This window comes from Cupressus sempervirens, chromosome 2 (genome assembly GCF_028749045.1).
Source record: "Cupressus sempervirens isolate cs-2001-9-10 chromosome 2, ASM2874904v1, whole genome shotgun sequence".
Lineage (NCBI taxonomy): Eukaryota > Viridiplantae > Streptophyta > Pinopsida > Cupressales > Cupressaceae > Cupressus > Cupressus sempervirens.
Window position 1 is genome coordinate 446,749,003 of NC_143119.1, and position 144,179 is coordinate 446,893,181.

Below are 144,179 nucleotides of genomic sequence, written 5' to 3' on the forward strand. Positions count from 1 at the left end.
CTATACACATTTCATGCAACCGTGTTGAGCATCAGCAGACCAAGCACATTGAGCTTCACATGCACTTCATCAGGCATCTCATTCAGGATGGTGCTTTGAGCTTGGAGTACATTCCTACTGCTGAGCAGGTTGCAGACATCTTCACTAAACCTTTTGCATCCCCGCAGTATCTTCAGCTGCGTTCTATGCTTGGGGTGAAGGAAGTTGTCCTTGGGGGGTCTCAGTGATGAGTCCTTCCTTCCTTCTTTTTATTGCTATCTCTTTTTGGAGTAGAGTTTTTCCCACTGGGTTTTCTCTATTTCTCTGTTTCACAGAGATTTAGTTGTTATTGGGTACCTCATCAGGCCTTGTTGCCGGGACCCAAGTTTGCTTTAAGCTTTGCATTGTAGTTTCCTTGCTCTTTTTGCATTGTTTGTAGCTGCATTGTTGCTCATCTTAAGGGGGCTGTTAGAGTAAAGCGTTGATTTAATTTCATTTATTAAATTCACTTTACTCACTTCTTAAGATTTTACTTTATGCACCTTTTTGCATCTCTATTTAATAATTAATTAGTAATTATTAAATAGCTTTTTCTTTTTAGGTTACCCTTTTTAGGGTTTTGATCTCCTTTTATAAGGATTGATCTCCTTTGTATTTGGTTATCTTTTCTATTTCTAAAAATACATTAGCATATTTTTCAGAGCAAAACCCTTTGCCTCCTCTTGTCTTTTTCTTCTGTGACAGGTTTTTGCATGTAGGTATTCGAAGGCTTTGTGGATTTGTATTGATCAAATTCTTCACTATCTTGATAAGTTGTGTTAGATGACATAATGAATATTTTTTACATTAGCAAATATAAATTAAGTTTTATTGTGAAGACGTTAAGTTAAACTTACAGCATCATGTAAAATAAAATAAAATAATGGTGTATTTACAAATCATAGATTTTTAATCCATTTAGATTATATGTTAGGTGTGTTATCAAAAACTTTGAAATTTCTATTCTTTAAACTTTTTAAATTTCTATTCTTTAAACTTTTTAACTTCATCACCGTTATTGAGGAAGAGGTTATGTATAGATTATGTTAAAGTGACACATTACATTAGTAAAAATGTGTAAAAACATAAATAATAATGATATTTCTCACTATTTTTTAATATATGAAATTTTTATTTACAACTTTCAATTTGTATTGAACCCTTAAATATTATTTAATTTACTTTTATTTTAATATTTAAATAGTGATATTGATGGCACTTTTATAAAACTTCATGCAAGTGGGTAGTGAGGCTATACTAACAATTAGGTAGTTTCAACTAAAATGAAATAAATTTATGTATTACTAAATAAATATACTATCAACATTTTAAAAATATTAACAAATTGTATGTTGTATGAATAATTTATATATAATTTTAATACTTCATCCAATTTTTACTTAGCTTTATAGGGATAGGTTTCTAGATTGTTTAAGAAAATGAATAAAGGCAATTAAAAATAAATTTTAACACATTACAATAAATATTCAAATTATGATATAAATATACACATGTTTTCAAAATGTTTTGAAAAGTGATAATAAGTATTTAAGTTTGAAAAATCATTAGATATCTATTATTATTTCATTTTCTTATCATCTAGGTAGTGCTTCTTTGAAATTTGCTCCTATAAGGCTCAAATTATATGAATCAATCAAGTGAAAGAAAATTAATTTTAACAATTTTAGAAATTAAAATTCTCACATATAAACATTACAAATTTTAGAACTTTAAATATAAAATAAAAATACTTTTATCTAGTTGATAGAAATTGAAAAGATTAATCACTAGTTAAACTTGAGTGATTACAATAGTATTTTAGCCTGCATCAAATACAATAATAAATTTATCATAGTATATAAAATATTTTAATCAACACAAATCTTATATACTTAAATTCTATTCATATATATCACATATACTATTATAAATGAATTATAATATGAAAATAAAAATATTTTAATAATAATATAATAGTGTTTCTTAAAATATTATATAATATAAATATAGATAATATTTTTAAAAATATTTTAGTTGAATAAAAAAAATCAATTCTTAAAAATAGAATATTGAAAGTATAAACATCTAAACTAACTTACTCACAAATAAAAATATTTAACTTCAATCATGTGCATATAAGACTCAAAATGATTCACCCAATCAAATCATCAAAAAATATTTAATAGAAATTATGTAGTTAAAAAACTTGCATCTAACTATGCATTTATAATTAAATTTGAAAATGATAAATTTAAACTCTTAAAAACAATTAGTTTTAATCATGAGTTAGGCATGAAATGCAATGCACAATAAAATGCATATATGGCTGCTCAATAAAATGCATATATGGCAGAAGTTTAATGAAAATAATGCAACCACTAAGGCCAAATTAAATGCCGTTTCTTTATTTAAGCCACTTTCCTTTCACATAGCAATAACAGAATTTCAATGAATTTTAAAAAATGTTTAAACCATTGGCAAAAATAGTAATAACTAATTAAAAAAATAGCATTTAAGTGTGAAAAATATATATTTTAATAATAATATTAACAAACATTTAACATTTGATAATGTTTTCAAATTTTTGAAAGAAATAGTAATAGTATAAACAAGGAAAAAACTATAATCTTATGCCTATAAGGTAGGGACTAATAATAATAATATTATGAGGTTCTCATAATCCATCCAGAAATAGAATGTGTAATTTTTTTTTTAAAATCACACTTCTAGATTTATCATAAAATAAATAGGCTGTGTTTTCAAATTATACTCTATACAATTTATAGAGAAAGATCTATTATCAGAATAATAGAAAAATCTCAAAATATATAATATTGAATTTACATAGCAAATTAAATAGTTTTGCTGAAAAAACCAAAATATGCATTCTTTGACAAATCTATACCATAGTGGCACTGACTAAGGTGCAACTTATTTGCATTGTGGATAGCCAATCTAATTACTACTTTGCCCTGCTTTATACTGCCTGACAAAAATGGACAACTACATTTTCGTACGCTTGACAAAAAGTTGTTTTTTCTAGACAACTACATGGTAAATTTTATTTTCCTACATAGCTTTCAATTTTAAATTTTACGGAAGCCCTATAATATATAATTAAAAAATATAAATATTTGTTTTAATGAAATTGATATTTTTAAAATAAATTAATATTCAAATTTTTGTACTCAATTGATAAAGTTAAAAAATATATATATATATATATTTAAAAATAAATAAAAAAATATTTTTATTTGAATTGTTTTCATTATAGAATATAAAATATTAAAAGTTATTTTTAGTGTATAAATCCAATCTAATTTAATAATCACAATTCATTTTAATTAGTAAAAGAATAACTATTGTTTTAATTTTATTGAATAATAAAATAATACATAAATACATAAATAAATAAATAAATATTAAAAATGACTATATTTGTATTTCTTATTCAATTTGAAAGTAAAAATATTTTAAATAAATTTTAAATTTTAAAAAGATAAAAAAATATATTTAAAAAAGAAAAATAATTAATAATAAATATGAATTATTTTTAATACTTTTATTGTAATTTTTTTTTTAGAATTTTTTTAATAAAGAATAACATAAAAACCTTCAATTTTTTAAAAAGTATTTATTAACAAAACATTATTTTTTGTCTTTATGATCAAATAGATGCAACTAAAGGGCACCAGCTATGGTGCAACTTAATTGCACCGCCGAAAGTCGTGCCAAGCCCTGCCCTGTCCTTTGCCTTGCATTATCTTTTTTGGATAGTTACATAGTAAGTTTCTTTTTTCGTACTTAACTAAATAATTTTTTATTTTTTATTAAAATATAAAAATACGTCATATCATCGAGCGTACCTTACAACTTGAACTTCAATTCGCGCAGATCTTTAGTTGAGTTATGTCTGTGTGGAAGTCGAATGATGTCACCAAAGGAAAGCTTCTGAGACATTATTTTTGACAAACAAACACATATGTGCGATGACAATAATTAGTAGCAAGTCTGTCATCGGCTTTTTGACAAACAGAGAGATGTACAATGACGGTGATCGTGCACGCCGTACAACAAATTGATCTTATCTTTGTAAGAGCAAAAAGAGTATGGCTATCCAGGCCAACCTCATCCTCATGCCAACCTCTATCAACATGGATGGCAACCTATGTCAGTCCTGCTGGGTCGTACTATGACGGATCCAGATCTGATCCCAAGGAGATATTGACATCCTAACCTCCAATTGACTTGTCAGAATATATCTTTTGTGCAAATTTATCAATCTGCCATTTACTTGCATTAACTCATGAAAAAACTCCCATAGATACTGCTGGAAACACATAAGTCAATGAAATACACTGCTGGGAACACATAGATACATAACTTCCCATTGTGAGTGGAGTTTTTAATTAAATGGAAGAGGATTGCAACGTGTATCACCTTAAATCTTTTTGTTTCCTTTTTAACTTTGACTTTTTACTTGCTCATATTTTCATTTGACCTCTAATTAGTTATATTACTGAATGATAATAATCTGCCCAATTTCCGTGTAGTGTTAAAATTGTCCATAAGGAGTAGAAAAGTAGGAAATTCCATAATATCTTAAATTATAATTATATATATATATTGATTTTTTAAAATTAAATTTTAATTGTTTTGTGGCACTCCATTTCTGAACCACGACGGGCTAATCATTATACATTGAAATTCCATCAATTTTTTCACTATACAAAGATGGGAGGGAGAAAAGTGGCAGCCAAAGCAAACAACGGAGGCCTTTGTTTTGTCGTTGGTTTCTCATAGCCATATCAATCACCTTTTTGCCACCGACTTTCCCCAAGTTTGATATGAAATAAATGTATCTATATCCTATTCAGTAGTTCTTATTTTTCTTAATATTTATTTTTAAAAAATTAATAAATCCCCACAAAAAACTATTTCAGCTAATCAGAAATTCAAATTTGACATTAGATAATTATATATTTTTAATCTAACTTTAGAAACTTTATAATATGATGCTGGTTTAACATGAAAAATAAATAGGAAGGGGGGCAAAAGAAAACATTAGGCAGCGACTAACAAGAGTCAATAAGTTTGACTAGAGAAACTAAACAATTGTGATAACAATATAAAAAATTAAATACTGTAATATTACTTATAAATAAAAAAAAAATGAAAATAGTATCAAAACAAACAAAAATTAAGCATGTTAATGTTTAAATTAATATTTTTATGCAACGAAAAACATGGAGGAAAACAGCAGGGAAAAGGGGAAACGGTGAAAACCTTTATTTAATGAACGGGATTGCCTGTATCAGCTTCCACGCTTCTCACATTCTTATTGCAAATTTCACCATTTGATCATGTTGATATTAATCGTTTGATTTCCTTTATTTCTTTACCCGACAACAATGGGGAAGATTGAAGAGTAGCTGTGGTGGCATGCAACCGGGCGCGTGACAAGGAGGAAGTGAAATAGAAAATGGCGAAGGGACTAGTATGGGCGACTGCAGAGGATTTAGTGCGCAATAAGCCCGCCGTTCTGTCGCTTTATCGTAACATTCTGAGGACATTGAACTCTGGAGATTTGCCTTTATCATTGTCTGCCAGGCACCTGAAGAAGGCAGAAGCTCGAGCCATCTTCGAGCTCGGTTCAGAACAAGATTCTCTGCATAATATTGCTGATCTCATGGACGCTGGCTACTATACACTTTCTCTCCTTCGCAAGGGCCAACTTCCTCCCCATAGAATTATCTAGTGAGAACAACCTTGCTTTACTTATTCTTTACTTTCTCTGTCATGCTTGTCACCGCCATCAATGTTTTTCCAATTCTTTATCGAATTCCACAATAATTGGTTATTTATCAAATTGCCCTCTGTAACTTCAAATCCACTAAATCTTAGTGTTTATATTGCATGGCGTATTTGAATTCCACTGCAATAGCGAAAACAACTGGTACAAGCATGGATGATGCCGCTAAATACAATATTAATATTTTACGATTATCAGAAGTAAATTTACCTGCATGTTAATTAAGAATAAGTTTATTTTAACAAGCAGAGAATGCTTCAAACTTCAAAACAAGAGGAACTGCATATTACTGACACACCTGAGAAATTCATAGTATAAAATAGAGAGAAGTCGGAAAACCTACATGTCAACAGGTACTGAAATTTGTGTGGATATCCAGATACACGGGATAGGACATTCCAGAAGTAACTGCTTTGGATTTCGACGGAATAAGATAACATCAGCTACGATGTTTTTCATTACTTTGGGTGCTATTTCCTCGCGTATATGCATTTTTAGCATTTATTTCTCTCCAATCCCTCCACTACTCTCTTTTCATCTTTAGTAAGTTTCAGTCATTACTCCTGCGCTGGACAGACAAAATCTCAACTTTTAATCATCTTCCAGGAAAGGAGTCCCATAGAAATTTTTCTTGCTTTTATGTTCTGGTAACCCTAGATCCTGCACTTACTCTGCTTCTTATCATTATCAATTGGATTGTAAATTGAGTTACAATACTCAGATATATAAATGCACAGGTAAGTCCATGGCTATATTGTAATTAATGTTCCTTTTAAGCTAACGATCGTTTTATAAAATTTTCTGCAGTTGTAGCTGGTTTTGTGAAATATGATTTAATAACTAATAATGATATCAAAGTTAAAATGTAAAAATAAAAAAAATAAAAATTAGTATATAATATAAAACAAATTATTTAGGTTTAATGAAAGGTCAAGTGCCATGCTGTTACAGCAACTTTCATTATAACAGGAAATTTAATGAATTTCGAGCAACTTACATAAGAGAGAAACTATCTGAAAATTGCACAAACAATTTTTTTTGCACATATACTTTATCTTTTCAAGATCTGACAAGTAAGCATATGAAAAGGAGCAAGGTCAGAGACAGTCAATATTCACATGAAAAGATAAGAGGACAAAATTTCTATGTAGAGGTCAGTATTGGTTATGATTGGGTCAACGTTTTAATTAATGGTGGAAAGGAAACCTCAGAGAGTTCATGGATTGGGTCTAATGATTGGCACCGGCAACATAACACTACTAGCAATAGCAACAGAAGCAGTATTAGCAGTGCTACTAGCCATAGTGAGAGTGATATGGAGCCAGGGATTGTCTTAGGATAGCTTGAAGCTGATGTTGATGATCTTGCATCTAAACAGTCTCATTTGACTACAGCTCTTTAAATGAATATAGATAACTCATTTTTTTACATGGTGTAAAAGGTCTCTTTTAAGGTCTCAATCTGGCTGTACAGTATCTTTGGCTAGTGATGCAGATTGTTCCACTAAGCATCCATTCACATTCAGTGATCCTTATATGGTTGATGCCTTGTTGCTGGGTTGGTTCACTGAAGGGGTTTGAAGATAGTACGAGGAATGGTAAGGTTGGGCAAGACTTGATGTCCAAGATCAGGAGATCATCCAGCACACAAAGTTTGCAAGATTCTTGAAAGATATCTCCATCAAGTTCAAGCACTAGGTGGATACACGGGTGACAGTCAGGGTCTATTGACATCTTTTGTGGCCAAACCACTCCGTGAAGCTATACTGAGACTATCAAATGGGAGGTGGAACAAAGCAAGTTTGGATTAATGTAATTTTATTTTTATAGGACCTGCTTGCTAAAGCAGTGGATGAGGTTGATCCAATATATTGAACATTGATGATGTCCAGAGATCTTTCTGTAGTACTCTTGAGTCCTTTGCAAGGGATAGCAGCAGGTAAAAAGGGGCAGCAATGCTCAAGAGACTGCAAGAAAGAAGATAACAGTGAGCACTTAGTCTAGATGCTAATGTATGACAGTCAAAGGTCCGTATGATAGGACACATGCTTATATCTAGAAGGGAGATTTGGAGCTTCAAAATTATCTGACGAGAGTCATACACATTCTAGTGCATAATAGTCACCAGATAAAGAATGCAGGTGGAAATGTATGTATGTTATGCATAAGGCAGTTTGAAGCAAAAGACATTGGAATGATAGTAAGGGTCAATGATGGTTTATTTCTGAAGTGCACAGCGTTTTAGTGGGTAATGAATGAAGTAATTTGCAAAAAGATCTTAAGTGACGGTGGTCAAATATTTGCCCACAAAGATCTTCTACGCACCTCTAAGGAGTCCTAAATTGTATTGAGAACTTGGGACATGTGCTATTATCAAGTTGCAGTGGATAAGGAGATTGATTGGTAGCTGCAGAAAATATAGTGAGTAGTGTGAAATATTTATGACAACAGTTCCAAATTTTGAGGAAAGTTAGAAGCAAATTCTGTAGAATATCCCAGACAATTGAGAGGGTGGGGGCGAGGGGGAGGAGGAAATCAGTTGTCAATAAATTTATATCAATTTTCACAGATCTGGAATCAGCTGATTAATACTTTTTACACTTAACCAAACCAGATGTAAACATGAAATAGCACACACAATAATCATACACCATGAACACCAGATTTTTATGTGGAAAATCCAAGTTAGGGAAAACCACAGAGAAGCTAATTCTCATGAATGAAAACACCAGTTAATGTAATTTTTACAATGGGTGGCTCATTGCAGAATGCTCACTGGGGGTGGGCTCACTGCCCTAAGAGAGAAGAGGGAAAAAGGAAATCTGCCAGTATAGTACAACTGCCAGAAGAAACCCTTGGCTCATTGCCTCCGGTGTCTAACAAAAGCTACACACCCTCTGCTTGCCAACCACCTTCATACTTCCACAAGATCTTCACACAATATCTGACAGATTTGAATTTTCTTCTCAGTCAACCTCCTTACTGGTCCATCACAAACAATCTCTTACTTATACTAAATTGAAATTACCAAGTTGGCTAACATAATTTTAAAATATGTTGAACCTAAACTTTACTGCGGTGGGGAGGAATGAAAAGTGGACTACACCTCACACATTGCCTTGACCAAATAACACCTTACCCAAATTCCATAATAACCGGAGCCCAATAAGAAATCAGAGGTTAGCAATTATGTTCTGGACCACATCAACACTACCCAAAACAGAAAAACAACGAAACCATACTGCCACAAACCATATCCGAAACAATAGAGAATTCCAGACCACTGACAAACACAAACATCACAGAATATACCACCACCATCCTTCTGAAGCACTAGCCTCTAGACCAACATAACCTCAAAACCACATCAACATAACAGGAATACTGAGCACAATACTGACCACCAAAGCAGTATTCTGCCATCAATAACAACCATACTAACACATGGATAACTCTGCAACATTGTCAGCAACTTCAACAATTTGCCATCAAAGACAACCACACAAAATACTACAACAACAATAACAACATTATCAACTCTGCAACATTGACATTGCAACATCAGCAACAAACTTTGCAAAACAACAACAGCATCATCAACTCTGCAACATGAGTAATGCAACATCAACAGAAAACTCTGCCCACCAACAATCTCCCCCTTGTCATTGATGCAACATTTGTCAACGACAAACATAATTGCACAACCGGACACAATCTCATCACATAGCACTTTTAGCACTTTTATTCTCTCTCCCCCTTTGACATCAAGGACAAAGGTGGGCAACACACACTGCCTCCCCTGAGGTGAAGCCCCATATATTAGTCTAGACCAAGAATGTGTAGTAAGCTCCCTGTATTAATGCAGTGCCAATGATACTTAGTCTGAACTAGAAAGGGATAATATCCCCAACCTCTCCTGAAGATACTCAAAAAGTATCTTTGCACAAAGCTTTTGTAAAGATATATGCAATATGTGTTGTCATGGGTGCATACACAAGTTCTACTTATAGTACAACTCCTTTTCTTTCAAAAAGAGATGCTGGATCAGAACATCTCAATTTTCAGCGTTGCATTGGGTTTATTATGCAGGTAGTATCACAAATGCTTGAGAGTGGTTTCTCAAACACTACACCAATATCCTTTAATATCTGTTTCATCCGAAGTACCATTGTGCAATGTGATGCGACAACAATATATTTGGATTCTACATAGGAAATAGATACAAAATCCTGCTTCTTACTGAACCAAGCAACCAACGAGGAGCCAAGAAAAAATAATTGACCACAAATACTCTTCCCATTGTCAAAACTACAGACACAATCTGCATTAGTGTAGAATTTTGGAGTAAAGCCTGATCCTCGGGATACCACAACCCCAATTACCCTGTTTCTTTTAAATATCTAAATATCCTTTTTGCTGCAATAACATGTGATACTCTTGGATTGTTCTGGAATCTAGCTATCAGACAAACAACATACATGATATCCTGTCTGGTAGCAGTCACATTTAGCAATTCTCTGATTGTCGCTCTATACTCTCTGACATTTCCTTTGGAGGATTTGCCTCCTTTGGTTAGCCTACATCTAGTAGTCATAGGAGTACACACTGATTTGTAATTTTCAAATCCAAACTTCTTCAACAGATTTTTGATAGACTTTGACTGATAGATCAAAACAACTTAACTATTTTGTTTCACTTGCAATCCAAGATGTCACCAATTATGGACATCTCAAATTCATCGTGCATTTGATTAGCAATTTCCTTGCGCGTACCATCATTTCCTCCAAATATTTAATCATCCACAAAACCCATAAATACTAAGTTTTTCTAAATTAAATTTGAAACAAATTTTGTTGTCAATAAATCCTTCTTGTCTATTATACAAATCTTGAATTTAATGTCTGACATAATTTGTGTTCGTTTGTTTCAACCTATTCAAATCTGGATGTGTACTTACTACTTGCATATTTAGTCCCTGCATTCTATTGAGCAATGCAAATTGTCAAGTTGTGGAGATTTCCTTTAGTCAAAAAATGGCCATTGGCAGTAAGTTGCCGATAACGATATTTTAACAGTTTAACCTATGGTCTTGGGTGATGTTAGCATTTTGATTGCACCTTTCAATGCAACATAAAACAAAACATGTGAACAATAGATCTACTCTTCAAATTTAATGAAGAAGCTCCTTGTAAAATGAAAACTAACCTACAATGAACAATATCTACTTGCAACATACAATGTTTTATGGGTGATTTAGGTGTTTGTGGAGATTTAGTGCTAATATCTTGAGTCGCCTTGTTTTATAGATAAAGAAAACTAAAATATAGGTTTTATTTATTTAGTTTGTATGATTTAGTGCTAATATGTTGAGTCGCCTTGTTTTATAGATAAAGAAAACTAAAATATAGGTTTTATTTAGTTAGTTTGTATTGCCAACACCTAAATCACCCATAAAACATTGTAAATATTGTAAGTTGCAAGTAGATATTGCTCATAGTACTTTAGTTTGATTTTACAAGGAGCTTCTTCATTAAGTTTGAGGAGTAGTTCTATTGCACACATGTTTTGTTTTATGTTGCATTGAAGGTGCAATCAAAATGCTAACATCACCCAAGACCATAGGTTAAAATATCATTATCGGCAACTTACTGCCAAGGGCCAAACAAAATTGGCAAAAAGTCAGAGATTAATTAACAACTTAACCGTGAAAAAACCCTACAACTTAAAAAATTGCTTAGATTTAATTTGAAATGCATTTATTTGCAAAATTCAATGAGAAGATGCATCTAATGAGTCACTAAATGAGTAAACAAAATAAACATGCCGAGTCTAGATATATTTGAATGCAAATAGGGTACAAAATGACATCCTCATGTGGAATGCTGATGGCTGGTAGCCATAGCCTAATAGCATGAAGTTTGACAAACTAAAAATAGTGAATTCTCTTTGTAAAACTATAACTAAATACAAGTACAATTTCAAAATAGTCTGCATCTTCCCCCTCTCAACAGCTCTAGTAAGAACTACTGGAGTGGTAGGGTGTCTAGTCATTGAAGTCCATTGTGGTTGTGCCTCCTCCCACCGCCTTAATGATTGCCTGGACAATGAATTATCTAAGAGTAGCAATCCAACCACTTTAGTATTTTTATTATCAGATTTCAGCTCTGTATGTTTAATGACAAGCAAGAATGAAAATGAGGAAAGTATTTGGTCTGTGTGTTTTGTCTTCAAAATGAGGAAAATGTATTTGTTTGTTGTAAATTGTTTTGAGGGTAAATGTTATGTTTAGGGTTGGATTTTCTTATGTTGATATGTTGATTTGGGAGGTTAGAAAGGAAAAATAGAAGAAAAGTAAACAAAATTGATTTGGTCCACGTTTTTGCCTGGGAATGCTCTGCAAACTTGGCTGTGCTTGGGAAAGGCCTGTTGTAACCTACAGACAGCTAGTACCAGGATCTAGATTGGTACAACAAGGACCCGACCCTGTGCATGAATCTAAGTGAATTTATAGCATGGTAGAAAACTAATTATCCATGTGAAGTCCAAAATTCAATAAGTTGCATTATCTATTTAGGGAATATCACCAACATTTAGTTTCACATCTTTTTTACTGTAAAGGCATTTAACTTGTTTAAATTTAATAGCAGTAAAACTCATTTCACATGTTAAATCTAATGATTTCACCTTTCAATTAAACTTGTAAATCTTATAGTACTAGTGAGTCATTATATATAGTCTCCATAGACATCAATGTACATTAGAAAATCATAACAAGGTGATTTATTCAGAAGCTTCCATTTCTTGGTCATTTGGTTCTGGTGCAGTTGTAAGTTGAAGTTCTCTCCTCATGCCAATCCAGCTTGCATATCATGTGTGGATGTTACATGTGATTAAGCACAAGTGTAAGAGCAATATATAACAGATAATTAAGTACCCTTTCTAGGATATTATAAAAATGGATTTCCCAACCCAAAAAAAAAATACTGGCCTGCTATTTCATATTTATAAATGTTGAAGTATAGCATCAGTCGAAGTGATATACTCATTACATTGAGTATTTGTATTCATGATTTATATGAATATCGTTTTATGTTTCATATTCTAATATATATATATATGAGTGTATGTATATCTATGACTTACATGAGCTATAGGACATGACTTTGTTGTAGCCTCTGTTGGATTGATTTTATTAAAGCTACCTCATTGATGATAAATTGTCCTTAAGCTGGGTATCTTATATATATAATATATATTATATATTATGCATTATATATTATATATATATAATATATATATGATTTATGTAATATAATATGTATTATATATATTATGCATTATATATTATTATATAATAATATAATAATATAATATTATATTACATATATATTTAATATATTAATATTATATATATGTTAAAGATGAGCTATGCATATAGTTATAAACTGAATAGTGATTAATTATATAGACATCTCTCTTCATGTCTCTTGAAGAGATATGTCTCCTCCTGTCATATTATACATATATGAGATCCAAATCCAAATTTGGAAATAGTCAATTACAATGGCAATGAAAATACATTTGCAGAAACAATCTTAGTTACCTTAACATGGTATCAAAGCTAGACTGCAAATAAAATCAGAGAAAATCAATAATATGGAGTCAATAAACTTGTTTGGTGGAATTGAAGAGGGCTGCACGATAATGAACTTGAGTTGGTATGTTGCAGAGAAACACAATGACCAATATGCAGGTTCACGTCCACCACGAGAAGATTGATGCTCAAAATGTTCAGTTATTTCTGTAGAATTGAGTTGGAACGATTGATTTTTTGAAGTCAGATCCTCATTCCTAAATAGGTATCAAGTCAATTGCATATAGTGACCAAACTCCACGAATGTATGGAAGTTTATACAGAGCAGTGACTAGTAATAATATGATCAAATACTTTACAACAGTGATGACTTCCAATAATTCAGAAGGATATGAACGCATAAAATGATATTTAATAAACAAACAAATACAAATGAGAAACACTCATTCAAGCAAGCACTCAAAAAGAAAAGAAAAAAAGAAATGAAGATTCATGAGGGTGATACGACATGCAATACATATGTGTATTATAGGAGTCGACACACAACTTGAAAATCATAAATAGTAAGGAGTTTGAAAAGAAAAATTGTAGAACAAACACTGATAGAGAAATACAACATCTTGGTCACACACATCACATACGATACCAATTACGTAACAGTATCAGAGGTATGATGGAGTAGGCTCGGGACAAGGTGCTGATAAAGATAAACATTAAATATTAAGCGAGTTTGTTGTGAACATAAAGTTTTGGTATGGAGACTCCAACAGCGTATAAATCTCATATGATGTTCTGGCCCGATAAAGATTACTAAAGACAAAAGTTAATTTGTCTTATCCAAATGCTAACTAGAAATAAGCATCAGCGAAGACATTGTATATCATGTTTGCCAAGTCAAACAAAATTTATACAAAGTGTCCGATGGCGATAGAAGTCTGCAAGAATAAATGGACGTCAGATGTTGTAAATGACTAAATACAGAGATATTACAGAGGCAACGATAAATATTCAAAGACAAGTCTCCAATGTGGATGAACACATTAGTAGCCTTTAAAGGATTAGTTTATTCAACAGTGAAATGACAAGGGAATTTCCCAACAGTGATAATTGAATCAACGATGAAAGAAGGAAGAAGTAACCAATACAAAGTTAGCAAAGATAATGAAAAGGTGCGATTAATAAAGAGGCATGATTTAGTTGAAAAGATGTGTCTATTTCAAAAGAAATCTTGTGTATATATATTTGAAGTGATATAGTGATAATGAAAAGAAAAATAGAGGATATAGATCCGATTGGTAGAGCAGAGAAGACTATCTAATGGTGTGAGAAAGAAAAAAGGGAAAAGATATTGATTAAGTAGAAGAGTATTAAGAGGTAAGTACTTTATGAAATTACTTTATTTATTTCTTAGAAAATAGAGTATTATGTTATTTTTATAAAATGAAGATTTGTAATATTATATATTTAATTATATAAATGCAAGCATATAAAAGATTGTGAAATCAATAATATATTAATGTTGTTATAGTTATTAAAATATTTGATATTTTATAAGGATTATTATAATTTCTTATAATGGAAAGATTGATCCAAGTATAACTTGGTGCCATCTTGAATACAACCGAGATAAGTTACATATGTCTAGAATAGTATTAGGCAAATTTTTTTTTCCTCCTGACTTGTCACATATGAAGGCATTTTATTATTTATTTGATGCATATGAGGTAAGTAGTTATTATTATTGAGTATTGCATTTGTCTATTCATTATTTGTATATATATACATAAGAGCTATTTTACCTTGATTTTTCCTTCGAGAATGTTCTTGCAGGAAAAGGAGGATTAATATTAGATTCGGAGAGAGTCTAAACACTTTGTTAAAGGGAAGCTTATTTTTGAAGCTTAGAAGATTTATATTCAGAGGGATTTTGACACATCCGTCAGAGGAAGCAGATAAAAGATATGGTTTCATCAATCGTCAGTGACATCGATCATATTGATTCAGAGGGAGTAAAACAATGTTGTAATGGAATCTTCAGTGATCGATAAATTGTAATAAGAGGACTGTAATTCATTAAACTATGTGAATGGGCCTACACCTTGTGTACATCATAAGAAAGTTGTGACTTTAATTAAACTATCTACGAGACTCTCTTTGATAAATGAAACTTGATGTATGAGTTGTAGAGTCATTCAAGTGGTATAATCATACTCAATCAAGATATTGGCGTATTGTGGACAGGTTTGTGTTTGTTTCTACTACCAAGCTTAATGAATGTTTGGAGCTTTAATGGATGAAAAGAGCAAGCTGGAACTTAGAAATAAGCTGTCATATTTGATACAAAATTGTTCAACAATATAAAAATGAGAATTTTTTACATTGTGGGGGAATAATATAGTCAATGTTTCATTTCCACTTGAACCTTATTTAGAGAAGAGATGTTCCATTCTCAAATAATCTAAAAAGACAATTTCTGAATCTTCATGTGCAGATAAGTAGTATTCTTAACTTTTACATTTAACTACTCTTTGTATTCTCTCTTATTTGTAATTCTATACATACTATAAGAGTTATTTGCCTTGATATTTTCCTTTATGTTTGAGGATGTTCTTACAGGAAAAGAAAGGTGGTACTTTACACATGCTACTAGATATTGGGCAGACTCAAACCTAATGATCAAGATGGATAAAATAAGGCTCTCATCCTTGATGATTGAGATTATGAAATTCTTCTACATCAAGAGGGAGTATGATGATTGAGATTATGAGATTCTTCTACATTAAGAGGGAGTATGACACTTCTTCATAGGCAATGTTGGAGCTTAAAAGATTTATATTTAGAGAAGTCCAGAAATACATGTGGGTGACTACATGATGTTGATGGGCTTGCTCCTACGTATGTCATTAGGGAGTGATCAGTTCGACAGACATCCTTGGGTAAAGAGAGTTTTTGAGGAAGTAACAAAGAGGACCTGACTTCCCAAGATCAATGTTCAAAGGGAGAATTTTTTTGAGATGCAATCCTTTGTGGATGATATCTTCTCTATAAGGAGAAGTTCTAAGGGAAATCCTTTATAATACACTCTCCTCTATGAGAGAAGTATGAGGTGAAAACCCCTTTGTACCACCCTCTGATTTGGTTCATGGTGGTTACTATTTCACATATGATATGTAATGAAAGGTGACAATCTTTCATTGACATATATAAACAGAAGGTAACCATTATAAGATGACGATCTTGTAAATGGTAGACCTGTTATCATGGTTCTTTGGGCCGGATTTTGCCGAACACCATGATAACAAACAAACATAAGGTAATTGTTTGTAAGGTGATGATCTTGCAAATGGTAGGCCTGTTATCATGGACATCTCTAGACATTGCTTCGGGCAATTAGAGATCATGAGTAACAAATTTTCATGTTATTGTTATGGACATCTCTAGACAGTGTTTCGAGCAATTAGAGATCATAGATAACATTTTCATTATTTCTCTAGATATTGTTTCAGACAATTAGAGATCATAATATATGTTATACTAGTGTTCATAACATTGTGATTGTAGTTATTTGACAAGTCACTATTTTAGAGTGTTAAAATCAGATAATATGTTGTGTATAGATATCCTTGATTCCGATGTCTCATAAAATGTTTTTTGTTACTTCTCCCTTGCTAAGAGGGAGTGTTGAAGTATAGCATCAGTCGAAGTGATATACTCATTACATTGAGTATTTTGTAATGACCCCTACCAATAGGCCACTAAAAAACCTCTAATGCTGAACTAAGAAATTTTGTCAAACACTTGGCATGCAACTGAAGACTACTGCTGAAAGTAAATGCTGAACATAGGAAATTGCTCAAAACCATATGCCATTCATATATCAACAATTTGCAACAATGTCATACATATTTCAGCCAATAATATGATCATCAAACCCTAGGTTGGCAATATAGATAATCTAAAAATTACAATATTCTTTCACTTGCAAAATCCTAGCCTTCCTTTGTTTCCAATAATGCCAAATGGAAAACAAAGACAAGTACAATGTAAAATAGTAAAGTGCTGAAGCTATATTTTGAACTCAGTTGAAAACATCCATTTCTCAGAAAATATGCCAAATGCCAAATGAGAAGTGAAGAACCTGATTGTAGATGGTTGTAATAATTTTTACCAATGCTGAAGATGCCAACACCCAAGCCAAAGTCACCTCAAATCTGAAAATGTACTTCCTTGCAAATTTTCAAAAATGTCTAGGAGTTTTGAAAAATTCCTTAAAAATAAATCATGGCATCACCTATCTTTATCTCCTTGACGATAGAAATCCGATGCAAAAATACCCAGAATGATATGCTGAGTAATGAGGAAAATATGAACAAAAATGTAGTTCCAAAGCCCTATCTTGAAATTCTGAAAATTGGATCAGACTTGTAGCAAAAACGAACCAGCAGCTATAAATCTTTCCTCCACTACAATTAAGCCTTCTAAAGATGTCCTGCAATCAATCCATGATAGAAAATGAATAGTCCTTAGAAAATGCCCTCCTTCTATAATTTCGGGTTTGTTGAAAGAAGCCTCCTAAAATTTCGGATCTGCTAAAAATGGCTTCCTATAATTTTAGACCTGCTAAAAACGACCTCCTATAATTTCGGCTTTGCTAAAAATGCCTCCTGAAATGCTGAAAATGGCCTGCCAATGATGCCCTAGCTGAAGTGACTATAGTATCACTTCCAAATGTGCAACCCTTTAAAGGATATTTCACCTCCTTAGTTATGCAAAATCCTTAGGAGACTCCGTTCCTAAAGAAGAAATGATAATTTGCAAACCAAGATGGCGCCACAAATGCTTAAAGAGAAAGGTAGTGTAAACTCAAGTTATGGGATGTCCAAATGAGAGGCCAAGTACTCTATTTATTCACTTCTCTAAGAAGCCACTAGAACCTCTACAAGTATCCATGAAATATTCTTATGAAATCCCTTTATAATGCACTTTTATATAAAAAGTAACTTTATAAAATAAAAAGTGCAACTCAACTCAAAATTATAACATTTGGCCCCGCATAACACATAATAATAAAAATATAATAAATACCATCTCTCCAAGAGCAAATAAGACCATTTAATCCCCAAATAATCATTAGAATGACTCTCTCACCAAAACCATCTGCCTACGAGAGTCCATGATAGGCAAATCCACTTAAAAATGACATGTCACTAAAGAGGGGACATGACAGTCCGCCCCTCCTGAAATTGCTTGCCCTCAAGCAATCTCAAAGCTGGGTGCTGCAAAATATCTTCTCCCTCCCATGTGGCATCCTCCTTGGGCAAATCTCTCCACTTCACCAAGTACTCTCTAATAGTTCTCCTATGGAGCTGCCTCTCTCTGTTGTTAATGATGCATTCAAGAACAAGAACCAATTTCCCTTCATCATCCAATGGAGGAAGAACTGCTGAAGGCACAACATGCTGACCCAACGCTTTCTTGAGGCGTGACACATGGAAAACATTGTGTACCCTGTTGTCTGCTGGAAGCTCAAACTCATATGCCATCTCTCCAATATGTCTGATAACCTTGAAAGGACCATAGTACCTAGGCTTAAGTTTCTTCAATCCACTCTTCCTAAGAGTAGACTGTTTATAGGGCTGCAACATGAGATAAACCATATCACCAACCTTAGAACTCCTCTCTGTCTGCTTCTGATCTGCATACTGCTTATGCTGATTTTGCGCCTTGGCAATATTATCTCTGAGAGCATCAACAATGTCCTCGCTCTCCTGGAGCAAATCTCCAGCACGTGGAACTCTAACATCACTCATAAGCAAATCAACGAAGCTCGGTGCATCATAGCCATATAGTGCTCTGAAAGGAGTCATCTGAATAGACATGTGGTATGTGGTATTATAGCAGTACTCACATAAATAAATCCATCTAACCCATGCCTTCTACTGACTAGCCACGTAGTTCCTCAAATATCCTTCCACCCACTTATTCACTATCTCAGTCTGCCCATCAGTCTACGGGTGGTAACTAGTGCTAGGTGTTGAGCTCAGTGCCACATAAACGGAACACCTCCTGCCAAAAATGGCTCAAGAACCTGTTGTCATTGTCACTCACTATACTCCGTGGTATCCCATGCAATTTGAAAATCTCTTTGAAGAAGACCTCAGCCACCTGCACTGTTGTGTAAGTAGCTGTGATGGGAAAGAAATGTGCATACTTCGTCAACCTGTCCACCACCACATAGTTGCAATCTCGCCCTTGGGCCTTAGGCAAACCCGTAATGAAATCCATGGATATACACTCCCACTTTTTGTCAGGAATGGGAAGTGGCTGTAGGAGCCCTGCTGAAAAGGTGTGCTCTTGTTTGTTTTGCTGACAAACAGGGCACTCTCTAACATACTGCAACACATCTGCCTTGAGCCCCTTCCATGTGAACCACTCCCGTACTTGCCTGTACGTTTTGAAGTATCCAGGATGTCCAGCTATAGGTGAATCATGAAGAGTTTTCATAACAACACGCTTCATCTTCGATCCTGGGACTAAGAATATCCTATTCTTGTAGATAATCAAATCATCCACAAGTGCGTATCTGGTATCAACAACTGTCCCATCAACAATCCCGGATGCCCATGAATCTCTAGCATACTCTGCAATGATCAGATGCCTCCAATCCTCAGATATCTCAACCATAGCACTGAGATGTGGTCTGCGTGACAAAGCATCTGCTACCACATTTTGAGTCCCTCTCACACAGGAGATGTCAAAATCATAAGCCTGCAGCTTACTAACCCACTTCTGCTGTCTGTCATTGAGATCTCTCTGTCCAAGGAAATGTCTCAAACTATTGTGGTCAGTTTTAATGCAAAACTTACCACCCACCAGATATTGCTTGAATTTAGCCAGTGCATGCATAATGGCTAACATCTCCTTGTCATATATGCTAAATGATCTCTCTGGCCCACGAAGCTTCCTGCTCTTAAATGTAATGGGGTTCTTGTCCTGCATCAGAACATCACCAATCCCCTCTCCAGATGCATCACACTGAAGCTCAAATGGCTTTGAGAAGTCGAGCAATGCTAACACAGGGCATGTAGTCATGATCTTAAATCTCTCAAAGCAAGCATGTGCCTCTTGTGTCCAAGCAAAGGCTCCCTTCTTCAACAAATCTATCATAGGAGCTGCATGTCGTGAATACCCCCTAACAAATTTGCGGTAAAAACCACACAACCCAAGGAACCCTCTCAACTGTGTCAGGTTCTCTGGAGTAGGCCAATTCACAATGGCACGGATCTTATCAGGATCCATCCGTACTCCCTCTGCAATAATGATGTGACCCAAATACAATAACTCTGTCATGCCCAAATCACATTTGGACTCCTTAGCGTACAAGGACTCTGACTGCAAGATCCCCAAAATTGACTCTAAATGCTCCATGTGTTCCTGCCAAGTCCGATTGTATATCAGTATATCATCGAAGAAGACTAACACATACTTCCTCAACTGATGATGGAAGACCTTGTTCATGGTGGATTGAAAGGTAGCTGGCGCATTGGTCAACCCAAAAGGCATGACCACAAACTCAAAATGCCCACGATGACATCTGAAAGTTGTCTTCTCAATATCCTGCTTTCTGACTCTAATATGATGATAGCCGGATCTCAAATCAATCTTCGTGAAATAACATGCACCACGTAGCTCATCAATTAGCTTAGCAATCCATGGAATGGGGTACGTGTTCTTGATTGTCCTTTTGTTCAACACCCTGAAATTAATGCACATCCTCAATGTACCATCCTTCTTCTTCACCAACACAACCGAAGAAGCAAAAGGAGACTTGCTAGGCCTGATGTGTCCCATTGCAAGAAGTTCCTTGATGGTCTTCTCTATCTCATCCTTGAGTCTCTTAGGATGCCTGTATGGTGTAATCATCATGGGTTTAGCACCCTCCTCTAACTCAGTGATGTGCTCAATACCTCTGTCTTGTGGCCTGCTAGGTGAGATGTCACTAAAGACTGTCATACTTCACTCTCAACCTTTGTATGTCTGGATGATACTCTATCTTATGCTGTTCCTCCTGTGTAGGCATGAGAGTACATACTGCTGCCCACTCAATGTCATCATGTCTGGCTAACCTCTCCATCCATCTGAAGGAAATAGTCCTGATGTCACCATTCTTGATGGCTCTCAAAATGCCCTGTTTCCCATCCACCTCAAATTTGATCTCCATTTCCTTCAACCTGAAGGTGACCTCTCCGAATGAGTGGAACCACTTCATCCCAAGCACAATATCCAGATCACCCATGATGATAACATGGTAGTCCGCCTTGAACTCATACTTGTTTAGGCATAAGGGAAAATCTCTAACCATCCTGTTACACTTAAGAGTGTAACCATCAGCAACCTGTACTCGTAGTCCCTCAAACTCCTCAATCATAATACCATAGCGTTCAACAAAACGTGCATCAATAAAATTGTGTGTAGCACCTGTATCAACCAATGTAATAACTCTCTGCCCTGCTAGAACACCATGTAGTCTAAAAGATCCCTCCTGCTGAATGCTAGACAAGTGTGCCTTCTGTTAGAGCAACCCGGGCTCCTCCTTAGGCTCTGAAGCCTCTGCCTCTGCCTCGAGCTCTGCATCACTATGATCATCCTCATGTCCAGAACTGTCAAAATTTGAACCCTCATAGTAAGCCCACATAACCCTGTTGGCCTTCCCCTTTGGCCTCATAGGACAATCATGATCTTTATCATAAGGACCTTTGCAGAAAAAGCATAGTTTCTTCCTGCGCAAGTCATTTAGGGTCTCCGTATCCAAAGGTGCAGTAGACTTACCCCGGGAATCATCTTTCTTGCCCTTGTTCTTGTCAAATTTCTTGTTGTCCCTGAAAGAGGAAGTACTCCTGGAGGTGAATCTACTGGATGGTGCTGTAAACTCCATACTCTGTGCCTTCCTCGTAGCCTCCTGTAGTGTCGGAGGATCAAATGCCTTGATCCAACCCCTTAGAGGTTCTGACAACCCCTCTGTGAATAATATAACCAATCTCCTCTCAGAAACATCCTGCACCATCACTGATAATCTTTGAAACTCATTGATGTAGACCTCCAAACTGCCTGTCTGTCTCAGCTGTGCAAGATCATAGAAGAAGACCTCTGGGTCTTTCTTATCAAAGTGCTCTACTAGTCTATCCACAAAATCTTGATAGGATGTCACCTGATTATGCTACAATGTAACCATACCATGTGACCACCAATCATGTGCTGCGCCCTCCAAATGCAAGGTGGCATACTTGATGGCATCAATCTTCGACATAGGCCTCAATGCAAGGAATGTGTCTAACTTATGGATCCAAGCCTGTGTTGTCATCTGCCTGCTGCCATCAAAGGATGGTAATGTGAGCTTGCTAGCAGCTCGCTGCAACTCATTGTCCTGGCCTCCTCTAGGTCTGCTATTCTGCCGGCTATTCCTCATGTGCTCTCTCCTCTGACTCAGGTAACGATCAAAATTCAGCAATTCACGGACATGTGGAGGCAATGCCTGCCATTCTGCATCTGCAGCTCTAAGGTCATCCTGAAAATCCTCCGACATATCATCTCCCACGGCCTCCTGGGCCTCCTCTCTAAGGAAAGTAGGACGTGTAGGCCTATCTGCAGTTCATGATCTGTGTCTAGGTGTACCTCGTGAACCTGCCACACTCATGTTATCTTTCTCTGGTGTTCCCCTATCCAGTTCCTGATTACATTTGTCCTGTGGGTTCATGCCCTCAACCATGGTGGTGAGTGCCTGCAAAGCCTGAGCCATCCACTCTTAAGCTGTAACTATTGGTTTGAAAAATTCCCTTGTTTCCTGATCCTCACTCCTATTGTCTCTGGGTGGGCTACGCTCTTGTCTTTCACCCATGGTGTTTGGCTACCTATCAAAATCTTGTTCCCTGTCAAACAAAGTTTGCCTGTAAGTGTAAAATCTGTGAGAGCCAACCCCAGGTGGCTGCATGTGATTGCTAAACCCCCTCAGGATGGTAGGATTTAGCTTTGATCCCACTGTAATGACCTCTACCAATAGGCCACTAAAAAACCTCTAATGCTGAATTGAGAAATTTTGTCAAACACTTGGCATGCAACTGAAGACTACTACTGAAAGTAAATGCTGAACATAGAAAATTGCTCAAAACCATATGCCATTCATATATCAACAACTTGCAATAATGCTATACATATTTCAGCCAATAATATGATCATCAAACCCTAGGTGGGCAATATAGATAATCTAAAAATTACAATACTCTTTCACTAGCAAAATCCTAGCCTTCCTTTGATTCCAATAATGCCAAATGGCAAATAAGGACAAGTACAATGTAAAATAGTAAAGTGCTGAAGCTATACTTTGAACTCAGCTAAAAACATACATTTCTCAGAAAATATGCCAAATGCCAAATGAGAAGTGAAGAACCTGATTGTAGATGGCTGTAATAAATTTTACCAATGCTAAAGATGCCAACACCCAAGCCAAAGTCACCCCAAATCTGAAAAAGTACCTCTTTGCAAATTTTCGAAAATGTCTAGGAGTCTTGAAAAATTCCTTAAAAATAAATCATGGCATCACCTATCTTTATCTCCTCGGCGATAGAAATCCGATGCAAAAATACCCAGAATGATATGCTGAGTAATGAGGAAAATATGAACAAAAATGTGGTTCCAAAGCCCTATCCTGAAATTCTGAAAATTGGATCAGACTTGTAGCAAAAACGAACCAACAACTATAAATCTTTCCTCCACCACAATTAAGCCTTCTAAAGATGTCTTGCAATCAATCCATGACTGAAAATGAATAGTCCTCATAAAATGCCCTCCTATAATTTTGGGTTTGTTGAAAGAAGCCTCCTAAAATTTCAGATCTACTAAAAATGGCTTCTTATACTTTCGGACCTGCTAAAAACGGCCTCCTATAATTTCGGCCCTGCTAAAAATGCCTCCTGAAATGCTGAAAATGGCCTTAAGCCCAATGATGCCCTCGCTGAAGTGACTGTTGTATCACCTCCAAATGTGCAACCCTTCAAAGGATATTTCACCTCCTCAGTTATGCAAAATCCTTAGGAGACTCCGTTCCTAAAGAAGAAATGATAATTTGCAGACCAAGATGGCGCCACAAATGCTCAAAGAGAAAGGTAGTGTAAACTCAAGTTATGGGATGCTGTGTCACAGGGTTCACCGGATTTCAACCATTAAGTTCGAAATTCAACGAACTTCAAAACTTTGCTAAAAAATCGCAAAAATTCGTTGCTAAATTCGACAAGGTACTGATTATTTAAATAAAATATATTAAAAAATCATTTTCGTAGGGCCCTTTCATGTCAAGCAGCGATAAGTGCCCTTTCATGTCAAGCAGCGATAAGTGTAAATGATAACCTGCGTAGAAGCTCAAACTCCATCCACGGAAATATTTCTGAAGTTTATAATCTTGCTCGATAGATCAAATGATTGTCGGCTTCCTTTTTGACTCTAAATATCTAAATTAAATTCAAAGTTTAAACATTTAGATTTAATTTAAATATTCAGTTTTAATTTTTAAGTTTTCTTTTCTTTTAAATTTGTTTTAAAATAAAAATTTAGCATCTTCCTATTAAATCTTCTAATTTGTTTTGTAATATATTTTAGAATTTAATATATGACCTAAATTATAATATTTCGTATTTAAATATAAATTTATCTACCTTAATTATGTTTTAAATTATTAAAAAAAAAATTGATTTGTATTTTATTAAATATATTAAAGTTTGATATTTTAAATATTTAGATTATAATATATTTTATGTTAGTATAAAAAGTTCTAATATAACTCTTACAATATATTAGTAATATTTAAATTAAGTTTTTTAAATCTATATAATATGGTTACGTTTTAAGATAACTCTTATCATATATTAGTAATATTTAAATTAAGTTTTTAAAATCTAATAATAGGAATATGTTTTAAAATGTATTCATATTATATAGAAATTTAACATAATATTATTTATTTTTTAGATTTAATATTTATGTTTTAAAAAAAAGAAATTTATATAAGGCGAATTTTTTTCGAATTTTTTTGGCCTCACCGAACTTCTCTCGAATTTTATCGTTGTCGAACTCGAATTCGAATTCGAACCTTGTGACATAGATGGGATGTCCAAATGAGAGGCCAAGTACTCTATTTATTCACTTCTCTAAGAAGCCACTAGAACCTCTAGAAATATCCATAAAATATTCTTATGAAATCCTTTTATAATGCACTTTTATATAAAAAGTAACTTTATAAAATAAAAAGTGCAACTCAACTCAAAATTATAACATTTGGCCCTGCATAACACATAATAATAAAAATATAATAAATACCATCTCTCCAAGAGCAAATAAGACCATCCAATCCTCAAATAATCATTAGAATGACTCTCTCACCAAAACCATCTGCCTACGAGAGTTCATGATAGGCAAATCCACTGAAAAATGACATGTCACTAAAGAGGGAACATGACATATTTGTATTCATGATTTATATGAATATTGTTTTATGTTTCACATTATATATGTATATATATATATATATATATATATATATGTATATATATATATATATATATATATGTATATATATATATATATATATATATATATATGTGAGTGTATGTATATCTATGACTTACATAAGTTACGGGACATGACTTTGTTGTAGCCTCTGTTGGATTGATTTTATTAAAGCTACCTCATTGATGATAAATTGTCCTTAAGCTGGGTATCCTATATATATAATATATATTATATATTATGCATTATATATTTTATATATATAATATATATATGATATATGCAATATAATATGTATTATAGGTATTATGCATTATATATTATTATATAATAATATAATAATATAATATTATATTACATATATAGTTAATATATTAATATTATATATATGTTAAAGATGAGCTATGCATATAGTTATTTATAAACTAAATAGTGATTAACTATAGAGACATGTCTCTTCATGTCTCTTGAAGAGACATGTCTCCTCTTGTCATATTATACATATGAGATCCAAATCTGCATTTGGAAATCATCAATTACAATGGCAATGAACATACATTTGCAGAAACGGTCTTAGTTACTTTAACAATAAATAATATTACGGTAGTTTCTTTAGGTTGGAAAGCAAATGTTTCTTGCTATCAGAATCACCAATACCTACATTAGCTTTTGATGTTTTACAAATTACACTCTGGTTAATTTTCATTTCAATGGACCTGTATAAGGTGCAACATGAAATAATCTCATCTTTGTTCAATCAGTCATAATGAGTGCTACTGAATGAATAATTACTGATTTTTGATTGTTGATAATTTTTAAATTTTCATTTTCTTACAGAGTGTTCCCATGTAATAATCTTAGGTTTCTGATCATTACATTGGTATGGGAAAAGCTTGTAATAACTTAATCTATATTCACAGAGAAAATAACCCAGAAATACTACAGCATTAAATATTACTGTATTTTTTATATATTTTCAAAAACATTCATATAATTTGAAATCTACCCATCAATACAACTACTAAAGTGGCACAGTAGTCTGATACATATGCCTGAATCTTATTCTACTCCTTGAGTGTTTCCATCTCCATGATGGTCTGAGACTTGCATCTTGAGAATCTTGACAAAGTTCTGCACTCTGTGATGAATAAACATCTTATCGCTGTTTTATCAGCGATAAGTTGTGAACTTATCAGTGATAAAAATCTGTGCTAGAATGTGGTAAGTTATTGCTGGTCAGATTTTATTGCGATAAGTGCATCTATGCCCGAGACCATTGTCTTGAGATCAAACCTATAGAGGAGAATTCTTTAGTGATTGTGAAGGAGTGTATGAGTTGGCTGTGTATGTTGTGACAATAGACTCAAGAAGGCAGTTTAGAAGTATTTGATCTTCCTTGTGACAATATTTGTGATACTATTTTTTGATTTTAATGATCAGTTTGACTATGAAATGTTCTTACTCTAGATGATATGGATATACTTATATAATGAAGATAATACCTTTTGAATTATAAGTCTGATTGCAGACCCCACTAGTTATCAATTTAACATGTCTGACTTCCAACTACGTTGACTGTTATATATATATATATATTCTGACTGTTGTATATTTAAAGAATATTATATGCTGGCATCTACAGACGACAAAACACGGAGGACTGCTTCTTTGTTATGTGTTTACTGAAGTATTCACTGCAGAAGTGTTGCTCATACCCTTATTGCAGATATAAGTTCGCCTTTATATTTTTTTCTTCAATGTTTTGTTTGCAGACCATTGACTACCATAATATATGTTGTTTTGATAAGGTGAGGAGACCTGTCCACAAATGGACAGGTCTCCTACATGGGAGGTCCGTCCATTCGTGGTCGGGTCTCCTGGTTGAAGAAGCAATTATTTAGTCACTGTTTAAACACAACAAAACAAGTTCCTTGAACACGATTGTGGTTTGCCACCCGCCACTAAGTCGGTCAAGTCTAATTTAAACAATATTGAAATCAGTCGATGGTATTATAATTGACATTTAATAAGATACATAGAAAATGATATATATATATATATATATATATATATATATGTATGTATATATATATATATATATATATATATATATATATGTATGTATATATGTATGTATGTATGTATGTATATGTATCATTCATGTAATTTCATCCACAACAAGCTCATTTTAATGTTTATCCAACTAAATTATAACATTAACACTCTCTCTGAGAAGGATAAACAGAAAATAGGTATTACTCCAGCGGTAATATTAGAAATGGCAATTCTAAGAGTATCTTTGATTAGAAGATATTCACCATATTGATATCAATTTTGATAGCATGAGTATTGGCCTCCTGAATCTCAAACACATGATATTCACCAATTACTCTAGAGTAATGGCCTCCTGAATATCCCATCACATGATATTCACCAAGTACCTTTGATATATCTACACAAACAACTCGTAGACCATCAATTTAATGAGATCTAACACTTAGCTATTGATTTACAAGAAATATTCTATACAAACAACTCATAGACCGTCAATTGAATGACATCTAACACAGTTGTTGATTGACAAGATATAATCTATCATGATCTTTATTAACATTATATAAAAATGTATATCATGATAAGAAAGATGTAAGTAATATGTAATGTCCCCATTGGTTGCTAGCATCAGAATTTCAGGGATTAGCCTAATATTGGATCCTCCTAGGCTAATGAGGATGGTTAGAGGGTAATTTGAGGATTGATTCATCTCCAACATTCAGCGATCTATGGATTTGACCTTCGTTCGATGTCATTTGGACTCCATTTACCATACTTACTATGTATAGTAAGTCAGGGGTAATAGAGATGGACCCTTTCTATTTTTAGAAAGTGTATTTGGTCACACGGGGAATTATGAGGAGAGATTCCTATTTTAGACAACATGGCAATCAGACAAGTATTTCAAGAAATATTAAAGTTCAAGTGACTTAAGTGATTTATTTAAATATTTTAATGTTATAAAGTTATAAAGTTACGTAAGTGACTAAAAGACGAAAGAGTCATTTATCCCACATTACTAAGTTGTTCAAGCCTCTCCTCATTTCGAAGTTATAAAGAAAAGCATTTGCATTGGAATTATTACAATGAATATATGATATTTTAACAAATCCGAAAGGTTGCTTAAATGTGACTGGAGAATTCGTAAGGACAAAACTTCTTAAGGAAAATAGTGAGGTTGGATGCAAACCTAGTGCTCACATTGTACTGTAGAACTGGGGTTGAATAGATCCATTACTTTACAGGAAGTGAAGCTTCCATGGTAGAAGGAAGAACAAGAGATTAAAGTTAGTAGGTGATACAGGTATGTGAAGACTCCATTGTTACATTGATGGACGATAATTGTGCAACTAATCTTTCAACAGTTGCGTAAGTTGTAATCTGTATACAGTAGTAGTCTAGTAGTGTCTATACGTTACTGGTAGTAGCCTGCGAACTGTGGTGTGGAGAGTAGTGTTAGAGGATAGTGGGATACCTATCTACAGTAACATCAGTCGCAGCTCATCACTTGACAACCTACAGTAAGTGCGTTAGAGTTGGAGGTAACAGAGGTATACGGGTGGCCATAGAGTTAACGTGAGTGAAGGTTATCACAAAAAATAGAGGGAGCAGCCCGAGCACATGGCCAAAAGACAATCATAGTAGCATTGCGAGTGTTTCCTTAGCATCGTATCCACAACAACAGAGCACGGGTAGATGGGAGTAGCTAGTTGATGAGTCAAATTAATTCTACAGTGAACATGTATATGAATATTTTTACTCCAGTAGTAGCGAACAAAAAAATGATAAGCAGGAAGAGCCTGCGGAAATAGGAAGTGATTGCAAAGACAACCCAACATCCTAACAATGGCTCAGGGACAGTCACAAGGTCTCCACCTTCAAATCAGCAACAAACTAGATTCTGGAAAACCGGGTTTGTATTTTCTTTGCCAATTACTGTACTTTGTGATCTTTTCATGAATGTCGAAATTCTGTATTTATTCATTGCATAACCTACCTAGTTTTATTGTTGTGGGCTTAAATGAATACTATCAATTAATGTTCGTACACCACTATCTATGTATTTGCTAAAGTTTAGTTCGATATGACTATTTCATGGCATTTATTATGATATTTAACATGTGGTGTTTAAGAGGTACCTTTACTTAAGGTTTATGGTTGCATAACAACTGTTTGGAGAAAAGTCAGTAGTTCAGATTTGAGTTTTATTTATCAAACAAAGCAGAGATTATTACAGTGGTATTAGAGCTGTGCATCTAGCCAGCTTGTGAAACATATTTTTAGGGAAATCTAATGAGAGCGCCAAACCTCCCACCCTGTTGGGTTTGTTTTGCATTTGTGAACAAATAAAAAATTGTATAGTTTCCAAGAGTATATATTGTTGTTATTGCAAAGGTGTTTTGGCAAAGTTGTGGACGACATTCAAATGAGTCAATTATAATAGCTAGTGAGTTTTGTGGTTATTGGTGGTAGCATAGACACTCGTTTGGATTTAGTTGGCGGCCAATCTATTATAAATCAGAGCAGTGTATTCTGCCAACCTGTGTGGTTATCTGAAATTGTTTATCATAAATTCTAATAAGAGATTTCATCAGAAACATTTTACAAAAGGTTTAATCTGAATGGTTTAAATTTTCTGATAAATGTTTTGAAAATTGTATTCTATTGGAGGTTTGGAAGAGTACTTCTATGTGAGAAATAAAGTGATGCTATTGCCAGAGCTATAAGTCCTACTATCCTGTGGAGCAGGAAAGTTATTTTATGTTCAGATTTGCCATTGAGTTTGGAGTGACCAGCACTCTAGCCTTCTTTTCCTATGGACAGACATAGGAGGATTGGTAGTTCTAGAAGCCGGTGGAGTAATGCGGAATTTAGCATGAAAATGAATGCTTTGCCGGAGAGTATGGAAAGAGTGAAGCTTCATCAACAGAGGTTGGTAGAGAGTTTGTCGGATCTAGAGGTAGTTGAGAGGACAACGAAGTATATAGTTTCTGCCTTTAGAAAGCCGACTTCCAGGTTGCAGGGAGGGAAGCTTCAGTTTTCCCCAATAGGTGTCCATGATGCAGATGTACCTGTATTTAGTTTGAGACTTGCTAGTCCTATTTGCAGTGTTGATAGTGGACCCATTTTACAAAAATTAGTAGATGTGTCAGTACCCTTGGTGGATAGCGGCACTAAGCTTCAACATGTTGAGGCCCCTAGAGTTGTTGCACTAGGACAATTGATGTAGTTATTACTACTAATACTTCAGGCTCTCTTGAGGAGGGAATTATTATTGAAGATTTGTATGGGAGTTGTCATAGTGTTGCTCCAGTGCCGAAGGCAGTGGCTTCCTCAGGTGGGACCGATGCATGTATGGAGTCACCCAATTGTGATGCCGGTGATTTGGGTGTTATAGCGAAGTCAATAGATGTGAGTTCATGCTCTAGCGTTATTGATTCACAGCCTGGAATAGAGTCGTGTGTAGAGTCAGGTGACGACAGTTGAGACTCTATTAGGTGATGGGGATGTAGACAGTGTGGACACCTCTGGTGATTTGTTGGATGATGCTATGATTTGCACTGGGTATGATACCCCTTGTTAGATATCGGGTGATGACTCTTATGAGATTTTGGATGAGTCCTAGGATCAATGTTTACAGGATCTTACTATTGAGGTGGAAGCTGAGACATGTGGGGAGATTGAGATTGTGTGGGCTTCTATTTCTTCGGAGGAGTTGTTTGAGATATATAGTAGTTGTATCTCGGATGCAGAGTTGTGCAAGGACGATAACACATGTATAAGTGATCTTGTGGTGGACAGTTCTGATTCAGTTTCCTATCACGGTGCAGTTAGTGAGACATGGAGCTTGCATAGGAGTTAGGGGTTACAAAGGCATCATGTGACTTATTAGCTGAAGGTGAGTGATAGTGACATTTATTCATCTCTTGATCATTATGATGCTATTCGGCATATGCTAGCTACATCTGGTTGGGGTGCCCCAGTATCAGATGAGTACGGTGATAGTAGTCTTTCCCTAGCAGAGGTTCATGTGCTTTGAGAGGCTGTTAAGATCTTGAAGCATAGTTAGTTGATGACAGAAATTACCTTCTAGAGTGAGGTAGCACTTGCTATGAGGCATTGTTAGGGAAGGAGGAGGTGGTTGAGCTCACCCGGGAGCTTGAGGTGACGGTGGACTCTCTTTAGTATACTCAGTTGGCTCTTCAGGAGTCACAGTCACAGTTGGGTGAGGTTACCGTGGAGTTAGAACGAGTACAATCAACACTAGCCCTAGACCTTGTTTAGTTACATATTGTGGTTGGTGGTGAGATTGCTACTACGGTTGAGGATGAGGGATGTGATGATGTGGCAAACACATTTGTCCAAGATATGAGTGTAGTATGTACAGAGGAGGTGAGAGCATCAGTGGAGATAGGCTCTCATGGTGTTTTGCTTCCTTCTTCTAGAAGTGAATCTATTTCTTCTTTTCATAAAACTGGTAGCATTGGATAGTTGGCATTGTCACATTTTCAGAGAGATCAGCTGTGGATTGCGGGGGAGCAGATCGATGCTTCCACATATAATTTCTACTGTACTGAGTCATTCATGGAGTATTTGCTTGATAGTTTGGATTTGTGGGAGGTTTCATACAATATATCTGAGGGTGTTCTCATTCGGGGCTCTCATGCTATTCGACGATTGGTGAGGAAGATTGTAGAGACCTTGGCTACAATACCTCCCAATAGGGATTTTGTGGTTGGGCTTGCTGAGATGTTTGCCCAGGATACTACTCGACCAATAGTTCAGAGTTAAAGATTGGAGCCATCTTCTGATCTCTAGTTTGATGACGATGAGCCCTTGACAAAGATTGGGAGTTTTTATCAGCATTACACTGTGAGGAGTGCTTATCACTTTTCTTTTGACCCACAGGTGGAGGACTTGGTTTTTAGTATTATGGAGGGTGACAGAAGGTTTGGTATTCATTACACCCGCAGAGGGTGTACTTCTCCACTAATGGAGGGAGATTTTGAGATACAGGGTATTGTGAAACAGTTGGATGTGCTAGTGAATGAGATGAATCAAAATCACAAACGAATGACCCAATTGATTTCAAAGCCAAGATTTGAGCAGAGAATGATATCACTTTTTCTAAGAGTGGAAGATGATGATACAGTTACAGCTTCAGATTTGCAGGGCATTTCTGATGAGACACTGCATGAGTTGGGCACAATTGAGGTGGAATGTGATGAGGATTTATGTTAGGTTAAGTCAGATGATGCAATTGTTGGCATGAGTTCCCTGGATTAGGTATTTGATGGTGATGTAGCGATGGTGGGACTAGGAGCATGCGAGGATACTATCATATCAGCAGCCACTTTTGTGTCAGTTGAGCCATCTAATGAGGAGTTTAGTAGTATGCAAGCGGTGGTATACGTGTGCTTTGATTGTAGTACACTTGTTATCGTTAATGAGGTGAGCAATGTAGTGATAGAGTCATGTTATACTATCGATCAACAAAGCATTGATGTTCACTTCATGAATAGTCCTATGTTTGACATGGATGCAACATTGCCTTATGACAATCTGTTGTTTGAGGTTGATGTTGATCACTCACTTGAGTGGAGTTGGGTTCAATTTTCACCATTTGTAAAGATTTAGTTTTGTGTTGCGGCAGTTAGTAATGTTCTCGTGCCCACAGATTTTGACGTGGCAACACCTTTGGTTGATACAGTTGGCAAGAGTGCATATGGTTCTCCTGTAGCTACGTCTCTTCAAGGGATTGTTGATCTGAATTCTAGTCCATTTTATATTATATGGGTGAGAACTAGGAGGAGGATATTTCTTGTGGGGGATTCTTCTGGTGATATTCTAACTCTTACATCATTAGCACAAGTTTTGAGTGCTATATTGCAATTTATGTTGGTTTTGATGATGTTAGTGGTATGCAGTTGGTTCAATGTTAACAAGGGTGTCATGTACTACTTCATTTGGGATCAAGGGGGAGGTTGGAGTTCACTGTTATTGCTGGATTGCTTGAGGGCAAGCAATCTCGGGAAGGGAGGATTGTAATGTCTCCATTGGTTGTTAGCATCGGAATTTCAGGGATTAGCCTAATATTGGATCCTCGTAGGCTAATGAGGATGGTTAGAGGGTAATCTGAGGATTGATTCATCTCCAACATTCAGCGATTTATGGATTTGACCTTCGTTCGGTGTCATACATTGTATTGCAGAACTGAGGTTGAATAGATCCATTACTTTATAGGAAGTGAAGCTTCCATGGTAGAAGGAAGAATATGAGATTAAAATTAGTAGGTGATACAGGTATGCGAAGACTCCATTGTTACATTGATGAATGATAATTGTGCAACTAATTTTTCAGCAGTTGCATAAGTTGTAATCTGTATATAGTAGTAGTGTAGTAGTGTCTATACGTTACTAGGAGTAGTGTTAGAGGACAATGGGATACCTATCTACAGTAACATCAATCGCAGCTCATCACTTGACAACCTACAGTAAGTGCGTTAGGGTTGGAGGTAACAGAGGTATCCGAGTGGCCATAGAGTTAACGTGAGTGAAGGGTATCACAAAAAATAGAGGGAGTAGCCCGAGAACATGGCCGAAAGATAATCACAGTAGCATTGCCAGTGTTTCCTTATCGTCAAATCCACAGCAATAGAGCATGGGTAGATGGGAGTAGCTAGTTGATGGGTCAGATTAATTCCACAGTGAACACGTATATGAATATTTTCACTCCAGTAGTAGCGAATGAAAAATGATAAGCAGGAACAACCCGCGGAAATAGGAAGTGATTGCAAAGACAACCCAGCATCCTAACGGCGGCTTAGGGACAGTCACAAGGTCTCCACCTTCAAATCAGTAGCAAACTAGATTTTGGAAAATTGGGTCTGTATTGTCTTTTCCAGTTACTGTACGTTGTGATCTTTTCATGAATGTGGAAACTCTGTATTTATTCATTGCATAACAGAACTGGTTTTATTGTTGTGGGCTTAAATGAATACTATCAATTAATGTTCGTACCACAATCTATGTATTTTCTAAAGTCCTATTCAATATAACTATTTCATGGCATTTATTATGATATTTAACACATGTTGTTTTAGAGGTACCTTTGCTTAAGGTTTATGGATGCATAACAACTATTTGGAGAAAAGTCCGTAGTTCAGATTTGAGTTTTATTTATCAAACAAAGCAGAGATTATTACATTATTGTAAGATCATCACCTTTCAATAACTTCTGCAAATACAAGTGGTAATCATTTGAAAGTTGTCACTTTCTCATGATGTACACAGGAAACATATAACTATTAAATATAGATTTATAAAAATCTAGTAAAATAATCTAATATTCTGAGACTCTATCTCAGAAATTACAACTATGCCAAGTTCACTTTGAAAGTGTTCCACTTTAATTTTGCAATAGGTTTGGTGACAATGATAAAGAATAGAGAACTCCCTCTTAATCCAATATTTCACATGTTTTATCGATATTTTGAAGTTCTTTAGAATGCAAATTTCTCTGAATCCAAGTCTGGATTACCGACTTCAGCAAAAGAAGCTTGAAGTTTAAGTCTGTCAGGACATTTTGTTGCACTGTGCCTATAGTTAAAGCATCTATAACATTGTACTTAAGAGTAGTTGATATGTTTTCCTTTTCCTATGAATTTTGGTTTCTACTTTCTTTTATCAACTTAAGTTGTGAGAATCTGAATATCATCTTTAGTAGAAGTATCACCAATTCGTCGAGATATTAACATGCACTCTTCTTGTATGCAATCAGCTTTCAATCGATCAAATTTAGGAAGCTTGGATTGAGAACATACTCCTTGTTTAAAAGTTTCCCTTGATGTTGGAAGTTCTTTTAGAGTTATCATGGTTAATTCTTTGCCATCATAGATGTGACCAATTGTTGAGTGTTGGTTTCTAACTTCTGTTATTCTCATTAAATATGAGGAGGTGGACTCTCCTTTATACATCTTTATGTTGGAGAGTTGGTCTTTTAGACTGACAATCCTACTGCTGTTATTTATCTCAAACATCTCTTAAAGTGCTTGGAACATGTCATAAGCTGAGTCTAGTTTTGTAATAATAGGTAGTAGGTGATCCTTAACTTCGTCCACTAGTAACTTCATGGCTTAGTGTTATTTATATTTCCTTCACTCAGATCATCATTCTCCTTTGGTTGAGAAGATGTTTCAATAAATTGTTTTAGATTGTGCTACTTTAGGATTAACATTATTTGCAATATCCATGCTGCAAAATTTGAGTCACCTTTAAGTCTGTCCTCGAGTCTCATTCCATTCATCATTTTGGTAAATATAGGATCTACGAAGATTTGGGTGTATTGATTTGATAAATATGATCTGGGTCGTCTCTGAAACCTGCTCCAATACCATGTTGATTTTAATGATCAGATTGAATATGAAATTTTCTTACTCTAGATGATATCAATATACTTATATAATGAAGATAATGCCTTTTGAATTATAAGCCTGATTGCAGACCCCACTAATTATCAATTTAACAAGTCTGACTTCCAACTACATTGACTGTTATATATATATTCTGACTGTCATCTATTTAAAGAATATTATATGCTGGCATCTGCAGATGACAAAACACGGAGAACTGTTTCTTTCTTATGTGTTAAGTATTCACTGCAGAAGTGTCGCTCATACACTTGTTGCAGATATAAGCTTGCCTATATATTTCTGTCTTCGATGTTTTGTTTAAAGACCATTGACTAGCATAACATATATTGTTCTGATAAGATGAGGAGACCTGTCCATGAATGGACGTGTCTCCTACATGGGAGGCACGTCCTTTTGTGGATGGGTCTCCCGGTTAATAGAAGTGATCATTTAGTTGCTGTTTAAACAGAACAAAACAAGTTCCCTGAACACGACTTCAGTTTGCCACCTGCCGCTAAGTCGGTCAAGTCTAAGTTGAATGATTTGGAAATCAGTCGATGGTATTATAATTGACATTTAATAAGATACGTAGAAAATACTATATATATATATATATATCTACAAATGTCAATTCATGTAATTTCATACACATAACAAATTGATTTTAATGTTTATGCGATTAAACTATAACATTAACTTCTGACTTTTAACCTTTTTCTTGTAGTATTTTGGAAGTAGATAAGAACATCGTGTAGGTATCATCAGCCATGCACACTAACAAAATGTTACATAATCTTATAGTTATCAATGAGATAGGGCTTCCTATGGTGAAGCCATACATTAGAGACAAAGAAACACCTAGACAATGGAAGGCTTTTGTGATGGTTTGGAGGGTGAAGGACATGATAGTAGTGTCTAAAAGATTCAACTCCTTGTAATGGGAGAGCACAGTATTGGTACTTGTGCCTTGACAAAGATGGCATGAAAGTAGGCTTGGGTAATGTCAAGATGAGTATCTTGGCAAAGTTTGATTGTCCAAACTTTTCTCATAGAAACATAGATACATTGAAAAATATCATGTAGCTTATAGAGGAGACCATGTGCAAGCAGCATTTTAAAGAGTTGTGCTCAAAGCATCCCAAAGTACTCATTGATGCTGTCAAAAAAAAATGATTTATTGAAGGCTTGATTGTGCACATTTAAAGAGAATTAGTTTGACACTCATTTGATGTAACATGCTAAAGATCTGAAGTCTAATTAACCGATTAAAACATCAATCTTAACCAAATGACAAGAGATACAGTTAAATTAGTTATTCTACTCTTTCACATGAAGGGAAAATACGAGATAACTATTATTTACATTTCCAAATAAGAAACTAATAACCATTCAACCACTAGATTCACATGTTTTTTAGTTAATAACTACCATATCACTTGCATTCCCTAAACTAATTTCTTGACTTTAGGAAATATTCAAAATACATGATAGCAACATATTCATCAAATGAAATGCAAAAAACATGAAAAGGTTACCATAGAATAAGCGAATGATGACCTTGTGTTGTGCAAGCCTTGACATTTGGAAGAGAGGAGAAACATTGCCATGGGCTTAACCTCCCAACCGCAAACCTTTAGTATCCCCACACAATCTCCATTGAGAAAGGCCTTCCCTACCCTGGGAGTTCGCTTGGGACACCCTTATCCAGCCACTGAGCATCTTGTGTTAGAGTGTCGATTAGTCAGCTGATGAGCCTGTGGACACTTTCCAATCAGCCTATCTCACAACTGCTAGCACTTTGACCTCTGGGGATCACGGTGGCAATCATGCCATTAACTACCTTGGCAAAGGATTTCTGATGGGCAACTTAAATGCTCAATCACCCATCGTTCGACTTTACAACAAGAATTTATACAAAGGATTCCATGAGCTTAGTTACTGTTTGAATGTTATTACTGATTTTATATTTTCTTTTCATTGCATGATTATTCGCACTCTCTTTCCCTTCATCTTGACCACACTGGACCTCTTGGATGCTTGCTTGGGAGGTTTATTATATGATATTTGGTTCAAGAGTACTTATATATTTGCCATCTTTCATGCCAATTCTTGCCTATGAGATCATAAGTGAATTAAGCCTTCAATCTGATTATTACTTTATCATATAGAGCAGCATCACATTTCAGAGATATATTAACCATATCTTTGTATGGGTCAGCACTCATGACAAAAACATATGTGCTATCAAATTCAAATACTACCACAGGTAGAGCCTTTCACCAATCAGATAATCCCCTCTAGTAAAAAGCCTCTAGTAAAAAGTTAATAGTATAAAAAGAATAACAAATAGAGGCCGATTCTAAGAAGTAACGACAAGTTCAAATTTGCATGACTTGAGCATGATAAACTGTATGTAAATGTAAAACATGACCTGATTCAATTGGCACAGTTTCTGCAGTATGAAAGGAGCACCCACTTATGCTTCCAACATTTCAATTGTGTCCAGAAAAGAATATTGAATTAGTTCACAAGCTTGACCTAATCTGGAAAAATCGCCGATTATATTCACCACCCCATACTTGAGATCAGTAGAGAAAAAATTATAGTATGAACAATAAGAAATTCTTGTGGTAGCAAATGTATGAAAAAAGAGCTTCCTGAGAGGTGATAGTTATGTGCATATAATGCATCCATGGAGAGCAGGCAAGGTAAGCAATGGCCACTCGCGTGTGTTCTCAGTTACACAAAAGATTAAGGTGGCAAAGAAAACATTCGCACAACCTTCCAACATTGTAATTTTAATAAAGGGAAAGACTATAGCTCGATGTCATAAAGGCGACATGGAAATAAAAGGGTGGCCGCTCAAGGCAATTAAATAAAAAAGAAAAATCATAGCCAAGGTTCAAAATAAAAGAACAAGAGTGACAATAACATTATCGTTCATGCCTTAGTATACTAATGTTGCCCTTTTATATTCATGCTTGTTTGAGTAGCCTTATTATAGATATCTATATCTATATCTATATACAGATGTATGTATGTATGCGCCAAATATTGAGATTTGCACACACACACACACATACGTGTGTGTGTGTGTATACGTACGTACACATTTTATACCCACACAAATATGAGTATATACATGATATTATTATACTAAGACATGATATCAAAACAAAATACACTAAGATTCATCCATATAATGAAGGTAGTGTTTGAGTTTTTATAATGTTTTTAACTTAACTGGTTAGCTCATGGTCATCCTTTGTACTTTCTCGCTTGTTTAGCCGTTTCATCCTTGGTCCAGGTGGTTAGATTACATACTTGATGGTTAATAGTGGATTTGGATTTCCCCTTCCCAACTCCCATTTTGGCAACACTTCCCCACTTCATTGTGCTCCTGCAAAATGGAAATGGTTCAAGGAAATAACATATTTCAGTAATTTTCAAATAATAATAAAATATGACATTATCATTTCCAATTTCTAAGATAATCATTTTTCAATTCCCTTTGTAATGGCTGACAAACATGTTACATGAAGCAATAACTAATTACCAAAATTCCATTTTACAAGAATCAAAATATCTCAACCACTTTTCTGATAGATCAATTTCACATGAACAATTATTTCAACAATTTTATCGAACAACTAACTTCACTTGAATTCCCAACGGCTAGAAAATATTTTTTAAATGTAGCAAAATTTGGGATATAACATTTGACATAGAAGGAAGGTCTAGATGCTACATCACACTTGGAGATGTTTTGTGGACCTTATGGCTCCATCTTCGACTTTCAAGCACAAATGGATTAGATGGTTTTGTGGTTCAGGAACAAATGGCCATCAGGTCCGAGACAATGCAATGTCTCTAGTGCTTAGGGAGCAAAGTGAAGGTTAGCACAATCAAATATTTAGCAGTGAGATCTCAAGTAGTAGGTGATGCACCATTTCCCTAGGTTTTCTTGAATACTACTTGATGTTTGTGAGTGGGGGGGCTCAATCAACATGAAAAACTTAATATAAATAGTTAAACCAACTAATGAAGGTACACATAAGGACACCAAATTTATGTGAAAAACCCAATTGGGGAAAAACTATGGTGAGAATCTTACTCAGGATATATGAACAGCCAATTACAATGGTTTGGGCTAGAGGCCAAGAAAACTCACTGCTCCCGATGTTTAGGTACACTACTAAGGAACTCGCGGTTCCTAATAAATGGATCTATATGAGGCTGCCAAGGAGACACACAGTCTTCTAGTAGACACTAGATAAATATGATGAAATAAGAAGCATAGGACCTTTTGCAAACATTGCAAACTCTCTATAAATATTTGGAATCAATTCCTCCGCACTTTTCTAACCTCACTCTTACTTTCTTCCCATTTGATCCTCTAGTTTGTGTTTCATCGCTTATATCTCTTCGCACATATCTCTAACACTTTTCTCGCTTCCACTTTATCTCAAGCTCTCCATTGCAATTGAATATTTACTTGTTTTTCCATTAGAACTACCAACTAGTCAGCCCTAATAACATATGCAATCCTTAAACAAAGTCGACCAATATATCCATCCATATTTAATGCAATCCACCCAGGAGGTAAAGGGGACCCATACATAACATAATCCTTCATTTAAACATATCTTCATCAAACCACATTATTTGTAATATATTTTTTTAAGTCAGACCCAAGAACAATGTGTAAAAGGCATTAAAGAACAAGTTATTGGTCGGCCAAAAACACCCTCCAATGTAAACCATACAATGCGAAGCCAAACTTACCATGTAATAAACAACATTAACCTCATTTTCATATATCCCGACTTATAGGACCTAAATATGTTCACCGAAAGTTACAGTGACAACCAGAGACCCTCACAAACCAAACCATACTTAGAGAAACATATTTTCACTTGTAAAGCAAATCAACCCAAGATCTTGGAACTAAAACACTGCACAAACCTTATGATCAGGTCCACCAACCTGTCCATCTTGAAATTTCAATGCACAACAATGCAAGGCACTCTCCAAGCCTGTTCAACCCGTTTTTGATACAATCCTCTATGTCAGTAAACCAAGCAACTTGTCTTCTTTTGCAGAATAGTTGTAGACCTAAAAACATGATAGTGCAACATACTCAAAACAAACCAATTATAGCTAGGACTGCAAGCCGCCATCACTTTACACAAAGCATCTCAACATAAGACTCAAATACTCTCTCTTGCATATTCTAGCTGTTCATACTCCTAACTTCCAATATACCATGAACTATCTTCGTACAACTGTCAATCATTATACTTCAAATCTTCTTCATCAATCACTGTCACATTCTTAGCAACAAGTCTTCAAATCTTCTTTATCAATCATTGTCACCAAAGTCATACTAGAGGTTGACATCAATGATGACCCAAGGCATGCTGCTAACAATCTCCCCCTTTGTCATTGGTGGCAACACCAATAACAAAGCGACAACAAAAGTTCCTCCTAGCTTTTTCCACATATGATAACATCAAGGACAAAGGGTACATAGAGAGCCAATCTGCTCCCCCTTTCTGAAATAACTGTGCTCAGGTTCATATATCTGACACCTCATTGCTCCCCTTGGGAGTAGACTTCGTATCATTTTTGGGAGACAAAGGATGAACAATTATTCTCCCTCTGGAAAGATGTACCTCCTTTATGTATCTAAGTTGAAAATGAGGGGCATTAACCTCCAACTTCTGTTGAAGATACTTGAAGGTATCCTTTGCCAAAGCCTTAATGAAAATATCTACAATTTGTTCCTTGGTAGACACATTTCAATTAGACTTCTTTCTCAACAACCTTTTCCCTCAAGAAATGGTACCGGATAGAAATATGTTTTGTTCTTGAATGCATCACCTCATTCATGCAAATATTTATTGCTCTAGTATTGTCACACGTAATTGGAACAACTTCATTATAGATTACTTTTATATCTTTTGAAATCTACTTCATTCACATAATCTAAGTACATAAGGAAGTTGTTACAATATATTTTGCCTTTGCAATTGATAATGAAATTGAATCTCATTTCTTCTTGATCCAAGAAGTCTATCTCCCAGCAAAAATGCTCCACCAGTTGTACTCTTCTTGTCATCTTCACAACTAACCCAATGTGCATTGGTGAAAGCTCTTAGTGAGAAATCACCATCTCTTCTATATAAAAGCCCAAAATTTGGGGTTCCTCACAAATACGTAAAAAATCCTCATTACTACTATCTCATGAGATTGTTTTGGATTGGCCTAATATTTGGAAGCCAAACACATTGCATACATATTGTCTAGCCTAGAAGTAGTTAAGTACAATAATCCACTTATCATGAATCCATACTATTTCTGATCAACTTCTAAGGTCTCATCATCCTTAGCTAGAAACCAATAGCCATAGGAGTTTGTCATGTCTCCTTCCAAGGAGTGATTCGCCACCCACACTCACTTAGCCTATTTCCATACACCTCGATAGGCTAAGTTGGTGAGCAAGGGATGACTTGGGGTGGCCAATATTTAAACTTACTACTTGGTCAATGTCAGGGCTACCTTCAACCCGCATTTGGATCTTCCATTTCATGTTGTCTTATTCTAAGTTTGGGAATCCACTTTGTAAGCTTGTGGATCAGCAATGACAATTGTAGGATGAGTAAGTCAACAATGGCAACACGTATAGGTGTGTTGGGTAATGAGGTAATTGCTGCGTGCGTGTTGAGTATGATGTAACTGCCGTTGGCCATTCTAGGAAGCTCGGATTCAAATTGGAGAGGGAATGACATTGAGGGCAGGAATGTTTTTGGTTAGCTGATTTTTGAGAGGTACGACCACCGTGGTCACTTTCTAGCTAGGAAGGACAACGCCCCATTGATCACTGTGCAGTTGGATGGAAACTCGACTTGCAATTCAAGGATCAAACTCACTCAGAGATTAACGAGGAGCTTAGACGGAGATAATCGTTGGAGTTTAGAGAGGGATGGAATCCATTGTGTGTGTGGGGAGACTTGTTACTCAAGACCACATATCCTAAGCAACACGATTAGAGTTTGGATGGAGTTTACTAGGTTGGGTGCATGAGCAAGGTGTTGAACCATTACTGATGCTTGAAGTGTGTTAAATGAGTTACTGGTGATGCATTAGCATGAGGATTAGGCAATGGAAGGCAATACTTCAAGTTTAATCACACTGGAGTAACATTCTGGACGGGCAAGAGGAGCCATTGCCAGTGAAGAAACCTATAGTTCATCTTGGTGTTTTTCTGCATGACTTCATGTTCTAGGTTCGACTTCCCATTGTCTATCTCCCCCGACTCATTAATTATTACTGTGATTGCATAGAACTATAATAAGGAGATTGTGTTAATTGAGAGTAACAAACGCTTCTATAGTGATTTTATATAATTACAACTAGTTTAGAATTCTCCATCCTTAAAACTTTTTTTAGCATTTATTCGATGTACTTAGTTTGAGAGATTAATATACCATTTTTCTTTTGAACAATCTTAAGATTGAGGAAAAATGACATCTCCCCAATTATAGATAGTTAAATAACTTTTGTATTTCTTCAACAAACATTTTTGCAAGCATTATCATCTCCTCCAAATATGATATCATCAACATAATATTACAACCAATACTTCATCATTTTCAATTTTGGAGTAGAGATTACTGTTAGTCCTACCCTTATTGAATTTATGTTGTATCTATTTAATCTAGCATACCAAGCTCTAGGAGCTTGATTGAGACCATACAATGCCTTTTTGAGTCTACACATTGATGGAGCCCTAAATTTCAAAATTTTAGGCATCCATTTGAGCATGTTTTATATAATCTCTACCCCATTTCCTATCATTTATACATAATCATTAAGATTGAATTTAATGCTTTTTCTTTGTCCCTAGATCACATTTTCATCAAGATCCTCATACAGGTCATTATTCCTTGGGGTATTCAGGAGTATCAAACTCCATGATTAAAAGTGTGAATATATATATACTTGATAAGTAGGATATTCACATCAGTATATATATATATACTGATATTCACATCACAATATATATACTTGTTGCTTACTGATGTCAAAGAGGGAAGCAAAAATATTGTGAACTTAGAGTGAGCATGTGAATGCAGTCCATTTCTATCATACATTTGAAGATGAAGATGATTATGTTTACATGCTGATGGAGTTATGTAAAGATAGAGAGCTCCTTGATCAAATACTGATGTCAGAAGACATAAGTGCTAACGTAAATCTGATACAGCTCAGGAGACTTTAACATATGTTTATGGATAGCAAAGTCAGGACTGAAGTACTTACCTAAATCATTAGTCCATCTTAAAAGGCTGATAATATTTTGGGACATCAATCATGAAATTGAGTTGATAAAATTCAGATTAACAAGATGAGATGAGCACGGTCATAAATCAGTGAACAATATCACCATGAAATATATGAACAGTGGCAGTATATAAATAACAATATGTGGCCACAATGGAGAAAATCATAGGAGATGCTGAAAATTAAAAGCAGTCTTGACAATTCGAGCACTCCATTTCTTGGTTGTTATATCTTCACAGCATACCAGAAATGATTACATCCCTCTAAAAGTGCAACAATGATATTAGGAGAGAACATATCAGTCTGTGATGGAGATTGAATATCAAGTAATACCATTAGGAATTGGGGCTCATGTGAAGAATACAATGACTGTCTTGCAATACCTGGAACAAGACAACCAACAAACACGACAAACTTCCAATCAGTATTGCTGTGAGCAAGTATAAATTGAATTAGCTTACACAGCAATCAAGAACACGATTCTTTGGGGAGGCCTGATAAAATAAGGAAGTCGTCTGGAATGGTGCAACCAAAGTTCCTACAACAGAGGTTTCTACAGATGCCTTCAGGATTTAGGGATATTGTTAGCGATATAGAAGTTTGAGAATTCAAAACAAATAAATGTATTCAGTATTATTGTCATGACGACATCACGCAAATGAACCAAGTAAATTGTACAAGGTGGAGTCCTAAGTTTTGATTGAGAGATGAAATAGATAGGAGGGTCATCACTGATAAATATTCAGCCTTTACAATGATAAAGGCAATCTTTAGCTTCCATGTCTTGCAGAGCCACTGGAGCATTGTTTCTCACCATTTGATATCTGATGATGCTTTGTGTTTCTTGCAGGTCTGAAGACACATGCAGGAGAGGAGAAAAGTAGTTGTTTATCAAGCCCATACATTGAGCAAGTATTCAAACTTTGTGGGATCAAAGTTCTCTTATTTCTCCACAAACCAAATGCTGCACTTTCTTCAGATGCAATAGAAATAACTCATGTTATGGAAGATGTTTAGTATAAAGAAATCACATAGTTATCGGGTGAAACAAAATTAATAATACTCAATGGTTAGTTCCCATGCTACATTCCAAATTTGTAATATGCGGGTGAATTAGTTGATTGGTTTCTTGTTAGGAAAAGTTGCGATGGTTAAGATGTGTGCCTTCCTTATAAATATATGAGCCATAACCAGCACTGGATACAATTCATATTCATATACATTCTCACAAATTTTTATATATTAAGGAGATATGCACTCTTGATATATTATTCGTCTATTGGCAAAGAATAAATTTTTGAACTAAACTCATAGATTTGGATCATTGAGTACCATTTTTCTATGCTATCTTGGAACCTAATTGCATTAGATGGATTATCTGTAAGGAGTTCATTGCAATTTTAATTCCGATATAACCAGTAAGCGTATTTTATTTTACTTATTCACATATTTTTTTTGGAGTTGAAATATTATTATGTTGTGCCCTTTATAAATATTTTTATTAATTTCTATAAATATTTTAATATTTGGACAAGTGGATTGGATCGTTATTGCATTTTAAACTTGACAAACATAGTAATTGTGAAATATTTAATTGTTTCCGTATTTATGTTTAGTTTATCTCCATATCATAGGAGTTAAAATACATTCTAGACTAGTTTAAAATTGCATTCGTATAATTGATCCGTCGCATCTGGACTTTTTTTTTTTTGATGGGTAAGAGGCCAAACCGAAGCCAAGATTAATTATTATATTTATTATTATTATTATTTGTTAAGTGTGAGTAGATTCGAACCCAAGACCTCTTTGATAAGAGGCTCACAATTTACCGTTGTGTTGTAGGCTCTTGCCTAAATAGTCGCATCTGGATTATTAATCTGTTTATAGTTTAAGTAGATTGAAATTTATAAAGTTGTACATTTAAACTTATAATATTGACTCTATTTGCCCATTCCAATTAAGCACTAGTCTTTATATTACACTTGATTCATAATCCATATGTTGGCAATTGTTTCATATCTTTCCTTTGAAGAATTAATATATTCATTTGTTGCACTAATTTATACTTATTTTAAAAACATTCATATATTCATTTATTATTCTCAGTTCATAATTTACAAGTTTAAAGTTTTCTACAATTCTTGCCATTTGGGAAACTTCCGTTGCATTCACATTTTAACCATTCTGCTATAAGCATCTTGGGCTTAAGTGTTTTGTTCAAGATTAGGTGAACCCGCCTTGGCCTTGCAGAGCTAGAAGTGTAGAAGACTCAGATCAAATTGATCGGTCTTGTCAAGCTGGCCATAATCGGTTGGACATCCCAACATCGAGTTGGCAAGACTCGTAGGATTCCAATCTGCGGTTTTGGGGACCAACACACACCATGTTCGGATTTGGTGACTATAAAAAACCATTAGGTTGTTCAATATAAACATCTTCCAATTCTCCATTCATAAATGTAAGTTTAACATCCATTTGATAAACTTCAAAGTTTTTATATTCATCAAAAGCTAGGAACGTCTTGATTACTTCAACTCTAGCTACTGGAGCCTATATTCCATGACATTTTAGGCATAGGGACGAGGGGACACATTGCTGGGACATATCCTAAAGAGGCAAAATGGGGGACAAAAGGGGACGACAATATACAAATTTTCTAAAATATATATGCATGCACGTCTGCAAATTCTTCAAAATTTATGAAAGATATTATAGATAGAGGGGGAGAGAGAGAGAGAGAGAGAGATTAACAAGACAATACACAAATAAATTACCAATTCACAAGTTATAATAATGATATTGTTGGCTAAATATTTTTAAGTCACTAAAACTACAACTTACAAAATGGTGATTTTAGGCAACGGTGTAGTGAGATAAATCTCTCCTCTTAGCAATAGGGGAGGCTCCCTTGTTACCGCAGGTGATTCCAATAGAATCTTATGTGAAATTACAAAAGGGGTTGTTCTCTCAATCTTTTCCTCTTTTTTTGGGAAAGATACACAAATAACAAATAATAGCTCTACAAAAATTTCCTATTTCTACGATAATACTGGTGGCTCGGTGATTGATGTAAGAACAACTCCTAAGACAACATTTTACTAATGATAACTTGGGTGAATTAACAATCGGAATCTGAAGCCTCTGACGATTAATTCAAGCAATGATTCAATAACTGGAATACAAACAACTAAACTAGATAAGAAAGGGTAGTATAGCTTAAAATCTATTACTCAATTTCTTATAAACTAACAAACTGCAACTACTTCTGACTTGAAGATTCATTCTTTATTGAAGAACTTATCTAAATTGCTCCAAAGATTCAAATAACAAGCTATAAGATGAAACAAGGATGAATCAATCAATGCAACATAAGAATACACTAATTAACTCCAAGAATCACAACACCAAGTTTGATAACTCTTGTTTCCTTTTATTCAATGTAGGAAGTTTGCACCAAGAAACACAAAGTTTTGAAGACACAAGAAATTCCAGCATAGTCTTTCTTACACAGAGCCAAATATGATTATTTACAATGAGCTCTCTCCTTCATATAGGAAAATAGGAGAGAGAAAGGTGGAGGGAAAAGAGAAAATCTCTAACCACCTTGACTTAGTCTCTAACAAGCTTCTGACTAACTAATTTGACTTATTCAAAGATGCATGCTTATTGTGATTGCAACTTGACTACATGAGCTGATTGTACAGGTACATGTTATCTTGTACTTACAACATAATTGCTCTTTACATGCAATCTTCCTACTGTCATTCTACTTATGAAAAATTCAAGTGTTCACATAGTATGAACTAGCTCCCCAAACTTTCGTAGCGACTCGTGTACAACTACAAATTTGGTTCACTAATGTATCGTGCGATCATTGTAGCTTTTCAGAGTGTGTTTTCTGCCTCCAAGATTTCTTTGTTACAAATCTCTATCTTGCTTTGTAGATCATTCAGTGAAATACTTCCAGCTTGCAAATGCATTCAACACACCGATATCAAAGTTAACCACTTCAAGCCATAAGCGAATTGCTTTTGTGAACCCTATAAGGATGTGTTCTTCATTTCAGAGTTCATTATTTTCAGTGATAACTTCACATTGACAACCTTTTGAAACCTTCGCTGATCGTGCCTTCTTGATTGTTTACCTTAAGCATTGTTGCCTTTGCATCTTCTACGAGCTTTTGTAATACTTGTTCTTTATTAGTCATCGGGTGCATGTGAGGATGAACTTGAGTTCATGAGCTGCCAAGGGAAAGGTAGATGGCAAAGGAATATGACTTTGTTTGATCCAACTCATATTTTTCAGTGGCTTCAACATTGACTCTTGTGAGAAAATCTTCCATATTCATGTGGGCTACATTCGTATCTCGAACCTCATCATTGTAGGAAGCTACTTGTGATGGTGGGATGGAGTTGTGGTACTGGTCATACTTGTACTTCATCATTTTCTTATCTTTTTCTTTTTTGGGTGCAAACTCTTTTGACATCATAGAATGATGTACCTGTGCAATTGTTACATGAAAGTTCCATAGTGTAAGAACATCATCATATGAGGGGTCCATATCAAACTTTCATGGTGTAAAAACACGGATTTGGGCATGGATAGGAAATGTATATGGTATGTTTGCTAACAGTGAAGGATCAAATGGGTTAAGCTCAAAAAGGCTAAAAAATGACTAGAAAAACCAAAAACGGGTTTTCTTGAGAGCATTACATGTGCGGATAGTGAGCTTTAAGTTATGCAAATGAGGGACAATGAGTAGCAAATTGGGGGCATAGCACGCTTTAATAGATGCAACCCATGATATTTTTTCTGGCAAGCATGTGGAATTTTCAACCATAGGGCAGCCAAATGGAGATTCATGAAATGCATGATGGTGGGATTTATACTTGTATTCGTATGATGGGAAATGAAGAGCTTTCCTTTTACTTAGAATGAGATTTTACCCCGTTTGCATATGAAAGTAAATGAAAACTTGCATATGCAACTTAAACAAGTAGACGGAAGAATATAAGGAGCAGCTTGACATTTACAAAACAAATGCAAATCTAAAAATGGAAATGAAAAGATTTGCAACAACACTCAGCAAGAAAAAACTATACAACTTGCCTTAAAGAAAAATACAAGGAAAACTTACCTCTTTTCACCAAGAACAAAAGAAAATGTCTCTTTTAAATCTTTGGAAAATCTGAAAACAAATCCAAGAGATTTTGGATTTAGAATTGATAGACAACAAGACTCATATAGATTTCAAAACTGAATCCCAAGGATAGTCAAGGTTTGATTTTAGACAAGTGTAGAAGGTTAGAAAGATAAAATGCACAAATAATGCAACAACCTTTGACTAAATCAATGCCATATGTAAATGCAATAAAAAATGGTATCTAGGGCATCATTTTTAGCATTGAAATGATGAGAAACGAGCTGGAAATGAAAATACATGCCCTTAAAAGTTTCCTTGGACGGATTGAATGCCAAGAATATTCAGAAATGAACCATTTTTGGCAAAACATGTGCCCTAGATGGGTTGAGAAATGAAGAAAACACTCAACAAACTCCCTTTTTGAGTAGCCCAATGTTATTCTTGGGTGATTTTATGTAAAAATGACCTATAGATCATAAAAAATGACCATGTAATGCTTAAGATATGAGCATTTGAAGGCTGCAAAACTTGTTTTTGGAGAAAAATGACCAAGAAAGTGGTGTTTTGTGTTTTGGGGCTAAATCATGTAACTGAAACCCTTCAAAGAATAAATTAGAAAATGACACAGCACAGAAGTTTCAGAATGCCATAATTCTTCATTAACTTTCGCAACTCTACTCTGCCTCTACAATGAAAGAAAACAACTACTTATTACAATTCCAGAAATTATCATATTTGACAGATTTTTGGGAAAAACAATTTTTTCCTTTTTTGATAATTTTCAAAACCCATCCTATGAATCTCGATTTTTCCCAAGAAAAGCCCCAACTAAGGCAAGATGAATTGCCAACTAATCAATGAAATCAAAAATATGATTTCGGATTTATAACAAAAACAATTTTCTAAAAAAACTGGAAAAAACACAAAAAAGCCAATTTCGGAGGCCAAGATGATATTTTAGGCTCTTGGAAAAAAGTCAAAATGGCCACCTATCAAGCTGAGCTCAATAGGCAATCCAAATAACTCCTCACGCAACTAGCTGTAATATTCCAGCGAAAACCCACATTCGAGTCAAAAGTTATGACCCTCGGAAGGGAATCTTGACTAAAACCCACATCTGAGTCAACAACCTTGACCCTTAGATGCCCTTGCATCACTAAAAATCGCCACTTTTGGGTGTTTGATAAAAAAACATCATAATATGAAGTAAAATACTAAAAACACACTTTTTGGTTGCATTTACATGTTTAACCATGCAATGGATGGAAAAAATCCCCACCTAGCCTTTTAATGCACTATAAGCCATAAAAACGAGCTTTTAAAAGCTTTTTGCATGTTTAAATGATATGCAAATGGGTCAAAATTCCCCACTTATGCTTGGACACAATTTTTGGAGTCAAAAACATGTTTAATATTGCATGCAATTGCATGAAAAATTGCTACTTTTTGTCTTTAAGTGAAAAACAATATGTTTCAATGCATATACATGTTCTTTTTGGCATTAAAAACAAATGTAGTGGGGTCAAAATTTGCCACTTCTAGTTTTGGCTTATAGAAATGGGCTTTTCTTTACCAAATACATATGCAATAGGGTAAAAAAATGCCACTTATGGTTTACTTAATTGAAAACTCACTTAAATCATGTATCTACATGTTATAATAACATGTAAATTGATTTCAAAAGTCCACTTAAGTGACAATTTAAAAACCACATGTAATAGGTTTGAAAAACCCCACTTTATTGCATTAAAACATTAAAAATGGACTTATATGTGCAACAACATGTGTAAATGGATTCAAAATCTCCACTTAAGTCAATTTAATAAGATTTAAATTTGCGAAAGCATATTAAAAACCCACTATACACATGAAAATGTGTTATTGCATTTAAAAAGTCAACTTTTATGATGCCCAGACTTATATCCTATTGGAAGTGGGTTTTTAAATAATGATTTGCATGTTGATAATGCAATGAGCAATAAAACCCCACTTAAATGAATTTAAAGTGTCTCATGTAATTAAATTTAATATTTAACTATAGTTTTTAATAAAGTAACATGAAAATAGACTTGAAATAGGATTATTTTTATAAAACATAAAAAACTATGGTCAAATCAACTTAGAATGAGTTGAAATTTTAAAATGGATGTCAAAATTCACTTAAAATATTAAATATTATTTAATATCACAGAATTGCCAATAAAAAACCCACTTTGATGAAGAAAAATAAAATCAAGACATGCAATTGCCTTGAAAGCCCCACCTTTTCCTTTATAACTTGAGTTAAACAACTCTGATTAGATCTAAGTTAGCTCAAAACAAGTAGGATTCCAAGAGCTATTAACCTAAGGCTAAAACAATTTACAATAGAGAAAAAAAAAAGAAAAGATGCAAAAGTTTACCCAAAATTGAGCATTTGTAATCAAAGAAGAAAAACTCTTATTAGCAAACAATTGGGGATTTAACTCAAGGGAAACCTTCAAAAGAACACATAGATAGAGCTAGCCAGAGTACAATTCAGTGATAACGAATTGCCTTCATGACACACCTTATCGATGCATTAAAACAAAGAAGATGCACCTACGAATCCATTAAAATTGTGTAGGGTTGCCCCAATTTTGTGAAGCCAAAATTGAGGAGAACAAGTATAACAACATAAACAATAAAAGCAACAATATAAACAAAATTAGTATAACAACATTATAACAATAGTCTCAAACATAAAAACCATGGTCTCTCAATTTAAATATCCAAATCAAAATGTCACAAACATGTATCCAAAAGTCTCAAACATCAAAATATAACAAGTTATAGGCAAAACCTATGAAAGTAAGCCTTGTTCTAGCTATTAAATATCCAAAGGTTGAATCATCCGAGTCACTATCTCCCTCTCGCAGAAATGGATCACCCAATATTTTAAAAAATTAAAAATTCATTGGCCTTAAAGTTTATGTATATATGTTTGTTTGTTTGTATGTATGTATGTATTTAAACTATATTACTTGAATTATTTTTATTCTAATAATTAGATATTTAAAAGCTACCAAATTAAATTTATAATTATAATATATATTTTCGTTTAATATAATTTTTAAACATATTTTTATTTTGATGAATATAAATAAAATTAAAATAAATATTAGATTTATAATTTTATTATTTAAAATTTAAAACATATTTAATTATGAATTCCATTGTCAAATATTTAATTACGAATTTTATCATCCACGAGCACGAATTTGAACCTTGTACCCCCACGTTGTTGATTTGGTAAAGAGAATTTTAATTTTTAAAATTTTGTTTTAATATAATCTTCAATGCCAAAAATCATTCAAATATTTCGGGGAGACTATTTTGTTTCAAGGATAGATTAGGGACATCTCGGGTAATCCCTTAGGTGTTTTGGGGCGTTCCCAAATGTTACAAGACATCTCCTACGATTCCATGCAGTTTTTTAAAATTAAGGACAATTGGGGGATGTTTCCTTTGCATCCCACTGTCCCTAAAATGTTTTGGGGAGAAAAATGAGTCCCCTAGGGACATGAAACGTGTTTCTGGGTGACATACTAGAGCAAAATTTTCTTCAAAATCAATTCATTCTACTTGGGTATAACCTTTACATACCAGCTTTGCTTTGGTTCTAGTCACTTGTCTATCCTTATTCAACTAATTCCAAAATACATATTTAGTTCCAGTCACATTCTTATCTCCATCGGCTTAAGTACACTTTCTCAAGAATCGTTTTTCTTTTTCTGATCTAATCCTTTATTCATAGCTTTCATCAGTTTTCATCTTTGCTAGCTGTTGCATAGGTCTTTGGTTCCACAATAGATAAGAAGAAACACTTTTATTGATCACTTGCCTTGGCAAGTCTCGTTGTTTGAACACCTTTAATTTTATCTTTGATGATTTGATCTTTTAAATGATGTCTTTGAACAAGTTAGCAAGTGTCTTCGGTGTCTGCTTAGGCTCTCTATCTTCTTTAGATCCTTCAATGACCTTGTTGGTAAACAAATTTATCATTGCAAATGCTTTCTTCAAAATGACATTGTTCACCTGTGAGCAACAACAATGAGAATTGTGCCAACAATTGGAGAGATCGCACCAAGATGACGATCAAATTGCAATCTTCCTTTGCATTTGAGAGGGGCAGCTCCCTCATATGATGGGGGTATTTTTATTTTGAGTACTTTTCACTTGAAAGTACATAAAGGAGATAGAACAAAACTAAAGAAATTAAGAACATAAGCCCCAAGAGTAGTCATATGAATACTCGTTAATATTCACATATGGTAATGATTAAAAAGGGGTTTAGGCATGAATGTAATGATGAAAAAATAAGAATAAGGAACCTCAACATATGAAAAGATAAGCTATTCTAATACATTTATGTCAGGACACTAGGAAATGGATGCATTTTGCCAAATCAATTGCATAAATCAGAAAGACTATTGGATTCCATCAATACATAAAAAGATTACCAATCTGACATACGAAAAAATAGTAATAACAACTCATGAATACATTTGAGACATACGACTAAATGCATTCTTCATTATGTCTTTGAAAATATACAAATACAAGGACTCTTGTGCATAGTGTAAATCCAAAAATCTATTTGGAAATGTCTCCGTAGTTTACCCTTCGCAAAAGTCCCCCCCTTCAAATTGCAAAATACCTTGTATTAATAGGTGTATCGTCTTAATAAGTAAGCACCCTTGTTAGGTGCTCATTTCAATCCCCATTTTAGCATTTATGGGTTCCTACGTTGATTTCACGTTCTCCTAGCCCTTTTGCATCCTCCAAATCAATATTACATGCTCAAAGCCTCTAAAATGGCCTAATTTCTATGTACAATTTCCCATTTATCCAACCATCTACTTAATTCACTTTCCCTCTTGGCATAGTTTTAGCCTCACACTTGATTTTCCTACTCATTTGTCCATTTTCCCCTAAAATTTTAAATGCTTCTCGAACCCTACACATTTAACCTCATTATTAACATTGTGAGGTATAGGTCGACCTAGGATGACCTATACCCTGCTGCACTAATTTTGAATTGTTTTGGGGGTAGATGCAATTTTTAAAAAATTTTCTTGCCTTGTAGAGTTGGCCTTCGTGAAATTAACTCCGAAACCACTATAAAAGGAGGCCTTTTCCTCTCATTTTCACATCCACGACACACATACATCTACATCCACAAGTTGCAAGAAATTTATTGTGCATTCAAGGAGTTCAAGAAAGCATTGAAGGCATTCATCATCTGTCAAACCTGCATGCATTTCCTTCCATAGATCCTCTCAATTGGAGACTAAGGAGTTGGCCATCTAGAAAGAGATCCACATTTATCTACCAAGACTCCTCTTTCTTCTTCAATTCAACAATGTGGCAAACTACAACATTCATCATTCAAGGGTTCGGTTTTGTGATTTCCTATTGGGTTTTTGTGGAGTCCAAGCTATTGCATCGACATTTGTGATCACCTCCAAAGTGGCATAACATCATTGAGGTATAATGTAATTTATGTTTCAGATCTAGATTACATTTCCTCATGCAATTTCAATTTCATTTCAAGGTTAATTCCTATATAGGGGCTTGACCAAGGCAAGCCCCTTCCCCCAAACAATTTCCCCTTTCCTCTTGTGTGTAGGTGCAAGTTGAAAGCACAATTCCAAATACATATTTGGACACCCATTTGGATGAACTTTTGGGATCCTCTTTCCTGTTTCGGATTTCACCAATTTTGGGTGTATGTTGTCAATTTGACCTATACCCAGATATTCAAAGTGCAGAACCTATTGCAACCAAAAAGAGCAGTCTTAGACATACCCAAAAGCTTATTTCAGTTTATGTTCCTGTTAGTTTTGGGTATAAGTTGCCAAATTCAACCTATACTACATATGTCACACTAGGTCGACTTGTTTGGAGTAGAACAAAGAGTTTCCCATTTCAGATTTGCAAATTGCCAATTACTAGGTTTAGAGATCAGGTTGTTCCAAAACTCAACAAACATAAAATCAGTCTTCAAGTGTCTTTTTCCTTTCTCATTTTTAGGTGCACACATTCCTTAGACCTACTTTGATATAATTTGAATCAAATCTGCTATCATATCTTGCTAATCAACATCTCTTTACTCATAGATTCCTTGCAACTTTCTTCATCCACATAAGGAATACCCTAAAATTCCTCCATTGGCTAGATCTTGCATTTGTATCCCTTCATCTTGTTGGGTTATACAAATCAAATTTGGCCTAAGAATGAGATGTTAGGTCTTCCAATGTATGTGTAATGTGGTTGTCTACCATTAATAACCAATGACCATTTTATACTATACAATAGAATTTCTTTGATAATTGTTGGCCATTTCTGCCCTCCATTCAGCCCATCATTGATAACCAATCTGAGAGATCTTCAATGGGCTGAATTCTTTGTTGTGGGTTAACATGCAATTTGGTTGGGGTTAACATTTCGTGTTAACTCAGTCTCTTCATGAACTGAGTTGGCTTGGTCTCTTCATTGGCCGAGCTATCTCAAATTGTTCTTTGACCAAGTGAACTCGGTTTCCTCATTTGCCAAGTTGCAGGTTAACACACATTTTTTGCTGGGGTTAACATTTCGTGTTAACCATTTTTGCCATTTTAGAGAATGACTTTGCTACTCTTTCTGAAATAGCAAAATTCACTATTTCGGAAGGCTTACCTTTTTGCTTCCGTGAAATGGTGAAGTTGCTGCCGTCTCTTTCACTGTGCATTGGGAAATGTGTTGACCAACATATTTTTGCCATGTGACAGATCTTTTCTTGCTGGGTTGCCTTTGATCCAACGGTGCTCGTATTTTCGTATCATTGCTTGGGCCTTTCGCGAAGATGCGATGGTCATCGGATTTAGATGCATCTTTGGGAGATTCTTTGCTTCATCCTAGCCGTCTATTTTATATAAACTGAGCTTGATCAATGGCCATGTTTTAATCATGTGTTGGGAATTTCTCTTGCAGCATCTAAGCCATCTAATTCGAATGAAGACATCTACATCGACAGTCACCTTTTTTTGGGGCAGATCTGAGCTGTTTTGCACGGGCCAACTTTGCATTTTCGCGGCGGGTTAACATTGCGTGTTATCCCATCCTGTGTTTTTTGACAGTGGCGCAAATTCTTTTGTTACAGCCTTGCCATGTTGCAAGGACTACTCATTTAATCCAGAATGGCTCCTTGAGCTTTGTAACGCCGATGTTGGTGACCCTCCATGCCTATTCAAGGATTTTTACAAGGAATGATGGTCGTTTCAGCCGCCAAATGCTTTCTTTGGCCCTTCTTGCCACTTCCATGGATCAAGTAGTAATGGAAATCAGATTTCTCTCCGATTCTTCATTTATTATGTACCATGTGACCTCAACTCCGTTGTTGTTGGAGTTTGAACTCAAGGTTGTATCTGGGTTATGCCTGCACCCCATAAAGGGAAGTTTTGTTGCTGTTCTCAGGATCTCTTTTATCTGGTCTTTTGCAGATCTCTTCTGTAAATGCTCTTGCCTTTCTTTTTTCAATAGAAATTACTGCTGGTACATCCATTCTCAGCCAATTAAATTTGTGCAACTTGTCACGCCTCATTTTCTTGGATGTATTTTAGCAATTGCAGCACCATATGATTATGTTCATTTCAATTAACTAATCTATTAAGCGAATCTGTTGTATTCCTTGCATGGTTATGTTATTTCATGGCTTTTCTATGGTGTTAAGATTGAAAGAATATAGATAGTGGTATGTCTTCTGAAGTCTATTGGATTTTAGTGTAGTTATTAGAAAGAAGTAGATCAACAATCTATTTGGTGCATCACCGCTTTTCCCCTTCAGCATTTTACTTTTCTGTTTCCTTCTTCCCTTTTCCACCCAGTTTTAGTTAGTGCACCTGGATTGTGAGGAAGCCGGCCTTCTCCGGAGATTCAATCTCTGAATGCAAAGTCCCACACGTTTGCGATTGTTTCCATGTTACACAAGGTCGCCCGGGGATAACATGTTGGGCAGGGGTGTAGACTTTTGTGTCAACAATAACCAACTTGTAATCATCTAAAATAACTACCTAACTACCTCATGTAACTACTTAGGATAGTTACTTTAGGTAATTACTTGGAGTAACTACAGGGTAGCTACTTGAGAATCACTTAGAATAACTACCCAAAGCGTCCCAAACTCTTTTGCAACTACCTGAGTTACTTCTAATAATTACCTGTTTTGAAAATAAGTTGGGATTTACCCAACTTTTAGAAAAATTGAGTCCAAAATCTAACATTAGTTACAATAAATGAAATAAGTCACTTTTACAAAGAGGCTATTTGGAGCTTGTGACATTAAAATAAAATCAAGAGATGGTGCTGCAGAAGTGAGCTCTCTGTCCTTTTCCTGATCCAGAAGCCATTTTTTTCATCGACAACTTAACCTTCAGGAACATGGTTTCCATTTGTATTTGAGAACCATCCTTTTCTTTTATGGAACTTGTAAGCTCATTCAAATGTTTTGACTTCCCTTGAACTATTTCGAACTTTTTATCACCAGGAGATATGCTTTCCATTTTCAAATTTAAATGGTAAAGAGACTTGTCAAGTTCTTGCAATGTAATTATGAAATGCTGCTTTCTCACTTTTATGCTTAGAATAATACAAACTTTTCCATTTTAATGTTCAATATTTTTGAGTATGATTCCAATAGTTTCTTGAACTAGGTAGAAACAACCATTGCGCATAATGATAATATTTTGACATAAGTATTTTTCATCTCTGTAGATAGATTTTCTAGAAGAATAGCACTATAGAGTAAAAGATAATCTTTTAAAAGAATAATCCCTATAAAATTTGAGAGCGACTTATGACATCCTGGATAAAAATCAACATGACTTTGAATAGTAATTATCATCTTGAATTGTATTGGAAAATAGGTCTACGAGCAGTTCTTGCACTTTCACAATGTTTCCCACCCTCGTTGGATTTTCATATTCTATTCCAAAGTTGACGCTTGCATTTCCTAGGGACTTTTAAACCTGCAACAAATTCATCTTATGTATATATACAATATTTGCATTCATGATGTGACATTGCTATAGACTTGATGGAAAATAGTTTATGTGCATTGTTTTTGCTTCTACATTCTGCATACATATTCATCACAGCATTTACATTAAAATTTGGTCATTCACATTATAGTCAATACTCATAACCACTGCTAAGGTTCATGTTTAGGTATACGCAGAGAGGAATCAGACAGATTGCTGTATCTGGCTATACGCTGAAGATTGAAAACATAACTTGTATGTGCTTTGTAACCATTGCATTTCAAGGGACAAAATATCTTTCAGGTGCTGTGCCAAACAATCTTGTGAATTTGCATTCTCCATGCATGTCTATTAAGAGCAATTCCAACTAAACCGTATTGTCCATGTGGTGAAGTGCCGTTTTGGGCAAGGAAAATATTCGTCCAGGAATGGACTCTATACCGGTCAACTGCAATTGTTTGATAGTTTCTGAAATCATTAAAACAACTCGATCCATGTATGCGCTCCAATCATGACTCGCTTTGAGATGAGATCTCTGGACGTATTCAGGCAAGGACTTTATGTGCTTTGTCCATGCTTTTGCATTTTGCATGCATATCTACCTGCGCATCTGCAAATTATCTGAAAAAAGCTTCCCATCATTATGCTTTGATGAATGTCTATAACATAGAGGCCATAGGAAAAGGCTGGTAGAATTAGTTTTGTGCCTACCGGTTGCATGCATGTCAATGAGAGCAATTTTAATCATAATATCTGAGAAAGATCCGGGAGTGGAAAATATTGATGAATAATTAGAACATGTTCTGAAAATCCAATTGTAGCACGCGCCAGGAGGATTTCATAAAAGTTTGTGGAAGGCGACCTTACCCCTTGAGATTTCTCTGGTTTTAAACTTTCTAAAATCGATACATCAAATTTCTCTGCTGCGAACTTGCAATCATATATTTTGTGTTTTCAGGTGACATGTATGTGGGTGCTCTGTCATACTTGCATGCAGGTGCTCTGTCTGTGCTGCCACGTTTTGCAGACATGTATACAGAGTATTTTCTGACAAAAGTTGCTTGAAAGTTTTTAAAGAGATTTCACCAAATCCACTTTTTCACATTCTGAAACAATAATATTGCCTCAAGAGTGCATTCTTTCACCAGAAAATTTATCCACAATCCCATAACAACTGCAACTGGCATCCTCAAGATGGTTGGAAGAGTCTGGAAGGTAGTCGCATATATGTCATGAGACCTGTATTTGTGCTTGCTGATTACAAAGCCCGAGACTTTTTCAACAGATTTGTTTTGTGCTTTGGTTGTAGTATTTTTACTTTGTTTGATGAGAAGACTGCTCTTGGCGGCATTCTGTCAAACAAATTAGTGGCGTCAACTATGATTCACATTTTGCATGAATCTCCACTAACGTATTCCATCCAATGATCTGATAAATAAAATCTCAATCTCTATTATGCTCTGGTGACATCCATGCACTATTTCAAAGCTCCCAAGAACGCCGCTGTAGACATGAAGGTTAATTGTGCACACTTATTGATCAATTGTTTGACACAATTTATACTACTAAAGAATGCACCACCACTATCTACTGTATATGAAAAAGGATTGTCAACAAGCTCAAAGAAATTCAGAATGAAGAGCATTTTGAGAAAATTATGAAGAGTCTGGAACCTTTATTGAGAAATAAGATGAGCAATTCTTATCGTTGGAGGAAAATACGAGCAAGTAAATAAAGAAACTGAAGAAGCTGTAATAAAGGTGATGACAGACTTCAAGGATAGTGCACCACAGATCCACATTGACACCCCTGCAGCAGAAAAGAAGGAAGAAAAAGATGAACCTGTTACAACGCCTAAGGACACCTCATATGACATGACAGTAGAAAAAGACGCTGGAAATGAATTGCCACACCTACACCAGCAACAGCTCCACCTAGTTCAACAGTTATGGATACTTCTACACCAGCAGCAGAGACCCGTCAATGACTGAAGACAAGGTAATTCACACTACCTTGGATGCACCTTAGCAAAATGAATCCATTGATCAGATGGTTATGCCGCATCAAGTGGAAGGAAGCTTGATGATAGAGGGGGCAGTTATTACCGTGGACACCAGTGAAGACCCCTTTGCAACTATTTCAGCAGATCCATTTAATACTCAATCAGAATTGAGTCTTGGCAATTTGGCAGCTCAGAAGAAGAAGAAAGGAAGAAGAGGAAAAGAAGAAAGAAGATAAAGAAGGAGAGCTAGAAGAAAAAGGAGAGGATAGAACAGAAAAAGAGGAGGAAAAGACTGATATAATGACAGGTTCTACAACATTGACACCTAATTTAGACTCCACAGAGGTAGAGAATGAAGGAGCAGCAGGACAACAAGTTGAAACCTTGCAAGAGGCCAAAGAAAAGGAGACAGAGGCAGAGAAGACTGTGACAGAGGTTGGAGAGCAAACCAAAAAGAAAGATGATAGTTAGACCCTATAGTTACAGCTGGTCACACCCACCAAGGAGCATAGCAAAGAAATACCCAGCTCATCCAAGCCCCCATTGGACTCATTCTTGGCCAAATGATGAGCAGCCTTGCAAGAACGGAAGAAAATGACATTGAAAAGTTGGGATTAATTTCAACTTATTCAATAAATAAGGTCATTGGGAAGAGTAAGGCAACCAAGAGTATCCAAGAGACTCTTGAGAAAATGACAAATAAGATGCAAAGTCTGATATCATTACAGATTAATGGGAGTGACCCACAGAAAAAGGCAAACAAGGTATTGGAAGAGTTTGACACTCAATTCAAGACATTAGTAGAAGTTGCTACTATAAAAACTCAAGCTGAACATGATGCTAATCTCTTCAGCAAGGTATGTAATAATGTGAAGGATGATTTGGCAAATTTGGTTACATGTATTGAAGAATTGAGAAAGTGTGTACATGAAGGTAAAGAATTGTATGAGAAATGTGCTTTGTCACATGAGGACATTCAAACCTTCACTTCACAGATTAGAGTAAAAGAAAATGAATTAAAAAGTATGGTTAGTGAGTTAAAAAGTGTAGATGCTCAAGTAATTGACTTGGAGCAAAGAATCAACGAAATCCACGATGAGCGCATAATGTTGGAAGCAATCAAGGAGAAGATATTGTAGAGATTTTCTCTATTAAGATAACATTTATCTTTGAAGATTGACCCAATGCAGAAGCAGCTTGATGAATGTCTGAAGGTTAAGGTATCTTATGAACATTTTACTTATCCAGACTTTCAAGCCACTGAATTGGCATCTTATGGCTTATGTGCACTTATCTGTATATCAGATTCAGTGAGCAATGCATGGAATATAGGCCTAATCAGTTTGAAGAGCAGCTTTGCTGATTGCATCACATTGTTAACTGGTCCATCAGCACAATAAACTGAAGGTAGACTCAAAATTTTTACCCACCTTTGTCATTGATGTCAAAGGGGGAGCGTATGTATGTATGGAAAATTGTATAAGGAGATATAAGGTAGACCATAGACTAATGAGGATTATAATGTAAAAGATGGAATATAAATATAAATGATCCACATTTTGAAATTTTGTATGGCCATGTGAAGAACTTCACAAATTTTGTAATTTTGGAGATTTTTGGGACTTAGCCAATTTTCCTTATATGTTGCCATCAATGCCAAAGGGGGAGATTGTTGGCGATTTGGCTAAGAGGATAGTATGAATATACATCACCGTTGTCGTTTATGGGAACATATAACTTATATTAAGTCAACAAGATATGAAGACATGTTTTTGGTATGAAGACTTAAAATTGTTAAGTATTATGAAGACTAACTACCAGTAGAGACACCTTTTTGGTTAGCGCACTTCATTGATAACATTGTGGCACATGCGCACTTGACAGAAGGTAGTACAAGGTATGAGGACTCTATATTTGGGAGCGCAAGTCATAATGAGTTGTACAGACAGAGTTATTAGAGTTTTTCCAGTTGCAATCATGTGCAGGTAGAACATAACAAAGGCAAGGAATTGGTAAATTCTGTTAAGAAATTATTTTGGCTACTTAATTGTTATGAGACAACATCCTAGATGTTAAACCTAACTTAGCATGAAGTGATTTTTTGTTTTGGGACACATGTGAAGACTTGAAGGCCGACAAGACAAAATAATTGGATATATAGGAAAGAGTTTTGTACGCGAAGTTGTGTGATGTCTTTTGACATTGTATTGTGATTATTATATGATGCGAACTTTATGTTGTAGTAGAAAAAGGCAGTATATGCGAAATTTTGTGAAGAGAGCCACCAAGGACAAATTAGATATTGAAGATATCAGCACTGTTAGAAAGGTTTTTGTATCTTTACCTTTTGGGTACAAAATATATCATTGTATATGCATGTTTGAGTAGTAGGTTCAACTTGCTACATTTGTAATTGTAGTACCAACTCCTAATAGGGTTGAGCCTTCTAACAAGGTCTAGTCCTCTAACACGAACATATACACTATACAGATGTAATAGATTCCTAATAGGTTCAATATCTTTCACAAGATACTTATGATTAGTGGATTATTTTTTGGGTACCATTCCCACCGAGGTTTTCGTTTGGCCAAGGTTTCCCTAGTTAATAAATAATGATGTTATGAGTTGCATTGTGTTACTATTATGTTTACTTTTCAGTTTGATCACGTGCATGTTTAAAGATTGTTAAAGATATCGATAATTGGGCAAACGTTTGTGGAATTACTAATTCAAACCCCCTCCCCCCCTCTCAATATTTCCTATTTCTAATAGATGCCAAAAACACCTAGAAATCAAACATCAAATAAATCAACGAAATTAAAACCCATTGGTCAAAATCCACCCGACATCACATTTTTCAAATAAAATTAATTGGTTCTAGACACTTCACTGAATTCCAGTAGCATAACTGTAGGAAAACTTACAAATCTTTATGCTGAAAAGTTGAAAACGTAAAATGCTCACACCCAACCAACTATTAGAATAATCTTTATGTTTCTTTTTAATGCTCACTATTGTATCTTATTGTTATCTCTGTAAATATTAGAATGTTTCTAATATTTAGGTGTAGTCTAGAATAGAATGTTTCTATTCTATTTGACTCTCCTCTTTGTATATATAGATCATTTGATCTCTGATTAATAAGTCAAGTATTCTGCCATTTACGTTTGTAACATGGTATCAGAGCTAATACTTCAATTTTTTCGGAAAAAAATATAATTTCTTTTGAAATTATTTGTTTAAATTTTTTTCAAATTTTTTTCACTTGATTTTCTCTAAAACCCGCTTAGGGATTTTTGCTTGGAGAAATTTGAAATTTGGAGCTAGGGTCTTGTCCTCTCCAAATCATGATTTTTGCTTGCAACTCATGTCTGAAAATTGTGGTCGTTTTTTATCTAAAAACATAGGTTCTGTGCTCACGACTAGTTGAAGTTTACTTGCTTGTGACTGGTCCAAATTTTACCCTGCAACCCATGTTTAACATTGTTTGCAACTTGCGTTTGGATCTGTGCAAATGGCATCTGCAAATCTGGTTTGTTGCGGCCATCCTGCCCCCATTCTCGTGTCTGTTTTGGAGGATTCTTGGGTCAAATCTGCCATTATTCGGAGGCCAAACTCAACTCTTAAGCCTCACCTCTCTCTACAATTAAGGATCTGTGCAAAAATCGATCATTATTCTCCACAAAATTGCGATTTTTCTGCACTCAAAACCTTCATTGGCCGTAGATTGAGTTTTTGCTTCGAAACCCTAATTTTTGGGGTCGAATTTTTTTTTGATTGTAGATTCTTGGTGGGTTTTTCGAAATCTCAAATGGGTCTTCATCAGATTTTTGTGGGTGCCTCGATTTTTATGCCTCAATTTTTGAGCCAGCGGATCCGAATTCTGACAGCGTATTATTTATGGGTTTTTCGAGCTCTCGTCTGGTTACTTCTCCAATTTTTTTGGGTCTTTCATTTTCTCACCTCGAAGTTTGTGCCACTTGAGATTTTCACATATTATGAGCATCTGTATCAGCAGCATCAAAAGTCAGACTCAATTAAAAAGCAAGTCAATGCTGCCCAACACTCAGAGCAGAAATAATCTATCTACCGTGCCTTTATGGCCAGCATACCTGCAGATCATGTGAAATCTTCTGCCTGGTACATAGATTCCAGTGGCTCCCAACATTTCACTAACAAGCGTGATTGGTTTGTTGAATTCACTCCCTATTTTGACTCAGTAATCTTTGGAGGCGGTGAAGAATACAATATTGTTGGCAAGGGCAATGTTCAGATTCAGTCCGGAGGAAGAAGACTCATGTTTCTCAATGTATGTTATGTCATGAAACATAATCTTCTATCTGTTAGTTAGATTATAAAGCACTCCCCTCAGTTGGATGTCGTTTTCAGTGGAAATAAGTGTTCGATTATTGATTGTGCTTCTCGCATTACACTTGCTGTCGGTCTTGAGGATCATGGTATTTATAGGCTTGTAGATTCAGGCGATTCCCTTGAGTGTGCCTTCATCGCCAAATCATCCGTTCTCAACAGCTTCTAGCATCAACGATACGGTCACCTGAACATTCAATATCTAGCACAACTTGCTCGGGATAATTTAGTCCACGGCCTACCTGATATCCAGACCCAGAACCATCACGTTTGCAGAGCTTGCCAAGCAGGGAAGCAACATAGGACACCATTTAAGGATGGTGAATCATGGCGGGCATCTAAAGGACACCGGCTGGTCCACGTTGATGTACGTTGTCCTATGAATACTCCTTCTGTTACTGGGAACATGTACTTCTTACTCTTTGTGGATGATTTCAGTTGCAAAATTTGGGTATATTTTCATAAGCAAAAATCAGATGCTTTTCCTATATTTCAGTAGTTTTGCCCTAGTAGAAAAAGAGTCTGGTTCCCCCATCCGTACTCTTAGGACTGATAATGGGGGGCAATTTTGTTCTTCTTTCTATGCCTTATGTACTACTCATGGCATTAGACGTTAGTTCACCACACCTCACACCCCTCAGCAAAACGGTGTTGTAGAGCATCGAAACCGTACCATCACAGAAATGGCTAGGGCTATGCTAGAACATAGAAATGTTCCCAGAAAATATTGGGCAGAAGCAGTATCCGTAGTTGTCTACCTTCTTAACTGGTTACCCACCCTTGCAGTTAACCATAAGACTCCTGAGGAAGCCTGGTTTGGTCGCAAACCTAGGATCAACAATTTGAAAGTTTTTGGCTCTCTAGCATATGTATGGATTTCTGATGCCAAACGCACTAAGTTGGATTACAAAAGCCAAAAACTCATGTTTACAGGATACAGTCACACACATAAGGCCTATAGACTAATTGATGTAAATACTGATCGTTTAATCTTTAGTCGTGATGTTGTGTTTGATGAGGAACTCAGAGCATTTCAGCTCTCTGCCTCCCCGTTGTATTCCGAGATTCAATCTTCAGCAATCTCTGACTTGGGTTCTATTTTATATGAGTCATCTGATGCTCCTGATACACCACCTTAGCCACCTCCAGATAATACAACTCCTGCTCCTACTCCTCATCGAGCTATTCCGACAGCATCTGATATTGGCTTCTCGATTCTTTGGCCAAAATGGTGAGCTCAAACGATTAGTGATCTTCGTCTTGATGAACTCATTGGGGGTAGAACCTCCAGAAATAAGAGCATTCAGCACAACACAGTTAATGTTGCTCTTATGGCCAACATCCATAGTATACTTGAGCCCTAGACATATGCAGGGGCCAAAGGAATTCCAGAATGGGAACAGGCAATGGAAGCTGAGCTTCAAAGTCTTCAAAGAATCACACCTGGGTTCTTTTAGATCTCCCTCCTAGGAACAAACCCATTAGCTGTAAATGGGTCTATAAGGTCAAGTACCATGCAGATGATACCTTGGACAAATACAAAGCCAGACTTGTTGCTCGAGGATTCACCTAGCGCGAAGGCATTGAGCACTATTCACTTGCTTCTTGCCATTGCAGCTCAGTATGGTTGGAAAGTTCATTAGATGGATATGAAGAGTGCTTTTCTCAATGGTGAATTACTGGAAGAAGTCTACATGACGCAACCCCCAAGTTTCAAGGTTGCCGGTTCAGAACCAAAAGTATGTAGACTCTAGAAGGCCCGCTGTGGTCTTAAACAGGCCCTTCGGGCTTGATACATAAAGATTGATCAGTACTTGGTTGCGCAGGGATTTCAGCGTAGTCCGTCAGATAGTAATCTATATAGTAAACACTCTGGTAATGATATTCTTTTTCTTGTTGTCTATGTGGATGATTTGATCATTATTGGGAGTTCAGAACATTTAATTTCAGAAATCAAACAGGATCTATGTAGAAATTTTGATATGAAAAATCTCGGATTGCTTCCTTATTGTTTAGGTATTGAGGTTTGGCATACTGACAATAGTATTTTTTTGTCTTAGTCCAAGTATGCTAGAAATTTGCTTGACAGGTTTCGAATGCAAGATTGCAAACCTACCTCCACTCCTATGGAGACTGGCCTGAAATTGTCCGCACAATCTGATTCTCCTTCTGTAGATGAGACACTCTTCAGACAACTAGTAGGTAGTCTCATCTACCTTACTACTACTAGACTTGATCTTAGTTTTGCAATCAGCTACATCTCACAGTTCATGACGAACCCCAAGACTGATCATTGGATTGTAGCGAAACGTGTGTTGTGCTATGTACATGGTACTTTAGATTATGGTCTTCTTTACACAAGGAGTGCTACTGAGCTAAGTGGATTCACCAATTCTGACTAGGCCGGCTCAATTGATGATAGGAAATCTACCTCTGGCTATGTGTTCAGTATCGGATCTGCAATAGTTACCTGGACCAGTAAGAAGCAACAGGCATGAGCACTCTCCTCTATAGAAGCAAAATATCGAGGAGCTGTCAAGGCAACTTGTGAAGTAGTTTGGCTTCGTCAGATGCTTGCAGATATGCATATTCCTCAAACAGGTCCGACTTCTTTGTTTTCAGACAATCAGGAAGTCCTCAAACTTGCCAAGAACCCAATGTTTCATGAACAAACCAAGCACATAGAGCTTCATTGCCATTACATCCAACAGTTAGTAGAAGTTGGATCTATTCAGTTACTCTATGTCCCTACCTCAGAGCAACCAACAGATATTTTCACAAAACCCCTTGGTCCTGACAAGTTTGTTAAATTCAGGGGATCTATTGGTGTAGTAAATAGATTGAGCATTAAGGGGGGGTATTAGAATAATCTTTATGTTTCTTTTTAATGCTCACTATTGTATCCTATTATATCTTTGTAAATATTAGAATGTTTGTAATATTTAGGTGTAGTCTAATATAGAATGTTTTTATTCTATTCGACTCTCCTCTTTGTATATATAGATCATTTGATCTCTGATTAATAAGTCAAGTATTCTGCCATTTATGTTTGTAACACCAATTGCATGATGGAATTGAATAGAAACAGAGGGGAACACTAGTTCTCAACTCTCTAACATTTAGCAATCGAAAATTAGAGCTTAAATGGATCAAAACTATAAAAACGAGAAAGCTCTACCTCACAAACAAAAGGGCAAAAATGAGAATTGCAACCAAAAAATAATGAGGCCTCCGAATGTGATGAAACGCTTGGCATAGTAAGCCGCTACAAATCCAATGAGACCAACCTTGCAATGATCCGCTGAGCTAACTCACCCAACAAAAAATCAAGAAAATGCCAAGAAGAGGGTTTGGCAATTTTATCTCCAAACATGAATTAACCAAAATGAAAAGTGAACAATAAAGTACCTTTTTGTCAATATAAGCACTTTTCCAAAGTGACTTATAATTTAGGTTATTAGAATGACTTAATAACTAATTGGCCTCTTTTTCCCAAATTAAATCAGGCAATTCCAATTGCTTGGAATTCAACTACAACAAATTAGCCAGCAATAAAATAAAGATTAAATCAAAAATAAATAATTTCCCTCTAACCCATTAAATCAATATTTAATTAATATTTTCCGTGACCACTATGGATTCCTAAATATAGAGACACGCTCACAGGTCTAGACACATGCATAATGAATCCGGACTTACCAATTATCGGAGGGTTAAAATAATCAGTATAAAGAGACATATGCATAATGAATTCGGACTTACCAATTATCAGAGGGTTAAAATAATCAATATAAAGATACATCGCCCATACAGGGATGATATTGGCTCAACATGAAAAGTTTGATCACTAACTCCATGTGCCACTACTGAGGATATAAGTCCTACATAGTGAACGGACACAATCAAGTGTAGGTGCACAATATATAACAGCCGAAACAACAATTACACGTAATCACGTAGTAAAGCATCTAATTAATTTCATTTATATATTCATTTAAATAATCCAATCTTAGAAGTCTATTGAAAGGAACAAGGTAGATATTTGTAGCACAACAATCCGTGAATCCCATATGGATAACTCATTTTCTAATTTTTTTAAGCATTTAATAATGAAAATGATAACTAATTATCCCATAGAATATAGGGCACATTACAACATAAAATATCGAACAATCATCATGCAACCACATCAAAAAATCTCAACACAAAGTACACCAAATACATATATGGCCAAAATAAGATTAGTCAACATGGTCAAACACAGAAGTCAACACTACTAAAGAAACCCAATCAGTTGCAATAGACCAACAACACATAGTGAAACCATTGTTCACATCTTAGGATACTCATGGAACAACATTGTGATGCCATATGAATCTAGGTACCCACTTGGACAAACCTTAGTGGAACCATCTAACACATCATAATCTGATAAAACTGGGCATAAGCATAATCAATCCTACTAAAGCATAAACATAAATCCAATCACCCCAAGGGTGTAGACCACTCATTCGTCCCAACATGAACATTCAAAAAGCAAGAACAACAAGGTTGCATCCATCTGGATGACTTAAATCAAATGGGAGAGGCACTACAAAGAGGAAAATTACCTCCACAATCTCCTTGGTGGGTTTCCAAAAGCTACTTTCATCAAAAACTCGATCAACCACTAGTCCAGTCCTCACATACAAACATGCCTTTCAAACTAGCCTTTGACTTAAGCAAAGATTGCAACGTGAGAAAATTTGTTGCAAATCTAGTGACCCCTGGACGAGACGAAAACTTGTTTTTTGTGTGTTGCCTCATAAGGTTGACCTAAACATGATTATATATGAATTTGCAAATATTTCTTGCTCTACACATTTTTTTATCCAAGGAATTTTACCTAGATCCTCCAACATGAGGTCAATGCAATGGGCAGCACAAAGGGTCCAAAATAATTAGCGGTGCCTCTCCATAAGAAGTTTACCAGCAACAACATAATTTACTGCATTATCTATCACAATTTGTACCACATTCTCCTCACCCACCTCCTTCAACACTTCCTCCATTACCTCAAAAAGATGCCTTGCATGTTTGGTCTTCCGAGAGGCATCAATTGATTTCACAAACACTGTGGAATTTGAGAAAAGATAAAGAAATTTAGTACAATCACAATGATCAATCAATTTTTTACTAACTTGCTCAGTTCTAAGTACAATATTGAATTACCTAATGGGGAGACAAGAAAATTCAACAATGTTCTATTTCTTCTATCAGTCCAACCATCGGTCATGATGGTTCAACCCTTCGCGGCTCATACTTTACTCTGCTCTTCAATTTCAACTTTTATATCAGCCATTCATCAGGCCAAAATAGGAGCTTTTAGCTCCTCATCATTAGGGGCTTTAACCCTGGACCACAAACAGTAACAACATCAATGGCAATTTGCTAGTAACGAGACCTAAAATAAATTAAATAAACAAATAAGTATACTTACTAGATTACTAGTAAAAGAAGTAAGATGTACAAATTCTTGAGTCTTGAAAGCAAGAGAAGACATACAATTTAAAAATTAAAATAATAAGTACCTTACTGCATTAAATGGAAGGTTGTTGTAGAAGAAGAAATCTTCAAGTGCCGAATCTGCTTGCTCATGCTTCTTCTTATTCTAAACCATGCCCTAAGTGATGGTTGTGCACCTGTAGTTGTGCGTGGAACAATGATGGAATCAAGTGAGAACTTTGCTAATGAGCTCGAGGCCCAACGTACACCCTCTGTGATGCAATAGTACTAGTAGGTTGAACTGGAGGGTGACAATGATAACTTAAAGAGTCCTCTACACTTCTAGTTCCAACTAAGTTTGTCATCTCTTCTTGTTGCTTCTTTTTTAATTCTTTCTTCTCTTGAGATGTCTGTAAAAGAGTTTTCATATCGTGCATGACATCTTGGGTTACTAACTTGCATGGTTTGATATCACGCTTTGGTATATGTGCAAGGTGACATTTCAATTTATTAATGCCTCCCCATTATATGTTATCATACAATGCCAACATTTAACAACTCTTTTTTTATGGTCAGGCATGGCATCTTTCCAAGTGCTATCCCTTAATACTGCAACAGGGTTAGCATCAGGGTTAGTTTTAGGCCTAGCTCCACTACCCTTAGGCTGAGACATGATGTTGCTGCTGTTGCAATATACCATAAAAAAAAAGCATCTACAATATAGAAAATCAAATTTGCAAACACTAGGGCTGCTTGCTTTGAAGTTTTTCATCAGCATACAATGGAACAAATCTAAAGAATACAAAGTTCCAAACAAATGCAAATAAAAAAAAATTCATGAATGTAAAAAAATTTACAAAATAACACAAAAGAAATGTATCTTACCTCATCAAATTTTCTCTAGAAATGGAAATGCAACTCAAGTTTGAAGAAGCCTCCTCTAAATTCTTCTTTCAACTCCTCTTAATGCTTAGATGCAAGCTACAAAGTGACACAAATAATCGGCAACTAATATATGAGAGCCAATTGATTTGCTAATCTATGTCCCAAAACCCCAATACTTTTCTCTCAAGTCTTCTCTCTTTATTACTTGTATTTGCAAGTGATAGAATGACCTTTTTAGGACTTAGATGTGCAATATAAACCAAAAAAAAAAAAATTAACTTATTAAATTTTTTTTTTTCACTCTTTGGGTGTTGGCTGCCGATCGAGTCAACTTGACGGGACTCGGCGAGTCTGGCGAGTTAGTTGACTTAGCGAGATAAGCCAAACTCGGCCAAGACTTGGCCGAGTTCGGGTCTGGAGTTACTTGGCTTCGAAGACTCACCGAGTCCTGAGCAAGTCCGAGTCTAGAGTCACTTGGCCTCAGCAAGACAATCTTGTTTCAGGACTCACCGAGTTCCAGGGAAACTCGTCTTGTAACATTGGTTGCATTACAAGCCAACCCTAACCAGCAATAATGTGTTTTGACTATGGTGAAGGAGGCTATGCTTCTTGCAAATGTGATAAATTCTTGTGGTTATTATGATGGTAAACTCAAAACATAAGATTGCATTGCTTTAATTCAAAAACTAGCAACAAAAAAGGGACACGATTTGAAAAGGTCATGTTGATGCTCCACCAAAGCAAGATGTGCAAGTGGTCATGTGGAGTGTATTAGGCTATTACAATGTTTCTTTAATGGTCATCCTAGTTAGTCTTTAGTTTATTAAGCAGTTTTTATTTTCGTCTTTAGTTCATGATTATTTTTTTTAGAAACATCATATTTGTAAATCTTTAAAGGAGTTTCAATCTCCTTTGTTTAATACAACTACAACAACATTAATTTACCATAACATGGTATGAGAGCGAGTCCATAACATGGTATGAGAGCGGGTCGATGAGATTTCATAAAATTTGGCGATTTTTTAAAGAAATATTTGAGCCTCTTTTGATATGGAATTATTTCCACAAATTTGTTTTCTGATTTTTTAAAATAAAAATTGTTAGAGGTATTTTATAAAATATTTGGTTCGTCTTTGAAGATATTTTCTGAAAATTGCAAGCCTGGTTTAGGGTTTTGATTGCACGATTTATTTGCTTGGGCAAGTCTCTAATTTTTGAAGGTTGCAAAGTTGCATGTGCATTTTGCTACTTGCATGTGCTGTTTTACTATGCAAAGTCTTGTATTTTGCCGCATGAAGGTTTTTTGATGGGTTTCATTATTTTTTCCTTAAAAAATTTCCGGTAGTTTTCATAATTTTTCCCTTAAAAAAATTCTAATGGGTTTTCATAATTTTTTTCCCTTCAAAAACTTCTGATGGCTTTTCATAAATTTTTCCCTAGAAATTTATTTGAAGAGTTTTCCTTTAAAATTTTTTTGGTGGGTTTTTTATAATTGTTTCCCTTCAATATTTTTTGATGGGTTATATAATTTATTTCCTTAGAATTTTCTGATTCTATAATTCAAAAAGTTGCGTGAGATTCCTTCGTGCATTTATAAAGTTTTCTTCAAAAATTATCTGGTGTGTTTATAATTTTTTCCTAGAACAATTATATGTTGGGTTTTACCGTTTTTCCTAAAAATTGAAGCTTTGTATTCTCTAATCCAAGTCTCAAATTCTGTTGTCTAGTTTGGATTGATTTTTTACCTCCAAAATTGTGTTTGGGTTTATCAAAATTTTTCTTAAAAATACAGCTTTTTGTAGTTTGTTCTAGTGCATCATGCTCATCTGAAAAGTTTGGTGAGTTTGTTGATTTTTCCTCAAAACTATGCTAGTTGTTTTCAGTGTTTGTCTCTATCTCCAGGGAAGAGCAGCTCGATTATCCAACGACAAGTTGGATGCTTTGTGATGTTTTATGGTCAAATGTTTTTCTATTTCGAGAAGGGTTAGTGGCAGACTCATCTCAGTGGCACTCTTTTCTCGTATTGCAAAGCTTTATGAAGAAGGGGGCACCCTTCTCTGTTATTTTATGGACAGATTTTGGCTTCTTGGTCATTTACATTTTGCACTTCCAAGGAGGGTCTCATCAGCAAAATGTTTTGAAGAATTTGTGACCAAAATTCAGCTATTAGTTGATGACCATTAAGGGAGGGTATTAGAATATTATAATGTTTCTTTAATGGTCATCTTAGTCTTTAGTTTATCAAATAGTTTTGTCTTTAGTTCATGATTGTTTTTTCTAAAAACATCGTCTTTGTAAATCTTTATAAGGAGCTTTCATCTCCTTTGTTTAATACAACTACAATATCGATTTACCATAACAGAGTGGAGATGGAGAGTAGGGAAAAATGGTTTTGGACGTATTGTCATCAATGTCAGAGGACCAATCAGAGGTGTTCAAGTTGAATTATTCAAGCTAGAAATAATGTTTTTTTTTTGATGATATCTTGATTTTTTTTTGGCACGCCTATTGTTCTACGAGATGTTTTTGGCCAACCTATTTTTTCACAAGTTGCTTATGGGCTAACCTTTTTTTTTCACGACTTGCTTTTGGCCGGCCTACTTTTTTGTGGCTTACGTTTTGGCTAATCTAGTTAGAAAATGGCATTTTAAATAAATTAAAAATTCTGGCAGCCATGATCTTTGATGAAAGGTTGCATTTGGAGAGATACATTTGGAGTTTATTCAATCAAATGTTTAGAGTAGAAAAAACACTAGTAAATTTGGACCTATTTTTCGACGCGTGGGTGGTCGAAATTTTGACACTTAAACATTGAAAGTCAACGTCGCTAGAATTGCGTCGAATTCTCGATGCACTTCACGGTTGTCGATTTATCAACGAGCCAATTCATCGAAAATCATCCCCATCTATGTCACATGGAAGCATCAGACAACTAATTCGAAACGTCGAACTCTCGACGCTAGCCAAAGATGATTCAAATGTTTTGTTATACCATTGATGGAAAACCCCGTCGAACTATTGACGCTAGCCAGAGATGATTCAGTGGGTTTGTCATACCATCGATGTCAGTAGGTGTCGAAATATTGAGGACAACCAAAGATGATTTGAGGGGCTTGTCATACCATCGACGACAGGCCGTGTCAAAATATCGACGACAGCTAGAGTTTTCAAATAAAAAAATGAAAGTCTCACTGTATATTAGGTTAACTAGCGCTTGCCCCAAGAACAGGTGCAAGGTATAGCCGATAACAGTCAATCATTTTACAAATGTGATAGAATATGCGTCAAAGCTGATGTACGAGACATCTGCAACAATTCTGGGGCAGAATTTGTCTATTGACGATAATTACACTATTGTTTCTATCTCCTGTTTTTGCTGAAATTCTTGTCTGTCATACCCTCTTTTCCCACACCCAGTATAAATTCAGGCCTTTGGTCAGGTGGTTGGATTCCCCAATTGGCACCATACCCGTGTCATATGTCACAAGCTCTCAAAGACATTGACTTCATTCTTGTTTGCTTTTCCTATTGTGTTCACATTTTCATTGCTTGATAGGGCAACAGTATTCGACTCACTGGCTTCTATCTATGCAGGGGAGAAGATCAAGATTGGTCTAGTTATGGCAGTGATTGTAAACTTGAGTTGGGCATTTGTGTAGAGGTTTCTTGTGTATGGAATGATAAGAGGTAGTGATGGTAACATTGGATGGGAAACCCCAATGCTGGTTTTGATGTATTCCACAGTAGCTTTAATTGATACTTTGATAACCTCAGATTGGATATTCTTCGCATGCTTTAACAAAGTCATTTTTGGTACCACTTACTTTGCCTACATTATCTAGAAAGGTGAAGATCACGACCGCGCAAAAGAAATACCTGATGCATGCTTGTTTGCATGTTGTTTCATTGATTGGGTTTATGCTTTCATAAGCATTCCCTAGCCTGATCCTAGCTTGATGTGGCTTGATTCTAGCACTTTGCATTTTTTCAAAAAGTTGGATTGACTCCTTGTCCAACCCATGTAGAGCATAATCCATGATAAAACATTCAGCTTGATCATTTTTTTAAAAACCATACAGACATCTACCATACTATGCAACTACATTGGGCATACTTTGTAATAAGAGCGCTACCTATAGAGATATCCAACTCCAATCCCTTTTAATTGCTTGAGAATGAAATTGTCTACCCTGATTAACAATTGCTAGGTGTGTGCACACCCCTAACACACTGGTGAAACAAAAGTTATTCGGGTCAGTACATGACCACAAGTCTAAAACGTTTTAGAGATTCCTCACCATGTCCACTACAGGTGTAGCCTGCAACCATTGGAGTTAGTGTTACCATGTCAAGCTCCAGAATTTGATTGAACAGATTGTGTGCACTCTCTATAGCATCGCATTTTGCATACATAGTTACGAGAGTACTTTCTAAAAGAATATTTGATTCATAGTCCATTTTAACGATGTAAGAGTGGACTTGCTTTTCTTATTAGATTCAACCCCTTCCAATTGCATTTGCGAGAAGATATTTTGGGCTTCAGATCCATGTCCATTATGACCATACCCTACAATCAAGGCTGACCACACAACTTTATCTGATTTAGACATTCCGTCAAACAAGTTGAGGGCATTCTCCATATTTCCACATTATGATGATCCATGCAAAACCAAGATTAATAGCATCGGTATGGACCTTCTTCCCATGTTCTATCGATGCCAAATTTGCACAAACATCCTATAAAACTCAAGGGTTTCCTCCCCATGCCAATTCTGATCATATCCTAAAATCATTGTTGCTCACGAGACAACATTTCGTTCATATATCAGTTAGACACCTGAGGTGCGTAATCAACAAACCCACATTTCACATACATGTTTGTTTGTGTATTTCCCATAGATGTCCATTGGAAAACTAGTTTTGAAGCTATGGAGGCGCGTTCGGAAAGCATCTTTATAATGTTTGATTAAAGTGCAGTTGGTTTTCCATCAACAAAATGAATTTCTAATGTCAACAATTCCAACTTGATGGTAGTTGCTTTACCGTCAACGGATCCAATTTCTGATGTTGACAATTCCAACATCCTGGTAGTGTGAGACTTTAAAGGCAGGCTTTGTGCCCATGTAAAAGCCTATCAGCTAATAAAATCATTACTAGACATTTTTAATTGTTGACTCTTGTTTTTTGGTTTTTGATAGATTGTTGTTGTGCTGAAATTGTACTAGTGCTATTATTGTACTTTTAATAGGTCAATAATCTATTCCATGAACCAATACCCTCTTACTCTTTTTAATGATAACAAAACATGACTTGACTCCTATCAAATATTAGTAAGTTTATTGAATTTTGAACTCTATTATTTCTTAAGTTTAAAGTGATTGGAAAATGGTTTTATTAAGTGACACAAATTTGATGATCTCAAAGCATTAATGATATGACTGTACTTTGAAATCTCAAAAAATTTGAGAAAAAGTGATTGGTGTGTTGAAGTATTCCTCTCATTGTGCTCATATGACTTTCACATCATTTATATAATTAGTCCGTCAAGTGATGCATCTACATATGCAATTTTATCACCTTGGAAAACTGTATTTGATCTTGCTAGCTGGGAACAACTGATTGTTCATTTTATTGTACCTAGTCTGATGACAATTCTATAGGAATTTGTAATCAACCTAGCTAATCAGCAACTACACCAATTTAACCAGGTCATGGCTCGGGCATGTGCTATTCCCATTTATCATATGGTTGCAATGTTGGAGGCAACATTTTTTTTGGTGCAGGATATGGAGGAAGAGTAATGGTGTTGGTAAACATGAAAATTTAATAATGCCAAATCACCTTGAGGAACTTGTGTATGCTCTTGGTAAACATGTTATCGAAAATGTTCATCATGACCTTTTTTGCTTCTACATGTTTTTGCATGGAGCCTTCACACACCTAGTGCTCACCAATGTCTACTTAAGAATGTATGTGAACCTGCAATGCACTGCTATGTGGTGAAATATGTAGAATATCAAATAATCCTTCATCACACAAGGTCTTTCGCTTGGTGTGCTCATTCATTAAGTTAAGCACCCAAGTTTGCATTTCAAATCATGATTTATCTATTTTGGGCTAAAGCACTGGTACAACAACCTAGAACATTCATCCTTTAACATTCATTAATAGTAGCACATAAACACATAACATTCAATAACATGTGAAATAAGGTATCTAAACATGCCTCAACCAATTATAATTTAATTTTGGATCACCTACCTTATTAGTTTGGAATTTTGTTCTCACCAAAAATCATAAAATGTAGGAACAATTGTGCCAAAAAGAGTGTAAAAAGATGATTATCGTGCACTAATAATGTTTTTTAGCTCTTTTGGCACTATCGTTCTTATGATTTTTTGGCTCAATCTCCAACTAGTTAGTATGTGTTTTGAAAAATTATTCTTGGACTGTGAGTCAAGAAAAAGAGAAATATCGAACTTGAAAAAGATATACATAAATGCAATTAATTTTTAAACTTCAATTTTATAAACCTAAAAAGAGAACCGTAAAATTATAAGAAAATAAACTATTGTGGTTTGTACTATTTGAACATTATAGTTACAAGTGATAAAGTTATATACCTTTGATTCAAAAAGCGCAAATAATGGAAATGAAGTATTGCAGAAGGTGCAAGCTTAACTCCCCCCCCAATGTGGATGGCACTATTAAGTAGAGAATAGTTATATCCATCCATACATAAATACATACATACATACATGGATAAGGCTACTCAACTATGTCCAAGGCGTCTACACATTGGAGGCATACTCTGCCTACCAGGCTACCTACATACTCGTATCCACGGGATCAAGACCCTTGAACTACTCACTCTAACAAATATGTAGTTCTGGTTTCTGATTGTTTTGATGTAGCTATATTCCTATAACCACTGATGAGCTTTACTCACCTAATACAACTCTTCGCCATCATACACTCACTCGGGCAAATCAGGCGGTTTTTTATAATTACAATACTATATTACCCTAGTGCAACCTTTGTGTTGTAGTTTACAGTTAATGTAAGGTAAAACTGTATACGTCCTAACTCACTCTTTATATAGTTATTTTTAAGAGCTTGTGACAATAATCAATGGGTGTAAATAGACCAGTCAAGTTAATGCTAGTTGGAACAACTAATTGTTCATTTTATTATACCTAATCTGATGACAGTTCTACAGGAATTTGTAATCAACCCAGCTAATGAGCAACTAAACCAATTGAACTAGGTTATGGCTTGTCACTTAGCATGAGTTGAGTGAGTTTGATTGTTTTATTATTTGGATTTTGGAATATGTATGCAATTGGAACAATTTTTCTATTGTGCTAATATGTAATAAGCACCTTAAAAAAGATCTCTTTATATATATAAAGACTACAAGTTGTGCAATTTGTCATGTATTGCATTTGCATTTGCTTTTGCCATTTCTTAAGTTATAAGAGTGTTTCAAGGTTGGGAACCACTTCAACATCCTTTGCATGGTTTAGAGGTAATGTCATTGTGGCAGTGAGAATAACTTCAGTGAAGAGTTGAGTGTAAGGAGTTACTACCCTGAACATTCAAGAAACATTCAATAACATGTGAAATAAGGTATTTAAATATGCCTCATTATGATTTAATTTTGGATCACCTACCTGATTAGTTTGGAATTTTGTTCTCACCAAAAATCATAAAATGTAAGAACTATGCCAAAAAGAGCGTAAAAAGATGATTATCGTGCACCAATCATGTTTTTTTAGCACTTTTGGCACAATCGTTCTTACAATTTTTTGGCTCAATCTCCAACTGGTTAGTATGTGTTTTGAAAAATTATTCTTGGACTGTGAGTCAGGAAAAAGAGAAATATCAATCTTGAAAAAGATGTACATAAATGCGATTAATTTTTAAACTTCAATTTTATAAACTTACAAAGAGAACCATAGAATTATAAGAAACTATTGTGGTTTGTACTATTTGAAAATTATAGTTACAAGTGAGAGTTATATACCTTTGATTTAGAGAGCACAAATAATGGAAATGAAGTATTGTAGAAGGTGCAAGCTCAACTGCCCCCCCCCCCCCCCCATGTGGATGGCACTGTTAAGTAGAGAATAGTTACATACATAAATACATGGTTAAGTGCTACCTAGCTATGTCCAAGGCGTCTGCACATTGGAGGTATAATCCGCCTACTAGGCTGCCTACATACCCGCATCCACGAGATCAAGACCCTTGAACTACTCACTCTAACAAATATTTAGTTCTGGTTGTTAATTGTTTTGATGTAGGTGTATTCCTATAACCACTGGTGAACTTTACTCACCTAATACAACTCTTCGCCATCATACACCCACTCGAGCTAATCAGGCGGTTTTCTATAATTACAATCTTGTAATACCCTAGTGCAACCTTGTGTTGTAATTTACAGTTAATGTAAGGTTAGCCTATATACGTCCTAACTCACTCCTTATATAGTTATGTTTAAAAGCTTGTGACAATAATCAATGGGTCTAAATAGACTAGTCAAATTAGTGCTAGCTGGGAACAACTGATTGTTCGTTTTATTCTACCTAATCTAATGACAGTTCTATAGGAATTTGTAATCAACCCAGCTAATCAGCAACTAGACCAATTGAACTAGGTTATGGCTTGTCACTTAGCACGGGTTGAGTGAGTTTTATTGTTTTATTATTTGGATTCTGGAATATGTATGCAGCTGGAACAATTTTTCTATTGTGCTAATATGTAAAAAGCACCTTTAAAAAGATCTCCCTGTATATATAAATACTACAAGTTGTACAATTTGTCATGTATTGGCATTTGCTTTGTCATTCTTAAGTTATAAGAGCGTTTCAAGGTTGGAAACCACTTCAATATCCTTTGCATGGTTTAGAGGTAATGTCATTATGGCATTGAGAATAAATTCAGTGAAGAGTTGAGTGTAAGGAGTTACTACCCTGAACCTATGCTACAAATTCCTGGGAGCCAAGGGACCCTAAACCTATGCTACGTTTTCTGGAGACATGAGAGAAGTTACTACTGACTTTAGTACATCATAACATTCTGGATCATATAGTAATCAAACTGGAGGAAATCATTGATAAATCAAACATATAATGAAGAGGAAACTTGAAAACTTGAATGCTGAAATGAAAGTTATCGAGGATCAAACACCTATGCCAAAGTTACAACACAATGTGAAGTTGATTTTAGATAAATAAGATTTTATGTTGACAACTCAAATGCTCTGCCATGGCCTGAGCTAAAACCCTCATTACTACATCCAAAATTAAGGAATAAATATGATTATGTCCCCGACGGAGAATTGAAATGCAATTTTTTCGGATTATATTTAGAATGAACATATTGGCAACAATGAAGAAACAAATAATCCTCTTATACATAATCAAAATTATGTCAAAGATGAACTCAAGAAATTGAGCAATATAGGAGGTGCTCAACCAGATATTCTAGCCATCTTGGGTGATTTGGCGAGAGGCTTCTGCAAGGGAATGAGGCTCGTGTGTTAACATATAATGTCTTAAAATAGTTAAGTGCTACCTAACTATGTCCAAGGCGTCTGCACACTGGAGGCATACAATACTGCATGTAATACCCTGGTGCAACCTTTGTGTTGTAGTTTATAGTTAATGTAAAGTTAACCTATATATGTCCTAACTCACTCCTCATATAGTTATGTTTAAAAGCTTGTGATAATACCTGTGGGCATGGTACCTGTTGAGTGAGTTTTATTGTTTTTCTGTTGTGCCAAGATCTCTCTGTTTATATACACACACACATACACACATATATCCATATACATATGTATATACATACATACATACATACATACATATATAGCGATCACAAGGGCACGACAACAAAATCCTAGATCTCCACTTATCTCCACAATCCACAAGATCTTTATATATATACATACATACATATATATACACATACATACATACATACATACATCTACATATGCAATTTTTAATCACCTTGGAAGGCATTTAATTAGAAATATGGAAAAGTTGCAAAAATTGACAAAATGTTGTCATGCAACAAATGTTGTTGTTGAGCAACTTTTTTTGCAAATTTGGAAGGTTAACTGTCAGAGTTTTGTTTTGATCGTGTTGGTTCCCAAATCTGTAGATTGGAAATCCAAGAGCTTGCCACTTCTCCGATGGGACTTCTCAATCAATTCTGGCTGACGAACGGGAATACTTTTCGATTCCCCTGCACTTCAAGCTCCGCTACACCTAGGCGGGTAAACCTTCACCTCAAACACTGACTGTCTAGTTCAAGGCTTTTCTATAGTGAATTTAAGCTTTGGAGTTCTTCGGTTGGCAAGGTCCTTCAACTCGATGAAACTGAAACTAAATGTTGAGTACTTGAAATAATTGAATGTTTTGTACAAGGTTTGTTAATAATGAATTTGATGCTTGTAGGAAAGAATATATAGATTTTTTGACTTCAATAATAGAAAGACCGGTGCCTTTGCTCATCCGGGCAATAGAGTCAACTTTAGTGAATTTTCACGTACGACTTCATAAAGTTCTTATGCACTTGAACAATCAACAATTAAATAATCAAGATGCCACAGACCAAATATTATGCAATCTTAAATTAGTCCAGATTGAATTTTAACTTCTATGATAGGGAGACAAACTGGACATAGATACGAAAACAATTATATATTTCACAATATTAGTGATGATCAAATTTAAAATGCTAAATGACCATGTCCACTTATTCGACATTAAAATTGTATATAAAATTTCAAAAATAATTACAAAGGACGATTCATTTGCAGTTTAAATCTCCACGCCTTTAATAATAGACAAAGAACATTTTATTTTATTATAAAAATAAAGTAATAGAATTTACATTATAAAGTCATATTGAACCCTTATTCCTTCATACAAAATAATATAAATACTTCTTCTTGAATATGGATGATTGTCCGAATATTTGAATATGTTGAATCTATCTTTGAAAAATAAAGTTTCTCTCATTTATATCTTACATTTTGTATAGGTGTGATTTTTGAAACCTATGTTTTTGTCTTTTCATAACTAATACTAATGGAGAAGTATTCCGATTGTAGTTTTTTAAAGAACCATATTAATATTTTTAATAAGAATTAAAACTTTGCATTTGTGACGTTGGGGTTGTATAGTGTATTTGTGAACCATCAAAATTATTTGATATATTTTACTTCTGCATATCTTGTTCGCCCCTCTATTAATGTTTGTTTCTTGTTTTGTGGATGAAATATGACATTCATTCATGATTGTATTGGTTCCAGTCCATTAACAAAGAATTCTTCTGCAATAACAAGAGAAACTTCAAATTGGACGCTTCATTCATCCGTAAAAATGGGCTCTTCACTCCGTTTAAGCTTCATTGGGATTTTTGGGTTCAACTGGCCTTTCCTCCTTCCACGATTTTCAACCGCTGAATGTGTTTTTTCTATGCACACATCAGAAATACTATTGTATTAGTAATAAATCAAATCTTTATTATTTTTGGTTTTGCCCTCAAATACCATTCCATCATCTCCAGGTGTTTGGGCTGCTGCTCGATATCTTCAATTTGTTTATTATTATTGATGTATGATCAGAGGACATCACTGGGCTATGGCTTCAGTGGGGGAGCACTATTCTTTTCGGGCAAGTTTAGAAACCTTATTGCAGATGTTTGGCTTCTCAAGATTTACGGCAACTTGAGTCTCAAGATTCCACCTCTTAATTAGTTTAGATCTCCTGTCACAATGTGTAATTTATCCATATTGTGTGTGTCTACAAATGTTGCACAGCTATCACACAAGTCACGGTGCATGACTTGATAGGTTGACTTCAAAAATGGTATTTATTGTTGCCCGAGAAATAACTATGGACTGTATATACATAATTCCCTATGACTCTATTGATAGGATCAAAACTTTTCACATCACTGTTGTAGCATTTACCAGACTATACATATTCTGGACTCCACCACTGTTGTCATTTATTATGATTTTTAAACAATTGTTATTCCATAGGTCGAGGTGTATCTTAGAAATGCATGTCATACAATTTCTTCAGATATGTGAAAAGTAGCAAGAGGAATCTTTTTAATTGTATATCCAAGTACTACTGGCACGAGAATACCATGGATGAACAATTTATAAACTTTGATGTGATGTAGAATTACATGACTGAGCGAAATTGTATAAGACTCCATGTGAAAAGGCTGATCCTTTTAGAGTTGGATTTACATAAGACAAATGGTGTGTGAAGCTTGGAAATGTAAATATAGGAGGAAAGTATATCAATTAGATAAAATCTATCCTAATAGCCACAAAGCTAATGATCTAAAAGATAAAATTGATAGTGATATGGCTTAAAAATTGTACATAAATGGAGATTCTAATTTTATAATTTTGAGCTCCATCAGATCGAACAAGTAGGAATGAATATGTAAGGTCAGGAGATATAGCCTATAAATGAATGTTCTTCAACCTAGGAAAGGGTTGGAGTTGATATGTACCGATTTGAATCAATAAGAAAGCAATTTTGGTGGGAAAATATGTGCAGACAATAGGTACAATTTTAAGATCTCCTTGCAGTTTTGTAGTAGGTACCTGCTTATATTATGAAAAGTTGTGTTTTTGCTTCCTAGAAAAGGTGCTAATTAGTTTGAGGCGTGTAGATTAAGCTTGAAGTACTTTTGATTTATTTTGTATCTACTGGGTTTTAATTGAAATCGAGTCTCCTTCCTAATCTCCATGGTGGAAAACCCTAATTTTTGTTGTGTAGAAGGGGTATAGGATGGAGATGAATGTTTTACTTTTTATTTTCAAAACACCCACCTGCTTGGAGTACTTAGTTCGAGGGCAAGTAAGTAGAGATAGTGCAAGAGATGAAGCCACCTAAGATGTTTTAAGATGCCAGCTTGCGAAGACATATAGTTCCCTATAGTCAAAATTCTTATGAAAGGATGAATTGCAAAACCCATTACTTACAATGAAAGATTCCTTGTATAACAATCAGAAATGAAAACATGTAAAATTGGCCTTCTTAGATCTCTTGTAAGTGCTGTCTTGCTTGGGCAATAAACATTTTGGCCTTCTCAGCTTTTTGTGACCATCCATACACATATCTTGTGTCCTTTTAACATCTTCGACAGTGTGATGAACAAAATCGTGACCTTTATGCCTCGAGTCCATAATATATATCTCATGTGCACCACTATCAACTTGAGTACGAACATAGGAAGACTCAACCATGTTATTGGGTTCATGTGAAATGGATGCTACCTCATGATCATAACTGTTTTTACAAAAATCAGAATAAATGTCATACCTTGGTTACATATTTTCAACATCTGTAATGAGCTAGGCCATGATTGTAATTTGATCCATTTTGTGATCAACGTGAAGTCTCAATGGTGTACTACCTCCTCTTGATCCAAGGTTTTTCTTCTTCTTTAGGGATACCACATGATGATTGATTTTTACATTGATTTTGATGAGTTTTAGTTCACAATTTGCAAACAAGCAACCCTTTCCTTTCCTTGTTCTTGCACAATTAATTCTTCACTTCTCTCAATGATTCATTACTATATTTAGATTTTTGTTTTACTTTTTACATTTGATTTGATACCCAAAAATTGTGTGAATGAAAGCATGTCTTGTATCTTGTGAGGAAGGGAGTGATACTTATCATAACTAGCCACAATTTCTTTATTTGTTGGCAAGGCTACGAGGATTAGCTATGTTTGTAGATGGAGATGAAGCATTAGTGTGACTAATTTTCCTTTATTATCCTATTGTCTATTATCCTATATTTACTAGAAGATATAACTTTATAAACCATTTCAATTTTTTGGCTTATAGCATCAAACTGTCATCCTTTTGGACTATTTTGTGGTTGAATTTGCTCATTCAGTGCATACTATGATTAATTTTATTTACATGGCTAGAATCTTTAAAATATTTGTACAGCCATGACCAAGTCCTATGGAACATGGGACAAAACCATTAGCGAACAACCATACCATATCCCTACACATGTAACCAAACCCATATAAGGACTGACAACTTAGCTAGAAGATCTTCACATCACAATTAAGAAAGGTTTCACAAAATTGGAGGTGCAAGGAGGATTCAATATTATTATTTAAGCACTAACAGAAGAGGCAATTGGTTGACTCAGCTGATCCTAGATGAAGCTTCAAGGTCTTTTGCATAACTTCTACGATACCTCCTTTGCCTCCTAGTCCTATGCAACTGCTTGCCACTTATTTTTCAATCATAAGGTATAACGTCGAATATTCTCCTAAAAAGGGGGAGCAGCGAAAACTTAGGAATTTGAATTCATATTGTGGGTGAATAGGGGCATGCTGGAAATATGCAGCCATTGCTTAATCATTCCATCCTTTTTTAACATTTCCCTCTAAACTTTACTTCCATAAATATAGGTGATTCGGCATATTTACCTAAAACAAAAGTGTGTACAGATAAGCAGAGAGCCATAAATATCATGGGACCATTAGCACAAAGAAAAGACTCGTAGAGAATTTAAGCGGCATCTGCGAACAAATTCTTTCTTGCTAGCTAGGGCATTCACTTCGGTTGGCCACCAATGCCCTTGAATTAGCAAGAGCCTAGATTATTCCAAAGTTCAAAAGAGGATATTAATAGAGATAAAGTTAATTATGGTAGTGGTCAACCCCATAATGTTCCTTGTTTATCACCCTAATTCGAGTCTCGAATCTCGAATCTTGTTTGCAAAGTTCCAAACATTCGTACAAAGGGCTCTATAGAAACCATTAAATACCAATGGGCTATGAGAGCAATTTAATAAGCGGTGAATCCAAAACATTCTGAGAAAGGGACTGTGTTGATTCATGCTCGAAGATATCTGAAAAGTTAAATTTTGTTAAATATTGCAGGGCATGGGAAACATTCTTGATTGTGCTGGTTATTTATTCAGCATGGGTTTCACCGTTTGAATTTGCTTTTATTGATGCGCCATGTCGAACCCTACAATGCCGTATATGCAAGATATGGCTCCAAAAATAAAACAGTTACATTATGCAAGATCAAAGTACTGAAAACCCTTACCTTGAACAGCTCTTTGTCACGCCTCTGAAGCCTCCCGCCCGCACTTTGCCGTGTGAATAAATGTTATTTCACTTTTTTTTTTTTTTGGTTTATATCCCTACCCACATCGAAATTTCGACGATAAACTCAACTGACGTCGAAATTTCGACGATAAACTCAACTGACGTCGAAATTTCGATTTTATCGAGATCATATTTAAAAAAAAAAGAATTTGAGAGGCCAAATTGGCCTGCCGTTGAAAATTTATGTCAAAAATGCAACCCAAACGTACTAGTGAAGGAGCAGAAATCAGAAAGTTTATTAAGAGCAGAAATCAGGCATATTAAGTGCAAACCTACTGCAGATTTTTCTTAAGATAAATATCAGATTTGAGAGCATTTATTGAAGAAATTATTGCAGATCTGAGTGGGAGCATTTCACAGATTTAAGAGGAGTTTTAGGCAGATTTTGTCAATTTCTTCAAGGGATCTGGAAAAGATCCAATATTTTGAAGGTTGAAGCATCTTACTCAAGAGATTGGAGTCTTTTGCTGAGTTTGTGCTCAGTGGAGGGATATGGTGTCTCCTGTGGGTCGGTGCCTACAAAAATTGTAACAAGTTTGTAAAACAAAAGCTATAATTTTCCATGGTTTTCTCCTGCAAGGGTTTCCAAGTAATATCGTGTGTGCATTTGTCTTCTTTTGTTAGATCTTAACTGCATGGATGCCAATTAAGAAAGTTGGTTTTATATTGATTCATCCCCACTCAGTGTTTTCTTCAAAAGTATGTGCCTCAAAATGTTGAGTGTGGATGGAAAGAAAAGGGGGCACCAATTGCCAAATTTCGAAGTCAACAGTAGATCTACATGTTAGCAAAATGATGTCAGATTAAAGCTTGTGAGTGTGATGAGTAGGAGGTGAACTGTACAATCCTTAAACTTCTTTGCCATGGAGGAGTTTTTACAAAGTTTAAAATGTCTTCCAGAGAACTTGGCTTCTATGAGATCAAGAAGTACTGTCAATAACTGCCAGGAAATTGAAGTATGCAAGGTTATACATGCAACAGAAACAAGCTCTGATGTTGAACTTCTCTTACCTTTGAAAGTGCACAACTTTATATTGCAAGATGTACTGTTTGACACAGGCATTATGGTTATGTTAGCTAAAATGACATGGTAAGCAATGGGTTGGCCTGCCCTGAGCTCATTGCTGATTTATGCATCTATTATTCATGCCAAACACCACCCAATAAACACCTAGTACAAGAGGAAAAAATCGACATTCAAGAGGTGAAATTTTGTGTGATTATTGAAGTCATTGAAATGGTTGATGTTGATTGGAACACTACACTCTTGGGAAAACCATTTCACTGCCAGGCGGAGCTGACATGCACCCAAAGTAATGCAAAATGGGTTTTCAAGAATGATTAAGGGCATGCTATCATTGCCATGAATCACATTAATGAAGCTCTTCTGTTGAAAGTGTGCATACTAAGAAAAAGTTCTGGAGGTCCTCAAGGAGTGGAGCACTCCACTAGGATAGACCATTTGAGGCTACCTAAGATACTAAGCTTGAAAGCTTTGCATAGTTTTGAGCGCACCATCATTGTAGTACTTGGAAAAAACTAGCATTTTATTGGATATTTTGGATTTTAAGGAGGAATTTTGGCAGGTTTGCATATTTCATTGCTGATTTAAGCAAATGTAAGCAACCAAACTATAAACCTTTTGTTTAATGCTGCGCATAAACGTTCATTTTTCTTTTGCCATTAGATCAGCTGAACACAACCTTTGCAATTGAAGTATCCAAAATACCATTTGACAAAATATTGAGGCCTAATGGAAGGAGAATGTGAGAGAAGGCGACAACATCAAGTCTAGTGTGATGTTTCCTAGGTATAGAACATCAAAATATTATGTCAACAAGGTTGGTTTTGTAGCTCTACTTCAAATTTAATATATAATTGACAAAATATAACAGAAGTTTTCTCAGAGCAGAATCTAGAGGGGACCATGGCAATGGCTTAATATATATTCAAGGTATTTTCAAACTACTCAGTTTTCATATCCTGGAGGTGGCTAGTATAATTCACATAAATAGATCAAATTAGAAGAAGAACCTGCTCTGTTGCATGTTTATATGTGCCTGCATGCACGAACCATGTACATATGCCTGCACATAACTCATAAAGACATGTCGAGAGAACTTCTACTCAATGTTATAATAGTGTGCTGCTTTTACTCATTTTCTAAATCTTATTAATTTATTGTAAACCATAATTTTACAGAGTATAATGATGTTCTATTTTAATTTGTTGGTACCTAACTTATTAGATTGAGCATAGCTTTCATTAGGGAGTCAGATAGCAATAGGTAATATTTATGAGTATTTTGAGTTCAGTCTAATTCCATTTTTTGATATAATTTGCAGGTATTTGAATGATGTAAGCTGCAATAGATGAAGTTAAATGAGTGCATGTGCTATCCTTTCTCGTTTAGCATCAGGTTTTGTAATTATTTGACTGCATTGAATAGAAATAGACCCTTGTGATAATAGACATGTGATATTTTGTTGCATTAAACAAGTCAGCAGCACGTCCTGATCAAAGTATTATCTTCAAATTTCTTTGCATCAAGCAATCAGTTTGAAAATATGACCATTTAAAAAAGTTTATTGCAATTATATTTAAGTACTAGAAAAGCTTTGGATTGTATAATTTACTGAAGAGGAGTTTGTAACATACGTTATTTTCTTTATCATGAATCTGTGTGCTGTAAAACAAATTGGAAGGTGACTATTATTGTCACTCAGAATATCTACATCTAGATAATAATTTGATAGCTATAGGGTACTCATTATTCAAATTAGCTAATTATTAACAAAACTGAAAACCAACATGCACTGCAGCAGAGCCTACCACTATGTATTTGAGGGAAATTCTCCACTGTTTTGGCTATTACATGCATATTGCTGCATATTTATCCACTTTTGTATGCCATCTGCAGATTTGTTTGTTTGAAAGGTAATGGAAATAATAGAATATAGCTTTGTCTTTAGCTACTCATGGAAATGAACAAATGGGCCAGGGAGTTCGTTTGGCTATTGCCTGAAAAAACTTGTCCAAATAAAGTGAGACGATAAAAATTATTATTTGTAACGTCAGTATAAATTCCAATATCAGGTATATAAGCATTATTAGTACTAAACCTAATATTATTTGATTTTTTTTGCAATAATCAGTTATAAATCAGTGTAATATTGTAACTCCATTTATAAGATACAAGGTAAGCCTAAATGTTTGCCCAGAAAGCTATAGAATTAAATGGACATTATATGTAATACCCCCTTAATGCAATTTGGATAATTTCAGTTATAAAAAACACCTTGTTCTGCAGGTATGCATCCACAAAATCTCCATGTTTATGGGATCTAGGGACTTGGAGTTAACATTCCATTGCCATCCCACCACCTTTATTGCCCGATTTGGGGACTTTTTTGGGGTTTCCCTTCATTTGGTGACAGCTTGGCCATGTTGTAGGGTTCACACGTGGTGCAAGTGCGGTTGTGGGTGAGGACTAGGTGCACATAGGGTGCGCGCCCATCCCCGTAGGTGCATCCAGCCTGCACCTGGGCCTACTTAGTAAAAGTGGCGTAAAATCATATAAAAAAATATTTAAATCCTAAATGACCTTTAATGAGGTCTTCCAAAACAAAAACATATCATTTTACCTCTTATTTTTTGATAATCCTTTTGAGGATTTATGAACATTAAGCCATGTTTCATGAGCTACATTTGTAATTCAGTAACTGTAATGATTTTCATTGGAATTGTGAACATGGACATATATAATATCATTGATATGGCTTATTTGAATATTTTTCAACCATCAAGTGACATTTAATATTTATCTTTTGCCATTTGGCATTGATCAATGATCAAGTATCATACTATAAAATGATTTTGTTGTAAAATTTGTACACTTCTCTTTTCTTTGTGCACATACACACCCAGGCACCCATATTCATCCAAACCTCTAAAACAATATCCACACGCATGCGCGTGTGCGCACAAACACACACACACATGTATCTATACACACTCGAACCTCTAAAAACAATCACACACCCATATACTCGATTTGTGTCCCTGCACCTGAATAAGTGACCTAGCAGCTTGGGGAATTTGGGACATCCTTGAGATGTATAAGGGACTTCCAAGAGTCCCCAAAATCATCCTTGGGACTTTAGGCAACCCCACAATAGGAAAATAGAAAGCCAGTATTTAGAAAAAACTAGAAGAATTTTTTATTTGTGTGCCACAAAACCTAGCACTAATGATATATGGGTTCCACCCAAAGCCTAAGGATTCTTTATGGCTTAAAAATATGTATTAACCCTAATTTCAAATCACTACAAAATTTTACAAATAGTTAAGACTTGGTGTTGTAGAAAACAAAGTGATAAAATTATGAAAATGGGAGTGCTCCTCAACCTCACCAAACCTTCCAACTTTTCCTCTCCCGCTGTTATCTCCAAATTGAGGCCTTGGGTTTCACTATCCACGAATCTATCCTTACATCACATTACCCCTTGTCCTCAGACCCTATTTAACATCGAAAAAACATCTTTGAACTTGGGGAAGATTATACAATAGTTGCAAAAAGTCGAAAGAGCTTATGCGATGTCTTTTTTTTTCTTCCTTTATCACTTTCCCTTTTCCATAAGTCTTAAGAATTCAGAAAGAAAGAAGTTTCACAATTCAAGAAGAATCAAGTATATGAACATACAAGGGCCTAGGATATATTGAGATATGCCCCAACTTTTCACTTAACATCTGAATAAATTCATAAATTAATTTCCAATTCAAACAGATTAGGAGATAAACAACTTTTTTCAACTTGTAACTTCATATGAAGTTTCTGCTATTTTCATATAAAGGAATTTTTTGGCATATGGACTAAAACATCTTGTGAGTTCTATTCCACTTCTTGCCTTACTCAAAATTGTAATTTTAGGGCAAAATTAGGGGATTGGAGTAGGGGATGTTGCACTTTCATCTTTTCTTTAGTGGTAACCATCTCACTTGGACTATTTGCATGTGCTTATATAGATCATTATCATTATTTGCATATATGAATCGTTGTTAGCATGCATTGATGTTGATCTTTGAAAGGATGATTTTTTGACTATTTGCAAATTGAACCTTGCATTATGACGGGGCCATGACATCATGACCTTCCCAAGGTTGATTGCCCCACACAATAATGAAGGATAGAGTGTTTAAGATGATCTCTAACCTTTCACTTTCACTACACCACTTAAATTGCAAATTTGATCTAGAGAGCTTATTTTAGTTCTCTCATCCATTGAGTGGAAGAACTTGGGTCACCTTGCAAGAGCACTTTAGATGAAGAATCCATTCTCACTCTACATCTATGAGGGATCTGTTATGATTTATTTCTTTGGGGTAAGGTAGGAAGGGGCACCTTCTATACTTTAAGAGAACATGGCACACATTTATGATCTTTGGGTTGTTTTCTCTTGATGCTTGTCTTGTTACAAGTGTTCTTATTGCACTTGAGGATTCCCAAAAAAACTATATGTTTTGAGGACTTAGCCTTGATCCCATCTAGTTCCCAAAAGGGGTGTACAAAAATTTGAAAATATTAAGTTTGTGCAATTAGTGTTGGTGTTGTTTGAGATATCTCACGCTTTAGATGAAAAGGTTCTCCCTTATTCTAATGATATTGTGAACACAACTTTTGGAGAATGTGTTAGATGCTCGACATTTTGGAAATTCTTTTGATTCCCCATTAGGATACAATCACAAAATTTTAAACTCATGATACTTGATTGTTTGGTTATAATTGTGAATACAATAAAAACTAGCGTGTTAATATGAATGAGTAAACAAACTAAACATTCAACACATTTATCAATTGCAACATATAATTCAGACAAAAGAAAGACTTAAAACACCAAATAAACCGAAGAATGTGCAAACCTTCTTAAACCTTGAAGTCCTTGATTTGTAGATTTGTCCAAGAGGGATGTATGTGTGCTCAAAGTATGATTGCTCAAGCTTCAAAGGATTGGATTTAGAATGATTTTGGCATTATAGGGTTATGAATCTTGCTTTTGAATCTCTGAGGGACATCATAACACTTCGTCAAAGGTGGATTATTTGTGAAGGAATGAGGGTCCACATTTTATAAAAATATAAGATGTGAAATAAAGGGCTAGGATTGAAACTTTGTGGATGGCCAAGATGCATTTGAAGCTGTGTATGGATTGTGCTTCTTCAAACTTAGTCTTCTGACAAGTGTCACAAGGAGAGAGGTTGAGGGGACATAGGGGAAAGGGAAGATATGCCATGCAAGCACATCTTGTCGCAAATCCCTAAGCTCAAGCCTAGAAGATAGTGGCCTTTTTTGGGAAGAGGGAATGAGGGACAAAGGTGGAAAAATATAGTTAATAAATATAAGGGCATTTAAGGTTGAAAAGTGGAGAGGTAGTTGGGATTGGAGATGGTATGCCTTGAGTTGACATGGGCTTGGGTTATGATTTCATAATCGTGATGATTAAGGCCGTGGAAATGTTTGAGTGATTAGGCTAGCATTACACTAGTAAATTTGGGCCTATTTTTTGACGCCATTTTCGTCGCAATTTCGACAATTACCTATCAAAAGCCTTCATCACTAAACTGTCATTGAAAGTTCGATGCATTCGATAGGCATCGATGTATCGATGGAAATATTTGTCGAAAATCAACCCGATCTATGTTACGCGTCAACGCCAAACGACTAGTTCAGCATGTCGAAGTATCGACACCAACAATAGATGATTAAATGGACTTGTTATACCGTTGATGACAAACGTCGAAATTGTGATAACGGTAGAGCTTTCCAAAAAAAAATTATTGGGTCGCAATATGCCTTCAGCGCATTTTGAGAAGAACGAACTTGTTCGAGTGAAAGGGATTCAATCTGATACTTGAAGTTTCATTAGAGGGTATTCTATTTGTTGATTTGCTGCTAGGGCTTTGAGAGGGAAAGCGAACAACATAGAGAAGTAAGAACAAACTTGTTCAAGTGAGAGGGATTTGATTTGACACTCAAAGTTCAATTAGAGGGTATTTGATTTGTTGATTTACTGCTAGGATTTTGAGAGGCAAGGTAGATAACACATAGAAGTTTTGGAAGAAGTTGAAAATGGCGACCAGAGTGCAACACTCGCAATTAGCACTGGTGAGCTAAAATGCTTGTAGAGCTTTTGAAATCTCAAGATATTGTTGTTGGTGATAGCACGACAATAGTTGTTGTCATTGTCGGTGTGATTCTTAAACAATGTGTGAATTTGTTGTCTAAGGGTGTTCATCCTACCATTATGTCAAGAGGCCTTTCACATGGCCTCTAAGAAGGCCATCGAGGTTTTAACTGCCATGGCTATTCCTATCAAATTGATGAATCGTGACTCTTTGGTGAAAAAGTGTGATCCCTTCACTGATCTTTCGCCACATTATTTGTCCAAGGAAAAGATTTTGGTGGTCAAGGATGTGGAAAGGGATGAAATCGAGTTCATTACCAAGACATTGAATTGTTTACCCATTGCTTATATTGAACATTTGAGGGAGGAGAAGCTGGGGCTGAAAATGGATGACTTTAATAATTTAAATTTATTATTTTGATAGCATTGTTGGTCTTGATTTGCTAAATTTATTCTTATAATGTGTATTATATGTACTATTCATTGTGTATTATCGTTTAAACTAAATGAAAAACCATTCTTTGCCAAACCATTGTTGAGCTCAAGGTGAAAACAACTTGAAAAATGTAACTTGATAATTACTTCACAAAAAAAAAATCTAATGTCATATAAATGTACTAAGGACGAGATCAATTTGGCATTGCCAGAAATTCATTATAAAATTAAATAAATAAATACACAAATACAAATAAATAAATACAGGGGGATAAATATAATAAAATACAAATAAGTAAAGGTAGTTAGCCAATATTCTACCCTATTGGCCCCACTTGCTGTTGACGCTGTCCTAAATGTCGTTGACCTTGCGAAGCCTGACATTGTGGATTTGAAGGACATCAAAGTTTTGCAAAAATTGGGTAGGACTATTGATCATACAAAGATGGTTAAGGGTTTGTTGTTTGGAAGAAGGCAAGCCATACAACTGGAGGCCCAACTAGGATTGAGAATGCGAAGATTTGCATAATACAGTTAAATACAAATAAAAATATATACAAATACAAATAAATACAAACATAAATAAATAAATAAATACACAAATACAAATACATACATATGTACATACATACATACATACATACATGGTTAAGGGCTACCTAACTATGTCCAAGGCATCTACATACTGGAGGCATACTCTACCTACTAGGTTGCCTACACACCCATATACATGGGATCAAGACCATTGAACTACTCACTCTAATGAATATGTAGTTCTGGTTTCTAATTGTTTAGATGTAGCTATATTCCTATAACCACTAGTGAGCTTTACTCACCTAATATAACTCTTCGCCATCATACACCCACTTGGGCGAATCAGGTGGTTTTCTATAATTACAATCCTGTAATACCCTAGTGCAACCTTTGTGTTGTAGTTTATAGTTAATTTATGGTTAACCTATATACCTCCAAACTCACTCCTTATATAGTTATGTTTAAAAGCTTGTGACAATAATCAATGGGTCTAAATAGACCAATCAAATTAATGCTAGTTGGGAATAGTTGATTGTTCATTTTATTGTACCTAATCTGATGGTAGTTCTACAGGAATTTGTAATTAACCTTGCTAACCAACAAGTACACCAATTGAACTAGGTTATGGCTTGTCACTTAGCATGGGTTGAGTGAGTGTTATTGTTTTATTATTTGGATTCTGGAATATGTATGCAGCTGGAACAATTTTTCTGTTGTGCTAATATTTAATAAACAACTTAAAAAAGATCTCTTTGTATATATAAAGACCAATTCCATGTCCATGAGCTTGTGATGATATGATTCTGATACCTTTGTTGTACATAACAATCGGTTTGAAACTTTCTATCATTGCCTCTGATATGATTCCATTGTCATTGTCATAAAATATGCCTTCGAAACTTTCTATTTATGCCTCTGATATCTGTGTTGCTCCTCATTGATAATGCCCTCGATGTAATGTCTCCTTTTATTAAAACGTGGGAAATAGGTACAAATAACTTACAAAAGTCAAAATGCTTACAAAAGTCAAAGGTAAAAATGCTTAATAACTTACAAATAACTTACAAAATGCCAAAAGACAGGACACCTTGCTGCTCGTTGCTCCTCTGAAAAATCCAGAACGAAGAAGTCTCCATCTTGGTGGAAGGGTGTTTCGGATGATCATTACACTATTCATAAAGCCCCCTTTGCAGGGGATGGTGACTCTTCTCAGGACACTTTGGTGGTGGGCACAACGGCTGTCCTAGGGGCATAATTGCTCTCGGATGACCCTCTTGCTGCCCCTATGTTGGTGACTTCCTATATTCAACCCCTATCTAATTCTGGCTCTGGTGTTGTTGCTCATCTTGTTGCTTCGTCTCCAGATGTTGCTGCCCTATCTATTGATGTTGTTGTCCTTGCTTCTGTCATGATTAGTTCCCTGCCTACTTTTCATGGTGTTGCTGATATGGTGATGATGGTTATGGTGATGATGTCTTTGCATGGCAAAAGGCTACTGGTTTGGTGGAGGATGGATGGACCACAGTAAAGGGTAAAAAGGTCAAGCCATCCACTCCTTTTGATATGGCATTACATTCACAGAAAATGGGACTAAAAGGGAAAGTTTGATTCACTTTTGGGGCTGTCCCATTTTTGTTTTTCCTGGCTCTTTTGGCCTGCTATTTTTTGTAGTCAGACATGGTATGTTTTACCATGGCATTCTAGGTGCCCATTATAAACCTAATTTTGTGGCTGGAGAATACTGTTTATCTATGATGCCACCCTGGTCGCATGTTTTTGGTTGTTGACTTGTTTCACCTTGGGCTTGTTGTTGGTTTGGGCTTTTTTGAAAATTTTATGTTATGTACAGGGTTTCAGGGCCCTTCAAAACCTATTTTCCTTAATCAAAAACTTACAAAAGTCAGTTGCAACAGACTTCTTTCCTTAAAGTCTCAAATAACACTTAAAATTGATAATGATTGATGTAAGAAAAATAGTCTACGGTACCACTTTTAAATGATTGTTCTTATGTTATACAATTGATATGAGATATGAGAACAATGCCACTGCTATCTCTGAACTAATTTTTTTTATGGTTGCTATAATTGGTTGCTACATTTTTCCGTTCAGCCTTGAACTAATTTTTAAATGTAACTATTTTGTTTTTTGTTAAAAGGTGGACTAACCAAGCCCTTGAATTAAAAGATCATCTCATAAAAACTATGGAGGAGTTTTTTGGTCAAAATATTTTGAACATAGCCCAACTTCTAAAAAAAGCTTGCAAACATCTAAAGACTATGAGAGACCAATACAGAAGGGCTCTAAAGCTCAACCCAAAGTACAAGTGTCCTCCTATGGTGCCACAGTTGGAGTGGAATGAAATCATTGAAGATGCAAAAGAGAAGAGACTAAGGGATAAAGGAATTAACCCACCACCTGGAAAAAATAGGTATGTGTCTCATAAACTCCAATCTCTCATCTAATCCATCCTTCCAAGAGAATCTTCAACATCTCATGAATGCATACCAACCTTCAAACACAAATGCACACCATAGACAGGCCCTTGTCACATTTTTTTCAAGGATCTTGATTCACTGTTTTTGCTTGCAACAATAGTTAACATGTTGATTTGTGGTCAACTCTTCACAAGGAGAAATGGTTATGATTCAAACCCATAAGATAACTATCAAGACAACCAAGAAACAATTAACACCTTCCATAATCCCCATACAGTGAGAATCATACAATCAATGTATTCTTCATTATGAATTTGCACAGTATTCACTGTCTAACAGTGAGCAGTGAGGCCTTTTGCCATTACATGTTATTTATAAGGAGGTTAATGCATTGTCCTAAAAGAAGTGCCATGATGAACATATGCAAATGCAAGGATTTGGAGACATTTGGAGTTGGAAAATATTATGGTGACATAAATGCTTGTTCTAGAACTTCTCCAGCATCCCAAGGAGGTTCTTGATCATTTTTTATGTCTTTTCACATGACCTATAAGCGTGTTTGAGGAACGTTGCCTTACAACACATAGTGCTAATATGTAATAAGCAACTCAAATTTTTCTTGCAATCTGGTAGTGTAAGAGCTAGATCATTATTTTGATTGAACATGGAAGGATGAAGTTGTAAGGTCAAGAGTTGTGACCTATAAATTGATTATCTTCAACCTAGTATGGGGTTGGAATAGTATTGCATGGATTTGGAATGAAATAGCAATCATTTTGGTGGGAAAATCCTTACTCTTTTTTATTCGGTCTTCATCCCACCATACATTCATACATACATACATATATGCATGCATACATACATCCATGCATATATACATGCATACATACATGCATACATATGCAATTTCATCACCTCATTTAACTAACTTTACTTTCAAATGAAAATTTAGGAACTAAAATATTAGAATCATACAGAGGAATCATGGAGGAAAGTCAAACATGTAAGCGAATGAATATCCATCTTTGTGATTCCCAATACAAATATTTATCATGATGAGGGCTATTAATGGAAGATGGAAACACAATAACCAAATTGAAATAGAGAGAAGAATGGAGACAGACCAAGCCAATGTTGGAAACAAAGCAATGATAGATATGCAAAGGATAAAGAGGATGACGATACTGCTGTGGTTCAATGCATAGTTGAGGAAGAGTCCAAATTAGAACCAATTTCTGCAGTCTAATAGGTTCAATCAATTAAAAATTTCAGATGCAAAAGAAAGTCACAAATGAATATTAAATGGTGTAAGACGTCCAGTCCAAGTGCACCTGCAAAACCAATATCAAGTGTATTTCAAACATTTCTGAGGTCTTATATCCTAGGTTTATCATGAATAACATGAAGGCATAAACCCATTTTATTATCATTTTATACCATCAAGGGCACTTTTTTGGTTTAGTAAACACTTACAAATCTTAGACGGCTAGGTCTTTATAGAATCTAATCAAGGGTCGAAATCCTTTTTCCCATTGCTTTGTTCAAGGGTTTGGGACCTTTTAAAATCCATGTTTACCTTAATAAAAAATATCCTAAATCCAGGAGTTTGTCCAATCTCTTAAAAGATAAAAATTACACTATTGAAAATTGGGTCTAGTTCAAAATGGTAATAATATCGATAAATAATGTGTTTCTAAAACTAAAAATTGTGTATAGTAAACAAAACATTGATTTTGCTGAAGAAGAATATTTTGGAATAGGATCGTGAGCTAAGTCAAGTCAACTAGCGAGACATTGAATCCTTGTAATATCTTGATAGACAACACCTCAAACTTCATGTTTCCAATAGGCTCTTCCAATGACTGTGCATTACCAGGGTATCAACGCCTCCATGGAAGATTCCTCACTAACACTCTCACTAGGAGATCAAGGAAGAGAAATAGCTTAGTTTCCACAAGACTCCCAATTTTTTTTTGAGGGTTATATGTTCAGATTAATGAGGCAATCTGTTCGAAATTGGGCAATATGAACAATGTTTGAATTGCCATAGTCGATGGCCAAAGTAAAAATTACCTTGAATCCTTACCCTGATATTAAGCAAGTTGCAAACAAAAGTTACCTTGAACCCTTACAACGAAAATGAAAAATACCTCCAACCCTTACATTGAAATTAAACAAGCAAATAGAAGAGGATGAGACCTTACCTTGAAATCATGTTCCAAATAGAAGAGGACATCGATCATGCAAATGAATCCATCAAGCTTACCTTGATGGCGCTAAAAATCTCTCAATTGGTCACGCTTGAAGCCTCCCGCCCGCACTTTGCTGTGTGATATGAAATAATGTTTCACTTTTCTTTTTTGTTTAAATCCTGATAACGTCGAAATTTTGGCGCCAATCTTAATTGTCATCGAAATTTCGATGTTATCGAGATCAAATTTTTTTTTAAAAAGAATTTTACAAGCCAAATTGGCCTGCCATCGAAAATTATCCCCAAATGTACTAGTGTTAGAGGACAAGTGGGAGATTATGGAGGATATGATGGGAGGAGAGAGAACGAGTGGATGGCTAAGTTAGCTATTCAAAGGTAATTAGCAAATTGGATAGGATTAGTATGTGCGAAGGGGGGAGTTGTGTTACAACCAAGGGTTAGGTGGTTTATGAAGCGTTAGGTTAGGGGTTAAAGTTATGAATCATGTGCTCAAATTGACTGAAAACTATTTATTTAATCAAAGAGGATTTGTGAATTAATTAAACTAAATAATAGTAATTATTTTAATGAATAGAAAAAGGGGTATTTAATTAATTGGAAGGCTATGGATTTTCATTAGATAATTAATTGGGCTATAGTAAATTAATTTTAATATTAAAGACTTCAAACCAAAGGTTACATTAAATGTATTTTAATAGCTAGAATTGTAAGAGGACTATGAATCAACCCTATCTATAAGACTCCAATTGTATACATTACATATCCATATATCAACACATATAACTCGACTGGAGTACAATAAATCCATATATCCATATGAAGTTGATGTAAAACCAAAACTGGAGTACAATAACATGACCAAAACTAAAAGCATCAAAATGCAACATTAATGCATCTTTCAATTACTAGGAGACAAATCTTTGCAACTTTAACAATTTCAACACTATGGGGTCCATGTGCATTCCCCCCTAACTCCAACAATCCTGTCTTCAATCTTAAGGTTTTGTATGAACTAGTTCAAATTATTAAGTTCCGTCTGGATAAACACGTCCTTATGCATTGAGAAGTATTGGCAAGATATCACATCCTTCTTGTGTATCAACAGTTGACCTTCCCTCATCAACATCATAAACTTATCTTTGGTGATCTTCAAGGCAACTGCAACCTGTGTCATAATATGAGAACGTTTGAGTTTACAACCAAACTCAGTAAACTATCTCCTTCACCTTTGGAAGATCTCTCCATTCCTATCCTTCCAAAGGAACCACAATATCTCATTGGTTAAGAAAGACAAAAAAGTATTAGTCTTTAAATCAAAAGATTCCACAAATTCAGAGAGGATTTCACTCCAAGAGAGATTGGGATCACTATTCTAGGTAATAGGAAAACAAAAAAAAAAGACCAAATATCGCGAGCATAGCTACATTCAAGAAACAGAAGCTCATAAGTTTCAGGAACAAAACAAATCTAACACAATGGTACTATTCTTATCATGGGGGATAGAAAAACCAACATCAAGTTTCTTAAGGAAAAGAAGCCATCTAAAACAAGCCTTTCTAGGTTCAAAAGGAGAATGGTAAAGAAAGTCAAAGATAAAATGCCATTTAGAAACAAACTATTCCAGTCACTAGCCATGGTTCACTCTATCAAAAGTAGAACAATCACTTTTCAACATGCAATATATCTGTTTAGTAGAGATCTTATCAAAATAAGTACCATCTTTCCATTTAGTCTACTGCAAAAGCTAATTAGTATTCATGATATGTCTAGAAAAGGAATTGGCCACAACTTTACACATAATAGAAAAAAGTCTTTTTTCTAAGTACTACAGATATTGAACTTGGCAGAAATTTCCTCTAAAGTCCCTCATTGATTGTCAATCAAGACGTCTTGCACTATAAAAATACCAAGCTTGTGCTAATTTTTTGCAGAGCAATTGTGGGTAAGGGCTAAGGGTTTCCCATTAGCCTCAACTCCCCACCATAAGGATATGCCAATGACATAGTATGTAGGAGAGCCTCCAATAGGCCCCCTAGTCTTAATAAACTCCCTAACATTAGACCAAGCCTCCCAAAGAGACTGGAAAACTTTAGAGCCAAATAAAAGCAACTGAAAGTTACCAAAAACCTATCACAAAGAGACATTGTTCCACCTTTTGCCTTTCTTAATAACAAATTTAGCTATATTCTTCCTAATCTGGACCTTCCATGGTTCCTCCCCAGAGAGAGATTGAATGATCCACTTGGAGGTCAAAGCAATTCCATGAGCCTTCAAGTCCTTAATACCAAGGCCCCCAGCTCCTTAGGAAGACAACACCAATCCCATTTGACACAATGTCTCTTTTTGTTCCCCAAACCATCAGACCAAATGAAATATCTCATGATTTTCTCCAAACTGTTAGATTGATAACTAGCAAATAACTAGGTAGAAGAAAAATAAATATGATGAGCTGAAAGAACCTTTTGGACAACTTGTGTCCTTCCTGCCATAAATAAAAGATTAGTCTGCCACTTCAAACACTTCTTCTCAGATTTGGAGAAGAGCCAAGACCACATATCCTTAAGAGATGGATCAATAGAAAAAGGGATTCCCAAATACCTAACAATAGAGTTAGGGCCAAGCCATTGCCAACCTTTAGACACAATCCACTTAGGGGGATCAAGATGCCAACCAATAATAGAAGACTTGTGAGTAGCAACTTTAGATCCATAGACCAAACAAAAGAATTGAAGTCTATTATACATATTGTCAAAGTTCACTTCCTCCACTATAATAAAAAGGGTAGTGCCATTTGCAAATTGAGCATTAAGTAGAGTCTCCTTGTTAGGAAGAGTAATACCTCTAATTGGAGGACCTAGTTGAGGAGTTGTGAGAACGTAATAGAGGGCATGCGCTGCAATAACAAACAAGGCAGGAGCAATGGGGCATCCTTGTCTTATAGATATTTGGAGTTTAATACTACCAGACAAGTCACCATTAATGTCAATGTAGTGGAAGAATCTTTAAGAAGGATATTGATCCATTTACAAAAGTAAGAGGGGAATCCAAAAGCCCAAAGCATACCCAAGATGAACAACCATTCAACTCTATCATATACCTTCTCAAAATCTAACAGTACCATTACTGCATTTTGATCCTCACATGTAGCCAAATGCATTGCCTCCCAACTAGTGATTAGGTTCTCATGAATGAATCTCCCCTTAATGAAACCAGTTCGGGTAGGAGAAATAAACTCATTAAGCATATCCCTTATTCTTCTAGCAAGAACCTTGGCAATAATCTCATAAGACAAGTTTAATAGAGTAATAGGCCTCTAATTCCTCACTTGGGTCTTATCACCTCCTATAGGAAGAAGTTTAATAATACCTTGATTTATGTAAGCTCTGAAAGTGCCTTGCTCAAACACATTCTCATACAACTCCAATAGTTCAAGACAAATCCACTCCAAGTTGTCATTTATAGAATTCAACTGGGATGCCATCAGGGCTTGGAGACTTATCATTGACTAATGAGATAATAACACATTCAATCTCTTCCAGATTGATGGGAGTTTCCAACCACTTTGCTTCTTTTGGTGAAATTTTCTTAGGAATAAGTTTTAATCATTCACCCAAAGCTAATATATTATTCTCATTGTACTATGAAGTGAAGAGATCTTTGTAAAATTAAAAAAAAAAACCTCCTTAATGATGTTAGGATCATCTGAGATAGCTCGTTCAATTTGGATCCCCTTGGTCATCTACCTTTTTTGTTTGGCCCTAATGATATTAAAAAAGTACTTGGTAGCTTTATCCCCTTCCCTCATTCAATTCATCCTGGCCCTAATTTTCTGCCCTTTGATCTTAAACTGTTGTAGTCTCCTTAAGTTCCCCTTGGTACAAACTAAGTGGTCCTCCAATAGAGGATCAAATCCTTTAATTTGCAATAACTTTTCAATGAAATTCAGCTTATTTTTCAATCTCGCTCTTCTTTAACCCTATCATAAGCTTTTCTCTTACCAATAATCTAATATATTTTCCTCCAAGCAGCAACCATTGATGACCATCTCTCCTTGGGTCTCATACCTTGGTTACAATATTTCCTTAAGGTAGAAACCATTCTAATAGCATCATTAGTGTCTCCATCATTCAACAAGAAGACACTAAGTTTAAAAGAACCATTATTCCTCCCTCTACCACTATTAACATTAGAGTCCTCTAGGTAAACACATGTCAAGATTGGATTATGATCTGACATAGAAATCGGGGAGACACCAACCAGAGCATGAATAGGCTTAGATGCACAAGAGAAGGTAGGGCTTTCCAAATATATCTTGTCCATTCAGTAATAGACTCTCTGATGACCCCTTTGATTGTTCCACCAAGTATACCAAATATCATTGAAAGACTTTTTCTTATCAACCAAGGGATCAATGATTCTAAAATTCCTCTTGAAGTTTGACTAGAAAAATAGTTCATTCTATTTCCAATTGTGCAGATTACCCCTAATTTTATTCTCCTTATTCTCTACCATATTAAAGTCTCCCACAAAAATCTAGTGAGCTTTAGGGAGCCTAGAGACTAACCCTGTCCCTATAATCATTAGGAGCATAATTGTTGCAAATTCCAATGTTGCTATCATTATGCTTAAAGGTAACCTAAAGGCTCTTTGGCATGGAGAAACACCATTGGCATAGATTTTATTTGCCCATTGAGGACCCACCGTTATAGCAGTGCCCCTCTTGCCTTTGTTATGAATGGAGTAAAGTCCAATAGATTGATCCCATAGGAATTTTAAATGGTGTAAACTTGAAAGCTCACAACCTTAATCTCTCAAAGGCAAATGCTATCGTTTATTTCAAGATTGTTATACCTTTCTCTCTAGATACTTTCTATCTGGCATCTCAAGGCCTCTCACATTCTAGGTATAGATGTGCATCATTTAGATTGCCGAGGTTTGGACTTATTGTAAAGCCTGTTAAAACAATCTAGGATGTCTTTACTTGATTTCTTACTGCCATTGGAGAGAGATTATTTCTCAACTATCTCCTTCTTCTTTTTAGATGACTTATTGATCACTTCATGAATGTAGGCTCATTCACAAAACCTATATTATCATTTTTCTCAACATCAAATTTAAGAGTTCTAATTAGGGCTTTATCACATGTAGGAGGACCACTAGAAACTCTCCTAGAATACTCTTCTCTCTCTTTAATAGATTCAAGAGCAATTTGCTGAGCATTTAATTTAGGTGGAAGTGAGGACTTGTTAACTTCAACTAAGTTGCTCTTGTCATTACTAGACTTTAATTGACAATTGGTTAGAGTCTTGGTGGTGCCAATACCCAAGGCTGGAACCACCTCAAAGCCATCTTCAAACATAGGATTATTCAAACCTACAAATTTCCCATTATCAATTGTTTCTTGATTAATCCAAGTTTGTTAGATTTGTCAATATTATTATCAAAACAAATGCCTTTATTGTTGGGATAAGGTGAATCAACCTTACCACGATTTATTGCTTTATTTGTGCTTTCTTGGAAAGTTACTAAATGAAGCTAGATTCTTCCGCAAGAAAAGACTTGGAGTAGAAAAATAGAAAGCTTGATTTTTCTGGTGATTTATTCTCTTATGCTTTGTTTTTATGCAAGGGTTGTGCATAAGGAAGTTTTAAAAATAATTTGTAGATGCATTGAGTGTAGATTCTTTAGAAACTATTTCCTCTTGTATAAAAACTCTATAAGTACAAAGCCTTGTTGTAGAGAATTAAATGAGAGATGAGAACTTATTTGCATAGGGTTATGCTACCAGATTTTCTCTAGAATGGAGCACGGTGTAAATCTCCATGTGAAGGCTGAAAATGTATTGTAACTTGTTGCTGAATAATACATTAGCTTGATGGTTTGGAGGGTGGGGTTTTTTACCTAGAAAGGTTTTCCCCATGTATATCTATGTTCTCTATTCTGTCTTATTCTTCTAGTTTTATGATTGTAGAATAATAATCTATATGTCGTAATGCTACTAAAATTTATTTAGATTGATAAATTGCAATCACTTTCCTTTAAGGTTTTAATTGTGGGAAATCAACTATGTTTGTTTCCGCTTTTATGACATAGTAGTATGCACTTGTATTTACTTATTAGAAGTTGTTCAAGGAACAATTGGATACAAGATGTGCATATTGATCTCAGATGACTTTCTGGGGTGCTTTCATTTCCCTTCAATTGGTATCAGAGCTCAGTTTTGTGAATTTCATGTTGCTTGCATGGGAGGATTCACAAAGTTTCTAGTTCTGGGCATTTCTTCTATTAAGATTTCTTATCTTGTAGAGCTTGAAGAAGTTTTTTTGAAGAAATTGATTGATAATTAATCTTCTGATGAGTGGAAGTCTTGTAGTTGATTTATTCTTTTAGGAGACAATAGACATTTCTAGAATGATGGTGAAGACAGAGAAAATAGAGTTGGTCATGTTGAAACGGCATTGATATGGAGATCTTGGTTGACAACATAATAATTCTTGATGAATGGGTATTTGAAGGTGTCTCTTTTGTTACCTAGAATGCATAGAGGCAATGGAGTTGATCATTAGATGATCTACAAGCTTCTAGATAGCCTATCTCTCTCAGATGCATGTACTAGTAGTGGTTGTGGAATTGGTCTACAAATGGACCTGGAGTTCCTAAACTATGTTTTCCACTTGGATGCTTATATATGCATGGCTTGGCTTCTTCTTCGTTGGATCTGATGGGTTTATAGATTTTCCTTAAAAAATCTATGATGATGCTCATATATGATAATCCATTATTTTGGGTTCAATTGTTTGGTATTTTCTTCTTCTTCAGACTTTGAGTCTTCTAGATGAGAAGTGGGTGTGGATGTGCATGGGTGTTCTTAAACACAATGTTTTTGTAGGTTCTGCATGCTGAAATAAAAACTTGTGGATCTACTAAAGAGTTATTTTCTTGACTCTTGTTCCTTTACAGTGGTATCAGATGAAATAGTTGTAGTTCTACATGCATGCATTCTTTGTGCATGGTGAGAGGAGGTGTCTTTCTTTCTCTGCATGGAGATGTTGGTACGTGATCAGTCACTCAACATTTTTATGGTGATGCTTTGTTGGATTTTTGGACTATGGTGCTCAATGTGGACATGATTGGCAAATCAAATTTGTGCTTGATCTGGTGTTTGAGTCATGTTGTCTACATGATTATTCTATTTGATCTCATTTGTACATGTCTCTAATGTGATAGTGGGTTTGCATGTTGCAATGATTGGATCTACAACTTATGCAGTCAGGTGGGTAGGCCACCATTTAATTGCAGTGGGATAACTTGGATTTGGACTATCTATACCCACCAAATTTGATTCAATGTTGGTGCAGACTTGTTAGCTGGCCTTCTTTGTGGTCACCTGTGCATTTATGTGGTTGCTTTGGTATGAGAGGATGGATGATATTTGAGTACTTGGATAGTCAATTATGGAGTCCTATAGCATGGTGAATTTCCTTAGTGTGGAGATCTTGGTTTCACTTAGTGTGATGTGTGGGCCTAGATGATTTTCAAATTTGGAGGATAGTGTGTAATATGCTTAGATAGCTTAGTATCATGTTTTAGTGTGAGCTTTGGCAGTGGCTGTATTTTTTCCTCATATGATGATAGATGATCTTCTTTAGTGTTGTAGATGTTGGAGGATGCCTTAGATCCTGTTGTTGCAGAAGGGTCTTTCACATTTGTTGGTTCACTAGTTGGAGATGGTATCTTCATGTGATTGGAGATGTTGACATCTTTAGGATTCAAGGGGTCCTTAGTAGAGATGTTGTTTATGCTTTTATTTGATATGTTATCATGGTGGCTTTTATGTCATGGTTTTCTCTTTATCACCAGTTTAGAGTTGTGACATGATCACATGAAGCATGTTATCTCTTTGGAGGAGATGGTTTAGATCATGGTGTCATGTTTATGTTCCTGATTCCATGGTTGGATTTGGGTAAGTGCACTAAGTTGTGGTGCCAAAAGGGGGGCATAAGTGGACACATTTTTTCTGAAATCAACAATTTCTGAACTTTAACAAGAATTTGAAGATAGTTATGCTCAAAATTTTAAGATATGGCAAAAACAAAAGTAGTAGTCCTTTGAATCTAGTTTCTAAACTACTAATTTTTTCCCAAAATGGTTTAGTTTTAGGTCCTCTAAAAAGGATGCCACATAAAGTGGTACTATTTATTCCAAAAAAACATAACACAGTACAAAGTGTGGCCCCCCTAAAATTTTAACTTTTTTTTTGAAATTCTTTAATCGCTATGTTCAAAACTTACTTAACACTATGTAGCTTATCCCAAATTTTTTGGATAATTTTATAATGTATATATATTTTTATATGCTTTTTTTAACTAGACACATCCCAAAAATGTGAAATATCTATGTGCTCCCCCTAGAAATGATTGAAAACTAATCTAAAATCAAAACTTCTTTTTTTCAAAGTGTGTAGAATGGAGTCTAGTTTCTAAAAAACTAAGTTGTAAAATTCGATAGAGTAGAGAGGGAGAGAGTGAGAGAGAGACAATAGGCAGTGGAAGAGGGAGTGGGAGAGGGAGAGAGAGAGAGGGGGGATGGGAGTGTGTGGTGTGTGTGAAATGGAGAGAGTAGATGGGAGAGGGGGGAAAGATATAGCAGGGGATGGGAGAGAGAGTAGGTGGTGGGAGAGGGAGTGGGAGAGGGAGAGAGAGGGGGGAATGAGAATGTGTGTAAGAGAGAGAGTAGGGGATGGGAGAGAGAGTAAGTGTGAGAGAGAGTAGGGGTGGTAGAGAGAGAGTACAGGATGGGAGAAAGAGAATGAGAGTAGGGCATGGGGAGAGAGAGAGTACAGGACGGGAGAGAGATTGAGAGTAGGGGATGGGATAGGGGAGAGAGAGAGTAGGTGGTGGGAGACAAAGTGGGAGAGGGAGAGCGAGAGAGAGGAGGATGGGAGTGCATGTGTGTGAAAGAGAGAGTAGGGAATGGGAGAGGGGGGAGAGAGAGAGTAGCTCAAAAGAGAGTAGGGGATGGGAGAGAAAGAGTAGGTGGTGGGAGAGGAAGTGGGAGAGGGAGAGAGAGGGGATGGAAATGTGTGTAAGAGAGAGAGAGAGTAGGGGATGGGAGAGAGTGTGAAAATGTGAGAGAGTAGGGGGTGGCAAAGAGAGAGTGAGAGTGAGAGAGAGAGAGTAGGCGGTGGGAGAGGGAAAGAAAGTGATACAAAGTAGGGGATGGGAGAGGAGAGAGAGGAGGAATGGGTGTGTGTGTGAAAGAGAGAGAGTAGGGAATGGGAGAGGGGAGAGAGAGATAGAGAGAGAGTAGGGGATGGGAGAGAAAGAGAGTAGGCGGTGGGAGAGGGAGTGGGAGAGGGAGAGAGAGAGGGGGATGAGAGTGTGTGTAAGATAGACAGTAGGGGATGGGAGAGAGAGTAGGGGTGGCAGAGAGAGAGTGAGAGTAGGGGATGGGCGGAGAGAGAGAGAGAGAGAGAGAGAGAGAGAGAGAGAGAGAGAGAGAGAGAGAATAGGCAGTGGGAGAGGGAGTGGGAGGGAGAGAGAGGGGATGAGAGTGTGTGAGAGAGATCTAGAGAGTAGGGGATAGGAGAGGAAAGAGAGGGAGTAGGGGATGGGGGAGAGAGAGTAGGAAGTGGGAGAGGGAGTGGGAGAGGGAGAGAGGGGGAATGCGAATGTGTGTAAGAGAGACAGAGTAGGGGATGGGAGAGAGTGTGAGAGTGTGAGAGAGAGTAGGGGGTGGTAGAGAGAGATCATACGAGATGGGAGAGAGAGTGAGACTAGGGGATGAGAGAGTGAGAGAGAGAGAGAGTGAGAGTAGGGGATGGGAGAGAGAGAGTAGAGAGGGAGAGAGGGTACTTGAGAGAGAGAGATAGTAGGTGGTGGGAGAGGGAGTGGGAGAGGGAGAGAGAGAGGGGGGATGGGAGTGTGTGTGTCTTTGAAAGAGAGAGAGTGAGGGATGGGAGAGGGGAGAGAGAGAGTAGGGGATGGGGGGGAGAGAGTAGGCGATGGGAGAGGGAGTGGGAGAGGGAGAGAGAGAGGGGGAATGGGAATGCGTGTAAGAGAGAGAGTAGGGAATGGGAGAGAGAGAGTGTGAGTGTGAGAGAGTAGGGGGTGGCAGAGAGAGCTCGTATGGGATGGGAGAGGGAGAGAGAGAGAGAGAGAGAGAGAGAGAGAGAGAGAGAGAGAGAGAGTAGGGGATGGGAGAGAGTGTGAGAGAGATTAGGGGATGGGAGAGAGAGAGTGAGAGTAAGGGATGGGAGAGAGAGAGATAGTAGGTGGTGGGAGAGGGAGAGAGAATGGGGATGGGAGTGTGTGTGACTGATCTAGAGAGTAGGGGATGGGAGAGAAGAAAGAGAGGGGGGATGTGAGTGTGTGTGTTTGTAAAAGAGAGGGCAGGGGATGGGAGAGGGGAGAGAGAGAGTAGGGGATGGGGGAGAGAGAGTAGGTAGTGGGAGAGGGAGAGAGAGAGAGGGGGAATGAGAATGTGTGTAAGAGAGAGTAGGGGATGGGAGAGAGTGTGACAGTGTGAGAGAGAGTAGGGGTGGAAAAGAGAGAGAGAGTACGAGATAGGAGAGAGAGAGAGTAGGGGATGGGAGAGTGTGAGAGAGAGTAGGGAATGGGAGAGAGTGTGAGAGAGTTGGGGATGGGAGAGAGAAAGAGTAGGGGATGGGATAGAGAGTGAGAGAGAGAGATAGTAAGTGGTGGGAGAGGGAGTAGGAGAGGGAGAGAGAGAGAGGGGATGGGAATGTGTGTGAGAGATCTAGAGAGTAGGGGATGGGAGAGGAGAGAGAGAGGGGGGATGAGAGTGTGTATCTATAAAAGAGAGAGTTTAGGGGATGGGGGAGAGGGGAGGGAGAGAGAGAGAGAGAGAGAGAGAGAGAGAGAGAGAGAGAGAGAAGCGGATGGGAGAGAGAGACTAGATGGTGGGAGAGGGAGTGGGAGAGGGAGAGAGAGGGGGGATGGGAGTGTGTGTAAGAGAGAGAGTAGGGGATGGGAGAGAGTGTGAGAGAGTGAGAGAGAGTAGGGGGTGGTAGAGAGAGAAAAGGATGGGAGAGAGAGTGAGAGTAGGGGATGGGAGAGAGTGTGAGAGAGAGTAGGGGGATGGGAGAGTGAGAGTGAGAGAGATAGTAGGTAGTGGGAGAGGGAGTGGGAGAGGGAGAGAGAGAGGGGGGATGGGAGTGTGTGTGAGATCTAGAGAGTAGGGGATGGGAGAGGAGAGAGGGTGAGAGAGAGTTGGCGGTAGGAGAGGGAGAGAGAGAGTAGGCGATGGGAGAGGGAGAGAAAATGAGAGAGTGGGGGATGGGAGAGGGGAGAGAGAGAGAGAGAGAGAGAGAGAGAGAGAGAGAGAGAGAGAGTAGGGGATGTGAGAGAGAGTAGTCCGAGAGAGAGAGAGGGGGGATGGGAGTGTGTGAGACAAAGAGTAGGGGATGGGAGAGGAGAGAGGGTGAGAGAGAGTAGGCAGTGGGAGGAGAGAGAGAGAGAGAGAGAGAGAGAGAGAGAGAGAGAGAGAGAGAGAGTAGGGGATGGAAGAGGAGAGAGAGAAAGAGAGATTGTAGGGGATGGGAGAGGAGAGAGAGAGTGAGAGAGAGAGAGTAGGGGATGGGAGTGGATAGAGAGTGAGAGAGTAGGGGATGGGAGAGAGAGAGTGAGAGAGAGTAGGCGATGGGAGAGGGAGTAGGAGAAGGAGAGTGAGAGAGAGTAGGAAATGGGAGAAGGAGTAGGAGAGGGAGAGTGAGAGAGAGAGTATGGAATGGGAGAGGAGAGAGAGACTAAGAGAGAGTAGGGGATAGGAGAGGAGAGAGAGTAGGGAGAGAGAGAGTAGGGGATGGGGAATGGTGGGATAGGGATAGATGTGTTTTGACATAGTGCATACACACTATAGTGCATACGCATTTTATAGTGCATTCACACTATAGTGTGTATGCACTATGCCAAATCACCCAAAAATGGTCATAAAGAAAGTTTGGGTCTCATTTTATCCATTCTTTGCTTTTTTTTTGTTGTGCATTTTGTTGTTTCAATAGAAAACACGAGTTTCAAGTTGTTGGAAGTTAACAGACACTATTTGAATACTTTTTGAAGCTAGCAAACACCAAATTCAATCATTGGATATGCTATTTGAAGGCATTTTGAATATTTTTTCTATAGAAAAGGTTAGTGCAATCCTTTTTAAATATTATTTGTTGATATATAGATACAAATTTGATTATAATTTGACATGTTTAATATATAGTGAATTCATTGAAATTTGTATGTTTGAATGAAATGTCATTTCAAAATGGTTAGAAATTTGGCAAGTTGTTAGATATATATTGTGTATTCATTGAAATCATTGTAATTTTTATATGTATTTGAATGATTTATAATTTACACATTGTAAGTAATTCAGATATTTGAATAATTTGACATGTAGAATTCATCATCATGCCAAGGAAAAACCAAAAACTCAAACAAATGAAGATAGGGAGAGAGATTTGGCAATTAAAAGAGATAAAATGAAACTACTATGTGAACAAAGAAAATTGCAAAGCAATAATGAAAAATTGACTTTCGAAGAAGATCAAGAACCACTGATACAAAGAAACAAAGAGGAAGAATTGGAAAGAGAAAGAGAATGAATGAGACTGTTATGCTCAAGAAGACAATTGAATTGTGAAGCTACACCATCTTTCAATGTTGGAGTCATATCATTCTCTCATGCTGGAGAGACACTAATTTGTAGATCTGAATATGTACACACTCCATCATGTCATGTTGAAGACACAACATCAACATATCAAGTAGGTGATATTCCATATTTTGCATCTTATTGCCAAAGCACATCATCTTCAATTCAAGGTATGCAATACACTCAACCTTATGTTGATGTTCAAATTGTTGAGAGAATGGAAGAGATTATAACACCTTCTAGAATTTATTTTAGAAGATCAAAATATTTGATTGATATTGATACTAATATTTTGAAATCAATGCCGGACAAGATTAGCAAGCGTACTCGTCAAAGAAAAGTTAATCGTATGTGGAGATTATTTTTTGAAGAATTAAATATTACAGGTCAATGCCAATTATTTGTTGAAATGATAAAGAATTTGAAATTTAGGCCTATCATGAAGATTCATGGGCTAAGAACGATAGACAATTCAAATGAAAAAAATATTATAAAGAATCTAATGAGTTCTTATAACAAAGTGGGTTCTATATCATGCACCAAAGATAGTAATATCACAAGACGAGTACTTACATCGACAATAGTAAGTACCCAAATGAAGAAAGTTTGAATCATGAGAAAAATAAGCAAAACATTGAAAATTGGTAGAGGTACTCTAAGGAGAGCCATGCTAAGGCGTGAGAGATTGGAAGATCCAACAAAAAATGAGTTATGGACATTTAGCGGTAGACTACCATGAAAGGATAAAGAAATTAGTGAAGTTTTGAAATCATTGATCAAAGATTTTTAAAAAAATAACACGTGTTTCCCTTGATCAAAGAGATGTTGTAAGGAGGATTGGTAGCCAAAATCGTGAACCAAATGCGAAACTTTTTTTGGACTCAACTCAGACACAATTTTTTGCAAAATTTATTGGTATGTATCCTCAAATTTGAATAAGTCAAATATTTTTTGAGAAAGGTAAATATTTTTATGTGAAGATAAATCACACACACACAACTTGTTGTAGGATACATATTGAATTTTCTAACCATTTTGATGTTTTTAGGCATATATGTGTGTTTTTGCATTCTGAGTTTTTTTTGCAAGGTTCTGACATGAATGAGCCACCAATATCTTTAAGGGAATTCATATCCAACATTTTATAATATGAAATAGGGGATGACCAACAATTTTACAAGACATCATACTTGGATGGTACATGCTTATTTTGTGGTTCTTTGGAACTTTTATCAACTTGTCAACATATGGATGGTACACATGCAATTGGAAATGAAATAGTAGATTACAAAAAATTTAAGACAATGACATATGCTCTAAAAGATGGGAAACAGGGTAAAAGATGTGATTTAGTCATTGAAAAGATTCCAGTGTATGAGTTTATGAAGATTTTTTATGAAAAAATTATTTATGAGTATGCAAGGCATACACATAGAGCTTGATGGTTGGATTTGCAATTCAAGTTGTGCAAGGATACGTTTCCACTGGATACCATTGTTTCAGTTGTAGACTTCACAGAGAACTACACACTACAACCACAAAATAAGGTGCAAGAAAAGTATTATACTTCTCAATAGGTTTTCATATGTGTTCACATAACATTCATGCATTCACCTACAAGTACAGAGGATGATAGGAAGATTTTGAGGGAGTACCAATTTTACATCAGCGATGATCGATCACATTCTACAGAGTTTGTACATGGTTTTTTTAAACTGTTTTATGGAGATTTGGCTAACAAGGGCATAACATATCGTCAACACATTATTTGGTCAGACAATTGTGCATCTCAATTCAAGAATGCATGAACGTTCTATTGGTTGAGTAGGATGCACAGGTTGTGTAAAATTCAATATATGTGGAATTTCACAGAGGCTGGTCATGGAAAGGGAGAACATGATGGTGTAGACACATGCATCAAAAGAGTCTTAGCTCATAAAGAACTAAAGTACAAAGATGAAGCAATATTGACAGATGCAAAATCCATCGTCTAGTGGTGTAACGCTACAATGGGTCTAGGTAAGGAAGGTGAGTCTACGATTCGTAGATTTTGTTGGTTGATAGATAAGACTAACATTGCACCATATGAGGATTGTTCCACACTAACAAGATCTAATGAATTGCACTCTTTTAGAAGCTCTAATGCAGGTTCATGGAGTAACCACATATGAAAAATGTCATGCTATTGTCCATCATGTGTAGAGGAAAATTGGGATGACTGTGAGTCAACTGAATGGGTGGACAAATGGGATATATAGGTTTTAGGCCCAATTGACACCTATCATCCCCCACAAGCACTGAAAATGGTAGAGATGGATTCGTCTATTGACTTTGAATGCTTTTCTGATCTAGTGCAACCTGATAATATATATATTTATATATCTTTGTAATTTCAATATGTAACTTTATAACTTTTACCTAACTATTTTCTAAATTAAAGACCACATTTTGTACATTTGTCACTGTAGGCCATATTTTTGCTATTATTGCACTTGAAGACAATGAAGAAGGGACATATTATTATTTGTGTCATTGTGTCCAAGCCAAACAAAAATTGGATCACTCAGTTATAGATGGTGAAAGTTTAGAGTACCATGTCAGTGCGGTGGTTGTAACCGGCACATGGCTTAGACGATATTCTATGAAGAACACTAACTTGTGGTTATTCAAAGATTGACAAATAGAGAGGAAGATTCTTCATTATTCAAACCTTGTTGTCACATCAAATTTCCACTTGATAAAATATGGTGGAAAACCACATAATAAGATTCTTTGGAAAGTTTGCGAGTCAGATCACGAGGCAATACTTGAGATACTCGTTGGCTCATTAGATTGAATAGGGAGAGAGGAAGAGAGAGAAATAGTGATCAATTGGATCCAAATACAATTTTGCAACCTCTCCCCCAAGACTGTCCACATGACAAGGTGGGTATTGTTTTGATTAAGTAAAAACAAGTTTAAAGGATGCAAAACCTATACAAAAACAAAGTTTTGGAAACAAGAAAGAGAAAAGAACTACAGAGAAAAGAAACCAAGACCAAGCATGAAACAGACCTCAGACAACAACAAAGAGGTCACAAAGGATAGTGCTGAAAAAAACAACAAAAGTCTAGACAACGTGGGTATTGTTATTATATGTAAGTGATGAGATAAGTTTAAATCACAAATTTTATACTTTGATTTGTTTAGGATCTAAATACATTATTTGAATTTAAATTAGATTCTTTAATAGGACCCATTTTCAGATTAGTTATTTGAATAAGTGAAAGTTTAGAATTTGTTGTTTGGATCAAAATGTAATGAAAGAACATGAAAATTGTTAGAATGTGAATGCTTTGTGATGTAAAGTCATGATTGTGTGCATGTGACCAGAAACTTTAAACTCGTCAAAGCAAGAATACAATGGGAGAAGTTTCCAAAACTCATCAAGCCATTTAGTAAGCCACTTGATCATTGCTAGAAGCTCAAATAAATAATTCTTTGCATTTGGAACATTGTTACAAATAATGATATTATGACTAACATGCTTTTATCTTTTATTTTTTTTGTATAGGTTTGGGGGTCAAATGCTTTAAGGATGCCCATAGGTTGTTATATTTGTTCGCTCTTAGTCTGAAGATTGCAAGGTTGTGATTGTGTGGAAGAATCCACACCCTTAAGGATAATCATAGGTGTTTCATCAATTTTGATTTGTAGCCTTCCTTTTTCCCTTTAGACATAATTATGTTTATGTTCTCACAAGTTGGCTCAATCATTTGTAGTTGATCTTTTCATCCTATTTTTCTTCCTAGAACTTTCTTCTTGTTCATGCTTGGGTACCTAGGTTTATTGAAAAACTTATGATTAGTATTAGTCATGAGTCCATCCAACCCAATTTTCTTATCGTCAATGAGATCTTGAATGAGGTATTTAAGTTTCATATAATTTGATGCAGAGTGCAACAATGGAAGCACAACCTTAAGACCCAACCCCAAAACCAACACTCAAGATGTTCAAAGGATTGAACAATTGGTTTTTTTCACTTCAACAAGTGTATACCTCTGCAAGGAGCCACTATGAGGGTTTAAAGACTCACCATACACAAGTATGACACAAAACAATTTGACCCAAACTAAGCCTTTTAGGACAACTACCCTTAATTTGGGTAAAATAGGGATTTTATGGTTCTTGGCTTCACAATTTTCAACAAAGGCTAGAAACTACTTAGTCACAACCCAACTAAGAAAAATCCACCACTGGTTGCACTCCCAACAACCCACAACACAAATTGCAAGGAAGGACCTAGAGTCCTATTAGGTCTCCAGTCCCTAATGTTTTCCACTAACTTGAAAACTTCTCAAAAGACTTAAGGAAAAAATCACACTTTTAGATACCCTTTTTAAAGTTCTCTCAAACCCTAAAGTTGCAGAGATTGACTCCACTCCAGCATATCATAACCCTGACTAAGTCTGCAGGCCTAATTAGTTAAGTTAGGCTTGGGTTTCAAAGAAAGAGGTTAGGAATGAGTGGATAGAACCAAAACTCCACTTTTAGGGTGTTCTACTAACTCAAAAAAGGACAATTTTTTTGATCACCAAGTCCTTAAAGTCTCTCCATCTCTTTATCTAATCCGGTCTCCTTAAAATTGGTCAAATACATGGTGATATTTGACCTAGGGCTTCCTCCCAAAATTCAATGCCTTCAATTCCTGTTCTAAAAATGCAAAAATCTTATAGTACACATCCCTAACTTCCCTCATACAAGTGGAGAAGAAATTCCACCAATGGATCAGCAAGTTAGGGCCATTTGAATGCCAAAATCCTGAAATTGAGGGTTTCTCAAACCATTAAGCTTATAAATTCGATTACTTTTGAAAGAAAAAGGATAAAAAATTGCCTTTAGACACTTAGCATCAACTTTTAGATTAGAAAGGTCATCATCCACCCCTTCTTCTTCTGTACTGTACTTGCAAAATGTTAAGAAATTGCACTAAAACATGTATATTTTATTGATTTGAAAGTAAGTTTACAATTAGATCTTCCCTTTTTATCCATTTTCAAATGTCTCAAGCCTAAATAGGTTGTTTCCAACCATTCTACTCAACCATCAAATGGTTTGAGGGATCGGGACTCTTAAACCAAAAAGTTGCTTAGCAAATTGTAAAAGTTGTTGACAACTTTTAAGCAACTTTTGCTGCTATAGCAAGAAATGTTGCATTTAAACTTGATTAACACTTAGAAACCTTGTTAGGATTTGAAAACCCTAAGACACACTTAGAAAAACATGAAATGACTAACATATCATCCATTAGGACCAAATGATGCCCAAGGTTTATAAACACACCAAGGGGTCTTGTGTCCTTAACAAAATGGATGGGTCATAGGGAGATCATGAGATCTATCTCCTGAACTTGTTACAAACATATTGATGAATTCAAGTTAGGTGCTCTACACCATAATTTTTAGTCTTATGACCCTTATTCCTATCATAGATGCAATAGTGATTGCCATTCCAAAATTTAGGCTCAACCTTGGGTTTATAAGATTTATAGTTATATGGTAGCCCATGATGGTTTACCTCCACTAGAGTCATTAGATTTGTTTGAGTCAATATTCAAGTGGAGAAGCATATTGTTTTGTAGTTTGAATGTCATTGGTCATCGGTCAAGTTGATGTCATTGGTCAAGTTGATCACATTAGGCTCCTTCCTCATTTCTTCTATTTGTTTCATAACAACTTCTAAAGATGAAGGTTCCTCCTTTTGAATCAAGTTGTCAACATTGAGATTTTGTGAAAATTTTACTCCTTGAGAGAATAAGTGCATGAAGCATTTATATTTTTCTTATATCTAGTTGTAACTGGCATGAAAAAAGATACAATAATTCAATAGGATAACTAGAATAGACTTGATTTTCAAACTAGGTTAGTAATATTTCCACTTTTCTAAAATGATGATGTAAAAAGAGAAAAAATGCATAAATGTTGTTCTCTTGCATCAAATTCTGTCCTCTTGCATTTTTCTCCACATTTTTCCATAACATCAAGAAAATAAATTGAAGATTAAGATACCCATTTTGCTCCTCTATAACATATCAAAAGATGAAGTATGATTGTTTTGGACCAAGTCTCTGTTGTTACACTATAAGCCACTTTTTAGGCATAAAAATGAGCAATATAGGTGATTTTTAAAGGAAAAAATGATTTTTATATTTCTTAAAAAGTTATAAAGGTCCTTAGGGTCATTAGGTTAAGTTTTAGGCATTTAGGAGTTAAGATGTCAAAGATTGTAAAAAATTCCAAAAGTTGTCAAAGCAAAATTGCAAAAATACTGACAACTTTGCAAGAGTTTGGGAATTGGTCAAGGAATGAGCATTTAAAAATAAGTTATTTTAGTGTTTCTGAACCTTTTCCAAGTAACAAAAGTGGAATCAAGTGAAAAATGTAAAAATTTCATTTTTTGTGCAAAGTTGCATTGTTGAAAGTTGTAAAAGTTGCTCAAATTTGCAACTTAGTGGAAAAAGGGTCGTGGGATCGAATTGTCTATTCTATTAGCTTTAGGTGGCTAGATAAACCCTATCCTCAATCTTGTCCCATCTTTTTGAGCACTCAAGTGTTCTCGAGCATGCCAAATCAAAGCGTCCCTAAGGGTCACTAAATGCCATAGGGCAATGATTTTTGACGGGGCATATCTCGGAGCTCGTGTGAGTTATGGATGTGATTCTAGTTCCTATAAGACTATGTTGCAGAGACCTAAAATAACCTCTCTCATTTTTTGGAGATCTTACTCATTTTGATTTTGCGACGCCATCTCGGGTGATGCTGAAACTTATAATGTTGGCTAGTACAAAGTTGCCAACTACCAAATCTCTCTCATCTTTCATCCTCAGATCGAACTGTCTATTTCCTTAGCTCCAAGTGGCTAGGTAAACCCTATCCCTAACCTCATCCCATCCTGTTGAGCACTCAAAAATTCTTGGGCATGCCGAACTGAAACACCCCTAAGGGTCACTAAATGCCATAGGGAAATGATTTTTGACAGGGCATATCTCAGAGCTCATGTGAGGTATGGATGCAATTTCAATTCTTATATGACTATGTTGCAGAGATCTACAATAACCTCTCTTACTTTTTGAAAATCTTACTCTATTTTAATTTTGCGATGCCATCTCGGGTGATGCTGAAACTTGTAGTGTTGGCCAGTAGAAAGTTGCCAACTACCAAATCTCTCTCACCTTTCATCCTGGGATTGAACTATCTATTCTGATAGCTCTGGGTGGCCAAGTAAACCCTATCCTCAACCTCATCCCATCCTGTTGAGCACTTGAATGTTCTCGGGCATGCCAAACCAAAACGTCCCTAAGGGTCACTAAATGCCATAGGGTAGTGATCTTTGATGAAGCATATCTCAGAGCTTGTGTGAGGTATGTATGTGATTCTAGTTCTTATAGGACCATGTTGTAGAGACCTACAATAACCTCTCTTTCTTTTTGGAGATCTTACTCCATTTTGATTTTACAATGCCATCTTGGGTGATGCTAAAACTTGTAGTATTGGCTAGTACAAAGTTGCCAACAGCCAAATCTCTCTCACCTTTCATCCTGGGATCGAACTATCTATTTTGTTAGCTCTAGGTGGCCAAGTAAACCCTATCCCCAACCTCATCCTATCTTGCTGAGCGTTCAAACGTTCTTGGGTACACCAAACCAAAACATCCCTAAGGGTCACTAAATGCCATAGGGTAACAATCTTTGATGGGGCATATCTCAGAGCTCGTGTGAGGTATGGATGTGATTCTAGTTCCTATAGGACTATGTTGTGGAGACCTACAATAACCTCTCTCACTTTTTGGAGATCTTACTCCATTTTGATTTTGTGATGCCATGTCGGGTGATGCTGAAACTTGAAGTGTTGGTCAGTACAAAGTTGCCAACTACCAAATCTCTCTCACCTCTTGTCATAGGATCAAACTATCTATTTCGTTAGCTCTGGGTGGCCAATTTTAACCCTATCCCCAACCTCGTCTTGCCTCATTGAGCACTCAAACTTTCTTGGGCACGTTGAACTAAAAAGTCCTTAAGGGTCACTAAATGCCATAGGGCATAAATCTTTGATGGGGCATATCTTGGAGCTCATGTGAGGTATGGATGTGATTCTAGTTCCTATAGGACTGTGTTGTGAAGATCTACAATAACCTCTCTCTCTCTTTGCAGATCTTACTCTATTTTGATTTTGGGACGTCATCTCGGGTGATGCTAAAACTTGTAGTGTTGGCTAGTACAAAGTTGGCAACTGCCAAATCTCTCTCACCTTTCGTCTTCGGATCAAACTATCTATTCCCTTAGCTCCAGGTGGCTAAGTAAACACTAGCCCCAACCTCATCCCATCCCGTTAAGTGCTCAAATGTTCTTGGGCATGCCAAAATGAAATGTCCCTAAGAAATATAATGACACATTAAGGGGCTTACAAGAGTTCATAAGTTTCTATTTATCTCTCCCACATTGAAAATATCATGGAGAAAACATGGTGTGATGTGTAGAAGGAGAAGATTCTAAAGGGCTCATAACTTTTCCTCCTCATCATAACTCACGATCTTAAGGATTTATTAGAGGTAGGCTTAATATAACACATATTCTAATGTGCCATAGGTTTATAAGATTGTGTCAAAACTATCAAAGGAATGATAGAGGTCAATATTTTGCATCATTATGAGGGTTTCTCAAGGATCTTATCTTATGTAATGTCATATTTGTGAATAGAAAAGAATACATTCACTACCTCTTGTATTATCATTCAAAAATACCAATCACATTAACATGCTTCTAAATGATAGATTTGTAAACTGTGATGTTTTTTAGTTCATTGTCTTATATTGAATAATGGTTTGGATCCTTTAAAGAAGTGTGCTTTTGATAGTTGTGGGTACATGTGACCCTCACCAATGTATGATAGTTTCATGAGAGGCAATAAAAAAAGAAGTCAAAGCAAATGGATATATAAAGTACAAAAGTATATGGTGCAGGAGCACCCTTCCAAGGCTCCCACCATTTCATTTTGGTGTGATAAAATTCTCTTAAGAAGTATGTGAATACAATAAGAACATATAGCTCATGCTTGTGTGTTCAAGCTAGGATAGGTTTTGAAGTTTCCTCCTTCGTCTTTGTTGGGAATGGTATCTTGACCTTCAGTTGGAATCATTCTAAGTTCTTTATGTTTCCATGTTGGTCAAAGGTTGAGTTAGGAGTTTCTATTATATTTTGGGCATATGTATGCATTAGAAGACCTCACAAGGTGGATTATTTGCTTAAAAGGCCAAAATGCGTAGACAATACAATATTTTGCAAAAGTTGTCACCATATGCTATAGATGGCGTTAAGATCTTGGAGGTCTTAGATGAGGCAAGTTGATGAAATTTTTAACTCCTAAGGATGTTTGGGGAAGGCCTAGTAATGATCTCTAATTGTGGAAACAAGTAATGTTACTTGGGCAATAAAAATTGCAGCAACTTTTAAAAGTTGCTCAACAACTTTTTCCTTTGTTAAAGAAAAGGTTTAAATTGTAAAATGGCTTAACATAAAGCCTTGAACCTATTAAAACATATAAAGGGAGATTATTTTAGGCTTATAAAACCCTAAACAAAATGTGGTAATTGTCTTGATACTGCTGCTGTACGGATTCAACAATCTGTGCACGATTTTTTTAGCAATAATACTGATTTTTGCCTTATTTTGAAGAAATTTTACATTGTGACTGTGATTTGGTTGGGTGATATAGTTTGTGTATTGTATATTATTCATTATTCATGCATTAAATCAGATCTGTAATCAAGTTTTATAAGGTTTTGTAAATTTTTTTAAAGTTCACTATTTGCTGTCCAGTTTTGAGTTCTCAATAATGAATGGATTGTAGCTCTTGTTTCCACCATGGGATTTCCATGGCCTTTTGGATTTTAAGACTAAAAACCCTAATGTGTAACATATTTCAAGCAAGGGCCCATAAAATGTGTGCAAACATTTGTTTGACAAAGCCCTAGGCGAGCTAGGCAATGCCCGGCTAGGAGCAATCAACAAAGAAGTTGTTCTCAAGAGCAAAGTATAAAGATTCAAGACTTTACCTTTGGAGGGATTCAAGAGGGATATAAGAATGTTATTTTGGAAGAGGATAAGTTTCTATGAGTTGAATATGGTGTTCAAAAGTTGAGGACAACAGGCAGCCCTCAAAACCCCCAAAACCCTCTTTTTTTGCATTATTGTTGTACGACTTTTTGGTGGCCTAAAAGCTCAAAAATCTTTGAGTATGGACTGTGTGAAACAAATGTTCTTAAGGCCAGGTCTGATGAATCCATAAGGGTAATAATTTATTAGCCTTATAAATCCGGGTGGAGACTTAATTAGGGGCTCTTCTAGTAGCCTTTTTGTGAAGAAACCGAGAAATTGAGTATGAACCCATTGTTACCATCCATTCAAGCCTATGAAAAGTGTTTCAATAGCACCTTAAAACTCATCAAAACCTTGGTTGGACTAGGGATTATTGTGGAACCTTGGTCGACCTACATATGTATTTTGGAAGAATTGCACTCCTAGGAGGATAAGTGAGTCATCGAGCAAGTTTTGATCATTTCACTTGGTGGGAGGGTTAGGGAAGGTTAGGGGATGTTCTAAGTTGCAAGAAATCCTATAGAACAAGTCAGGTGTTAGGAGAACACCAAGATCCTAGCGTGGATCAGTGGCATAGATTGGGTAGTCTACCCTAAACTTTCCCCATTAGAAAGTATATTTTAGAATGACAATAAGTGAATAGACTCTACACAATGCATTGAGGATAGTTTTCCAAAGAGAGAGCCAAGAAACTCATATGATAAATGCAAATAAAGAGTAGATAATGGTAAATAAATATCAAAGTAGAGAACATTTTTTGAATATGATAGGGAATGACTATGCTTTTGTGTTACATTCCAAGTAATGATTAGTTGGAATGTACATCATAGACTAAGAGAGATGATATTCATGAAGGGCTCCAGATAAAAGGCTACTATAATTGTCAAAATAATGTTAATGATAATCAATGCATAAGGTAAAGACATTACGAAGGAATGAGATCAAAGGAAAATATTCAAGGCAACAATAGTGAGTGTGATGAACAAATTTTTAAGCCTTTCTAGTAGTGTAACTATCAACATTTCTAGAAAAATTCTTAAATCTTTATCAAAATGCTAATTTCCATGAAAACAATGACATGGTATTAAACTTAATATTCGTGTTCATTTCTAGGGCTTTATGGTAGGGTTAAAGAAAGTGGAATAATTTCCTATGTAGATGGAATAAGTAAAAGAATGTCAAGTGGAAAAGTATGATCATGAAAATCTTTAAAATCATTCTGAATTTTCTTTCAACCAAGCACAACAATAGTGCTCGGTCTAAACAAGTGAAAAAGTACATGTGAGAAGCCTACGTAGTAGTAATGTGCAAATGGAATAGAGGTGTCCAATTGAGATCAATGACTGATTACAGTATAATGAAAAACCTCTTAAAAGCTAGTTTACTACTATATCACATAGATTATAGTCATATGGTAAAAATCATGGAGAACCTTTATGGTAGAGGTATATAGGAACTAATTTAATGGATCAAATGATAGTGAATTTAACAAAAAATAAGACATAGTGAGACAACAATCTTAATAAATCTAGTAATCATGTGCAATAGAATAGAAGAAATTTAGTACTATTTATAGTAGGAGTAATAAATTAACATGTTTCAAGGATCTTTTAATAAAAAACCTAGTTCTGAATGTGCAAGATGACTCACAATCAAATACTATTGAGTTGTAAAGTTGTGAGTTAGTTCATAAAGGGATAACCATGAAGGAACAATCACAGTTCTAAAGCTATGAAGAGGAGTTCCAAATGCCATTTAGGTGGTGGTAGGTTGGTAGTTTGAAGAAACTTATTATCCACTCCTATTTTTTCAATGTTGAACTCTATTAGAATAAATTTACAAGTTTCACCTAGCATAAACTAAGAATTCAACAAAGGCTTTCAAATATTTTTGCATACATGTCAGTGCACTAGTGATATATGGTGATTTTGGAGGCTACACTATATCAATATATTATTATATTGTTATGAAAAATGATGATCTAGTGATTAAGAATATAACAAATCTAGAGGTCCAAAGATGTGCAATTATCATAGCATTAAGGATAAGACATTGAAATAGTGAGGTTTTCCCTTTAGAGAATGTGATAGTTATAACATTATGGCAATAGTAATGTTAAAGAAGATGACAATAGGTGCTCCAAAATTCATGGCCTAAATGAGCAAAAGGATTCCAAAAGATGTATTATATTATGCAAGCAAAGGCCCTGAAAGTGAGTGCAAAGAATTCTTTGACCAAGCCCTAGGCGAGCTAGGTAATGCCTGGCTAAGGACTATCAGCAAAGAAGAGCTCTCGAGAGCAAAGCTTGAAGAATGAAGACTTTCCCTTCTGAGGGATTGAAAAGGGGTATGAGGAGGTTCTAACTTGTGGAGGAGGAGTCCTGATGAAGTGTGGAAGGTGTCTTAAAGGTGGGGACAATAGGCAGCCAAGAAAGCCCAACCAAACCCTCAATTTTTCTATTTTTGTTGTATGGCCTGTACGCACCCTGAGACCTTAAAAATCCTTGAGCATTGGTCCTATGTATAAATTGTTCTTAAGGCTAGAGGTGTTGAAACTCTAAGACAAAGTGATGCAACAGTACACAGCAGAAGTCTTCAAACAACAAGGAATGGTGAAAATGCTCAAATTCCCTCAACACCCAAGGTGAAGGGTCCTAGTGCAAAATACCTATCATACATATGGATATGGGCTTAATGGAAGTTTATCAAAACTCCACAAGACAAGGTAACCTAATCACTAGGTCTACCCAAGTACCAAGCACCAAAAAGTCAATATGCACTACTGGATTTCCTTAGCCAAAAGAGGGATCGAACCCCAAAAACTGAATACAAAGACTAGAGGTGGCCTAAAATAACTAATATGGCCTATTTAGGTCCTAACAAACATGAATCCATGGTTCATTTCATCAAAGACAACTTATAGTATGAAGTTGCTTTGAAAAACCACTAAATTGGCTTGTAGCCCTCCTAGAATGAGGAAGAGGTGTAAGTTTGGATTATTCCAAAGGACATAGTGACTTGACCAGTGATTTGGATACCCTTTTGGGTCTTATGAAACATGCCAAAGTTCCCAAGCATGGAGAAGAATGGAGGTTGTTGCTGTTGCAACATTATATTGGATTTGAAGGCATAATTAGAGCTCCATTTGTATTGCAGGTACACTTTCTACAAAGAGAAAATACAATCCAAAAATTATAACATGTGGGGGCATGTAAATGAGACAAATTTCTAGGATCTTAGCCTCTGGTGAACCCAAGAACTCAATCTAGAAGGACTGTTGTAAATGTTGATTTGGTGTACTCTGCATGAAGCACACCTAGGGTATGGCGAAAAACTCACCTCCTTGCATCTTCTAGAAAAAAAATTGTAGAATATGTAAGTAAATTATTACACCTTTTATTCCACCAAAGGGTATCAATTTCCCATCGTGGAATATGCCAAAATAACCCAACCCTAGCAAGTTGTTGATTTGTAGGCTGATTTCTAGGCAGCCGACAATAAAAATTGAATAACTTTCAAACTATGAAGAGTTAGAACATGAGACTTGTTGAAAAATGAAATAGATAAAATTCTCCAACTTTTAGATCCATAGAGACATCTCCAATCATCTGTACATGTCTGTACTAGGGTCTGCAACACGTGTTTATGCAAGGAAAAATGTTGATTTTATTGCTTTCAATGCCAAAATTACATATTTGTCCTATCACCCACCTATAAGGGCTTATATAGGATGCTACCAATGGTTATATGAGTGTTTTTAACCAACTAGATGTCTGGGAGAGGATTTTACAAGTTTTAGCAACTTTTTAAGAAGTTGCCCAAAGTTGCTTTGACAACTTTTAGAGCAATTTTTGCATGTTTTACAATTTTGCATATCTAGTGACCAAAATTGGTCCTAACCTTATTTTTATGATCCTTAAAGGATGTTAACATGAAAAAAATGAAAAACATGTAAATACCTATGCCTCAGATCATTAATGACCAATAGTTAGACAAGGGCATATAAAATGCCAATCTTGTAACTATGGCCTTAGAATGAGATCCAATGTTAAATCTATTATTCCTAAGCATGAATAAAGGCCAAAAAAAACCTTATTTTGAAATCTTTATGGTGCTTGTTGAAGGTAGAGTGGGTGCTCCTGCACCACAAAGGAGCTATTGGCCCTAGAAATGCGAGTGGAGGCCTATTTAGGGGCTCTCCTAGCCCTTTTGTGAAGAAATCTTGAAATCGGGTACACACCCATTTTTGTTATCTATTCAAGCATAGTACAAGTGTTCCAATAACACCTTAGGACATCATAGAAACCTTGGTTGGACTAGGGAGTACTATGGTACCCTAGTAGACCTATAAAACCTTTGGATGCATACTGTTCCTAGAAGAGTAAGGGGTTGACGCTGCAAGTTTGGATTAGTTAACCTAGTGAGGAGGTTGGGAAGTTTAGTAGATGTTCTAAGTAGCAAGAGATCCTATATACCACATAGGTATACAAGAAACACCAAGATCCACATATAATATACAAGGTTGCACGGGGACATGGGTACTTATGGTACGGGTATGGGTATAGGTACGGGTACAACTATTTTTTAAAATAGGGGACAGGGGTACTTGGGTATGTAAAACTTTATTATTAATCATACTTTTATATTTATAGAAAACCTCAATTTATGAGTCATGACAATGATTTTTGAAATCAAGAATAGTGACAAAGTTTGTAAATGTAATGTATTTTTTTTAGTTTCAGATTTGTTATATGTTTGTGATAATAATTTATGATAAATGTTTACATGCATAACATAGAAGGCAGGCTTTAAACATGAACAAGAAGATCATAAATCATATGACAATGACATATTGCAAATGATAAATTTTTGGTTTTAAAACTGATAAAATTTATTGCTGATAAATATTGTATCAAAAATTCAAACTAATTAGGTATTGAATTAAGCTTGATACACAAATAACAGAGAAGGAAAACCTTAAACATGAACAAGATCATAAATCATATGATGATGACATATTGGAAATGATAAACTTATGCTTAAACAATGATAAATTTTATTGTTAATCAATATTCGATCAAAGTTTCGAACTGATTAGGTATTGAATTAAGCTTGATAAGCAATGAGTTGATACACAAAAAAAATATCGAAAAAATAATCCAAAATCTCAATCAAGGTCCTTAGCTATGATGCTCTCCACCAAGTATTAGGTACTTGGGTACATGGGTACGAGTACCAGGGGTGTGGGTACAAGTACCCATCCAACCTCATAATATATTATGATAACCAATAATGTCATACATGAATGAACATATAATATATTATGATAACCAATAATGTCATACACTAACAAACACATAATATATTATGATAACCAATAATGTCGTACATAAACAAACATATCATATATTAACCAACAATGTCATAAGTCTAATAATGTCATGCATCAAATAAATTTCATACATCAAATATAAAATGTCATATATACATCAAATGTATGTCTACTGATGCCTATACATGTATGTCTATCAACTATATCTTCTCCTTCCCACAAGGGGAAGGAAACAAATCTCTAGAGGTCTTTGGTCGTCGTGTGGACGGAGATGGTGGTGATGATGGGGTCTTCCTCACATGGTTGCTCATCCTCTTGTTGAGGCTCTTCTCTAACTCGAGATGATACAAAAAAAGTAGATATGAATCAATAATTATTATACATTGAAATCAAATATATGTACACACAAAATTAATTATTTTCTTACCGCCATCATATAGTCGCTCTGCAAGTCCACCTCGAAGGCTCGTGGACGATCAGGTGTGACAAGACCCTACAACAATTCAATCAATATAATCACTTATAAATAACATTAGAAATTTTGATACTAACTATTATAAACTAAAACTAAAACTAAAACCAAGAAAATTCTTTCATACCTTGGTCAATGGCTGTGAACTAGCCATAGCTATAGCCACTCCACGATCGATGGACTATCAAAGATGAGGAGGAGTCTCATATGTCAAGAGCTGCATGTCATACAATACATGTTACATGTAACATGTAACATGAAACAAATATAATCAAATGAATTAAATTAAAATGAAAAAAATGTACCTCTACGAAGCTCATATCACATCTAGGCTCGAAGTTCGAGTGAATGTCGACGGTCTTGTAGAGAATTGATGCACATGCATAAATTTTTTTGTCAATCCTTCATATGATTACTTAATAAATATATGTATTTATTTAAATGATTAAATTGATACATACATCTAGACTCATTGACGGGATGAAAAATGGGGCCGAAGGATTGCTACTAGGGCTGCCAACACTCTGACCCTAAATTTTGAACAATGTCAATACATGCTAATTAATTAGTCATTCACTATACATATGAAATGTGATCAAATTAGTTTATTATAATTGTAATTTACCTGTGTCAATGCCAAATGTCTCATTCAAGAACTAATCAGTCACTAGCCCATCATTCACACCATCTCTAGCATGATTGCCAAATGTGCATAAGGATCTGCATGATGTGCACATGTGACCACGATGTGCAGAAGGCTCCTCCTCAACTAATGAATTCATGCAATGAATGAGGGTCTGCGTTAAAGCACTAATAGTCCCTAGAGTGTTGACCTCTACATGTTCCTTCACAACTGAAGGAATAATCACATGCTCACTCTGTGGCTTGACCATAGGTGCCCTAACTACATTAGAGTCACGACGTGCCCCCGACCTCTCAAATGATGACCCCCCACCTCTACCCTGAGAGTCTAATATATCAAAATAATTGGGGATCTCCCCAAGGACAAACTCACAATACAATTTCCTTAAGTAATACATTGGGACCTCATGATTACTGCAAAGAGGGGCATCAAAAACCATCCACCATCTATCCCAAAAACTATTCCTAATACCATTGTGTATGCACCAATGGATGGGAAACCATTTAGTTGTCTCTCTAACATTATCTTGTTCACCAGGCTTTCTAAATAATGCACAAATCCTCCCTTTTGGTATATCTTTTTTTTAACATCTTGATATGATAATTTATTTGCATAATATCTTTTTTGTTCATCCCTCTTAACCCACCAAATTTCAAATTGACCACTAATAAAACCTACACAAGTCTTAATGGACTCGAGGGAGGATGTCAATTAAGGTCTCATTGGATTGGTTTGTCCAGAAGCTTTCAACCTACCAATGAGTGCTTCTAATTCATTTTTGCCTTTTTCTATTTCATTTATTATGCTCTTTTGTGTGCTAGGAGGAGGTCTTCCAATTGGTGCAAGTTGGGGAATTTGTTGTTCTTGTTGTGGAGGGTTTTGGTTTGGGTCTTGTTGAGGGTTTTGGTTTTGATCTTCTTGGGGATTTTTTAGTTTGTTATTAAAATTTTTTGATAAGAAATCAATTGAAATCTAAATAAATAAACAAATTTAAAGAAAAATTGAAAAAAACCTACAAAACAATACAAAAGACATATAAAACAATGCAAAAAGAAGGTTAGACAACATATGACATGCTCGTGATTTTGAACTTCAATGGCGAGGAGGCATATTGGCAAGGAGGGTGGTGAAAACCTTCAATTTGTTTAGTCTGTGTACGTGCTGTAAGGAGGGGAAGTAGGAAAATGGAGATAAAATGAATGGACTACGGGTATGCAACCCATTTATAAAAGTTTAGGTTTTTATAAAGTGCGTACGCGCTATAGTGCATATGCACTACTGAAAGTTAGACAAAAAAAAATTGGTGTCACATTTTTGGCACGACAACTTGGTGGACTTACCCATTTGCATGGAGTCATTGATTATAGGTGCTTGTGGATACTTGGAGAGTTAGGTGAGGCTAGAGTTCTCTTGAGATGAGAGACATTTTGTTGAGATGTATACTCTTGATGAGATTTCAACAGAAAGTTTGAGGAGCCTACACCTTTGTTGGACATGAGTTCAATAGAGACCTATGAGGAGATTTTTCTTAGATAAGCCACAAGGTGACTTGCATATCTTGGAGGGGCATTCTCATTCCCCACTCGTAGTCTACCCTGTAGTTTATCACTTGAGAGGTATTGCCCAATGTTACTTTCAGGTGCTTTATCTTTTCTTTCATATTCATGGATCTTGAGCTGCAGTTAGATGGTTTTGGAGGATTCATTGTGAGAGATGGATAACATGGTTATCTCCTCGAGGTGTACTTTCAATTATGATGACAATAGGAGATGGTAGTGGGCTGATTTCCTAAAGTGGGAACTGGAGTTGTTTGATCTTCTTTAAGAGGCTTACATCCATGTAGATTCATGATATCATGTTATGTTTGATCTCTTGATGTTGAACAATTTTGGATGTTGTTGTGGCTTTTCTCTTGGGGTTTTGAAGGAGATCATACTTGGCATAATTGACATTTAGAAGTATTTGTAGAAGGATGTGCTACTTGCTTATGATTTGCAGTTTCTTTCTTTGGTCTTGGTTATCTTCTTGGATGTTTTGGTTCACATAACATTTTTTTTTGAGATCTGTTGGAGCTATGGTGGTTATTCTTTTGTGGTCATTTGTTATCACTTATACTTCATTGTTTTTTGGTGATGACATGGTGGCTCCTTTATCTCTTTTCTTTGTTGGATGTGGAGAACATGGGAGAGTTGTGGAGACTAGATGATAGAGATGTTTCTTGTAGTGTTTTTGCTATAGGATTTTCATATCTTTGTGGATGGTCCTTGGTAATACATGGTTTCACTTTCTTTTTTTTGTTATCAGTAGAAACAGTATGCTTTTGATTTTTTAGATTCAACATTACCCATGCAGTGGGAGTTCTTGCATGTGTTTCGTCTTCATCAACTAGTTTGCACATAGAGCTTGAGGTTGCAGTTTATGGGTTTGTTATGTTGCTGGCATGAGTTTTCTAGTGTTGGATACCTTTGAGGTATGGGTGATTGGATGGGTTAGCATTTACTATGGATGTTGTTTTCAATCTCATGGGTTTATCAGTTAGATTGGACAAATCAGTTTGGTTGTTGTTATGGCTCATGTTTTATCTTGTTTTCTGGAGGATGACTTCATAGTTTTGTTGGGCTAAGAAGTTGATGTTTTTGATGCTTCTATGTATCTCATGAGTGCAGTGGAGTGGTGGTAGTGTTGTGTAGCCTTTGATATCACTAGGATCTTATGCTTGTGTTATTTGGCTAGGTGTCTAGTTGGAGCACGAGAGCATGTGTTAAGATTTATGTGGTTTCATGAATGGTTGTCATGATATAGTTTCATCAGTTTGAATCTTGTAAGGTCTTTGTCAAGTGGGAGATTTTTGGGATAAGGTGACTCAAATTTACCATGATTTATTGATTTATTTGTGCTTTCTTGGAAAGTTTCTAAATGAAGTTGGATTCTTCCACAAGAAAATACTTAGAGTAGAAAAACATAAAGCTTCTATTTTTTGGTGATTTATTCTCTTATGCTTTTTTTTATGCAAGGGTTGTGCATAAGGAAGTTTCTAAAATAATTTGTAGATGCATTGAATGTAGACACTTTAGAAACCATTTCCTCTTGTATGAAAACTCTATAAGTACAAAGCATTGTTGTAGAGAATTAAGTGAGAGATGAGTTTATTTGCACAGGGTTATGCTGCCAAATTTTCTCTAGAATGAAGCAAGATGTAAATCTCCATGTGAAGGCTAAAAATGTATTGTAACTTGTTGTTGAATAATACATTAGCTTTATGGTTTGGAGGGTGGTATTTTTAACCTAGAAAGGGTTTCCCCACGTATATCTATGTTCTCTAGTTTGTCTCATTCTTCTAGTTTCATGATTGTAGAATAATAATCTATATGTTGTAATGCTGCTGAAATTTATTTAGATTGATAAATTGCAATCACTTTCCTTTAAGATTTTAATTGTGGAAAATCAACTATGTCTATTTTTGCTTTTATGACATAGTAGTATGTACTTGTATTTACTTATTAGAAGTTGGTCAAGGAACAATTGGATAAAGGATGTGCATATTGATCTCAAATGACTTTCTAGGGTGCTCTCATTTCCCTTAATTTATCTACATTACATGTATCTCCTGCATTAGGGTTATAAAAAAATTCTTATCATTATGTACCTTATCAACTTCCTTCAAATGTTCATTAATATCAAATTTAGGGTTTTGAGTGTTTTTAAGAGTCAGACAATTCTTTTTAGTATGCCCATTCTTTTTACAGTGGAAACATGACCCTAAATTCCCTGAGAGGGAAATTTCCCACAATTTTTTTTTCTTTATCTAAGTCCATCAAGATAACCTTGGAAAACTCAATCCTTGGATCAAGAGCAATCAAAATCCTTACATTAAGACCAAGAAGAGTATGTTTCAACTCTTCAACTTGTAAAATTGAACCCAAAGGTTGAATAATAAGAGGAAGGAAGGGCCAAAATTATGGCTGTAAGTTTTTAATCTCAATCCAGTGGGGTGAGGAACATGCAACAACTTTCTCAACATTCCCTTTAGTAGACCATTAAAAAGCCCTAAAAAGAGAACGACCCACATTCTAGTAACCCTTTTAAAAAACCCTATCTTGCATACCATAGGGTTTGAAAAAAACCACAAAAGTCCCTTTTGAATCATCTTGCAAAAGATAACTTAAATCCTTGGTTTCCTTCCCTAGATATTAGCTATCCAATCATCAAAAAGTTTACGAGAAGGGATAGAATCTCTATCAACACAAACAAAGAAAATAACAATATGTCTCAGCCAAGACTTTTCTTTATGAATAGCTTTGATCATATCCTTGTTGGAAGAAAGGGAGAGAGTTTTAGGTTTATAGGGAGGAGACTTACCAACTCTATCACCTCCGATGGCTCTTTCTTCCTCCATTATGTCTCCACCTAGTCTATCTCCATTGGTTGTTGGTCTTCCACTATCTTTCTTCCTATATAAAAATACATTAAACTCGATCAAGGGAGGGCACTTAGGCCTTGATTGGTTAGCCACCACTGCCTTGTAAGTGGGTTTAGCACTAGTGGTCTTCAACTTTCCATTTTCCTCATAACTAATACCCACATTCTCAATTGGCTTTGAGGCTTATTCAAAATCCATTTCATGATTGGTGAAGCCATCATTATTTTGCAAGGCCCTACCTTGCACGAGCGAACTAAGTTGGGAGCCACGAGAGCCTAACTTCGACAACATAAAACCCAAGACAAAACCAACACATTGTTCAAAAATGATGAGCCCAAAATCACAACAAAACAAGGAGCCGAAATGATTTCACAATAAAGCACATAGAAAAACCAAATAATAGTGAAGGGTACATAGAGTACATGTGAAAATCACAAGGGAACTCTACAAGTACAATGGCATCCAGAGCAACCAAGTCACCCTAGGTACTCATACGGTTGCAGAGATGACATAAATTAGTAAAATATTTTATATTTAATCAAATTTACATTTAATTAACTAGTGGGATGACCTAAATTAATTAAACATCTTATATTTAATCAATTATATGCTAGAAGAGAACTAAATTAGATCATGAATTAAGTAATCAAATATTTGTGTCTACACTTTACCCCTCTTTGAAATAGTGCTATTTTGAAGATATTTTAAAATTTTGATGACACAATGAGTAAAAGGTAATGAAGTTGGCTCGACTATAGGAAAAGATGTTAATAAGACTAGGTGATGCCCCCTTAAGAAAGTGGTTGGGAAAGAATAAAAGAGCTGTAGTTAGTGTTGGTGCCCAAATTGACAGATTGGAATTCTTATGAGTTTGCCTACTCAAATATTGGATTTCCAACTTGACTTGGGCAACTGACGGGAGTGATCTATTATGATCCTCTTCCCTTGCACTTTAGGTTTTGTGGGACCTTGATGAGTGAGACTATAACTTGACTTGATTTCCAAGTTGAAGGCTTTTTATAGTAGATAACACTTGTGCGATGACTTATTATTTATTATCCTCAAGACGGAAACTTACTTTCTTAAGTTGTAAATAAGAATATGTATATGGTTGTGAATTGACTTTGTTTACTACTTCTTGTGTGAATTATGCTTTGAATAAATGTAAGAAAACAGTTAATATCCTTATTTAAACAATTAACAAAATGACTTTAAACTTGATCAAATCAATCTTCAATAGAGTAGTGCCTTTTGTGTGTGTGTGTGTGTGTGCACGTGCATGCACTTGCATGTGCATGTGTGTGCGCGCTTGTGTGTATGTGTGTTAATATTACACCATTGACTAAATGGTTTCTATATGTTTTGAAGGTTTGAATATCTTATACTCATTGTTATTGATTTTAACTTTGCTTCAAAAGTCAATAAGGCAAACCAAAATGTGCCAACCACTCTTTCAGTATGATATTCAAATTGCAAAATTGTTCAAACTCTACACGAGAATACACATCTAGCATTTATTTTAGAGAAAAAATATCAAAAAAAACTTGTCAACTCATAGATTTGATTGCACGCTTTTGAATATAAAATAGCAACTGATTTATATTGATAGAAAAACAATCTTGTCCACTGGACAATATATATGAAATAAGTCTTTCGATGTAGCATATTTTGCAACATCATTTCAAAAAGGACTTCAAGACTCCTATATTGTAGTCTCTATAAGTCCCTTCCCATAGGAAATAAAATTTATGATTTTAATATATATAAAATTTAGAAGTTATATTGAGTTAAGAGTAAAATTGTGTGACAATATATTTCAATTAGAAATATTGGATGAGTGATGGAAACTAAAGGAAGTGTTGTTTGCAATAGAGGAACTTTCTTCAATAGATACATTTGGCCCTATGCATACTTTCTAACTTTAACAACACAAATATAAAACTTAGAAAAGGAATAAAGGTCCCTACATGGAACAAGTTTGCACTTAGTCTTATTTACAAAGTATTTCCTTTAATACTACATATTTAATATCCTACAAAAAGTACTACATATTTAATATTTTTAATATTATATTATTTATTCTAATACTAAAATTGATCAAACCTATTATAAAATATTAAAATATATAGGTAGAATTAATTTTGTTTTTTTCACAAATATAATTTAAAATCAAGTATTAAATTTTTATATACCAAACTTCCATTGATATGATTAAACATCTTCATAAAATACTAGAAAATATCAAATCCTAACGCATTTCTTTAACATAAGAGTTAACTATGGATTTTGAAAAATAAAATTAGACTTATAAAATATATTAAAAAATTTCACATAAGAAGAATGCCAGTAGAAATTCGAGTAAGAGTTTAGCAACCAATAAACTTTATACTATAACTATCATACTTAAGTAAAATAAATTTTTATATTCACAATTCTTATCATATACTTTACATATAATGAATAAAGTGAACACATCATATTGCTTCCCCATATTAGCTACCATGTCAAGGTTTCTTAATCAAACATGAGAAATAAATTTTGTACAAAAAAACTTTGGCATACCATGATATAGACATGGAAGAGGAAAAAGGGAAAATTTGACGAGAGTATAAATAGATGGATCAAAATCAAATGTCAAAGTGGTAGATAGTTCAAAAGGGAGAGCCAAAGAGGAAGAAGTAAGAGGGAAAGAAATAGGAAGAGATGGGAGGAGAACAGGGAGATGAAGAGATAGAAGAAAAAAGATATAGGGGGGGTAGAGAGAAGTGAAAGGTAAAGAGGGGTAATATAGGAGAGAGTTGGGGAGGAAAAAGGAAGAAGTGTTTATATATGTGAGAAAGAAAGATATAATGGTAGGGATAGGGAGGTAGACAAGGGTGCCAATGATTGACATTGGTAAGATAGTCTTTTTATTGAGCTCACATTTACTTTTGACAAGCACTCCAAAATGCAAAATAATCTAAATACATTTATACAAATTTTTTTTTATATTATTCTCACCTAAATCAAATGGCGCTCAAAAAAAAATATAATTATTGTGATATGGGGGAGTGGAGTTGAGGTTGATGGTATATGAGTCCTTTCACTAATAACACAACAATACACATTTATTTAAAAAAAAAATTTAATAATAATTATATGGAAGGTGGTAAAACATAAGAATTTTTTAATTTTTATTGTTTTCAGAGTAGAATGAGTTCCTCCTAAATTTATATAAAGCTTTTGATTATTTAAAATTCTAGACTTTAATTTTAATTTTAATGTTTATAAGTAATAAGTATAAAATAATATTCAATATAAGTAAATAGACTTATTAATTTTTTTTTAAAGAATCACATTACATTGTTAATACTTTTCATGATATAATCATTATTGTAAACTATATATTTTTAAATTATTTTTTCCTTATATATCATTTGGGCATTTTGCATGTCATTTTATAATTCTTCACCATGGCATTACCATAAAATATGCACAATAAGTGATAATTTCACTTCTATGTATGAAATCTCACATAATTGTTGATGTTCCAGAAGAAACCATAAATGTCAAGATGAATCTTCACTTAAAATTTGGTGCATTTGTTGTTTCTTAGCTCAAATATTGGTGCTAAAATGGACTAGAAACAAGTAATGGATATAAATTCATGGAAAAATATAAAATCTAGATATACATGATAAAAAAATATTTGAAAGCATTTTTTATGGTAAAATCTCGTGTCAAAGATAATTAATGTGGCAATGCCTCAGTTTAACCGAACATGCATGTGAACATAATAGAGCTAATAAATTGTTCATCAGTGCCTCATGTAAAATCATGTCTATATATTGTAGAAATGCAATTAGATGCTCCTTACATTGTGCCAATGATGTATAAGTGGTATATGTATATGTATATGTATGTATGTATGTATCTACATCTATATATGTATGTATGTATGTATATATATATGTATGTATTATATATCCATATATGTATAAGTATATATAGATATATAATACATATATAAATATACATATACATATATAGATATATAATACATATATATATGTATGTATATATACATATACATATATAGATATATAATACATACATATATATATGTATGTATATATACATATATATACATATATAGATATATAATACATATATATATATATATGTATATATAGATATATGTGTATATATACATATATGTGTATATATATGTATACACATGTGTGTAGGACATATTATTACTTGATTCTCACAACTTACCAAACATGTATTAGCCTTGACTTTGGCTCTCTCAATGCTTTTGGCTATAACTATTTGTCTCCTAAATCTTAAGAGGAAATTTATTATCTACATGTTCATAAATTTCAATTCATCTAATTTATATTATGTAGGATTGCATTTAAACGAATTCTACAACTAATCATCTTCATATTTTCTAGGAGCACACATGGATGAATTTAATAATTTATGTAGAGTTGAGACCATTACATAATAGTTGAACATAACATTACAGTATTTTGAAAAAAAATACTTAAGGTTTATATGTAAGTTTGAATTATACATCTCATTATCTATCTAAATTGTATGTTAAAGAACTCCTTTACCAAAACCATCTCTTCATTCGTAAAATCATCCCATAAAAGAAGAAAATAATAAATCTAAATTAAACATCCTGTTGGATGACACAAAAAATGAGAGCTACCAGATGGAAATTGTTTTTCTAGAGCCCTAGAAGATAATTTTGAAGGTGATAAAGACCAACACTCAAAGTACCATAGTATGGTAGTGGAGTACTTTATGAACCATTGTTAAAACTTTGAGCTAGTCTTTTGTCAGTAAGATGACATAAATTTTGAAGAATACTATGAAAAAATGGTAGTAGATGGAACTTGGGAAGACTCTTGTGAAATTTATGTAGCCTCTATGGTGACTCAAACTAACATTCATGTGCACCACATCTAGGGACAAGTATCCTAATTCTATAGTTTTGATAGCTTAGATACTCCCATACTCCATGTCTCATTTCATGATGAAAACTGCTACAATATTTTGTACCTCATTAATAAAAATGCCAATATTCTTGTAGTAGTCATTCTTTTGGAGAAGGATTATCAAAGCACAAGTCGTTATGACCTAGAGCCTATACAATTCATTTTGGACAAGAAAGGGTGATATGATACTAGAAAAACTTGTGATGAAGATAATTAAAAAAAAAGGAAGGATGAACCACGATGAAGGAAAATTCTAATAGGGTGTATTCCACGGGTACTATGGAAGATAAAATAATAAAGAGAAAAATTATCTTACAAATATTTATCGTGCACAAAAAATGTTATGTCTGCATCAACACTATAGTGACAATATTTCATATATGTAAAACTATAAGCTTAACCCTTGCGCCCTTCAAAGGTGAAAGTGCTAGTATATTCTTTCTTGTGTTATATCATCATTTTTTATTAGTGATACGATAATTCTGACATGGGAAATTCTTTGGTGGTAGGCTCCCTCCATCATTGCCATTTCACAGTCAACAAAATTGCCATTTGACCAACCCCCAAAATTTATCTTGCAATTTAGTGGTTTAAAGCACATGGAAATGGTACTAAAAGTATTAGGAAGAGACAAATATTATAATGTGGTTGATAGATTTTGACAAATATTACAAGATCCCCATTGATTCATGAACAAAACCCTCTCAAACAAAACATTAAAACATATGAATTAATGATCTTTGCAATCCTAATGAATGTATTACCTCATTTCACTTATATTTTTTTGTAGGCACTAAAAAATAGTTTGCATCTACAGTTTCATCACTTCTTCATACTAATTTGTCCCATTTTCTCATTCTAATAACTTTGATCTTTTGGCCAAATTGATCATACTTTATGATTTGTATCCTCTTTCACATCAATTTCATGTCAACTCAGAATCACCCCAAATCAACTCAAAATCACTCAAAATCAGTCCTAATCAACCCAAAACATATCAAACATCCCAAATCAATCATCATTTATCTTATCCTAGGTATTTTTGTGGCTTTCAGTGCCTTGGAAACCTATCAACTTATCAATCTTATCAATCTGACCTTAGTACTGTCGTGGCTCTCAGTGCTAGGTCAAACTATTATTCATGTCATTCAATCTTTGACATTGTTGAGGCTTTCAATGTTAGATCATGGCATCATCAACCATTTTAATAATATTGACGGTGTCCATCGATGTTATTATGATCAAACCTTTTCAATCAATTTCAATCTTGTAGCATTTACAATGGCGGTTAAATGTTACATATCAATCAATTCATGTCATGTATCCTTGGCATGTTATCAATTTCAATCAATCAATTTGACCATGGATTTGGTCTATCTATCATCATCTTATTCAATCTATATTATCATTACATTTTCATCAAAGGATACTGTCACATTTATTTAATCATTTTTGGCCAATCATCTACTAATGTTCCCTATAGGATTAAATAACCCATAATTTAATCCTATTATTCTTTCTAATTATCATCCTCAATTAATTAATTTTATTGGTTAATTGATTTATCATTCACAAACCATGGAAATTCTTAATTTCCTAAGTTCCATTTTCCATCATTGATTCCATTTTCTACTAATTCTTATTTTGTGGAATAGAAGAATTTTTAATTCAAATATTCCATAAAATATTGCATCATCATGACACTTGGATATGACACCTCGTGGATTCTCCTTTGACACTTGGATACGATATGTCATAACCAAATATTCTTATTCTCTTACACATGTCTCTATTTGGCTTATTTGTCATAGATTCTTGGCTTTAAGTGGGTTGAGGTGTCTTATGATGCGTCATAGATTCTCTTCCACATTTAGCCAAGTTTAACTTTCATGTGTCATAGAATCTTAAAATTGGCATTTTTGTCAAATGCGTCATGGATTCTCAAAGGAATCTCTTGCCACATCCCATATCTATGGGTGACAAATCCAATGCTCTCACCCTCCATGCCCATTATAAAATGGACACTCTTTCTCTCATTTGGGGTCCTTGGAAGTTTTTGTCTTGGAAGTCCTTAGATCCTTAGCTTCTTTGCATTTTCACACCATTTTCTCTCAAAGCTTAAATCACAACTTCAAGTATTCTCATGGCATTAACCATATCTTTTGCTTCAATTTTGTGTGCACTATAGGCAACTTTGGAGCTAGAATCATTTGGAGAAGAAAGAAGGACATGGGAGCTACAAAAGAAAGAGGGGGTTTCTATTGCTTTTTTTATTAGTTTGGCTTTCATGGTAGACTAGTGGGTGCTAATATATGATTATTGAGTTTTGTGATTTTCTCATAGTATGTTATGCATTTAACCCATTTTCTAGGCTCTACATTTGGTGAACTTGATGTGAACATGCATATCTAACTTGGGTTTTCTTGTTTTGTGCTTGTGGGTGCAAGGAAGGAGCTCACTTGGAAGGGTATAATGACTATTTTCTATTCCTTTTCACACATAGATTAATTTGGGGGTCCAGTAAAATACTTATATGCTCTTGTTTCATGCATTTTGTTAGCTTGTTGTCCTAGGGTGCACTCTGCTCTGTTAGGGCGCACTTGGGACCCCTAGGAGCAGTTTTAGGAGTCCAAAAGCCACCAAAACCTCTTTCTATTATTTTTGACTTACCAACTGCACCCAACTATGTCATTGATGTAGACTGCACTGTTTGGGCGCACTTGGGAGTGTAGCTTTGAAAATTTTAGTTTCTGAGTCTTATCTAGGCACCAATTCTCGATAACTTGCACCTGGGCTCCCAACTATGCCTAGAAACTACCAACTATGTCACTGATGTATTCTACACTATCTAGGTGCACTTAGGATTGTTCTGAGCCATTTTGGCCTTCTAGGGTGCCACCTTCTCTGTCAGAGCACACTTGGTTCACAGTGAGCACATACATCAATCAGAATCTGCACATAAGGTTTCCATTTCCTTCTAGAACTTAGATTAGATGATTTTTGTGTTACTGATGGTCTATTTGTAGCATGTGGTGATCGTTGGATGAAGACATGATCATAAGAAACTACTAATGTGTGCTTTGCAGGACATTGTCGAAGACTTTGTGTGTCCGTCAAAATTATGTGTGTGGATTTTCTAGCGTAGATAACACTTCATTTGGTGCTTAAAATGAACTTTTTCTTTTCTTCCTGGAATGTCTACAATGTTTAAATCCCTAGGGGTTACATTGGACGTATCCTTTCCCCTCACCATTCGTGGATCTTGGGTGTAAGAGAAATCTGTGTAACTTCTATAGGAGGTCTGCCTTGGACCAAGATACTCAATATTGGGTATGCCAGGGGATGACCTCAAAGTAGTAATGATCCAAAGCCAAGTCAACATTCTAGCCACTATATAAAATTTGATTACAGTGAAAGCCATGTCGATAGTGTTTTTGCATGATAGCTCTCCTCCAGTACCCTTGTGGTGCATCCAACCTCGGTTCTCGGGACTGGGAGACCTGCAAAAGTTTATCATTCACTTGCTGAATGGAATGCCCTTACTAAAAACCATGTTTTAGTGGCCAAAATCCTTTCTATCCACTAGCTTAAGGGGTCATCCATGCCTGTGAAGACATCCTACATTCTCACGGTCCTTAGTAGAGGCAACAATCCATTGGAAAGTGATGCCCCTTGGGAAGCGGATCTTGGTAGCCCAGAGAAGTGAGTGCGTTGTAAGGGGGAGCCTGTGGTGCCAAGATCCTAGGTTGTCTGCTCTAGATAAGCATGGCTGAACTTTAGGTCAAGTAGGAATTCAATGGATACAGTCCTAAAAGCCTAGGTTGTGGTGTGCTTGTTCACTTTTAACAATAGCTATTCTTGTTTTAATGTGTCTTGCGTGTGTGTAAAACATAATCAAGATAACATCCAAAATTCAAATTTACACCTTAGAAATGTGAAAAAACTTGTCAAAAAATCACACATTGCCAAAACATTTCAGTCCTTGTCCAAACTTTGCAAACTTTGGTTCAACACACTCAAACCTTAGAAAACATGGTGACTTGTGCTCCTAAACATGCTTGGCAAAAAAAGATCTCACACTTGCATAGACTTCACTTGCATTCACCCTAGTATAGGCCTCATTAATGCATGATATAGACTTTATATTGCACCTTTTGGTCCTCATTTAGTATCCATTACCTTTCATATTGCATCCATTTTGGTTTAGTTTACCTCCCTTAGTTTTTGCATTCCCATCTCAAAATTAGCACTTTGCATTCACCACCTTGCATCTTTGCATACCTATTCATAATCTTGACCTCTTTATCCATCATTTTGGGTGTCCTAACCATAATTTTGAGCATTCATATTGGTCTTAACATTGTTCCCTACTGTTTACCTCTTTGTGATATCAATCTGGAAATCATAGCTCCCAGAATTGCCTTAGCTTCAGCCTAGTTTACCAATTGTGCCTTGAAACTACCAACTACATCATAAAATTACCAACTGCATCATTAACATAGTTGGCACTATTTTGGCTCACTTTGTGGTCCTCAAACCCAGCTTTGGGTTCCAAATAGCATTTTGGGGCTTTAATAGTGTCCTTAGGTACCTGGTTAGCTCCCCTTGCATTAGCTTGCATAGATCTGCATTTTGCATCACCTAGTCTTCATTACCTTCACTTAAGAGATCATTCCCTAGGTCATAAACTCTATTTTTCACCTCCCAACTCTTCCTAACATCAACCCTAGCATCTTAGCTTCCTAGCATATCATTTTGGCAACCATAACTTTCAGAATCAACAAACATTCTTCCTAGCTTACCAACTGTGCCCAGAAACTACCAACTGCACCCAAACTCATTTCAAGTGCATCAATGAAGCATTTGGTACTATTTTAGTGAACTTGGAACTTTTAGGGTGCACTTGGGTACTTGCATGACCATTTTGGGACTCTGAACTGCACTTTAGGACCCCAAAACTGCATCTAGGAGCCTCTACACCTCCCCGTTCTACACTTGACCCAAAACCGTATCTTGCACCAAAAATCCCTTTTTTAATCATAGGAATTGTCCATATTACATATCTACTCAGAATTACCACCATTTCAAGTCCCCAAAACATCATTTTGAACCCCAAAACCTTTGTATTTAGTCAAAAATCTAGACAAAGTATGAGTCTTAGAGTATCTCCTAGTGTTGATGGATAATGGATCTTGAATAGTCTTTTTATCTTTTATTATCATTTTATTTGGTCAAAATCTATCTATTTATTCATATATTTTACCTTTTCATCTTTTATCAATTTGATCTTTTCGTCCTTTATCACTTTTTGGTCAAGATCCAAAGTCCTTAATCACAAGGTTAAACTCCTAGACAAAATACTTTCTAAAGGTTTTATCTAAGTTCAAAACTTAACATATACCATTTTCATAGCATAATAATATCCCTAGCATCCCTAAACATCATTTTGACTTACCCTAGTGGCATATCCCCATCATCTTGCATTGTTCAACATCCTAGCATAGTCAAACCCTATCAAATTGTCCATCAACCAAATTGCCTTCTTGAGCATTTACCCTCATTTTGCATGTCCCAAACCTCATTATCAACCATTAGAAACCATCCTTTTCATATTCTACCTTGAATACACCTACCTTTAGTGTCATTACCAAGTCCAAAACATAACCCTAATTTTCATTTTGCATACCTTAGAGTCATTTTCGTCCCCTTTAGTCAAACTTCAAAATGACACCTTGTATTTGCATTTTCATAATATCCCTAACATGTTTGCACTTTGCATGTCAAAAGAATAATTCATTTAGCATTTCCTCACATTGAATAACATCCCTA

General features: G+C 35.4%; 1 protein-coding gene across 2 annotated transcripts; it reads left to right on the top strand.

Annotated features, from left to right (window-relative positions):
* The first annotated feature begins 5,250 nt into the window (after positions 1–5,250).
* LOC149572985 (COMPLEX 1 LYR-like protein) lies at positions 5,251–89,556 on the top strand. Of its 2 annotated transcripts, none has more exons than XM_089814126.1 (2): positions 5,251–5,775; positions 45,640–46,096. In XM_089814126.1, coding segments are annotated over exons 1-2 (276 nt in total). In that variant the 5' UTR covers positions 5,251–5,500; the 3' UTR covers positions 45,641–46,096. The 2 variants fall into 2 exon arrangements, with proteins under 2 accessions (XP_089670252.1, XP_089670253.1); XM_089814127.1 differs by lacking the exon at positions 45,640–46,096 and adding an exon at positions 89,247–89,556 and having other exon boundaries at positions 5,342–5,775.
* The last annotated feature ends 54,623 nt before the right edge of the window (positions 89,557–144,179 follow it).

Coding starts and splice junctions, on each gene's coding strand:
- LOC149572985 (XM_089814126.1), top strand. CDS start 5,501: ATGGCGAAGGGACTAGTATGGGCGACTGCAGAGGATTTAGTGCGCAAT.